Here is a 139,197-nt window from a genome sequence, read left to right on the forward strand (position 1 = left end):
AAAAGTAATAGATAAGAAGAAATCATTTAAAAACTTCTATATACGATTCTCTATAGCTATTACTCCCTTAAAATTCACTAATATTTATAAGATATTTAATCTAAAATAATTAATCTCTATACGCCTAAGATATCGAATTTTAAAATAATCTTTTAATATTTTTTAAGAATTAGTTATTTTTCTATAAGTATTAAATATAAATCTTCGGGCTATTAATAATATATTAAGTCTAAAGAGTAAGAAAGAAATTAATAAAATTAATAAAAACTTTACCCTCTTAAATAATTAGCGTAATACTTTCTCTACTAAAAGAAATAATAATATTATTATTAAAAATTTCTATATATAAGAATATAAGTATTCTAAATTATTAGTAAATAGAATTCGAAAAGAAGATAGATATTTTAAGTATTTAAAAATTAAATATTATTTTAGTAATAATAATATCTTATATAAAAATATAGATTTATTAATAAAAGAATAAGTTAATATAATTCTAAAAGTCGTCAATATTAAAAAGAATATTCTTATCGAATTATTATAAGAATCGAAAAATTAAATATCTCTAATTAAGTTATCGTTAAAGATTTAAAAGTCTTATATATAAGAATTAAAGAGTTAGAAATAAGAAGAATACTTACTTTCATCTCTCTATTCGCGTATATTATTATTATCGAAGCCTCTTTATAAAATAAATATTAATTAAACTTTTATAGAAAGATTATTATATTAATAAGATAGATTAAGATTAATTATCTTTTAAATATCGAAACTTTAATATTAAGCTTTATAAATATATCTTTTATTAAAATAAATAAGCTATTTAAAGTAGTATTAATATAATTCTATAAATTATAACTAGCTAATAATAAATCTATTTTTATTTTTAATATTATATATATAGTCTTAATAAAACTTATCTTAAAAAATTATATAGAAGAACTTTAATACTTAATTATCTTACTAAAACGATTTAATATTATTTTAGAAATATTATAGCTAGAATAGTATAACTCTTATATATTTTTTAAATTTAAAATTATTATATTTAATTTAAATTACTATATATCTAACTATTTATTATATAATAAATCTATTACTATTTAAAATAATAATAAATTTTTAAAAAAGAATTTAAATTATATAGTAAAGATTATATTTAAGAAAAAGAATATAATAAAGATTTTTATCTATATCTTTATTAAGATAATTAAGAAATTAGAGAATTAAATTATTACTATATAGTCTAAAGACTTTAAATAACTTTTTAACTCTATTAATAAGAAAGCGAAGTTTATTACTAATATTATCGCTATTACGATAGAAGATTATAAGAAATTCTTTTATAAGTTAAGAAAGAAACCTTTAATTATAGAATAGCTATAAGAATAAATTTTTATAGTATATTATAAATAGCTAGATATTTAAAATCTTATTAAAATTAATAAATTTCTCCTTTATCGCTCTATTAATTACAAAATATATCTTAAAAAAAAAGTTATTCTATTATCGAAAAGAGTTTATAAATTCTCTAGAGACTAGATATTAGTTATAAAAAAATATATTAATAAGATATTAAGAAAAGACTATATTAGATTAAGTACTTCTCTCTATATAATATCTATTCTAATTATAAAGAAACTTAATAAGAGATTTAGACTATATATAAACTATAGAGCTTTTAATATACTTATTATCTCTAATTAAAATACTTCTTTATTAATTAAAGAGATTTTCGCTAAATTATACGCGGCGAAAATATATAGTAAATTCGATATTATAATCGCTTTTAATGAAATTAGAGTAAAAAAGAATTATAAGAAAAAAATTATATTTTTTACTCGATATAATCTATTCGAATATATAATAATATCTTTTAGATTATATAATATCTCTATTACTTTTTAGATATTTAATAATAATATCTTATATAAATATTTAGATATATTCTATATTATCTATCTAGATAATATTTTTATCTATAATAATATTAAAGATAAGTATATTTAATATATAGAAAAGATATTAAAGAAATTTCGATAAGCTAATCTCTATCTTAATATTAATAAATATAATTTATATATTATTAGAGTTAAATATCTAGAATTAATTATTATAATAAAAGAAGTAAAAATAGATATAAAGAAAATTAAGATTATTACTTAATAAAAGAAATCTAGATATATTAAAGATATATAAATATTTCTAGAATTCGCTAATTTCTATTAAAAGTTTATTATAAGGTATTCTAAAATCGCTATATCTTTAATAAACTTTATTTATACTTAATAGAAAAAAGACTTTATCTATTTATAGGCCTAAGAATACTTTAAATAACTCGCTTTTAAAATACTTAAGAAAGCTTTCACTACTATCTTTATACTTATTTACTTCGATTTAAATAAAAAGACTTAACTAGAAATAAACGCGTTTAATTTTATAATTACTATTATTCTATTGTAAGAAGATAAAGATAAAATATTTAGATCTATAATATTTCTCTTTAAGAAGATATCTTCTATAGAGTATAACTATAATATCTATAATAAGAAACTTATAGTTATAATATAGGTTTTTAAGAAATAATATTCTAAGCTAGCTAGTATTCTTATCGAGAACTCTATTAAAATTATTTTAGATTATAAAAACTTATAATACTTTATATTTTTTAAATAACTTAACTCTTATTAAGTAAAATAAGCGAAGTTTCTTTTCGAATTTAACTTTTATATTATCTATTATCTAAGAAAATAAAATATTAAATCTAATAGCTTTACTCGATAAGTAAGAGATCTATTTAAAAATAAGAATAACGATTATATCTATTATTAATATTATATAATTTTTAAAGATAATAATCTTAATAAAGATATTAAGAATATTATATATTTTACTACTATACTTCTAGATAATATAAGAGAAAATATTATTTCTCTAATTATAATACTATATAAATTTAGCGAATAAGATAATATTAATAATAAGAAGTCTAATAAAGAATTACTATTAAGAGCCTCGATAGAGACTTCTTAAGAGAAGTTTATAGAAGAATTAAGAGAAATCTCTACTATTAATATTTCTAAGTTATTATATTAAATAAGAAATACTTATAATTATAATAATATCGTTTAAGAAATTATTTAATTAAAGATATCTAAATAGAGAAAGCTACTACTTAAAATAATTAAGAATAATCTTAAATTAAAATTAAGTAATTATTATCTTTATAATAAATTATTATATATTAATAATAAATTATATATATTAAATATTTTTAAATTATAAATTAAGATTATTAAAGATATTTATAACTCTTTATTTAAAGATTACGCTAATAGATTATTAATCTATAATAAATTAAGTAGATATTACTATTAGTTAAGAATAACGAATTTTATTATCTACTATATTAAGAGTTATTATATTTATAAGAGATCTAAAACTTATAGAGAGAGTAAATAAGATCTTCTTAAATCTCTATTTATTTTCGAATAATATTAGTAAGATATTTTTATTAACTTTATTATATTATTATCTATCTACTTTAGATATAAGTATTTTTATTAATATATTATAATAATTATAGATAGACTTAATAAGAAGAAGAAATTCGTTCTCTTAGACTTCTTAGAAGTAAAGATAGTAATTTAAATCTTTATCGAATTCATATAGCGAGAGAAAAAATACTTATTTATTATTATCTTAAATCGAGGTACTTAGTTTATAATATATTTCTAAAGAAGATTATATGAAAAAATTAAAATTAAAACTAAATTTAAATTTTCTATTACGTTTTACTTCGAAATTAATAGATAAATAAAGAATATTAACGCTATCTTAAAATAATATTTTAGAGTTTATATTAATTATAATTAAGATAATTAAGTAGATTTATTATTAATAGTAGAGTTTGAAGCTAACTTCGATAAGAACGCCTTATTAAGTATATTATTATTTCTTCTTATTAAAGAATATATTCTTTATTTAAAAATAAAATTCTCTATCTTTTAGAATTAATTCGTTAATTAAAGAGCGAAGAGAGATATTAAATTAGCTAATAAGTTTATCGAGAAAATAAATATTATAAGAAATTATCTAAAAAGTTAATTTAAATAATTATAAGCTTTATAAAAAAAGTAAGCTAATCGTTATTAACTCTTAATATTAAAATTTAAAGTCGAAAATATAGTTATACTTAATAGAAGAAATATTAAAATTATACGCCTTAGTAAATTACTAAATTATAAGAATTTTAGATTATTTAAAATTATTAAAGTTTTAAATAATTTCGCTTATAAGTTAGAACTTTCTATTTTTATAAATAATATTTATTTTATCTTTTATCTATAGCTACTATATCTTAATAATAGCGACTTATTATTAAAATAAATTAAGTCTTTATCGCCTTCTATCGATATTAATAAAAAAGATAAAATTTATAATATTAAAAAAATAATTTAATTTAAATTAGATAAATAAAAAAATAATCTCTTAATTAGTAAGAGAGAATATCTAATATATAAAATTAGATATAAAGGCCTTAAAACTAAGGAAAATTTATTTTAATAATTATTCACGAATATAGTAGAATATTCGAATTTAATAGCAAACTTTTATTATTATTACTCTAAGGCTATTAACTCTTATTTATTATTTAAAAGATCTTCGAAATAATCTTCTCTATTAGCGTTATTAATCTATAGTAGCTATATTAACTTATAAGAAGATCTTAAATCTATTATAGAATACTAAGTTAATATATCTAAAGATATTACTTTATATATATCTAAATATACTTTTTATAAAATCGATATCTACTATATAATAGTTATCGCCGAAACTTCGAATTAAAGAGGAAAATAATATTATAATTTTAACGACCTTATAATCTTACTTATATTATAGCCTAATTAAGCTTAGCGTATTAAGGCCTTTCGATTTTTCTATCTTACTATAAAGTCTATACTTATAATAATCTTATATAGATAATATTCTCTTTATACTACAATATAGAGTTATTATATATACTATTAAGTCTCTAACACTTTTATAGAGTTTACTTATTATATATTTTAATATTTTTAAATCTTATTTATCTAATCTAGATCTATATTATTTTAATCTATATTATTCTTATATTTTAATTAAAGATTAATTTAATCGCTATCTTTATAAATATATTTAAAAATATATTTATAGATTATAATATTAATATAAATCTCTATATTAATATAAGCATTATACTTAATTAATAAATAGAGATTATAGAATATTATCTAGTAATTCTATTTAAATATATTATTTAATATCTTAATAGACTTATATTAATAATATATAAAATATATAAAATTTAATTTAAAGATAGTATAGTCGTTAAAGTTCTTTGAAAACTACTTATTATATATATTTTTATCTAAATTCTAATAAGATAAAATAATATTTATTTTATTAATAGTATATTAGCTATAATTCTTATAAAGTATATATCTAATAATAATCGTATAAAGATTAAGAAATAGACTTTAATTAGAGATCTTAATATTAATAGTAATATCTATTTTAATAATATTAAAGAATTAATCTTTAGAATATAATATAATAAGAATATAGATATATAATAAACCTCGTTTTTAAAATTTAATAATATAGATATAGATCGAAATTTAATTTATTACTTATAAAATCAGTTAGAGTTAAAATTAATCGATATTTTAATTAATTATACTTCGCTTTTATAAGAATAAAGAAATTTTTTAGATAATATATAGAGTTAATCGATAGAAATTATAATATATAAGAGATTAAACTATATTAGAAGTATTCTTAGAGACTATTTAACTAATATATTATCTAAAGAATTACTCTATTAAATAAAAAAAGAAAGAATTATTATATTATTTATAAAGATTTTTAGCTTTAATTTAAATACTCTAATAATTAGATTAGATTAATTAATAACGCGTTTATTAAATAGAAAGTTTTTAATAATCTCGATTTATTTTAAATTATAGATAAAAGTCGTAAAGAGATTTAATTAGTCGAATTTAATAAATAGAGTAATAGTATTTTAATAGAGTTATTTTATAAATTATAAGTCTTTTTAATAGAAGAAAGAAAGAATAATATATTATTTACTAGTTTAATTACTTATAATAATTTTATTAATATAAATATTAACGATTATTTAATAGATATTAATTTAAATAGTATTTTAATTTATTTTTAATTAATAATGTTTATTATTTTTAATAGCTATATAAATATCGTAAATAAAATATTATAGTAATTTATCGTAGTAAAGAAGACGATTAAACTTATTAAAATAATTCTATATTATATATTTATAAAAAGTTAGCGATTAATAGAATAGAAGAAATAGATAATATAGATCTATAATATAAGATAATGTCACGGTACGCCAAGGCCTCTTCCAGAGCCACCACCCAATCGGGCCTAGCGTGGCTTGGCACCGCACATATCTGCCCTGCAGGCACATAGAATAATGAACATCTTTTACACCACACACCAAATCATGACATAGTCATTCATTGTCTCCTGACAACATGGTAGCAACACCTGAAGATCATTCAACAGGCGTCTATTAAGTTATTTCGCTCCTCTACAGTGCTCCTACTCCCAGAGCCCCCACCTACCTCAACACCAAGTACGCTCCTACACCAGTACTCACAGTCCCACGAGTCGCTACACGACCCCACCGTCCACTAAGCGATCCTTTTGATAGGCCAGTCGCTATGCCTCTCAACAGCAGCCCTATTCCCGGCTTCTCAGCAGAGCAAGTCCGCTCCATTACCAAGCTCATAGAAGACGTGCTCGACAAGGCACTTGACAAGCGATTTGGACCACTGCAGCCACAGCAAAAGCAGTCAGTTATAATGCCAAAGCCGGCACAGCAAGAGCAGGAACAAGAGCATAGGCCATTGCAACAGGCAAATGTGGAGAAAATTGCGGAGAAAACTGTGGAGAAAAATACGGAGAACATTGCGGAGAAACAGAGCATCGCCAGCAGCAGCAGTCCTATTCAAGCGGGCACTCTCTCCACAATTCCACACCAGGCCACTATGCATAATTGCGGAGAACCTTCCCCTCGCCTCAGCAGTACTCCACTTTCTACCTCGCTTCTCGCCTCTCAACTCGCCTCTCCGCTCGGCTACATTCGATTCGCGAAGGATATGGAGGCTATAGGCCAAGGATAGGTGCATGGACATATGGACGGCGCATGCTTGATGTAGCTATCCAGGGATGCCACGAGGACGTGTCTTTTTTTCCTTCTTTGCGGGCATGTTGTCACGGTACGCCAAGGCCTCTTCCAGAGCCACCACCCAATCGGGCCTAGCGTGGCTTGGCACCGCACATATCTGCCCTGCAGGCACATAGAATAATGAACATCTTTTACACCACACACCAAATCATGACATAGTCATTCATTGTCTCCTGACAGATAAGCTTTACTTATACAGAGTTACCTCGACTAATAGTTCTATTAATTTATAAGATAATTTTATTATAACTATATTAATAGATAAAAAAACTCTTATTTAATATAATATCTATATTAGATATATTATTATATTATAATTATTTATTAAATAAAAATATAAGAGGATAGTGTAAGAGTATATAGGCTAGATATTAATATGAAATATTAAATCTCTTATTACTTTAAGCCTTTATTAAGATATTCTTAATCTTAGATATATTTAATAAATTATCTATATTATCTTTCTAAGCGATAATAATTTTATCTAAAATAGAATAATTATAGATATATAGATTATAGTACTATAGATTTTTATAAAGTAGCTTATAATCTTATATATTTAAATCGATCTTTAACTTTTCGAATATTAATTTAAAAGTATTAATATATAAATTGATACTTTTAAGAATTATAGCTATTTTATAATAAAGTATTTAATTAATATAATTATAATAGCTATATCTAGTAAAGTTAATATAAAAAACGCGATTAAAAGAAAGTTATATTATATTATAGACTAATTTTAGATATTATTTATAATATAGATTTAATTAAAGATCGATTTTTCGCTCTTTAAAGGCGTTAGAATAGATATATAAGTAATAATTATTTTCTAGATTTTATATATATATAAGATAATTAAATAATTAATAGTAATCTATTATAAGATTATAAAGATTATATTATTATATTAAACGCTATAATAGCAAAATTCTTTATAATTATTAATAAGATTTAAAGTTTTTAATATTAAAGAGTAAAGAATTTAATTAATAATATACTCGCTAAGATTAATTAAATTATTTATACTTATTTTAATATCTTTATAGCTATATTTTATATCGTCTATCTTATTTATTTTAGATATATTAACTTTAGTTTTTTCGTCGTTATAGTATTTAACTATTTTATCTTTTTATAACGCTATATTATAGCGATTATAAATCTAATTTATAAAATCTAAATTATATTATATAAGTTTTATAATATATAAATAAGGCGTAATATAGTTAATAAGCTTTATTAAAAACTAAATAGAACTTAAATAAGAGTTAAAAGATAGATTAAAAGAATATAAACTATTGAAAGAGTTATTATTAAAGAAGTCTATTAATAAATCTTATAATAGAGGATTTTTTATAGCGTTTTCCTTTTATTTAAAAGTTTCTTTTTAATAATATTTAGAATATAATATATATTAAGAGATTTTAAAATAGAATAATAAAGAATAAATAAAAGAAAAAGACGCGTTTTAGAAGATAGTATCGCTAAATTAAAAGATATTATTACTAATTTAAGAGAAGTATATAGAGAAAGATAATAACTATAAATTCGTTTAGACTTTTTTTAAGAGTCTTTTAATGCGTTTAGAAGTAATAGTAAATAGCTATTAAGCTCGCTTATAGCCTTAATTATTAATAATAATAAATTTATTAAGAGATAGTTTAAGAGTATTAATAGGGGCTCTAAGAGATAAGTAAAAGAAGTATATATATCTAAAGCGTTTAGTAATATTTCCGCGAGAGATATTAAGAATAAATATATTTATATTAGTAAATTAATAGAATAATAGAAGAAGAATAATTATATAAATAGATAAAAGAATTATTATTCGATTTCGAACGCGTCTAATATAATTATTATATTTAAATATTTATTTAATTTATTAATAGTAAGTTAAACTTTATAATTTTTATATCGTTAGAAAGCGTAAATTAAGCTTTATAATTTATAAAATTATAAATTAACGAGTAAAGGCCTATGAATTAAATTCATAATCATTTTTTTAATTAGGGCTATCGAGTAAATAGGTAAGCGATCTTTAGTGAGCGATATTTGAATTCCTTACGCTTTAATAATTATAAGACTAAATTTAGAAATTCTTTTTTTATCTGAAAGCCCATGTTTCGTTCTATAATTGAAAAAAAAATTCTTAAAAATTTAATAGAAAAGAAAAAAGTTATTCTATGTGTCAATAATATACACCTATTTTTTTGATGGTTGCGGACGAACTTTGGTGAGCGATATTTGAATTCCTTGCGCTTTAATAATTATAAGACTAAATTTAGAAATTCTTTTTTTATCTGAAAGCCCATATTTCGTTCTACAATTTAAAAAAAAATCTCAAAAATTTAATAGAAAATAAAAAAGTTATTCTATATGTCAATAACGTATACCTATTTTTTTGATGGTTGCGGACGCTAATTTATTTACCCGCGATGAGTCAGTCGATCTAATCAAAGAGCGTAGCGAACTCGAATTTATGATTGGCTGTATATACAAATTCAAGGTTTTCAAGCTCAGCCCTATCTTATTCTTTTATATATATTAATAATATTTATAGAAAGCTAATTATTTTAGAGTATAAAATTTTTATATATAAAATTTTAATAAGAGAGCTTAAGAGGATTAGTAAGCTAATTTAGTTAATCTAATTTAAGAGTATAGTAACTCTAAATTTATAATTAACTATATATATAAATTTAAGATTTTATAGCTTAGTCTTATCTTATTCTATTATATATATTAATTATTTATCTATATTAATAATAATAATTAAATATAATTAAAAACGAAGTTTTCTATTTATTATAAATATTTATTTATTAAATATATATTCTATTAATTCTTTATTTAGTAAAGATCTACTTAAAGACTAAAGCTTATTAATATATACTTAATATATACTTCGCTTTTATCGTATAATACTAATTTCTTAAATTCTTATTTATAATCTTTTAGTCTTAATAGTTTTAAAATCTATTATATACTTACTTTTAATATCTATTATATACTTATTTTTAATATAATTTTATTATATAATTAATATATATATTATTTTAAAGATCGAAGGTTTCTTTATCGAAATCTGGCTAAAGTCGAAAGTTTCGCTCTTATATAGATACGCACTATTATAAGATATCTTAGAAACACTCATAGGGCTACTAGCGTAGGCTTAACATCGCATATATATATATATATAGACCACATAGATAATTAATAACTTTCACACCACATATATATATAATTTAAATTATAATAATTTTTTAATAATTAATAGTAATATCTAATTCTACTTTATAGAATATTTAGACGTCTTTCTAGACGTTTATATAAAGTCTATATTAATATCTAATAGTATAACGCTTTAAGCCGAACCTCTAATATACTTACATCATCGAGTATCTTTTAACATCGTCCTATCGATCCTTTTACTAGGTCTATCGATATACTATAGCTTTAAATACCTTCGATTAATTAGATCTACTTACGAGACTTAATTAGATAATAGCAATAATTAAATCCCACATGACTCCTACGGAGCTATAAGCACTTAAAGCATTCGATCTACTATCTTTTAACAATAAGATGACCTAATAGAAAGCTCGATCTAGGCCTACTTAGTCAGCCACTCAGTCAACTCAGCTAGCCCCTCAGTCACCTACTCAACCAGCAACTCAGCCAAGCACTAAGCCTATCACTCAGCAAGCCACTTAGCCAGAGCATTCAGTTAAGCAAGAGAAGGAACTACAATAGGTAATTATGGAGAAGACTGTAGAGAACACTGCAGAGAAATTAAGCGGCAGCAAGGCCCCCATCACTAAGAACATGGCTTAACTCTCCATGATCCCACGTCAAGTCGCCACTTAGCAAATGAAAAATACCACTACAATCTAGCCTGCTATCTCTGCATACCTGGGCAATATCACATTATAATACATCACTGCAATAAGCACATAAGAGAAAGATCTACTGCGTCGATTATAGCTAATTAGACCTCTGTAGACAAGGGTCACCTATTAGACGATATATATTTAAACGAATTAAAACCGTTCGATATCTTATTTCGAGAGCCATTTCATTATTCAAAAGCTTTTACTACGATAGAAGAACTCGTAGAATATATACCACTAATTAGCCCGATATCTTTATTCCTTTCCGATTTTTCGAAAAGAATTATATATATATACTTCTTACTATAAGAATATAGCATTTCTCTATTTTTTATAGATAATTATTATAAGATATCTTAGAGATACTTATAGGGCTACTAGCGTAGGCTTAACATCGCACATATATATATCTATAGACCATATAGATAATTAATAACTTTTATACTATATATATATATAATTTAAATCATAATGATTTCTTAACACGTACGAAGAAGATTAAACTCGTATACTTTCTCTATACGAGTAGAGTGTCGAATATTATTTCAGATAGCTATATTTATAGCTAGAGAAAGTAAGACGTTAAGTATATTCTAATATTCTATTCGAAATAAGCGAAAAAAAGATAAACCTTAATAAGAGAGGCTAGAATTAGCGATATACTAGCTATACTAATATTTTTAAGAGAGATAAAGACGATTACTAGATAGATCATTTAAACGAATCTTTTAAATTAATACTTACTTATTAATATATAGCTATATAAGTCGATTCCCTAGAGATAAATAAAGAAAATTACTAAATTAAAGGCTTAAAAGAGAAATTAAAAGATTTAAGATATAAATATAATAAAAAAATTAAAATATATCGTAAAGATAGCGAAAGAAAGAAAAGTAAGAGTTTTAATTATAATCTAAAGAGACTAGATAAGGTTTCTCTTATAAATATACATATCACATATATAGTAGCCCGTAATTACTCTTTATAGTTCGAGTAGAAGCGTATATAAATAAATAATTAATATTATTTTAAATATTATTTAATAATAAAGTCTATAGTAGAAAGTAAATTATAAAGATTAAGATATATATATAATATATATTTATATTTTTCTCTAAAGTGCCGATATTATTTTAAATCTAGCTCGAGTTTATTTAGGATAAAATGGATATATTCTGCATATACTATAAGTTCATCCGAGGTGAAGCGAGCATATACCGAAGCTTCACCCCTGCCGAGCTGTAACCCGAAATAGGCTAACGTGCTAGGCTGCTAGCGTGGCCCCTGAATTTAGTACGGACTACGGAGAAGTGGGGCCGTTCTCGAAACCTCATCGCATCTTCTATAGAATCCTGTATCTACTGCTGCATATGTGAGTCAGTCATGCCTGCTGCAGAGGTTGGGAAAAGGAGACTGCAGGGGGCCCTCTTTAAACAGCGATCCGAAGAGTGCATATTGGGTGGTCAAAGCGGAGGCACTGCAAATGCTTGCCCAGCCAATCTCTATCGACACAGTGAGAAATCAGCAAAGAGATGGCCAGCCTTACATCCGCTTAGATGAGCTCGAGCACTCTTGTGGTTTGATGGCAGATCTTGCAAATGCTCTGTTGAAGACAGACTGCTCTATCTAAAAAGATGCTCTCTAAGAGCTTGCTACGACTAGCCCGTGTATGGTCGCAATCTCGATATGCTATGATAGGCCTGCCTGGGACATCACAGCACCTCCTCTTGCACCCGTAAATGCCTTCATGAGCCCGAGGGACTTCCTTCTGATGCCAAATCTCTCGACAAGGTCTGTTCTAGCACGAGACGCTTCTCCACGACCGCCGCGACTTCGGAAAATCGCGCGGAATCTAAGAAGATCTCGACTTAGACCTAGACATCTTGTTCGACCTTGCAGAGACTCATCCTACGTTGACAATGCAGAATGTTTTCACATTGACTCCATTGTTGCCGACTTGAGAAAGCTCGAGTGAATTAGAACCTCGGATGCCAAACCCGAGCTTCAGCTGTTCCTCCGCGGCAAACCCTCTCCTTTTGTTCACACGCTCACCTCTCAGCTTCAAACAACCTTTCACGACTGCTCTCAATCCCTTGTTACAGCTCAAACTCTTGATCTTCCATCCTCTCACATACATCTCCAGACTACCACAAACACAGCATCACAGTGAGTCTATCCCACCCATTACATGCCTTTAGAGCTCCATGAGCGACGTTAGGCTCACTTCAATGGGTCTTCTTCCCACATTACATCATCACTCTTTCAATCTTTTGCGCAACCTCTGCACTTTTCTTAAGGGAGACGATCTCTCGAATCACGCTTTCTCCTACTTGAAAAAATAACATTCAGTTTACTGACATATTCGGGCAGCTCGTCAAGATGGTTCAGGGACTACCAGCAGTCGACTGGAAGAAGCCCGAGAACAATGCCAAGCTCTTCGCTGCAGTCCTAGCTCTCATCCCTGGAACACCCGACTACAAGAAGATCGCTGCAGTCTTTGGTGAGTCTTTCTTGATTGTCACGAGCTCAAAAGCAACTATTGTGATCAATTATCACATCGCTACTGCACTTGGCCTCAATTTCCACAAGACCAAGACTATAGGAACGGCTGATGGAATTTGTTATATAGGTCCCAATGTCCCAGCTAACGCCATTTCATACCGCCTCAACGTCGTTCGTAAAGAAGGCGTGGCTTTGGGTCTCAGCCCCGGCTCTGGCTCTTTCTCCACTCCCACCAAAATCAACAGAGCCGCCAAGCGCGCTGTTCCTGCTGCCACGAACAATATGTTGAAGGGAATGGGCCGTAAGCGTGGAGGGATGCTGAGCGATGGGCCGAGGTGAGCTGCATGTTCCTGCGCCACAGATCTTGTACTGACCCTTTCAGCGATGACCCGGACGTTGCCATGAACAGCGAGGAAGAGGAGACCGCCGCCGAGACTGACGATGAGAAGATTCCCGCTACTCCTATCCCTTCCGTCAAACGTCAGAAGACCGTAAATGGCCGTGTCAGCAAGCGTATCTCTCCTCGCAAGGGCAAGAAAACAGACTACAAGAAGCTTGATGACCCCTTCGCCACCATGGACAATGCCAAAGACGAAAACGGCAACAATGTCTTCGGCGAACCCAGTGGCACCGAGTGAAGACACTTACGCTACGGATGGCTCGTTCAAAGAGACTGGGAAGGATGCTGCTGTCAAGTTGGAGGAGGCCGTTTAGGCGATCGTGACAGCTACGAGGTGGCACATCCTGGACATGCATTTCAGCAAGGGTTCTCGCAGAGCAGTGGTCCCGCCTCGGTCAGATGAAGCCTTGGACATTGTGGCAGATCATCGCTTGTAGCGCTGCGTAGCATAGCGTTGGTGGTGGATTTCCATAAGCAATCCCGAATTTCGCGATCTTGATGCACAGACCCCACTCGTCTTACCCTGCTCTTTCGCCAATTTCCTGCATCGATGACTACCAGGATAACATTGCCCTACCATCATATCCCAATACAATAACCCCTTTATCGTTTTTGCAAGGATTATCGCGTAGAGTGCTCGCAGCTGCAGCTGTCGCGACTGCGCGGTTTCACGCGTTCGGGAATCCCTGCTTCCCCGTTGAGCTAAATATGCAGAGCATCAAACCTGGCACTGGACAGTGACCATGGACTCGAAAAACCTGAAATAGATTGTGCTTGTTAGCTGACAGTCTGCTTCGTGCAAAAGACCCCGCGCTTCTCGTCACCTTCGTGATTGTCTTTCCTTCTCCGGTATAGCACGTTCAAATCCTTATGCTCTCAGACTACCACCAGTCACCACCTCCCCTGGCTCCTATCGCCCGTACTTACCACTATTGCTTCAAACCCCGTTTGGCCTTGTGCATTCCAGATTGTTTCGCAGGCTAGCACTCGGCGGATTTTTGCTTTCCAAAGAAGCATGGCACCTGCAGTAGCGTCTCGCTCGTCGAGCCAAACAGAACTTCCGACAGCTTCGAGCAATGTGACGCATCATATTGCTCTTGGAGACAATGCGCTGTATCTTATTTACTGTATTGAAACGCAGGAGAAGATTGCAAGGGGGCCTAGGTGTGAGTCATAGCGTGGGGAGCTGTGCTGGCTTGAGAGCGACGGGGGAATTCGTGTGCTGCCGGAGCCTTGAGAGAGGCAGTTCGAGGGGCCTTTCTGCAAGCTCGCGAAGGGTCTAGGAGTGGATACAAATACTTGCTCTCGGTTCTTGAGGTTGGTTGTTATATGCTCTGTTCATTGTGTCCTTGAAGCAGACTCCGTGGAAGATTGTGCCTGTCTGCATCCTTCCAGGCTTTGCTTCACCAGAAGATTGCGCTCCGGATATAAGATTTGGCTTCCGTGGATTACATACATGTCTTTGAGCTGTTGAATCCAAGCTGCTTCTTCGGACTCACATCACCTCCACTCCTTCCCACCACAACGCTGCCTCTCACCACACTTCGTTACTGTAAGTCTAAGCTTTCTTTTCTGGTCCAAATCATTCGATCCCTACTTCCATTTACTAACTCGAACACCTCACAATATTCAAATTGCACTCTGAATTTGAAGCCTGGACAACTCACTCCCGCACAGACCTTCACAGCTTCTGCTCCTCGGACACAACCTCAACCCCAACTCCATAAGACACTCACAAACTTCCACAACCCAAAAATCTCCACGCCAACTCTCTCAGTATGCCTGTCAACTGGAAAGACCCGGAAGCATTCACCCGCCTCCTGGCGGCAACGGTGGCTGCGCAGGATATGAAGGTATGCTCACAGCTTTACTTCATGCCATATCAAGTGGTTTGCAAGTCATGACTAGAGTCTCTTGATCATTACTTGCGGTCCTCTACATTCTCCATCTTCTCGGCCTTTTCACCCTATGTCTCTGTCAATGCAGCGTCGCTCTCTTCACACTAACACCTCAAGTCTTTCAAGAACAACGCTGACTTTCAATTTCCAGCTCGACTACCGCAAGATCGCGTCCATGTACGGCAACGGTATGTGGCAACGATTCAAGCATCCTCCACCCTTTTCAAATACACCACCTTCCATCTCCTGCTTCTCCGTTGCCTATGCTGATACCCCACAGGCGCCACCTACGACTCAATCGAAGGCCGCTTCAGAATCATCAAGAAGGAAGCAGTGGCCTTGAAAGCAGAAGTTGACTCCGGCAAGCGTCCCGAAGCTCCCACCCGTGGCACCGTCTCCGCCACCCTCACGCCAAAGAAGCCCAAGTCTACCGTCGGCACTCCCTCAAAGGAGAAGACCGTCGGCGGCCGCGTGGGGAAGAGCAATGGGACTCCCACCAAGAAGCGCGGCAAGGGGATCAAGGAGGAGCCGCAGAGCGGGTATGATTTCATCCAAATCGTCTTATAATTTCGAGAATTTACTGACGATCTATCGTAGCTCGAGTAGTTTCTTGGAAGTGCCCAGCACCGAGGACGATGAGGACTTCGCGGCCAATGTCCAAGGCGGATACAACGATCGTGGCGGTCGCGCAGCACAGGGTAGCGTTGACGGTGGCGAGTCCAGCCTCTACTACGACGGTGACTTTGTTGACGGTGGCATGGATATCGAAGCTTTTTAGTCTCGGACGTGATGCGCTTTCGCAGCGTTGGATGCTGTCTTTCTGAGCCGGTGGATTGGGACTGCGGAGGGTGGTGCCTGAGCTTATAGATCTTGAGATGGATATGTGTTCTGTGATGGCTCCTGAGATAGCGCAGGCGATCATGATGATTGTGCAATCGCGAAGGCTTGGATTGATTGTCCAGAACATCGAGATGAGATATTCCATCGAGCACTTACAGATAACACAGATCAAAAGGTCACAAAAGCAGAACACGATTCGCATTTTTGCAAAACCCAGAAGCTGGTCTGATTGCGTGCTATCTAACCAACGCTATCCGAGAAATGCCCTTTGAGCGTGCGAGCGTTGCCAACGAAAGACATGCCCAGGCCGCTCTTCGCTCTACCACTTTCTCCACACTTACTGATCCCCATCCTCTCTCAGCCAACGCGAAAACCGTCAAGACGTGCACCGATCGAGATCTCGGCTGCAGTAAAGCGGTGCCAGGTTTCCACAAAGCCCACCTGTAGCCCAAGCCGGCCATCGTCGATCGGACCTCCACTTAAGCAGCGGCGTCGTAGAGACTGTAGAGTATTAGCGAAGCAAGATCGAGAGAGGGGTCAAGAGGACATACTCGTCACACTCCAGATCAATGCCCTCCCCCCCTGCTTCAGCTTTGAAAATTTCGGCGCCGATGCCGTCCACCTCGGCTTCGCGGTCGACCTTCTTTTCCGACTTCATCTTCTTCTGCGCCATTGGCGTGAAGAGGGTCGCTCCTTCGTCGTCGTCGTCGTCTTCGTTGACGTTGGCCTTGCGCTTGCGGGTTTTGGTCGCGGTGCCGGAGGAGGTTGAGGGTTTCGGCTTGGTGGCCTTGGCGGGTTTGGAGGCGGTGGTGCCGTCGGGGTTGGCGGGTTTGACGGTGCGTTTGATGGATTGGAATTTCTGGCTGAATGGGACGTTAGTGGATGGATGAGATTGAAGTGAATGACGGTATCCGGAGGCAAAGCTCGGGTGCCGGGTCGAGCGTCCGAGGTAATACTTTGACCGGCATGGCATAGTAGAGACGTCGGTACAGCTGTAGAAAGAGATGTAAGAATCATGGAACCTACCGACAAGCCTCGCCTGTTAAACCGTCTCCCATGACCGCTGCAATGGTGTCCCAGGTAGAGCGAGTAACGGCTGGATTGGTGATCGTAATCACCTCGATCAACAGCCGCTTTTCGCGAACATCGTCCCAAGGCATGATGAATCGAAAGGTGGTGGTGGTAAGAAAGGAGTTTGAATGAGCTTAGATATGAGGAGAAGATGTGTTTTGGAGCACGAGGTCGGTGAAGGGCGTATTCTTGAGATTGTTGGGAGGTGAGTGAGTTAAAGGTAGAGGATGAGTAGAGTAAGATGAGGTGGATGGTAATCGAGGGTCTTATGTTAGCTGTCGATCACCCAGGAAGTGAATCTGTAATCGATAACAACCTTGACTCGGCTCTTCCTGCAACTTCTGTGAGTGGGTTATTGCATAGATACGCAGAAGTTTTCGGTGCTCTCCAATGTTTACCAGGCTGTAGCATTGGTCAGATGTCAATGTATGAAATATATGGGCGGAGGTCCTTGCCGTTATTGATCTCGAGGCTTCTTAATCATCCCAGATGATCATCGAGCTATACGAGCTTTGTACTGCTTCTGACCTGTGGCTCCAGTCTTTCTTTTCGCTTTGTGGCATCGCACCAGAGATAGTGCAAGCCTCGCGGACGGATCAGTCGTTCTCGAAACATGCCCATGCGCAATTTCCTCCACCATCGATCCCGATGCATATCTAGAAGGCGCTGTCAGCTACACTGAGAACGAAGAAGCGACGGCAATAACTTTGTCGTGTTTGCTTTTATTCGTTCTAGAGTCTCTGCAGAGATTCTTCGCTTGATGCAGGAAGCCGACGAACAAAGCTTCAGGCTTTCCACGTCTTTGATGTCGCTTTGCGCGACAGCAAAGCTTTCATTACTGGTGCGTGCGTGCCCAAGTTAGCGGTCAATAGGCTCACCTATTTCTATGTCCCATCACTCCACTTCACTCGCATCAATATCCTCCAACAGACCTCCCCTACCACAATCATACCACGCGCTGTGCACTCGTTATTGAGCCCCGATCCAGCAAGATAAGATTACTCACCACATCTTCACACCCATCCTTCTTCGTCTTCTCGAACACTCTTCAAGATCAGAATCCAGTATGGCAAGCCTTAGGAGGAACCGCACCATGCCAACTGATGGCGCCATCTCTAAATTCCTCTATGTCATCATGAAACAGCTAGACCTCAAATCGGTAAGCCGTTCTTCTGAATAATGCCATAATTAATATACTTACTCAGCTTCATAGATCGACTGGCAGCAGGTTGCTGATCAGCTAGACATCACCAACGGTCACGCCGCCCGCATGCGCTACTCTCGCTTCAAGCAGCAGATGGAGGGTGTCGCACCTGCCCCACGCAAGGCCAGAGCCGCCGTTCCCCGTCAGAGGACATCGAAGCCCGACAAATCTGACAAGAACAAGACACAGACAGAAGAGCATCAAGGGACAGTCTTCAAGGCGGATAAAGAGGAAAATATGGATGCGATGTCAGGCGTTGAGCAGACTGTCAAGGAGGAGCATTTTGTCAAGCCGGAGCCGGAGATCAAGGCGGAGCTCGGTGGAGAGGAGGATGGGACGTGGTCGCCGGACGATAGTGCAGATGCTGACGCGATGCAACAGATGTCCCTGGAGTCAGCAGCTTTTGTGAACCATGGCAATCTGCTGCAGTACTCTCCAGTGGAAACACCCCAGATTTCGCCAGAGCTTGTTGCAGTAAAGCCAGAGCCAGTTGTCAAGATAGAGCCTCTTTGGGAGAACTGATTTTGCTTTAGTAGCCTTGTCAATTAAATAGAGTAGTACAGTGTAATGGACTAAATGTGATGGAAACAAAAATGGACTAGTGCGGATCCTTCACTAGCTTCGAGTTCTCCCACAACAACGCTGTAAATTTCCAGACCAAATCGCCTCTTCACACACACTATTCTAGACTCCTACCGTTGTTTGAGACATATGAAAGGGCAAGCAACCCTAATAGACAATCCCGAAGCACTCCTGAACGGCTACCACTTGACTTCCCAAACCTTCAAAACTGCACCTACCACTTGACTTCCCAAACCTTCAGAACTGCACAGACGCTGACTGCACATACCTGCACATCCGGCAAAATCGAGTCAACTTCCATAGGGACGATAAATCTCTTCGACGAGAAAAGCCCTCTACAACACCCCCTCCCTGTTCACCAACACACGCAAGGCCATGTCTTCCAGCACCCGATCGGAAGATAGAGTTATTGATCCACACAGCGCATCTCTTGAGGAAGAGCATAAAGCAAGCCTTTCTAAGCTGACAAAGAGAAAGAGAAACGTGGAAGATACAGAGGGCGGAGGAGCTCATGAAGCGGGTTTACTCGGTGTCAAGAGACACTGCGCGGAAGATCACAAGATGGATCAAAGCGCCCAGTCTGACCAACAAGGGGCAAGCAATCAGCAAATGAGTGACACCAAAGGGCAAGGAGTCGATGAGATGAACATCGACAGCAACAACAAAGAAGGCGAGCTGGATCCAAAGCTGTAAGGGCCTTACTGTGCAGCCTCCGAACGGCCTATACTGACCTCGTAAGTATGGAAGCAACGAAGAAGATGGGGATCAAGCCTGGCAACGAGGTCAAGAACGATATGGATTGGGCCGAGTAAGCACTGCGGCATCATTCCCCTGTTCCAGATACTAACCCCCCTTTCAGGATTTACTCTCATCCATACTGGCCATCGTCCGGGACATCCAGCTCTCGTCAATGAGTGTCCGTCTTTGCTCAAGCTTTTCGACACCATGCCTGAGAAACACACTTGCTATTCTTTGTTCTTCGGGGGATTCTACCTTGATGGAATGGTTTAAGAGCATGGAATTTGGCTGGCATCATCGACAACATGTGGAAACACCAACTTTCCATCGTTAAGACACACATATGGACGGACAGATGTGTCTATGCATGGTTATCGTGTTTAAGAGCAATCCCTGAAGGATGGAATTGTCGTGCTTCAATGGCTGCTTATGTGCGCCGGGAACGCTAGCATAGCGTGCCACATTTTACTGAGCTGTCCAGAGGTTCACTCGTGCCTCCAACATGCCTTCCTATCATACCATGCAATGAGCTGCTTCTGTATCTGTTGATCCTACTCAATGAAGCGTTCATTCGTCACGTCTGACTTCTCATGTCTACTTTAAGCGCCACAACAAGTTGTCCTTTCTCCAAGGAAGTAATCATCCCCAAGATTGATGTCCTTAGATCCAAGTCCTCGCCATTGATAGCTCCCTCTGAGTGTCCTTCCAGGAGAACCTTTTGTTTGGGACAGTCTTCCCTTATTTGCTGCTATAATATCGTTTTTCCTTTGATCAAGAATAAAGTGGTCTCAAGTAGACAGTACTTTCCTTTCCGACAGACAGAACAATATGGAATGCATTCAAAGCAAGACAATATATGACCCATGTACCACAGTCTTTGCAAATGATACCATACAAGGAATACTTGGTTCCCCCTATTTTTAGGGAGAATATGGCACATTCTATCTGTTTCCTTGACTGCCCGTCTGAGAGCATTCAAACAAAAGCAAGACGTTTCAAAGAATGTGGACCAAAATTTCTACAATGGCCATCAGATAACGAGATACCGAACTTGTCAATTCCTTAAAGCATGTGATATACGCAGTGTTTTTCACTGGCTGCTTACCTGACTATGCATAGTCTCTGATAAAGAAACTATGACTGTTGACGATGTAGAGAGAACGGGATGCTATGTAAGTCAGGATTTACCATTACCGGCATGCAGAAATGGCTCGAGCCCCCCCTCCCCAACAAACACACAGCAGCCCATGGTATCTACCAGTTCTAGATAGCGGCTTCTAGAAGCCTTGCCCATGTGGATGGTCCTGTAAGCACCCTTCTCCAGCCCAAAGTGACAGGATTCCAGGCCCATGCACGATAGAAAGGCCGCAAGCAGTCTGTCCGTTCATCATCTCCCGATAGAATTTCATTTAGGGTCTCTACCTGCAGTGTATGCAAGTGCTACTGTGGATGGCTCTCTCTGAACCCAAAGTGCAAAAACATGAAGCTTAACTGTGATTCGGAGACCGTCTGAAGTCTGCCTAGCAACTATCTTTAATTCTATTCCTACAGGTTGAGTATTCACCGGGGACATATTCGTCTTGATCCTTCACGCAAGTCCCAATGAAGCTGGCACTGGGAAATGAATGCCCTTAGCGCGGGCTTTGGCGGGTACTTAAGCCTGCATCTCCCACCAGAACCAACCTTCTCCCTACACAAGCACACCCACTCTGGGACATCGTCCTTCATCAATAATCATCAAGGGAGGGTCCTTCCATTACAGGATATACCTCTACAAGCTCCTTCGTCTTGTGCCACATCTCCTTGACGGTGCACGTCCGCTTTTTCACTTCGATTACTTGGGTCTCATCCATGCCAACACAGTGGCTCTTATAGATACATACTCATCCATCATCACCTCTAAGTTCTATATTGATTTTCACCCTTCACCTGGCTGTGTACACTGGTAGTTACCCTCGAACAGCAGAATTCCATCACCTTGAGTGCCCTTCATTGATATCAAAACCGCAAAGAGCAGGCAAGACTTTCGATCAATTCGATCTCCGTGCGGACCTCACTTGTGTCAACCGTCGAGTGTCTTGGTCTACCTGGCTGTGCTCACTGGTAGATACCCTCGAACCTTCGAATTCTACCAGCTTGAGTGGCCTTCATTCGTGTCAGAAACGCGAAAAGCAGTCAAGACTTTCGGTCACTTTCAAACGCTATCCGAACCTTATCTATGTCAACCGTAGAGTGTCCTGCCACCTTACACGGACAATGTTTGGGCGTATTGCCTTATCCATTTTCCGGATTTCCTGATCCTGCTCGAATCCAAAGGGTTTTACTCACCCAGAGCATCCTTGCCTCTGTACACCAGACAACGTCTTGACCTACGGACATTAACGATGCTGCGGCAGAAGGCCAAGATCTGACACAGGCATTGAAAAATCCGCCAACAACGGCTCAGCACATCACAGAGTTGGTAGAGTTCTCCACCTCTCTGTCTCCAATCTTGATCAAGAAGTCTGGCCACTTGCGTCTTCTGTATGCCACACGCAAAGCAGTTTTATCATCAAGTAAGGCATTCTTCTGGCCTGTTTTCATCCTATTGCTGACTCGATTTGAGGTTCTAGCCTCAGTACCGGGTCAAAAATACCACTCGCCATCTCTCGTCTCAATCATAGACAGATGTTCATAGCTAAAGGATTCCTTGATACTTCCGGCCACTATGGTCCAGAGTCTAGCATGTCAAAATCGGTCCTCCAGTTCTCAACCGACCAGCGATGACCTTGTTGCTGCTGATGACCTCGTTTCCCACAGAATTGGCAACCTCAGCCCCGACACGAACATGTGCCGAGAGGGCTCACAACCAAAACAAGTTCAACCCGTCCATCTTACATCATCAACAACCGCAACCTTCAAGAGCAAAAAGCACGTCAAAACTGGTCCTGTGGTTCTGAATTGACCAGGGGTGACCTTGCTGCTGCTGATGACCTTGTTTCCCAAGGGAACATTGGCGAGCCCTGCCTCGACAAGAATATGTGCCGAGAAAATTGTGACCAGGGTTCACAACCAAACAATTTTACCTTCTGATCAACTCCTCCATCCTACACCATCAACAACCCCAACCAACCCTCAGAAGCAAAAAGCAAACACCATGGCCACTGACAACTACATATCCCCATACACAGTTGATGAGGGTACTCGTCGCTCTGTCATGGCTGCGCAAGAAGCTCCGTATTGGGAGGCCAACAGACTCCCTAGACTGATGACTAGATACACAACTATACCTTTCCAAAACGGAGATCTCAACCGAGCTCGCATGCGTTGGCATCGTCATGCTGCACACAATCCTAAAAAGTTTCAGTCCGTGATCGCTTCCTCTTGCCATCGTCGTCAGGTGGCCAACAATATTCCCAGGGTAGTGATCGGATACAAAAACGTTTCTTTCAGGATCGTTTCCTATGTTATCGGGCCTCGTCACTACAGCCAGCTACACGAGAGCAGGACACGATTGACGCTCGTCTTCCATATATCTAGACACTGTTGTCTACTCAGACTTTCAGCGGAGTTGTGGCTCGAGATTTACGAATGCGCACTCATCAGCCCAACTCGTTGGTCAGGCAGGGATCGAAATCAGCGATATTTTCCTAGAAAAGCTGGCGGTCAGATACACAAAGACTTTTTTCCAAATGCATTCTTGGGATCAGCAACCAACCTCAACGGGCACCCAAGGTACCTTCTGTTTTGCAGAGACTCAAGGCCTTCAGAATCAGACCAAACCTACCTCATGTACAACAAGCTGGAAGATCAAGACCAAACAGAGATTCCGGATGCCGACGGCATAAATTGCACTGCGCATTACACGCATCTTGTCTCGGCACACTCCTGCATAGTGCGCACTTTGCACGAGCTAACGCCACTTCTGTCGTCGGTCTAAAAACTACACCTTTAACGCTCTCGCTTGTATGCTATCTCATCGGGAATGGATGATTCACGTTGTGGTGGTGAACGAGCAGCGAGAAACGCAGCACGTACGGTCAACCTATATACCACGTCTGCACCCCTCCCACCTCAGACAACGTAGCCCCCGTTGTCCTTACTCGAGGTCAATCCGCCCTCGCAGGCAACATGAGCATCGGTAATCTACCCGCTATTGGCTCACACAGCATCAAGAATAGCCGCAGCTAACATAGACTCAAGCAGTGCCTCCTCAGCTAGCAGGCTCGCCTCCTAGACAGGACTCCCCTCAGCATGCCACCCTCTTCTACCGCCAGACGACATCGATTTACTCTTATATAACGATCATCGAGCAACGGAGGCTGTGGTAGACATGGAAGAGCACTTATGGGATGCTGGTACTTGAGAAGAGGTAGAAGGCGCAAGAGTGGTCATAAGAGATTGGATAGGGTAGGAATCTAACTCGCGCGATGAACAAAATAAACGCATGCATATTTTCGGCATCTGGAGTGGCAGCAAGGAAGGTGTTGGCAAGAAGAATTTGGTTATAGTGCTACCTATTCTTACAGGGCGCCAGGCTCGGTGTATTGGACAGCTGTAGACAGCAGGCACCATGAGGACGAAGTCTTCAGGACAGGCATGATACCTGCTCGTAGACTTTTTATATACCATGAGAGGGGTTGAAAAGGCCGGCCGGAAGTAGATAGTCCCGTCCCGTTAGTGGGTACATAAAAATACTTCACAGCGAACTCTCACTTCAAACTTTCACCCTTCCTTTCTTCCTCGGAAACCCTCACCAACCATCAACAACAACAAGCAATTTCATGCACAAGATACTCATACACTGATTCCTCATCTGCTACTTCATTCGTAATCATCATCCTACCGTACAGTGTCAGTACCATCGTCCCTCAGATTGTCATGATCACTGACTTCGAGCACTGCTGATCCACCTTCTGAGACCCAGACACTTACCAGCAACAAACATCCAATCCACTCATGTCTCAATTCAGCGAGAAGGAGCTTCAGCTCATGGCCGCCATGGTCAAGAACTTCGAAGGCAGCATCACCGCCTTCGTAAGTACTCATCCCCTCACCTCATATTGCAATCTCATCGTCATGGCTCTCGAGCTCATCCTCACACTCATTCCCCTTCTCTGACCGCGATACTATACAGGTTAACTGGGACCAAGCAGCTCTCGACTCGGGCTATCAGGACTCTAGGAACGCGAAGGTCATGTGGGGCCGTCTGGCCAAGAAGCTCGCCACTGCTCCCGCCGCTCCTGCCGCTGACGGAGACGACGACAATGCCGGCGAGGGTTCTACTGCTTCTACTGCAACTCCCACTAAGGCTAGCAAGAAACGCAAGGCTGCTGGCACTCCTCAAGCTAACAGCGCCCCTGCCAAAGGTAAGATCTCCCCACGAGCTGGAGATACGTGCCACAGCTGACCTGCTGTATAGCCCGTCGTTCTACCAAGAAGGCCAAGAGCTCTGGAGACCTGGTCGACCAGCTCAACGCTAAGAATGAGGCTGCTGCCGCTAACGTCAATCCCGAGGGCCGTTGTAAGTACCTCCCTCCTCCCTTGCAGCTATCAGTAGCCCATACTGATGGTTGTTCAGCAAGCGAAGCCGAAACCTTGATTGAGCAGGAAGGCAAAGAGGAGGCTGCCTGACGTCTCCAACGCACACAGAGGTCTCCATAGCATAGCTCGGATAGCTTAGGATCGACTTCTTTGAAAGATGCCTGCTTGCCTTAGTGGTGGTGGTCTTTGGAGTATGGTTGTCGTCGTTGTGCGATGCGTGGATGGACTACAGTGTATATTCTCTTGTGAAGACGAGACATAGCTTGCTGTAGTCTCCAGAGTTGAAGCCTTGCTACCCTGGCTATCTATGAGCCTCTGTGACGATCTTTGTAGCAGCTACTACCAATGAGAGTAGACATCCTATCACTGTGTTTCCCTTGCAAACAGCGAACCGAGACTACCGGCTTAGGCGTTTTCGAGTGCCATTCCATGTAAGAGGAGCAACTAGTCCACTTATCTGTAAAGTACCCGAGTAAATAGCTATCTTATCCTCTTGCCAGAACGCAGAATTAGCATTGCGTGGAGTGAAAAGGGTGCCTACCGCAATAAACAAGGCTGCCAAGGCTAAATCCTCCAAAATTTAGAACTTGCTGTAGCCGAGCAAACAACACCCTGCACGCAACCATTAGCTCTTCGTTTTCCTGAAAGCTTCGCATAGCTGCACCCGTTTCTTTTGCTATGGCTTCAAAGCATGGCAGGTTTGTGATCTCTCACCGCGACGTACGTATCCGATCCTTTCTTCTCCTCTTGTTCTTCACAATCTTGCCCCGCAGACCACAACGGGCTCTTTCACCCACGTCTGCTGCACGGCCTGTACTGACAGCATTACCAGCCTAGCAAATTCAAGTACTCACTCGCGCACAAATACTTGGACGCGCCCGGCGATATTGAAAGTAAGTCTCAGTATCCTAAAGACATCTTCATCTTCTGACCTCTCAAGATTGCTGCCGCTGTACCTTCTGCCTTGAATATCAACCAAAGTATCGAGTCAAACGTTCGACTTACCAAGACCAGTATCCATTTGGCCTACCAGACGAAGATCCAGAGGACCAAGAACCAGAGCCAGATTCAGATTCAGATCCAGATCCAGATCCAGATCCAGATCCGGACCAAGACCAATTCAAAGACCAAGACTCACACCAAGACCGGGACAAAGACCCAAACCAAGATCCGGACCAAAACACAGACGAACATAAAGACGTCCCTACCACAAAAGACATACCGCTTTCCTCAGTTGTCGTCCGCTTTATCCGCTTTATCAAGATGGCTCCCGCCAGCAACGAGGAGCAGTTCAAATTCCTAATAAGCTGTATCCGCTACAGCAACAATGGGAAGGTAAGCTCCTACCTACACTCCTCACTTACTTCTGCGACGCTGACTGCCATCAGGTCGATTTCACCGAGGTCGCTAAGGAGTGCAACATCGTCAGTAAAGGCGCCGCGTAAGTCTCTTCACAGGCACAGCTCTTTTCTCTTGCTCGGGACAAGCTCCTCTCCACATTTTCAAGAGGGATCTCAGACTCATTTACCCAAGCTCTCATTCTACCACACGCAACCTTCAGCTGACCATGTCCCTAGTGCTAAGCGTTACGAACGCATGATGAAGGCCAACGGCATCCATCAGAGCCAGAGCGGTGGCACCACCGCCTCCGGCATCCGCGACACTCCCATTCCCTCTCCTCGTCGCAAAACCTCTCCTTCCGCCGGCACCTGCAGCAAGAAGCGCAAACTAGACCAGTATGCTGAGACCAACTCCAACTTCAACACCGACGACGACGAAGGCCTTGGCAATGTCAAAGCCGAGTCCAGCATCACGGTCAAAGCTGAACCTATCAAAGCCGAGCCTATCAAGGAGGAGCTCATGGGTCAAGAAGGCACTCCGGAATCTACAGCCCCCACTGGCGCCTTTCAGTATCCTTCTAGTGGTGGTATGGGCTTTGATGGTGCCCATGATAGTGCTATGTTCGACGACTTTCTCGCTTTCGGTGGGTCTAGCAGTCATGACCATGGATCTCAGGCTGCGTTCCATGGTGGATTCGCTGACCAAAAATTTGCTTCGATGAGCATGACTCCAGCCACTGGGAACGGCGACGGACAGGGGTTGCACGAGAGCATCGTCATCACCGACTGAGATTGGTACCCACAGCAGGCCGGCTATGCGGACGCCATATTCCATCCTCACAGCGTTCCTTTGCTAGAGCGTTCTACGATATTCATTCGTCTTTGTGCTGCCAAGCAGCTGAAGATCGGTCTTTTTAATGGTGGTAAACGTGTGGCCGCTAGGGCAAATGCCAAGGCATGTAGCAGACAAACGCAATGAAGATCATGAGATCCCATCTCACCGTCCAATTCCTTTACTATAAGAGCAATAAGAGACAATGCAAATGCACACACAGGCAGAGCGAAGTCTCTCTGTCTCACAGGACCGCCTTTGTATCCATCTTATGCGCAGACCCTTTCCCAATCTACAAGCAGCTTCCTAAGTAATTGAATTCTCTTCTCTTTTGCAAAAGAAAAAACAGCCCCAGATCCCAAGGGTGAATTGGGTAGTCTGGATCAATGTATGCCAGAAGACGAACGCAAGCCAAGCGGCAAATACAGCTTCAAGGGATGAATAAGAGCCAAAGGGTGAATGCAAACCCAGTTGGTGAAGGAAAGTCAGTTCCGACAGATGAAATAGAGCCAGACAGTGCATGTAAGCCCAATCGGCGAAAGCGAACCAGACAATGAATGAAAACCCAACTAGTGGTCAGACATTGAATGCAAGCCAGACGGTGAATACAAATACCAACATGACTGTGGATACAAGGCCGCCCAGGAGGCTGCACAGGCTCTATCTATCATGACTGGCGGAGAGCTTGCCTCTGCTAGCTGCGTCTTCTCGACAACTTATGTAGGTAAAACATAATAGAAAGACATACTAACAGCTAACAGGTCTGCCGTCATGGCCTTCCCCCCAGAAGACTCCGCCTTCTCATTGGCAGAAAATGGCCTCTGCTTCCAGTACAAAACGGCTACTCGGCTTACTCGCATCGACTGGTATAGTCTTCTTTCCTGGAAATTCGACCATTCCGATCGTGTCGCCAAGCTCCCCAGCCTTCCATGCAGTGGCTGGCCACGGCCTCTAAGCCTCGTCCTTTGGCTCCTATTCAAGAGCGGCTGTGCTTATAAAGCCGAATGCGAAGCTCCTTGTCCTGCATACAGATGGCTTTGAACATTCAGGTAGTTTAGGGATGGGAGGAAGCAGGAGCATCATTCATATTTTCTGGAATTTCTCGTTTATTAGCTGCCGGCGGTAAACGCGTCTATGTCCTACACAAAAGTCTACAGTGCTGTCCCTCTTCTCCTACAGGATTGGGCCGGATTGGGAATTCTTCTATACATTGCTTTGAAAACGGTGGACTGATATGCGTGCAAGTGAAGGGAAGTCAGCCTTAGAGTTTAGCTAGCCAATAGGCGCATTCACCTCTCACTACTGAGCCTTGTTCATTCACTGAAGCTCAGATTTCCATGATGAACATTTGCTCTCATCCAAAAAGCTTGCTTTTGACACCCACAGAAATCACCAAATCCTTGCTTGCAGTCCACCGATATCGCGTAAGTCTGCTTGACCTCGAGCCAGCCAGTTACTAAGACCTGCTCTCATCTTGTTCCCTCAAGCATCAACACATGCCTCCCAGCTTCCTCTCCTCACATTGAGATTTCACTTCCCCTCCTCCGCTTGGCCCTCTCACACTTCACCCCTCCCTTAACGGTAGCTTTTCGAACAATCCTATCGAGCAGTTCCACTTTCGAACTATCCAGCGAATCGTCAAAGAAAATCCTTAGTTCACAGAGACTTACCAACCTCTAGTATCCAGCTTCGAGCCCGATCCCGCTCTCAAGAACAACATCACAAAAACACCAACTCATCTACCCAGCACAATGTCTGGAAAGCAGACGATGACCTGGAACGGTGAGTGAGCTTCTCTACCTCTCACTGCCTCCGAACAAGTACATGGAGCTTCAGCGTCCAGCCTCCTCAGCACCTGGCCATACCCGCACCCTATATCACTGAACCTGCCTCAGCCTCTCGACTTTCCGTTACTATGACGCTAACCACCCACTCTCACAGGCGAGGCCGACGCCAAACTCCTCCTTGCCATTCTCAAGGTCTCCGATGTGAAGCCCGACTTTGAAGCCGTCGCCCAACAGGCAAGTACCCAATCAAATTCACCATCTCAAGATCTCGGGCCTAACATCTCTCCAGTTGACTACCGATGAAGTCACCTGCACTCCCCGCGCTGTCCAGGAGCACTTGAAGAAGCTGCGCAAGATCGCTCAGGCCGACGTTGATCCCACCGCTCCCGGCAAAGCCACAACTACCACTCCCGTCAAAGCTTCGCGCAAGGCAGCTGCTACTCCTGCTGGAGTAAAGAAGACCCGCAAGCCTGCTGCTGGAGCCAAAGGGAAGAAGGGTAAAGCTGCTGCCAACGTCGATGATGCTGGTATAGATCCCACCGCTTCTTCACTTGTTTTTGGTTAACTCTTCAACAGAGGACGTGCCTGTCAAGATGGAAACCGGTAGCGATGATGAATACGATACACCCACCTCCAAGAAGCGCAAGTACGAGGATGCTGTCGGCGAGGGGTCTGTTATTGGATCTGAGCTTGCGGATCTGGCTCAAGCGGGGCTCGACGCGGAGATCACCGCCTGAATACCATCGATACACGTCAGGCCGAGAGGAATGGGTTGCTGCTTGACATGTTCGATGGGCCAAAGGCCATGCTGTGTGCTTTGTTACGTTCGCTGCTTGAGATAAGGGGAGATGGATAGCTCAGATGCCGCTGCTGATAGCTGAATGGAAGATTCTCCATTTTTGCATCTCCCTCTACCTACAAGCAGCAAACTCTTCCCTCCAGGTCTACCTTCCCCCCACTTCCCAATGACATTGGACAGCGCCCTCCGAAGACCCCCCCCCCAACATCTGTATTCCGATACAGACAGATCCAAGTAAGAAAATACATTCTCTCCTCAATTTTCGTAGGCGGATGTATGTCACTATCTTGCGGGCCCCTATTCACATTAGACACCCTCTTTCACACTAAGCTGTCAACTCAAAAGCTTACTCTTCATCCTGCACCCGTTTACAGAGGCCCATTCACCCTTGCCCCAGCTCGATCCCCGTCGGTTCCGATCACTTCGATGCCAAGACCCGTCTTTGTGAATCTAGCGGGCCGTGAACCGTAAATCGTAGAAGTCGGTGAGAATTCGACCAATGAATTCGAGGGCTAAGATCCACGGATGAAGTACTCCTGCCCAACAAGAAGACGAGAACCACTTCACCTGACACTGGGATACTTTTGAGGAAGTGATCGAAGGCCTCGAGGAGTATTTAATCCCCTCCATCTTCGGACCTACACCTCCCTCATCACGACACATACCTTTATCAAGACCATTGCTTTGGAACATCTTCCAAGTCTTGCTACATCATTGCATTATATCCACCAACTGCTCCAGCTATCATAGCATTCGGAACACTCACCAGGTACGTGTATGACAGAACATTCGATCCCAGATGCTGCAGAGCAGGTGCCCTTGACCCCAACATCACTGGTATTGGAGAAGACGTCCAGTGCCGGCGCCCATTCTTCACTGGTGTTGGAGAAGATGTCCAGCTTTGGCATTGATGACCCAAGCCCACTGGTATTGGAGTAGACATCCAGCGTCGGCATCGGGAGCCCAAACCTCACCAGAAACGGAGAAGACCTCTGGTGCTGGCGCTGGCGTCTTCAAAGGGCGCTAGTTGCTGGGCAGAAGCTGTTGTTGTCAAGCTTCCGCTGGTTCCTACCCCTTCCACAAACTTCCTACCCTACCACAACACATCCACCCGAACACATTGGCATTGCTACACCGTCAGCGTCGCTTCCACACCTTCAACGAAGCTCTTGCATCGTTCCCACTATCGTCGCATCCTGCACAACACAGACCCATCCTCCATCATGCAACTGCCGAGCCGTGAGCAGCTTGGTAGCATCCGCTACCACCAACAGCGCCTTCACGGCACTGGTGTCTCGCCCCAAGCTGTTTGCACCCTCGATAGTCATTAACGGCCGACCCCTACTGACTTCTGCTGCATCCTCAGGCAACTTCCGACACTCTTCCAGCTACCCCGAAGAAGGTTCCGCCTACCCCCAACAATACCCCAGCATCAACTCCTGCTACCTCAGCCACCAACTCCCCAGCAACTATCGTCAGCGATAGCACCAAGAAGACCAAGAAGACCAGAAAGATGGCTAGGCAACATGCTGCACGACCTGAGAAGCGTCACCTGGTGCGCTGGACTGGTACGTGATCTTTCTTTTTGTTTTGCTGATTTGCGCTTGCCCGCCAAGGGTTCCTTGGCATCCTCAACCGAACACTTGCACCAACACATTTGAACACAAGGGGTTGTGCCTAGTGAGCTCATCCCTCAATCCATGAGGTACTTGTTCGAAATGCACTTCTTCTTCGGTGTCCTCCAGTAACTCCTACTGGGACCTTTGGGCGGCCACAAAACTTTTGATGTGTCTCCATCTCAACACCCTCTCAAAGCAGAGCGCATCATTGCAGCGAAGACTTTGCTAGTCCAACATTGTGCAACTCTCCCGCTTTGCTCCGTCTCTCTCATTTCATCACCATTTCTCGTTCTGCATGACGCCTTGCTGACACCATCGCAGATGAGATGGACAAGAAGCTGCTCTTGGCCATGCAGTACCAATGCAACCTTGCAGGCCTCGCCGTACCATGGACCGGGATTGGCAGCATTATGGGAGAAGGGATCACCGGAGGTGCTGTGATACAACACTTGGCCAAGCTTCGCATCCGCATGGTCACCCAAGGCCTCTCTGTCCCACCTCCATTGAGACGTGGAGGCGGTGGTTCCCGAATTTCGACCTCTGCCTCAAGTGGCTCGAAGGCGAAGGCTACTCCGACCAAGAACGGCAACGCACAACCCACTCCAAACTCAACCAAGTCTACTCTTGCGAAGCCAAAGAAGGCAGGAATGAAAGCTGCTCCAGGCTCCGATGAATCCGAGGAGGAAGAGGGTTCTTGGAACAACGAAGACTCGGACGAGGAATACGGAAAGCCTCGTGCTAAGCGTGTCAAGTCTGATACGAAGGGTCCGATGCAACGTAAGATGAAAACGGAGGATAGTGACGAAGAGGAGGATACTCCTCCCAGAGCTCCCAAGCGCAAGCATCAGAGCTCCAAGTCCTCTTCTCACGACCTTTCTGCGTACGGAACAACTGACATCAATGGCAAACCCATCGACGACTACAGCGATGTCGAAGATGATACCAAGGATGACATTGTCGCCGCTGGCGCCCCTTGGCTGGCTCTCGAGGATGACTACGTCAGCCATCCCGAGACTGGAAAGAAGACTCCCTACAAGAAGAATAGCTTGGTAGTATCTCTGCCAACGACTCCTTACAAGACAAGCGCGGTAGGAGCCATCAAGAAGGAGGATACAGGCGACATGAGCGATGATGAGATCGATGAGGGGAGCGATGACGAGATCGATGAGGGGAGCGATGACGAAGTGGTAGGCGGTAGAGTCGAGAATTATGCCGACGGTCCTCGTACCTTCAGCAACCAGGACATGGATCACGAATTCTCCAATTCTCCTTACAACCAGAACTTCGAGGATCTTGCTGCAGCTCAAATGGAACCAGCATCCGGCACAACAAACCACATTGGCATGTACAAGAACTTGTACCACGGTAGGCCACAGGTCATGCCATCCAACGGAGATTCGTACCAAGATCGTCAGGCTTTTGTAGATGCCTACAACAACGACTACAACGATCCTTCAGTCTTCCAAGCATCTGCTGGTATGTTCGAGAACGATGGATTGGGTCAGACTCAGGGAATGGAGCAGTCCGAAGGGTTCGGGAGCAGCGATGGGGGAAACTTTGCCTTGGACCAGATCTCCACCAACTTCAACCAACAGAGCGCTGGCGGTTTCGGAGACATGAATAGTGGATTCGTTGGAGCCTTCGACAACAACGGAGGTGTCGATACCGATTCGTTTGGAAATGGCGCAATGTCCAATGGCATCGTTCAGCCGGATGCTTTTGCTTACCAGACCGGCAATGGCTATGGTGCATCTTCCAACGCATCCTTCGGCAACAGAGTTGGCGGTCTTCATCTCTCCAATGGTCACAGCCACTCCCAGAATATTCCCTATGCCATTCAAACATCGTGGCCCAGCAATTATAGCTCAGCGGGAGCATCCAACGGTACATCGGTCAACCAGACTCCAGCCGGTACATCAGCTGGAGTGGATGTCGGCACGGGATACTTTAGCAATGGCCATTTTGATCTCGGATCCTTTGACGATACCAGCACTGACTTCTCCGCAAACGATGGCGCCGCTGGACTCTTCAATGCGGGTCACTTCGATGGTAACTTCGTCGGTGATGGCATTTTCGGAAACGACCCTTATAGCAACTGAGCTCCGTCTCCATTCGCTAGAGCTGGCAATGGACGTAGTGGCTGGTGGATGCTGCTTCTTTTTAACCCTTCTTTTCCTAGCCAGTGAGATTGGCGGATCCTCGACTGAAAAGGAGGACATTGCACGAGCTAATAGGCGCATGACTCGAAAATGAACGAAGTTCGAATTTTTCCCCCCAGCACGACCTCATAGGTCAATCATGTTTCCCACTCTTGCAGATGACCGACGACATTGTTATCTTCGGCCTTCTGAGGTACTCGATGGCTCGTTCGACCTAGCTCGTTCGTGTCCGGAGGGTCCTTGTCCTGCTGAGAAGATAGATTAGCTAGATGAACCAAACCAAATGCATGCATGTTTCACAAACTTCTGCCACCCAATGTACTGCGCAATAAAAGCTTCAGAAAAATTTGATCAACAGAAGAAATCAGTTTCCTTCTTGGCTAACATGGCTAGGAGCGGACTTACCCATGCCAAGTGATGCCAGCCACATGCGACGATGGTGTCTGGAGGAGCAACATGCTATATATTTATTTATTTAGGTACGCTCGTTTTGAAATCTTCCTCAACCACGACTCCAGCTGACGTGTACCTGTACATGTGAAAAGGTTCCGCTTCGATGACAACAGAGCCAAGTACTGCCTCATGTCTGGTCTTGAGATCTCAGCGCGCGGCGCCTGCATTCAGACGGCGAGCCTGTCATACAGATCAGCAGTGCCTTCGTCGCGTTGTTGCACAGACGTGAAATGATGCGTCCACGCAAAAGGTATGGATCAGGGCCGAGGTCATCGTGTAGGACCTGCATATCGATGACAGCACTCTTTTCCGGAGAGACCCTTGCTGACTTGGTGCTCGTAGAAGACTTGGACCTCATGAGTAGAACCCGCTGAGATCAGGTAGGGTCGCTGTTGATGGTCGGGCAAAGAATGTGGATTTGGAGGGGCTGCTGATCATGAGCGCGACTGTCGAACGAGGCATAAGTCTTGATTGCTCGAGCGTGTTTCTTTGTTTCGCGGATGATATTCTCCTTGTGCCGTGTTTTCCTAAACCGCATCAGAGTTGAGATGATTCGATTTTACGTCGCCCTCCTCGCTTTGGCAGAGAACCCGGGTTCAAGGCCTGCTGTACCCATGTTCCGAGGGATGGAAACTCATGATGTGGATGATGACGGTCGATGTCGAGAAGAAGGCTATAAGAATAGATGTGCGTGAAAAGGTGGGAAGGATCTCGGCATGTCGTTCCCACGACGACAGAACAAGACGAAGCCAGCTATATATGTGGTATGTTCTTCCAGACCCTTGTAAGTGCTATATAATATTTTTCTGCTTTTCTTGTGGGTTTGATGTCGTTGCAAATAGAAGAATAATAAGTATCAAAGGTAATTCTGTTCCCGCAGCGGTGACCAAGCGATACGAGATCAGACATAGAATCACGAAGGCTAGTATAATCAATGTCGATACGTTGAGCGTGTTCAGAAGGTAACCGCAGGGTGTTCGAAAATGTCGAGGAAGATTGTGGGTATGTTGAGAACCGTTCAATAGGATGTCCTTTAGAATGATTAAAGTCAATATGTTGAGCGTGCGAAGAAGGCGGTCCCCGGGTGTTCAAAATCGTTGAGGAAGACCGTGGGCGTGTTGAGTACCGTTCAACAGGATGTCCTTTGTCCAGCTCTGGCAGGCTCGACAAGCTCCTACACAGGGTCACAAATACTGACATAGTCATCATCAAAGAATCTGGCTCACATGAAAGCTTTATTCTGGAAACCGGAGTTGTTGAGGAAGATCGTCGGCAGCGTTTCAGAACCGTTCAGCTGGATGTCGTTTGTCCAACTCTAATAAGGCCTGGCGAGATCCTATACAGGACTATGAAGACAGACATGTTTATCATAAAAGGATATGGCTTGCACGAAGGCCTCATCCTGGATGTTGGAAGTTGTTGAGTAGGAATGTTGGGTGGTCTGTCGAGAAGGAGCTTAAGTAGGAATGTTGGGTGGTCTGTCGAGAAGGAGCTTAAGTAAGGGAAGATGTCAAGTCAGCGGGGAGGCGAGCTTCACAGAGAGCAGTCACTCGAAGACAACACATCACTTCGGGGGTCATGCGTCACGCGGCAGCAGAAGTCACTTTCTTTCTAGTTCCGGAGGGATTCCATCACTTCCGAATCGGCAGCTTCACGCTGTTGCCCCGAACGCCACCCTTACCTTCTCCTCCAAAGGTTCTGTCACACCCCCATCGGCAGTTCCATGTTTTCGCAACGGCCACCACCCTCTCCTTCTCCCCAACAGGTTAGAGGATTCATCGCTCTTCGATTGGCAGCCTCGTGCTCTGGCCTAGCTATCTATCTGCACCGTGTCTCCAGTCGCTCGGAGAGGTTCCCCAACTCTCGGATTGACAGCTCTAGGTTCCGGCACCGGGAACCATCGTTACTGCCTCCTCAGTGGCTTGGCGAGATACTATTAATACGCCGTTGATATCCTCAAATTCTTGTGCAAGCTAGCAGTAGGAATGACGAGTATTCGACAGGCATCTCCACTGCCATTTTAGTGGCTCAAAAAACCCCTGTCACGGTTTGGTGGGGGATTCTATATTTTCATGCAATCTGTGGCTGGGGAAGGTCAAATCTTCAGAGCCGTCTGCACTCCCTCTCTAGTGACTTGGAAAGGTCTGTCACTTTGAAAATTATGTCTTCACTTTCATATGCAAGCTGGGAGTGGGGGATAGTCAGAGTCAGGTGATAGCTGTTTACTGCCGCTCTGGTGCTGATGAAAAATTCCGTTATTCTATGATTGGCACGTTCACGTTGTCATGCAGGTAGGGAGTGGGGGTTTGGGAAGGGTCTGCAAACATCTCCCGCATCTCAAGGGATGACGACCAATAACACAACCATCACAGCATTCTTTGTGGATTGCAGAATATCTTTGCGCATAGAAAAATGTCTTCTCTAAGAGATGCGAAACGCAATGCAATTTATACTGATTGGCTTACTGTACACTTCTCCTTTGACAGCAACATCGGATCTCGCACTGGAATAGGGTCTCAATGCTCACACTATACCAAGCTCCATTGCCTTCATTGAGTGGGATTGTAGTGATGATTCTCTGCTTTCTGCACACTCACCTTCATTCTTCTCAGCCTTTCCCTTTTTGATCCTGACAGTCTGGATCCAGTCAGTGCGGCGAAGAAACTTAGAAGCACACATAAACAGTTCTGAAGGGCACTGACAATCACAGGAGCACAACCATCAGTAAGAAGCAGCAGTAGTATTGAGAGAAGGGAGTGAACAGACGTTAAGAGTAAACCGGACTCCGGAAAAACCCCATATCCAAACGACAGGGGTACTCGGCAACTTTTACGCTTTTAGGACTAGTCGAAGAATCATCCAGAAATATTTTTGATGCTCGCTGGTTCAATACTTAGTTTTGCATTTCCACTGCTCATTCTATAAGGTACCTTAGTCCTGTCTACAACAGATCCATCAGTCCTCTTTCTTTACCCCGAGGATCAAGCTCTGTCGAAAATATGCAGCGAGCTCTCAGCTCAAGAGGGCGAGCTTCGCTCCTGCCATCAGTCTCCCCATACTCTAGCACACTTTCAAGATCACGGCCGGCCGCTGCTACCGCCCTCAACTTTCAGCAACAGAGATTTGCTCATAAGGTACGCGAGACTGTCTTGCTTGCTCCTCTAGCTCGCCTGCTATCGATCCTCAAATCGTCCCTCAGGATCGTTAGCAACGTCGATCAAGCTATTCAATCACTAACGCTGCGCTGTGTAGGACCTTAAATTCGGCGTCGACGGGAGGGCGGCTCTACTGAAGGGCGTTGAGACACTCTCCAAAGCTGTAGCAACCACACTAGGACCTAAAGGACGAAATGTCTTGATCGAATCGAGCTATGGCTCTCCGAAGATCACCAAAGGTGCCGCCCAAAAGACCATTAGAGAAAAGATGCCCATGCTAAAGATCAGCATATAGATGGTGTGACCGTCGCTAAAGCGATCACCCTACAGGACAAATTCGAAAACCTTGGTGCCCGTCTCTTACAAGATGTTGCCTCGAAAACAAACGAGGTAGCTGGTGATGGTACCACAACCGCCACTGTCCTCGCTCGCGCCATCTTCTCTGAGACCGTCAAGAACGTCGCTGCCGGATGCAATCCTATGGATTTGAGGAGAGGTACACAAGCCGCTGTCGAAGCAGTGGTGCAATATCTACAGAACAACAAGCGCGATATCACCACTGGCGAAGAGATTGCTCAGGTGGCCACCATCTCAGCAAACGGTGATACCCATGTGGGAAAGCTCATCTCAAATGCTATGGAGAAGGTTGGCAAGGAGGGCGTTATCACTGTCAAAGAGGGAAAGACGATCGAGGACGAGCTTGAGGTCACCGAGGGTATGAGATTCGACCGTGGCTTCACCTCCGCATACTTCATCACCGATACCAAGTCCCAAAAGGTTGAATTCGAGAAGCCCTTGATCCTACTGTCAGAGAAGAAGATATCCGCAGTCCAGGACATAATACCCGCGCTCGAAGCCTCTACTCAGATGCGCCGCCCACTTGTCATCATTGCTGAGGACATCGATGGAGAAGCTTTGGCAGTCTGTATCCTCAACAAGCTACGTGGTCAGCTACAAGTTGCCGCTGTCAAGGCTCCTGGTTTTGGTGACAACCGCAAATCCATTCTGGGCGATCTCGGCATTCTCACCAACGCCACTGTGTTCACGGACGAGCTTGATATCAAATTGGAGAAAGCTACGCCGGATATGCTTGGATCAACTGGCTCGATCACGATTACGAAAGAGGACACCATCATACTCAACGGCGAGGGCAGCAAAGACGCGATAGCACAGAGATGCGAGCAGATTCGCGGCGTCATGAATGATCCATCAACGTCAGACTACGAAAAGGAGAAGCTACAAGAGCGCCTGGCTAAGCTGTCCGGAGGCGTGGCTGTGATCAAGGTTGGAGGTGCTTCCGAAATTGAAGTTGGAGAGAAGAAGGACCGCGTTGTTGATGCTTTGAACGCGACCCGTGCAGCCGTAGAGGAAGGTATCCTACCAGGTGGAGGGACTGCACTCTTGAAAGCTGCCGCCAATGCGCTAGGCTCCGTCAAGCCCACCAACTTTGATCAACAGCTGGGTGTCAGTATCATCAAGAGCGCCATCACTCGCCCAGCACGGACAATTGTCGAGAACGCTGGTACTGAAGGTAGCGTTGTCGTTGGCAAGCTTATGGATGAATTCGGATCAGATTTTAACAAGGGCTTTGACAGCGCAAAAGGCGAATATGTTGACATGATCGCTTCCGGTATAGTTGATCCATTTAAGGTCGTCCGCACTGCTCTCGTTGATGCAAGTGGCGTCGCTTCGCTGCTTGGTACCACGGAGGTCGCCATCACTGAGGCGCCAGAAGAGAAGGGGCCGCCAGGTGGTGGTATGGGAGGCGGAGGCATGGGAGGAATGGGTGGCATGGGCGGTGGAGGCATGTTTTAAGCGGACATGCCGTCCCTGCTTCTCTTCGTCGATATCCACAGCCGGCGTACTGGACATGACTTTGATTCTCGGCAAGTGTCGTTATCGCACCCCCCTTGGGTCTCTCCACTCAGGTTACTTTCGCACCCTGCCTGATAGCATAGCAAAAGCGGTCGATTTCATGTAAGATACAAATGTACAAAGTGTCCATAGCTTGGATCATAATACAAAAACTCAAAACATTCAGTACCTCACCGTTCATCTGTCACCACTAGATTTCTTTCAGCGTCGTTCAATCCTTGGAGTACACTCGAGGAAAGGGCGCTAGCAAAGGTTCGCCCCACCAGCCGCCAAGCGACAACAATGTTGCTCCCCACTACCGCAACGGCAAGGATTGTCTTAGGTACTCTACTTCCTTTCTACACAACAACCAGCTACCAAAGCACCGCCCACAATATTGTAAGCTGCTATTATTTGGTATGCGAATCAACTTCTGTGCCTTCCATCTCATCCTTCCCCACCCCACCTGCACGCCCTTGTGCCAGGCTGCCAAGTTGACTCAAGCTGACGCTGACGCCGTGGTGGATATACAGCTGTCTAACTATCCTATCTATCTTCACTCTCTTGGTCTTCTCGACCCTACGAAATCATGGTAAGCTTGCCCTTCGCGTGCCTCCTCCGCCAGCGACACAAAAGCACGTGCTAACCGTTTCACAGAGTAAATCCGGGTACCCCTCCCCCATTCCCACCTGCCTTACTTCCCTTTTGATGCAAAATACACCGAAGAAACGCGGCTTTACCCCAGTTTAACTCGTTCCGCTAACACCACAGCGTCCACTAGAGTCTCCGTCTCGCCGGAGTGCATATCTAAGTTCAATGAGCTCAAGCTAGGCAAATCGGTCAAATACATCATCTACAAGCTGTCCGATGACTACAAGGAGATTGTCGTCGAGGACTCGAGCTCTGATCCTGACTGGGAGACGTTTCAGAGCAAGCTGATGAATGCAAAGGCGGGGCATAAGGGGAAGGAGGGCAAGGGACCCAGATATGCCGTTTATGACTTTCAGTATGAGTTGGAGGGGGGTGAGGGAACGAGGTATGCTGTGACTTCTTAATAGAAGGAACCTGGGCGGGAAGATGAGGCTGACAAAGGGATAGGAACAAGATTGTCTTCATTTCGTGGAGCCCAGATGAGGGAACATTGGTCTTCGTAAGACTGTCATTCACGCTATGCTCATTAACATAAAGCTGATTCTGGGAATCTTACAGCCAAGAATGACCTACGCTTCATCAAAGGAATCCCTCAAGAACGCGCTTAACGGTATCGCAGCCGAAGTACAAGCCAACCGGGATGACGAAATAGAGTACGCAACCATTCTGAAGGACATCAGCAAAGGAAAGCGCTAGAGCGGAGCTTGGGAACACTGCTGACGAAGGACGGCATGGGAATGGTGGAAGGATTGTTGAAGATTTGGTGGGCAAACTAGTTTGAAGAGCCTGTGGTGCATAGATTCCATGCTCATGATCGATCATCTGTTTCACTACTTGTACGACTCGAAGCTTGACGTCTTTCACGTGCTCTGTGCCCATTGCCCAACGTTACTGAGACAGTGCCTACCCGAGCTTCTGAAATCAGATTCCGGTGCTCTCGAATGCCAACAAGTTGCTGTGGCTGTTCGCCGATATGTGTACGGAACCCGCGTTCCCATGCCTTAAAACACTGCTCTAGGGCACCCCTGCTACCTCTTCTCCCAACTCTCCCTAAACTTATCAAATACCTCCCCAGCCTTCCCCTCATCCCGTAGCCTCTGCACCAAGAACCCCTTAAGGTCTGTCCAGAACTCCTCCGCACTAAGCACCTCCTCTCCACTCGGTCCCTGCGCAATTGACGTCTCTCCCTCCGCATCTCTCATAGTCGAATCCTCCGTCTTCGATACATCGGCTTCTTTGTATCCCATAACCATAACGCCTAGCTCTAATTCTTGACCTGCTTGTAAAGGCTCGTCTCCGATAAGCTCCTTCAGCGTCTTCACATCCCCTGCTGGCTTCTTGTTGTACAGTATGCGTATCTTCTCCGTTCCTCCGAGCTTCAAATCCGAAGCCACCCTCTGCTTGAAATCAAGCACCGTCGTGCCCAAATCGGTACTCGGCAGGCTTAGACTCAGCACCGGATTCCTCGAACTCTTCAGCGTAACGTTAAGCACACTAGGCTTCTGCGCCGCCTCGTCTACCAGCCCCGATTGCGTTGCCCGCTTGAATGGCGTAGGCATCTTGGGCAGCGTGTACGGTCCATTCAGCTCGACGGTTTTGGGGTTTGCAGTGTAATCTGGTCCGAGTTTGAGAGGGCGGGAGTCGAGTGAGGAGAGAAATGTCTTGGCGAAGGATAGTTCGGTCATTGTGCCGTCAGGGAGGTAGTCAGGCGGGTGTGTTTTGCTAAATATGGAGAAGAGGGTTTCGTGGTGCTCGGATTGCATGTTAAGGTAAGAAAGCGCGGAGAGAGCTCCATACTTTAGTCCTTTGGTAGTGGAGAGGTGCCAAGGCGCTAAGATAACTGGCAGCCCTATCGCACGAACTTTTCTGGATTCTGAACGGGGACTGCTTGACGGCGGTCGAATTTTGCAAGAGTACAGTCTTATAAGAACCCACAGTCGCAATCATGGGAGTAGGTCGCCGCATGAAGAAGCAAGGTCCGCCGCCACCCTTGGACGAGTCTCGCATCTCCTCTCTGATGAAACGCAAAGCCGGCGACTTTGACGACTCTGCGAGAGGGAAGAAGAGAAAAGCCTCTGGAGAAATCAAAGTGCCAACACCTGCGAATCCAGCATACAATCACACTGCGAACTCGGGACTTAAGCTTGCTACCAAGGGAAAGTTCGCCAATGGCTTCGGCAAGGCGCAGAAGGGACAAAAAGGCGGAAAGGGAATGAGGATGGCTGATGCTGTCATGTCTGGTGCGCTGCAAGACGAAGACGAGAGCTCGGACGACGATGCGGCAGATTTTTTGAGAGGCAATGAGAAGGAAATTAGCACCGACGATGATGCGGCGGACCTTTTAGGAGGAGAGGAGGAAAAGGATGCAGGCTTGCTTGGTGGAGAGGAAGATGGCATGTCGGAAGATGGGAAGGGCCTGGGGGATGAGTTTTTAGGGTCTGAATCTTCGGTGTATGATTCGGACCCACAGCAAGAGAAAGCGAGATTTTCGGAGGATGAAGATGAGTCTGATGCCGAAGAGAAACTCACGGCTGCAAATATCGCGGGACTGTCGAGGCGACTAGATGAAAGGCAAGAGGAAGACGCAGCGGAGGCGCAGCTTGAGCTGGAAGAAGCAGCTTTGCAAACCAACCTAGATGGTGACCGACCAAATGTCTTGGACGATGAGGATGAAGATGCAGGCCCAGTATCGAGACTGGCGCCAGACCTGCAACTCCTTCGATCACGCATTACAGACACCGTCCGCGTCCTGGACGACTTCTCCAAACTTTCTGAACCGGGTCGATCCCGCGCCGAATACACAGCCCAACTCATTAAAGATGTCTGCCTCTACTACGGCTACTCTTCCTACCTTGCAGAAAAGCTCTTCAACCTCTTCACACCCCGAGAAGCATTCGCATTCTTCGAAGCTAATGAATCTGCCCGCCCAGTTGTCATACGCACAAATACCATCCGAACCCATCGCCGAGAGCTAGCGCAATCGCTCATCAACAAAGGCGTGACGCTTGAGCCTGTGGGGAAGTGGTCGAAAGTTGGGTTGCAGGTATTCGAAAGCCAAGTACCCTTGGGAGCTACGCCGGAGTATCTTGCCGGCCAGTACATCATCATGGCCGCTTCTTCGTTCCTCCCCGTTATGGCTCTCGCACCTCAAGAACATGAAAGGATTCTGGATATGACAGCGGCCCCTGGTGGAAAGACTACCTATATCGCCGCTTTGATGAAAAACACCGGCAGCATATTCGCAAATGACAGTAACAAAAACAGAACCAAGGCTTTGATAGGCAATATTCACCGTCTCGGTGTCAAAAATACCATTGTTTGCAACCATGACGCTAGAGAATTTCCAAGGGTGATCGGTGGCTTCGATCGCGTACTACTCGATGCTCCGTGTTCTGGTACAGGCGTTATCGCGAAAGATCCCAGCATCAAGACGAACAAAACGGAGAAAGACTTCATGCAACTGCCGCACCTACAGAAGCAGCTTTTACTCTGCGCTATTGACTCTGTCGATCACACGAGTAAGACTGGAGGCTACATCATCTACTCGACGTGTAGCGTATCCATTGAGGAGAACGAACAGGTTGTGCATTACGCTCTTAAGAAACGACCGAATGTCAAGCTTGTAGAGACAGGCTTGACATTTGGTGTAGATGGCTTTGTGAGCTACATGGGCAAGCAGTTCGATCCGAAGATGAAGATGACGAAACGGTTCTACCCACACGCTTACAATGTTGACGGCTTCTTCGTGAGCAAGTTCAAGAAGACGGGGCCATCGCCAAATATGTCGACAAAGGAAGGAGTAGCGAATGGCGCTAAGAATAGCGATCCATTGGGTATGGTAGACAGGACGCCGATCGCAACTGATGATGAAGATGAGGAGCAAGCTTTTGGTAGTTTTGATGACTCGGAGGATGAGAAATACATGGAGAAGGCAAGGAGAAATCGCTTGAGGAGGAAAGGGATTAATCCCAAGGCCGTGAATGGGAAGAAGAAGGCCGATATCAACGCCAAGTCAGTCGAGAAGGAGGAGACGACTAACGGAACGACTGCTGTTAAGCACCCATCGAAAGTTGCTACTACTGGCTCCAAAGGCATCAAGCATTCCAAAGCCAAGGCCTCCACGAATGCCAGTCCCCGGGTGAAAGCACCTACTGTTCGTGCTAGGTAGTACAGCAAGAACGTTCACGCCTTTTACGCCACTCTAAAGTGCTTCAAGAAGCTTCGCTGCTTATTAAATCTTTGAAATCTCCAGCACATTCTTCTCTCGTATCGACCATCTGACAGCGATGCCCGCACTACAGGCACAGCGCGTCATCAGCCTCCTATCTTTCTCAACAATTTGCCATAATCTACAAGTCACGTGTGACCAGCCATACTGGCCCGCAAACCCTTCACTTTCTCGATCGTCTTCAATCCTCCTCATCCACATAACTCCCCTTGAAGTATCGACAGCCGCGATCCCAGCTTAGGTCCACAACAACCCTAGCGTTCGCCTCTCGACACCGAGCGCTCTTTCCTGAACGCAGCTACTCAATCCTCCGATCACGTTCGCAGGGCACAGCATTGTGTTCTTGATCTGGTCAACGTACGCGACTATCAACTTTCTAAGAGAACCAACAATCTCAGAGAGCTCAGCTATTAAATGCGTGCGTTGTCGTTGCAGTATTTATCCCACTGCTTTCGAAACTTGACGATAACGCGCTATTTCGGCCGTTGGGATATATTCGCCTGTTAAGTCGTGTTGGAGAAATTTCAAGGCTTTATGTAAGTCTTGCTTCGCCCAGCATACCGCAGTCGATGGCGAACTCAAGGGCTATGGAAGGGCAAGCTGCTAGCAAATCTGGACCTCGTCCATCAAAACCTGGCTTACCTCGAAGGAATGCGTTCTCGAGACACTACTATGTCTTGCCATGATGGTCTCCGTCGGTGTTAGGAGCAACGCGAAACTTTCAAAATACAAGCCCACCACCCGCAGACGCTGCTTCCTTCTCCTTTCCTGTCACTTCCACAACAGTCTTCCCATTGCCACACAGTTCGTAGCACCTACGACAAGTCGGTCCCTCTTGATCCGAAGCACCGTTTTCATTTTCTCTATTCACTCGTCTCCATCGTCCCCTTTCTACATACTCCCTCTCGAACCTCTCGCAATCCGCAGCCCATCTCATCTCCAGCCTGAGTCTGGCCCTCACCGCCAACACCACCCCCGAACCGTCCAGGAGCTTCTCCGTCTGCGTGCCCCACGCCCTATCAGTCGAATCCGGGCGGTGTATGTTTTGCGGCCTGCGTGTCGGATTGCGCGGCCACAGATCAACAGCGAGAGTGTGAAGGTTCGGCAAGTCGGGCAATTGAGGCATATAGCCTTCGACCAACGTGACGCGCAAGTGGCGCATTGCTTTGAGAATCTCCGCGGGCGCGGTACTGCAAAAGTGCTGCAGTGCATGACCGTCAAATCCGAAGTCGAAACGTATGTTTGATGCTAGATGATGGAGGCACTCGTTCCGGTAGAAACGGTTGACAAGGCTAAGGGAGAGGAGGTTACGGGCGAAGGTGGTGCTGCAGCGGAGCGAGAGGGTTCCTTTTGATTTCGATGCCATGGTCGAGAAGGAATCGGAAATTTTGGTCAAGATTGTTGAATTTTCATACGAGACTGCCGGTCCAAGATTCACGACTTTGGTAGCCTGCTGTGTATCGACGTCTTGCGCAGTTTCGGTTCGTCCGAGGCGCGAATACACCCTCAATACTTGGATATGGTTCGAGATCTGCTTCCGACTTCTCACTTGCCCCGTAAGCTCGTAGATGAGCTCAGATATGACCCTGTTCCCGCTCGGAAGTCGACGGGATCTTACGTCGTATTTGCTAAGCCATTCCATTGCTTTAGTGGATCAGTACGTGCATGTTGAGACTTCATCTTCACATACCTTGGAAAAGGGCATCCTCGACCTCGTTGGGCCAATTCTGATGAGGTCTTTTTCGACGGCGGGCAACATATATTGGGTTTTCATTTAATGCGAGTACGGCAGATAAATCCTCGGTAGACCAGAGCCCGTCTTCAACATTCCGTCTCTGTCTTATGCGTACTGTACCGTCTTCGTCACCGGACAATAAGTAGGAGTAGACAAACTCCCGCAATTCAGGTGGGAGGGTCTTGAGTGAATCGATCAGCATAGCTTTCCAAGCAGGGTGATTACTGATGATGTTCACAGTATTCGATAGAGCAAAACAACGTCCCTTTCAGAGGTTTAAAAGCACGTCCGCAGATGAGAGCCAGAATCCCCTTGCATCGACTTTGCTAGGCACCAAAACCCCTTACTTCGAATTTGTAAATTCCAAACCCTTGACAGAGAGTACGGATCTAGTACCCAACATGTATTGCCCCCAATACTGATATCGTCTAAGCCTCGACATGCCAAGCTACCGGCCTGAAATCACCGGCCTGATGGGCCCGAAATGCGCTCGCTGCCACAACGTTCCACTTCCTTGTAACTACTGCCATGGAGCTCATAGCAGCTGTGACAGATCCCGTCGTTGCTGTTTGACTGGCCCTCGGGCATGTCCCTCCAAACACGTTTCCATTCCCCATTCCTCACATACTCTCTCTCAAACCTCTCACAATCCGCTGCCCATCTCAACTGCAGTCTCACCTTCGCCTTAACATTGTGCAGAGATTGGATAAGGACTTCGCTCTGCTCACCCCATGCTCTGCTCTCTTTGTCCGTGCGCGCTGGATCGCGTGGCCAAAGGTCGATGGTTAAGGTGCGCAGGCTGGGCAATGTGGCTTCCAAGTTCTTGCTGAGGGCTGGTTCCGAGATAAATGGCAGAGTCTCGTTGTGGAGCATGAAAGCTTCGACCATGTTGATCTTGACATGCCTGATATAGCGTTGGGATCCTGGACTGAGGAGCTTGCTGAAATCACGCAGCATGGTCAATTCGTTCCCAAAGTCGTAAACGATGCTGGATGCCATGTTGGCAAGGGCATCGATACGGTAGAAGCGAGAGATGGAAAGGAGAGAGAAGTAGCACTCAGGTAGAGGGGCCGCGAGATAGATGTCAAAGTCATTGACGTAGTCGGCAACTATCCGTGTAAACTCGCGGAAGATGTTGACATCGCCATTTAGTGTAGGGTTTGGCTGGTCCATAAGCGAGAGGAATTGCTGGTCGGCCTGAATCGCTGCGGGTAATTGGGAGGCGATATCCTGGAGACTTTGGAGCATTGATCCAACGCTTGCGGACGTGGCATTTGAGAGACGGAGAAGTGCATTGGACTCCTTCTGAATCTTTTCAACCATTCGCTGGGTCTCACGTAAACTATTGTCGAGCACGTTCCGGGTATCAGCTTGAGACTTCTTGGGTCGCAGGTGTAGCTCTTGCACTTTTAAGTATCCAAGGTAGGTAGCAACCTTCTTCCTGCTTCGGTGCTCCCCAGTATGTTCGTAGATGATTTCACTCATGATGTGTCCGAAGCCTGGAATTCCGCCAAGGATTTCCTGAGTCCATTCCAGAGCTATACTGATTGTAAGCAATATTGACATTTGCTACATCAGCGACCTTTATACCTATGAACAATGCCTCTTCAATGGAAGGTGGCCAAGCTTCATGCGCCTTACCAGGGTGTCGCTGGCGGAAAGCGATGTATCTTTTGTCCCGAGGCAATGACAGAAGCCGCGAATATGCTGTTTCACGCCCTTTCCATTTCCTTCTGACATGTACCGTCAAGGGTTCCGAAGCAAAGTCGTAGATGCGTAATCGTATCTCAAGAGGTAGAAGCCGCAATCGATCGGTGGACGGAGATCTACCTGCAGTAAAATCCTTAATTTCTTTCTTGTTCTTGGATTTGGGCATGATAGGCGAATCTCTGAGGTAGAATGAGGCTGGCTACTGCTAGAGAAAGAATTATTATCTGTGGGAAAACAGCAGGGTCGCTGGCCTTGCTTAGAACTGGCTGTGGAAGTCCCTTGCATCAGACTCGTGACACGGGGCCTCAACTCAGGGCACATTCATCGCGTGGTCCTCGCAGCGTGATTGAAACCAGAAGTGGCAATTATTTGACGTATTCTCGCCTCTCAAGCTTGAATATGAGCCATGTTCTGAGCGTCAAGTTGAGCCAAAAAGTCCGCAAGCTCTGGCGGCAACTCTAGCGAACCGTCTGAAGCTGTCCGATCAGCGAGCCTAGATTGGCTTTCAAAGCACTTGGCCAGGCTCGATGCAGGATCATTAGAGTGTCTCTGTAAAATCTACTTCTCATCGCCACAGTCATTCTTCTGATTGCTGACAGATATCACTCAAATTTGCTACCGAGCTCGATTGCTTGCCCTGAGCTCGTATATGGTGTATGGTAGTGACTCGCTGCGACATGGGGAGCCTCCCTTCGATTTGCAGTAGGGCCCCATGCCATCCCAATGCTGTTAGGTGTTCTTCTATTACCTTGAATTTGTAGATACATAGACTAGATTGAAGAGGGTTTCGATGCCATCTGGCCATTTGAGCTCTTCCGCGGCGTTTCTATTTCAGCAACGACGACAGTAAGCAAGATATTCCTCGATTCGGCAAAGACGGGGCAATGAAGGCACGCGAGAGTCGTCGTTCGATTCACATTGCCGTACACGGTGCAGGACACCCTAAGATCCATCGCCATTGACGAGTATACATGAGAAGATCTCGTCAAAAATATCGGAGGCAATGGATCGAGGAAGGCCATTATCGTACTATGCTCCAATTTCTAGAACGCTAGCTTTGTACACACAAGGACCACCCTCGATTTCTGACAGATACACTGGAAGGCAATATTGTTTCAACAGGTGACTATATTTCCTGCTGCTCCAATGAGAAGCTACTATAGTGATTTGCCCATGAATTTGCGCTTCGTGAAACTCAGCCACCACTATTGTATCATCAGTGCGTATCATCAATGCCTATCCAAGTCCGCAGTAAAAGGGTGGGAACACTCACTTTCGACGGTGTGTTGCCATCTGCATACACACGCGCAAGTAATCTCATTGCCAATTCCTGTCTCACCTGAGACAGATACCTTGATTTCGTGAGAAGGGTCTGGGGTGCTAGTAATTTTGAGCAAGACTCACTGTCTCAAGGTCTCCGCATCTTGTCGATCTCTCGGCGCCTCGAATGCCTGATTCAATGGGAAGCTAGCATCCCCCGGAATTGCAAATTGGTCCAATGCTGCGTTCAGCAGTGCCTAGATCACCGGTCTTCATCAGCACCGCTCTCTCTGCGAAGCTGTGACCTGAAAGGCGCTGCATTTGCGTTTGCTCTGTATAAGCAAACGTACCTTCTCTGCCTCCTTCTTACCCAATGTCGGCTTTATCTTCCCCAATGCCTCGCCCAAGAACAGTATGCCATAAATGAGTAATCGGTCTGCCGGCCCTTTGATTTCAAAATTTCGGAAGAACGTGTTTGCTCGGAAAAGGGAAAGGACTTCATCTAGGGAGTCGTATGACTCGCTGTCTGGGTCGATTTCAAGCTCGGAGGTACCTGGGGCCAAGGCAGGAAGAGAGTAGGCTGGACCACGGGTGCGAGTTCGGAGAGGAAGGAGAGCAAAGTTGCCTGTATCGGGTCAGAGCGAGCTGAGCAAGCAGTTGGGTAGGGCAAGCATTGAGGTAGAGGGACAGCTCTTGGCAGTGACGGTTGACTGACCTATTAACCGGACATTTTGATCCTGGAGGAAGATGGAGTGATACGCCTGATGCCATGTCAGTAGCTAACAGCTCAAGGTGGGAGAAGAATTAGACTTACGGGCATTTTGGCTACGGTGTTGCCATCGTCAAGGAACTTTGAGGCTCATAGGCAGTCGCAATCCAAATGCCAAGCCTCGTAGGGCTGAGCACACTGCAGGCCCACTTTACGCGCCTCGCGTCTCAATATCATGTCTTTACAAACAGAGCTACACTTCGGTTGACAATACGACTCTTCTTTCATCTTGCCAACATGTCAGATTACGAAGATGAGATGGACGTGGATGATGCCCCGGTCAAGGAGTCGGTCATGTTCAGCTCTGACAATACCAACGCAAAGGGCAAAAGAAGCGCGGCAAACCTGCCCGTAGAGGCAGAGGACAGCCTACCTTGGTGATTGTAGAGTCTCCTACCTTAAGGTGCCATGCTTATCATTACAGGGTAGAGAAGTACAGACCAGACACATTGGACGATGTCTCGGGCCATCAAGATATTTTAGCCACAATCAACAAATTTGTCGACACCAATGTTTATATCCTCCGCTTCTATGCAATCTGCCACACGCTGATGATAGTATAGCGATTGCCCCATCTCCTACTCTACGGCCCACCAGGTACAGGCAAAACATCAACAATACTCGCGTTAGCACGGCGAATTTATGGCAACAGAAACATGAGGCAGATGGTGCTCGAGCTCAATGCTAGTGATGATAGAGGCATAGACGTCGTGCGGGAACAAATCAAGACTTTTGCAAGTTTGTACCAAGCGTTGGGGAGGAGTCTACCTGATGCTGATTGAAAGTTCAGGCACCAAGCAGATCTTCTCAGCAGCGCCCAAGGCCGGTGACACGCCCTCATCAGGAGCTTACAAGCTCATTGTTTTGGACGAGGCCGATGCTATGACTTCAGTGGCTCAAATGGCCTTGCGGAGGATCATGGAAAAATACACGGCCAATACGCGATTTTGCGTAATCGCCAACTATACCCACAAGCTGTCGCCAGCATTACTATCAAGATGCACGAGGTTCAGGTTCAGTCCTCTCAAAGAACCAGATATTAGGCAGCTCGTCGATATCGTGATCAACAAAGAAGATGTCAAAATTCAGCCTGAGGCAGTTGACAGTCTTGTACGGCTGAGCAAAGGTGACATGAGGAGAGCTTTGAACGTTCTTCAAGCATGTCATGCAAGCAGTATGTTCCTTTTTCAACACTCCGACGAGCTTCTCATGCAAGCATACCATATATGCACGACAGTCACTGACACTATACTCAGGCACTCCATTATACATCAAAGGCCAACCACCACCCAAAAATCCCAAACGTGAAATGATAACCAACGCCACCATTTACGACTGCATCGCCGCCCCTCACCCTTCTGACATCGAACTCATCCGCGACACCCTCATGGAAAGTTCCGACGTCACCTCCTGCCTCAACACTGTCAACATGCTCAAAGCGAACAAAGGCCTAGCATTAGCAGATATACTAACGGCCCTAGGAGAGGAGCTGGCGAAACTAGAAGTACCACCACAAACGAGAGTAGCATGGCTTTCAGGACTTGCCGAAGTGGAGTACAGGTTAAGTGGTGGAGGCAGTGAAGTGGTGCAGACTGGAGGGTTGGTGGGTGTGGTCAGAGGAGGGGTCGATTTGATGGAGCATGGAGGGACGGGGTAGTAGATAAACAATGCCCAGTCTTGAGATTTACAACTCCCGCTGTTATCAATTTGCATGCTCCTCGCCTATCTTGCAAAGCCACCGCTCTTCTAACACCGATCTTGACATATAGCAGATTGGCCAACTGTATAGCTTCACATTCTGCTGGCTCGACATCCATCTTGCAGAACTCTTGCCACTCTTCTAACACCAAGCCTTTGACACCTAACGATGTCGCCAGCTACCTAACAACACAGTGATCGCATGCCCAGTCGAACCTTCAACACCAAAACCTCCTTGCCAGCACAACACTGCCCTATCGATAACACCTCCGGAAAATCCATACATAATCTCCATTCCTCCCTTGCTTTGCTCCTCATCCTGGCCTTGACCGATACCCGAAATGGAGCAGCACCCCAAGGCTTCAATTCCACAGCAAAATCTGGAAATGAAACCTACCGCCAAATCGACAATCAAGCCGAAGGCTCTCGCGACTCGTGCAGACTGGGTCAACATCCTTTGGGCAGACATATCTGGCCAACTTCGGCGATCCTCTGTCATTTCTGCCGATCTGTTTGACGGGCTTGTACTCAAGAAAGACACCGCTACTGGCTCGTTGATCCTCAGAGAATTGGTAAGTATGCCGTGCTTTACCCTTTCTTTCGGTCAAACCCATTGAACATGCTGATGCTGTGTGTGCAGCGCCTACAATACGAAGAGCTTGGCCATGATAGGAACCTGGCCACCGTCAGGGTGTTGGTGCCGCAGAAATCGACATATGAGCTCTGGCAGCTGCTGTGGACTATCAAGCGCCTTAGGGATCCTAACGGCCGTAGGTCTTCCACTTACCTTCCTAGCAATCTCGTCCCTTTCGAACGGACATTTTGTTGACACGATTTTAGGTCAGTTCCACTCTGAGATGGCAATAGACCCCATCGACCGTCGAATGCACCTAGAACTCGACACCTACCGTAAGCCAATTCCCATAGCTGCTTTACCTCGCTGTTAACGCTGACGAAGACACCTAGCCGGCCAAATACACTCAGTGACCGACTTCTCGCTTCCATCCTTCATACAAGATTACGGACCTGGACCCTCAGAATTTGATCCTGATCCGGAGCTCGATTTCGATCCAACGATAGGGGGTATAATGACAGATGCGGGCGCGGGAACATGGGTGGAGGAAGTGCCAGAAGCAGATGAGACAGATGGAGGAGAATTGGATGCAAAGATCGATGAGAGCAAGGAGTGTTTTTGGGGCGGGTGATATTTAATGTATGCGATTGCTGTGTGTCTGGGTAAATTTTTTGGGAAATCTGTCACTTTCCGCAGCTCCGTTCAGACTGCCGCTTTTATGCTATGCAAACATTTCATCTGTCAACACATTATTGTTCGCGCTTCACAAATCAGAACTTTTCTTTCATCTTCCATACCTTCAACACCACACATCCATCAACACTTCCTACCAACACCTCTCACCAATTATGACCAACCTCGCTACCTGGCGCGACCGCCACTGGTCCGACATCAGCGACCGACTCCTCCGTCTAAACACCATTGACAAAACTAACCTCGACGGCTCACTCCTTGAGAAGGATACCGTAACCGGCACATGGATTTGCAGCTGTCCGGTACTGCATACGTCCCGTCTCCCAATCCCCTACCTTTCAACAACCCTAACCGCTATCCCAGGGGCGCGTATGCAACCAGCATAGCGCCACAGCGAGGCCGACTGCCACGGTCGAAATCATCGCGCCAGAATATGGCTCTGGAGAGTGCGTGAGGCTCAGACTGGAGGTCAAGGTGCGGAAACGTAAGTGCTGTTGAGCTCGGCGGAGATGGATCGATCTGATGGAGGTGTGGATCAGACGAGGTCATTCGCTACGTTTCCGGCCGCGTTCGATAGTGTGGCTCCGGCGCCTACGTCTGCGAGTCCACGCTCTTCTGCGTCCAATGTCGACAACGGGTTGTGAAAGGGTGAGGCGCGCACGTTGAGATGGTTATGAGGAGATGAGGTGGATAGATAGAGCGTCGCAGAAAAGGGAAGCACTTCGCCTCCAAGAATGACACGGGGCTCTTGGCGAGGCTCCGCCACCCATAAAGAGAAGAAGACACAATCAACGGGATTTGGCCGATTAAACTGACCATGCAGTCCATGAAATGACACGACATGGATTAATTTTCTTGCTTAGGAGCGCCAGAAAAGGTACGATGGTCTCGATCTCTCAAGAGAAGAGGCCGTTGCCACGAAGCTACCGTAAGTAGCGGCTGCCTCCACTCACTGAAAGAACACAATGAGTTGGTTTATTTTTCGCCACTGGCACCTAAAACAAACCTCGAATACTGTCTATCATCCTGATCTCCAGGTTCTCCTCTCAACCTCGGTCCAAAGCAGCCACACTCCGCATCAAACTCCGCATCAAACTCCTTGTAAAATAACCTGCCAGTGTTCAAAAACGCAGGTAATCTCGCCGCCTCGGTCCGCAATTCTCCGCGATATGGTGCCAATAGACACTGAGATAGGCACCCAGGGGGTGTTGTTGCAAGCAGTCGTGTTGTAGCGGTCACAGATGAGGTAGGATCTGGGAATCCGAAAATAGTGGCAATTCTCTCAGAGCGTCTCTCACTTCGTGATTTTCGACTTTCACATCACCTCTTGAACTCACGCTCTCTTCAACTTCCCAACTTGCCGCAGCCAAGACCTTCGATCTAGATGCCAGTATTGAACACCATGGCAACCCTCGAAGAGTGGACGGAGTATTTCTACGCAGACATCAGCGCTCAGCTGCGCCGTCACGGCGTCAACCAAAGAATGTTCTATGGATTGTATCTTAGTAAGACCTCGATTACTGGATCCCGGCTGCTCACAGAACTGGTGACAACCCCCTCCCCCTCCCCAAACCATTTTCACTTGCCATTACCTGTACTGAACTCCCGTGCAGGCTTCCAAATACTCGATTCTTGCCAATGAGAGGGATACAATGTTCGTGACTGTTATACGAGGTGATTTCGAGGCTGAGACGTGGAGATTGGTGTGGCATTACAAACACGGTCAGACAGGTGGGTGATGATGTTATTTGAGCCACCATACAGACCTTTGCTAACAAGCTGGATCCGCAGATGTTTATCACTCAACATCGAACTTCCCTGGACCCCGCGTGCATCAAGATGGTCGGGTGTTGATCAGGGATTGCATTCTGCCTCCTGTCAATGGTGGCGAGGGATAGGGTGTGCAATCTGATCTGAAGGGGCTGATGAAGATCGGGCAAAAGACGATTTGTGCCAAAGCATGAACATCAGGCCGATAGGTAGATGTTGCAAGCAATAATCGACTACCTCCCCTCCCAAACATGCATAGTTATAATGGAGTTGTTAAGTTGAAAGCCGACTAAGACAGGCGAATCGAGGGAGCGCACAATTCAAAACTCAACACATCTTCCGCACATTTTCCACTCATTTCCAACCCCACTTTCCCTCTTCCTCGCACCTACCCAAAATACCCGCCATATCATCGCGAAGCGTCCACTCGGTCTTTGGAATGATTGGAGATTGGAGTGGCACACTAAAGATGAAGGACAGCAATGTGAGTAGAGGTAGAACCGTGCCCCTGCTGGGTGCCTTGTCTTGGAACTAAAGATGAAGGACAGCAATGTGAGTAGAGGTAGAACCGTGCCCCTGCTGGGTGCCTTGTCTTGAGCCGATTCTGCTGCAGATCAGTTCCACTCGCTCTCCGGCATCCCTCCTTTCTTCCTGCACAAAGAGCGCGGAAATAGCTATCCTGTTCCTGATATCTAGATTGACCGATCGGAATTTGAACCCCCGGGGGGGTGTGGGGGTGTTGGGTTTCATGGGCCCAGGAAACATCGAGTAAGCTAAAATTTGATGCGAGAGCAGGGGGGGAAGAATCAGCTGGAACCTCGTGTCCACGGAGTGGGCTTTCGTCGAGTAAGTCACGACCATGGGTCCATGATAAGCGCACTTTGAGGCAATCAACGCAAGACTCAAACATGACCAGTGCCTCTTGAGGGCTGACACTTCCTTTGCAGAATCAATGAGCCCTAATATGACCCTCTTTATTATTTCTCCTTTCGTCATTCTGTATCGGTCTCGTTGGAGTCGGACAAGTTTAAGGGGTTTGATGACTGGGATTTTGTTGTCTGGAACACCTTGTACTAGTACCTGACCTACAACATATCCACCACCTTCCCATAGCATGTACCCCAGTGTTCGGCAACTTTTCAACGCACTTTATTAAACAAACAAAACATCAGATACATAACTCAAAGAGCAAGGGAAGTTCTGCAACATTATAGGCGGCCGTTCCTCTGTAAATCTTGTCGTTGTGGAGTTCTAGTGGAGCTGTACTGTGTTTGAACTCGAGGTGATCGGCTGGGCACCGGCTGCGATACGTCGCGGAATCTGAATTGCTACTTAACCGCCCTCGTCGAAAAATGCAAATTCTGAATAATCACTAGTAGTGTGTTATCTATCGGAATATCAACATTAGCTATGGCGACCGCTCACAGCACTCCGCGGGTCGACTACAGATTCGATGTAATGATTGGGTCGGAGATAGACTGTCTCTAATCACTCCCCCCTCCATTTGCTGCAGCTTATGAGATCTGTAAGGCTATCGATGCATCTCAGAAGTGGTATTTAAATTCTGTCCAAATGGGGAGAAACGATTTGGCGACGGAGGTTTTTCAGATGGATTGAGTATGCCCGCTGTCCTGGTCGGTAACGCTGCCCATGCCCAGAAATTCTATCTCCTGCCGACATCAGTTGGGTGGTGATGGATACCATGGATCTATGCTACATGATCGTGGAGAGATATAACGATGATAGGCTGTTCTCTCAGATTTCGAGAGACTACTATGACATCAAATTTCCTCGGTGGCAAAAATCGCTTCATAAATGGGAGGAGAAATGGACGTCAGCTCACGGCCTGCCTTATGATTCCACCAAGGCTAGATTCACATGGATGAAATTGGCACGGGTGTCCCGCCGTCCAGAGCGAGAAGTAATGTCCGAGAGCGATTTTAAAAGCCTTCCAGGCGGCGACCGGCGGGTAATACAGCAAAAATGAGCTGGCAAGGTGGGGTGTCATCCAAGAAAGAATACGCGAACGACTTGAAAGAAAGCACGCTTTCAAAACTCCATCAGGAGTAGAGCCGACGAAGCTTGTGTTACGATATATTGATTCGAGGTCCCTGCCGGAAGACACTGGTGAGCAGCAGAGTGTACAGGACCATGGCTCGAGTGGGACAGAATCTTCAGGTCCCTCGTAAGAAGACGTTCTGTCCACTACAAAGATCTAGTAAGCGCCATACCTCCGCCTCCGCTAATCTTATTCACTAATCACCTTCTAACAATAGATTATCTGTACGCTGCCAAAGGTGAACGTTACCAGCAGGACTGCAGAAGCGGTCAAGTTCTGTACGAAAGTAACCCCGGGAATGTAGTTGCCTTTGTCTCTTATGAATACTTCACGATATCGAAAGCAGGATAGTTTACTGGCCTGACACTAACGAAGTTTACTGCGTTGACAACTATCGAGTTTCCTGATCTCGGTCCTCCACCGCGATGTTACCAAATTCCCTACGGTGTTGGATGTTATTGAACCCTTGATAGGAGAGGCAAAGGTTTCAGGAAAATTCGCTCATCAATGATCCATGATTGATACGTAGGTGAGATGAAAGTGTAATGATTCGATCGTGTAAAATCCGTCGTGAGGCTATTGTCACTTGAACTTGTGTCTTCTCCGATTCCCGAAGACCTCACTGGAATTCACCGGCCAGACGGTGGTCCGTTTCCGATACTCTCACTGAAGGCCGCTCTCAAGGTTGTTATATCTTGCCGAGCGCCGAAAGAAAAGAGAAAAGGTCGAAGAATCTTGTTGGGGGAGCCTTGCCTTTGGTGAATAACAGCAGAGCTAGTGCCAGCCGACCACAAGTAGTGGCTTGAGGCGTCGTAAGGTCAAGCGGCATCTAGACCTTACAAGAACACTCGACGGAAGTTCTTTGACTATGGTGAAGTCGAAGTTCATGAAGCAAAAAGCATCTCGGTTAGCCGCTCAAAGCTACATCGAGGTACAAGGGAGTAACCAAATGCTACGGAATGGTCGTGGCTGGTGACTCGGCTACGTCCGACAAACTTGTCAAAGCACATGCGGCCACAGGAGTGGCTTCTGCCAGGGACTTTGGTCTTTCTGCCTTGTCCCAATGTATACCAGCTATGTGAGGTGAGCCAGTCGTTCAGTGCTTCCGCATACTTCAACGAGACACGACGAATCCGTGGCTATGCTGCATACGCGGCTGAGTTGAGATAAAGTCAGGCGACATGTTGATCCAAATGAGCATGTTGACGGAGGATATCACCCGCTAGACATTGAAGCTCGTTGACCGATAAGCACCTTACCAGCCTGTGGGATGTCTATCGGTAAAGATGCACTCGTCTTAAGTCAGCTGTCGAAGTTGCATGTTGGACCATAGTTCGACTTGAGCACGCCGAGGTGAGTCTTGCACTCTGCATAGTGTGTTAATCTTGCGCTTAACGGGCATACGGACGGCTTCACGGATATCTTGAGAAGGGGTTTAGTTTCTCCCAGATAGTCGGTATTACCAGCGGACATCCTGCCCTCAGATGGCCTACGGAAGACAAAATCAAAGTCGTAAGTTTCTATTCTAATTTGGGGTTGATCTGGTGTCGTACCGATCGTTGCGTCTGATTACAATCCGACAGAGCGCATCGTTTCCTACCCATTGTCGGCCTTTCCAATGACGGTCCCATAGGGCTTGACACGAGGTGACGACTTCATCGCCATTGATTCGGTGCTGCGTAGAGTCATCCTGCGTTTCTCAATGGCAAACCGTTGAGGAAGAAATCCGTCTCAATTTCGAAGATGTCAATAACATAGGTGTGATGGGTCGCACACCTGGCATAAGTAGCGTGCCAGGGAGAAGATCGAGCATATTTTACACTCGAGTTCCTGGATTTCTAGCTATCAGAAGGCGAATACTTTCGCAAGCCTTGTCGTTCCGTCCTTGACTTCGATGCCGCGTTCACCGAGCATGAGCTTGACTTCATCGATATAATTTAATGTATTTCGAAGCTCGGCTGAGATCAGGCGTTGATATGTTCAATATATGCTACCCTTGAACTATGGCCGAGCGCTTTTTGACACCGGCCGGAAGAGGAACTCAGACGAGGCACATTTGACGTGGGCTTCAGAGAAGAGGGTTCAAGCAGTATATTATTCAAAGACGAGCGTGGTGGAAAAACAGCGAGGGATGTCGAGGTGATATTCCGTCGGATAACGCCTTATCCGGTTAGAGACTAGCGTAACACGCGGGTTCCAGAACTCGTCGTACACCCTAGCGCCTAATTTGGACTAGGGTGTACGACGAATTCTGGAACCCGCGTGCTTAACCCTTGCCGTGTTCGCTAAGGTACTTGAGGTACGTTTTAGGCAAAGCTTGGCATTCTGCGCCAAGACCTCCCACCTTTCTCTCACTCCTCGCTCTCCATCTGCACGAGGGCTACCTACGATCCCGGCTTGGTCACGGAGCTTTTACCTATCCTTCCTTCCAGAAAAAAACAATGTCCGCGGTCTACAACCTTGAGCCTCCACCCACCGCCAAAGTCCTCCTAACAACCACATCCGGCGACCTCTTGCTCGAGCTCTTCGCAAAGCAGACACCCCTCGCTAGCCGGAACTTCCTTCAACACTGCCTCGATGGCTACTACAACGGTACACTGTTCCACCGTCTCGTGCCCGGTTTCATAATACAAGGCGGCGATCCCACAAACACTGGCGATGGGGGCGAATCCGTCTTCCCGGGAGGGGCGCCATTCGAAGATGAGTTCCACAGCAGACTCAAATTTAGCAGGAGAGGGTTGTTGGGAATGGCAAATGAAGGGACGAAGGGGAGTAACGGGAGCCAGTTCTTCCTTACGCTGGGGGAGACCAGGGAGCTGGAGGGAAGGAATACGTTGTTTGGGAGGGTGGTTGGAGATACGATCTATAATTTGATGAAGATGGGGGAGGCGGAGCTGCAGGCGGGAGAGGGAACAGATAGGCCGATTTATCCTACGACGTTTACTGGGGCGGAGATCTTGGTGAATCCTTTTGAGGATATGGTAATGAGAGAGGTGAAGGCGAGAACAGAGGTTGGGCAGAAGCAGGAGGGCAAGAAGAAGGGAAAAAAGAAGGGTGCGAAGGTGCTGCTGAGCTTTGGGGGTGAGGAGGGTGAAGATGGTGTGGTGGAGCCGGTGCTGAAGAAGGAGAAGTTCAATACGAAGCTGGTTAGTGCCAGTGGTGATGCAGGACCAAAGAAGGCGGTCAATAGAGCTTTAAAGCCCCCCGAGCGGGGTGTGGAGAAGAGCATACGGCGAAGGTCATCTCGGTCGAAGACTCCGCCCCACAGGGTTGAACCCAACAAGGAGATGCAGCTTCCGCTGCCCCAAGATGAAGAGCCGTCAAGGTCACCGTCTAGCTCGCCAGAGCCAGCGCAGGTGGACAAAGTCTCTAGCTTACTGGACAAGACGAATGCCCAGATTGCAGATTTGAAGGCTTCTATGAAGCGCAACGTGCAAATGGCACCAGCTGCTGATACTAGGAAGAAGTCTGCCCTGGAACAGATGATCCCAGAAACCTCCATGCGTGGGCGTAAGCGCAAGCATAACGGTGATGCACCTGCAGACAAGCAGACACTGGACATACTGAATGCATTCCGCGCTAAGCTGGAACAGGCACCTCCAGAGATTGAACCCGCCAAAACACATGTGACTCATGAGCAAGACAAGCAAGACGGAGTCAATGGTCATGACAAAAAAGAAGTAATCAACAATGATGATGATGATGATGATGATGATGAAGCAAAATTATGCGATCTTCACTTTATTGCCAACTGCCAGTCATGTCAGTCGTGGTACAATGATATGTCAAACAATGCCAACGGGCAGGATGATGATAATCAAGGATGGATGTATCATGCTTTGAGCTTTGAAAAGGACAGGTTGGGCAAGGATTTGAATTGGAAGAAAAAGAACGAGGAGGAGCTGGTTGTGATTGATCCTAGGGAGAAGGCGAAGGATATCAGGGAGGAGCAGAGAGCGAAAAAAATGGCTAGGATGGGTGGGAGTAGTGCCTGGGACAGGGATAGAGATCGGGGCCGAATACCAGATAGGAGAGCGGGTGAGAAGGGGTGAAGATTCTTACACTGGATCATGAATTAAGAGTAGATAGAGCTTAGGTCAAGGAAGTAGCCCATATAATGAAAAATCCATCTCCAACACCCACGTGGTTGTTTAAGTGCTCCGCCCTTTCCTACTTGTAGAGAGAATTCAGGTTTGGAAGCTGTTGTTCATTGGTAGCTGCGGCTCGCGCTTATGATTCTCGGATAGCAGACCAATAAGAACAGTCCAATTATGTCATAAGGCTGATTGATATCATACAGGTCTTTCGGAGTTACAGATATTGTGTGATAGTCATTGTAATTGCGTCGCGCCAACTCATATTTCTATATCTGTGTGCCAGAACTCTCTATTTCTTGTCCATACTTTCATGTAACCTTTCATGCGCCTCAGATATTGACTCCAAAGCACACTTGCCTCACTCCATTTCCACCTCTTTCCGGGATTGTCCCAGAGCAGTTCCTCAAATCTCTCTAGGCGCCTACCCTCCTTGAACAACAATTCTTTCATGTATATTGGTACTCGTTGCATGTGTCTGACTGATACAGCTGCAAGAGACACATCAACAACGCCGCTCTGTGATCAAAGCCTTGCCTGATCAGGCTGCCGCCCCAAACACCTTCATAATCCTCCGTCGCCCTTCTACTAGATCGTACCGTCTTCTAGATCCTACTCCACACTCCGTGCTCCGCGCTCCGTAAGTTTCTCGATACTTTGCCTCCAACAGCGACCCTATGCTCGGGAAGCACCAACCTGCTTGAAGACTGGGACCCGGGGCCGCCTGATCCCATTGGAAGACTCGGGAAGCCGTGGCTTTATCCGAGGAGCAGTGACACATCTACGGCGTTCAGAGTACAGAGGATTCAATGCAAGCGCAACGGGCTTCACTGAAGCGTTCAGCGTCTGGGGCCTTTGCGCGACAGCCGGAGGTACAAGAAATAGGGACACACAATAGCCAGTCTCCAACAATGCCCACCCTTCGCGCCGGGAAAGCCATGCTCGTCCCCCACCAATCGCAATCCAATGGCCTTCCCAACTCTCCAGATATGTCCAACAGCCACGGTTACGCAGCGCGGGATCAGTATCAATACCCAACTCAAGCCGATGTACTCAGCCACATGCCCCAGAATCTTGAATCCACAGCCTTGTTGAACAATTACCGCGATCAAGGTAACCCGTACTTCAAAGAACAAATGCCCTCTTCTCCAGCACCCAGTAAAGCTATGCGATACATGCCGGACAATCAGATGGATATGGTGAAGTACCATAACAACAATACAATGAACGAATTTCCGCCAGCGCCAGGCTATGAAATGCAAGGGCCTTCACAAGGCTATTCGAATCAGGAAGATGACCTGGATCAGCAAGCTCTGCGGGCAAAGAGGGACGCGGAAGCAAAGCGCAAGCAGATACCGCCGTTCGTGCAGAAGCTTAGCAGGTAAGGCACCACAGCCTCTATGTAGGAGTTCAAGCTAACGTGCGTAGTTTCCTCAAAGATCCAGCTAAGGAAGGTTTGATACGGTGGTCTAGGAAAGGAGACTCTTTCATCGTCATCGACGAGGATGAGTTTGCGAGAACCTTAATACCGGAACTGTTCAAGCACAACAATTACGCCTCATTCGTGCGACAGCTGAATATGTATGGATTTCATAAGCAGGTGGCTCTATCCGATGGTTCCATGAAAGCTGGCGAGAGAAAGAACAAAAGCCCTAGCGAGTATTCAAACCCATACTTCCAGAGAGACCGTCCAAATCTGTTATGGCTGATTCAAAAGCCGAAGAACGCTCCAATGAAGGGCACTGGGAAGGGAGGCACAAGAGCAAAGCAAGAAGATGCGGATGAGGAAGTCGATGACACCTTCAACCGAGATAGCTCGATACCCCCAAATTATGGACCGATTGACAGTGGTACCGGCATAGGCACTGGCCGGCAGCCTCTCATGCTAGGCAATGCCGGGACTAGTCTTCCACCTGACCAATTCGCAGCAATCCAGCAGGAGCTCGCAGACATCCGAGCCAACCAGGTCAAGATCACCAAGCTGCTGAATATGACACAAATAAGGCATGATCAGCTCTACCATCAGGCCAAGGCTTTCCACCACATGCATGAACAACATGATAACTCCATCAACGCTATCCTAACCTTTCTTGCGACAATCTACAACAAGAATCTCGATCAAGGAACGACAATGGACATGAGAAACCTCTTCAACGGTCTGCCAAATAAGCAAGGCCAGGGTAATGTTGTCGAGGTTGGCGATGACAATACTCAGAGTCCGAGCAATGTTCAAAGTCAGCAGCAGCCGTTCCGAAGACAGCCATTACTTCTCAAAGACGGTAGTGCGAATTCGCCAGCTACGACCCTGGACAGTCCCAAGAATTACAACCAATCCTACGGCAAAGCGACTCCAGACAGCTACGAATATCCTACCAGATCTCGCTCCAACATGGATTCTCCAGCAATTCGAGAACTCTCTGACCGCGGTACCTCTTCCAATCGGTCCTCCCAATCGCCCCAGGTCAAGCCAAACCACGACGCTGACCAGCAAATGCCCGAGGCAGACATAATGTCAGTGATCAATTCGCACAACGCAAATGCGCTATCTCGGAACGATTCCACCAGCACCCGGATGGAATTTCCTGAAGCTTTCTCTCATTTGCAAAATAGTAACAATTTGACACCACGCCAGCGGGAGGACATGCTGAGCATGATGTCCGATGAACTGGCTAATAGCCCTCAAAATGGCGCAAACCACGGGAACAGTAGCTTAACGTCCTACAGTCCGATTGGCAGTACCGCCGGTTCCAATATCGAACAACTCGAGTTGGAACGGAATCGCATCAACCAGATCCAACAACAATTGCAGGAGCAATCCGCGCGTATGGAGAACCTGATGGGTAATGTGGTCCCATTGAGTCCGACTGGTTCGATTCCGGGAGTAACGGATCAGAACCACAACAATGCAAACCCGGAACTGGGCTTTGACGACATTTTCAACACGACCGACTACTTCAACGGCGACAATAATCTCAACGGGGATTATGACTGGTCGAACAGCAATGGCAACCTACCGAGTTACGACTTCAATGTCGACGTGCCCCCTAGTGACAATGGGGCAGACACCGGGGAAAACATGTTCAGTACCGACGGCGCAGGTGGAGGCAGAGTCACGGAAGCAGGCAGCAGTGAGGCCACGAGTCCGGCTAACACGGTGGACGATGGCGCCGCTGGCGGGGACGAAGCGGTGGGAAGTCCCGGAAAGAGGAGACGCATACGTTGAATCTGGGGGCTTGCGTGCCACCAGAACGACGCAAAAGGTGTGGAGTCGCTCTGTTACTCCCGCCCGAAGAGGCTACAAGGATAGGATTATTGATTTATGATACCCACGATCATTGATTTGCTGTGAAGCGAAGGCCTTTAATAGGGGTTTGAATCGGATGATACCTATGGACAGACATAGAGACGGAAGCATTGTATTTTTATTAGCTCTGTGAATGAATCGAAAGCACCTTTCTCAGGGGTGTTTCTAACCATTGATTCCACCCGTCCAAAATCCCCGTACTTCTAACCCGGACACAAAGAGCGTATGACATACCGTCAATCTTGCCACCGTCGACCCAGAACCCGGACAGACGGGTGGGTGGGTGTCAAGCAATAGCATTCGCGCCTCTCAGACCTAACACATACGTATATGTAGAAGACCCCCTTCCTTCCCACAACGATCGAAACCGGTGCACCTGGCTGGCTGTACAACTGTTGTATGTAGTCTCGCCCACCCCCTTGAATCGCTTCTCCTCTATGTTACAAGGCGATCTCGGTTGGGAGGGCGACATGTATGTGTTATGTTCATGTTCATGTTCAAAGGAGAGATCACTTGGTTCTGTCTGTATCGTGCCTGCAACCCCCATCCCCATCCCAATCCCAATCCCAATCCCAACCCCTCCCTTCATACATACCCCAAAGAACCGAAATGCGGAAATGGGGGCTACTCCGTTACGGGCTACGGGCGCGGGCGTGCTGGATTCGATGACGGGAATCATGGGACGGTCGAGGTTGGCTGATTGGGGAGGGATTGAATGGGTGGGGGTAGGGCAGGTTGTGGTTGGGGAGGAGTCATTCATTCATTCATTCATTGATTCATTGGGATGTTTGTTCTACTTGCTGGGCTGTGGGGTAGGGGGGATGGTTGTGTCTACGTACGGTGGAGGTTGGTCTTGGAGGCAATGCAACGCGACGTGGTGGGTAACGTTGGGGGAAATGGGAGAGGAGGGTGGGTTGATACGACGTGGATGGCATGTCTACACATGTGATGGGATATTCAATGTGGTGTCATAATGGCGATTTGCAGATGGGACGGAGGGAGTCACTCTGGGGTTGTTGGAAGGTGCACAGTGCAGTGGATGAGTTTGAAAATTTAGCAATTCATTTAAACCTCGCTAACATGAGCACACAAGTCTAATTACACGCCGAAAGCACCAGCTTTTCTCCTTTCGCGAAATGCATCATCGTAGCAAAAGTTGCTCTTCTAAGTGGAACTAGGACTGGGCGTATTCGCATCTATGGGGCGCGGAGCAGCGCAGTCGAAAGTAAGGAAAATGGGCGTGGTTGCTTTAATCGACCTCCTCAACGGTTCTGCCAAGACAGTTAGCACACGATCGACCTTGTCAGCAGTCGAAAGATTAGAACTTACGGTCCGTCATCGCCACCAGCTGCACCACCAGGGCCACCAGCACCTGGGAAGCCACCGCCGGGCATTCCTCCACCTGGCATGCCACCCATACCACCCATACCGCCTGGCATACCACCCTCGCCGCCAGCGCCACCATACATCTTAACCATGATAGGGTTGGCAACACCTTCAAGCTGCTTTTGTTGGCCTTCGTATTCTTCTACCGTAGCAGTCTGGTTGTCATCCAACCAGTTGACAGTCTTATCGATCTCGGCCTTGAGAGTCTCCTTCTCTGAAGCATCGAGCTTCTCGTCGACCTTGGGATCACCGATAGTGTTGCGCAATGAGTATGCGTATGATTCGAGTGCGTTCTTGGCGGAGATACGAGCAGATTCGGCCTCATCCTCAGCCTTGTACTTCTCAGCTTCAGACAACATACGCTCGATGTCTTCCTTTGACAGACGGCCCTTGTCGTTGGTGATGACGATCTTATTGGTCTTACCGGTGCCCTTCTCAAGAGCAGAGACGTTCATGATTCCGTTGGCATCGAGATCGAAGGTAACCTCGATTTGTGGGACACCACGAGGCGCAGGTGGGATACCGGAGAGTTCGAACTTTCCGAGCAGGTTGTTGTCCTTGGTGCGGGCACGCTCACCCTCGAAGACTTGGATAAGCACACCTGGCTGGTTGTCCGAGAAGGTGGAGAAGACCTCAGATTTCTTGGTGGGGATAGTGGTGTTGCGCTTGATGAGCGCAGTCATGACACCACCAGCGGTCTCGATACCGGAGGACAATGGCGCAACGTCCAAGAGGAGAATCTCGTTGGTGGACTTGGATGATGTATCGCCGGAAAGGATGGCTGCCTGGACGGCTGCACCGTACGCAACAGCCTCGTCGGGGTTGATTGACTTGTTCGGCTCCTTGCCGTTGAAGAAGTCGGACACAAGCTTCTGGACCTTGGGGATACGAGTAGAACCACCGACCAAGACCATCTCGTGAACCGAGGACTTGTCGATCTTGGCATCGCGGAGGACACGCTCAACGGGCTCCATGGTGGAGCGGAAGAGATCTTGGCAGAGCTCCTCAAAACGAGCACGAGTGATGGAGGTATAGAAGTCAATGCCCTCGAAGAGTGAGTCGATCTCGATCGAGGTTTGTGCTGATGAGGAGAGAGTTCGCTTGGCCCGCTCGCAAGCAGTTCGGAGACGACGCAGGGCACGGGCGTTGGAAGATAGATCTGGTGATAAACGTTTAGTAAATGAACAAGTAGTAAGGAAAGAACCATGTGCCAAAGGACGGAAGGAACCTCTGACATCCGAGGAAGAGGCCCATTCAAACAAAGAAAGTAAAGTGAAAGAGATGGGAGGGAATAATCACTAACCTTTCTTATGCTTTCGTTTGAACTCCCCGACGAAGTGGTTGACCAGACGGTTGTCGAAGTCCTCACCACCCAAGTGAGTGTCACCAGCAGTGGATTTGACCTCGAAGATACCCTCCTCGATGGTTAGGAGAGAGACGTCGAAGGTTCCTCCACCCAGATCGAAGATGAGCACATTTCGCTCACCCTCGGCTTTCTTGTCCAAACCATAGGCGATGGCTGCCGCGGTGGGCTCGTTGATGATACGGAGAACGTTCAGACCAGCAATCAGACCAGCGTCCTTGGTGGCTTGACGCTGAGAGTCGTTGAAGTATGCGGGGACAGTGACAACAGCGTTGTTGACAGTGCCACCCAGGTATGATTCCGCAGTCTCCCTCATCTTGGTCAACACCATTGAGGAGATTTCTTCTGGGGTGAAAGATTTCGTCTCGCCCTTGAACTCGACTTGGATGACTGGCTTGGCCGCTTTGTCAACGACCTTGAAGGGGAAGTGTTTCATATCGGCCTGCACTTCAGCATCTGCGAACTTGCGTCCAATCATACGCTTTGCGTCGAAGACTGTGTTGCTGGGGTTCATGGCGACTTGGTTCTTGGCCGAGTCACCAATGAGACGCTCTGTGTCGGTAAAGGCAACGAAGGAGGGAGTGGTGCGGTTGCCCTGGTCATTGGCAATTATCTCGATTCGGTCATCACGGAAAATACCTACGCACGAGTATGTCGTGCCCAGGTCGATACCAATAGCTGGTGCCATGATGCGTGTTTATGTGATCAAGGTAATGTTAAGTGGATAACAATTTAATTCGACTGTAGTCTATTGTCGTGACAGGCGTAAAAAGAGAGGGAGAGAGAGATGAGTAGTAGAGTGTGAAGTTGTAGAGGAAGAGTTGTGCTGTTGTGAAGAAGACAATTAAATATGAGAATGTGAGGCTGGTGAAATTTGCATCGAAACTTCTTTCTCGGCGTTTCTAGCGTCTTCCACCACCCAAGAGAACCTACTACAAACTTCGCGACAACACTGAATCGCCGCAAAATTCCTCCGAAAGCTATGGAAACTAAAGTATCTAATGAGCTTCGTCTATGTCAAATGTCACTTTTTGAATATTAATTTAATGATCTATAGTCAGACTTGAAAAGAATCAGATGGAAAATTTAATTCCATCCTTTTCTGCCTGCACTTCGCAACGTCATATTTGGTACTACGATAAGATAAAGATCTCGCTTAGAGTACTTAGCTTGACTTCGGACAGGACATATTGAACTTAGGACTCTGCAGTCAGAAATCTCGAATCATCATAAGAGGGATTCCAACCTGCATCGCTGAAACTCCATTGATCATGTGAAAATTTACCATCGACTACAATCATGAGTCGGTTTGAAGAGCTTCCAGACAACTTCCATGAGTCGCTCAATCTCAATCCTCCCCCAGCGCCAGCTCATGCACCACCTTCTGCCCCGATTGTGTTCCCAGCAGCTTCCTCAGATTCCACCCCATTTCCAATTGATGCAAGCCGGCTAGAGCAGAATGGAACCACACCGGCACTACCGCCTCATATGGCATCTGTGCGGTCTCATACCGCAGATGAAATTGTACAGATGATGAACCGTACACCATTGTTTATGACTTCCCTTGAAAGCGCCGAAGGCGAAGGTATGTGGCATGTGGGAGACTTCAGTCGAGGAGCGTATTCATGTCTAAGAACAGGCTAGACGGAGAGAATGTGGAGCTTGATGCTCTTCGAGCACTACAATACGAAGGCACTCCAGCCGAGATCGCCCAAGGCTTCAAAGAGCAGGGAAACGAGGTGGTCAAAATGAAGCGGTGGAAGGATGGGAAAGAGTACTATACCAAGGGTCTTGCTGTGCTTTCGCAGAGGAAAAAGGTTCGCTCGCTCAGATCACCGGAGGAGACTGGGGAGAAGCCTTCAATTGCAGAAGACGAAGCAGAAATCAGGAAACAAAAGGAGCTTGAAGAAGTTTGCTACGTCAACCGAGCGCTTTGCAATTTGGAGTTGAGTATGTTCTCCCAGTCTCCGACTCTAGCTCATGCAGACCCAAAGCTTACATCTACGCAGAAAACCACCGATCTACAACCCTCGACTGCGCATCAGCCCTTCGTCTTAATCCCAAGAACGTCAAAGCATACTACCGCTCTTCTCTTGCTCTCTTTGCTCTCGACAAGCTTGCCGAAGCTTCGGACGCCTGTACTCGGGGTCTTACAATTGACCCTTCAAACGCCGCCTTGAAGAGATTTGCCACTAAGATCGAGGCCCGGCACAAATCGCTGAGCGCCATCGAGCAGAAGAAGCGGGAGCGCGAACAGCGTGCACAGAAAGAAAAGTTCATGTTAAAGACTGCACTTCGCGCTCGCAACATCCGCATGCGCAATACTGCACAGCCCCCCGAAATGGAAGACGCATCTATTCATCTGTCACCAGATCCAATTGCTCCCACCAGCACCTTAATGTTTCCAGTCGTGCTGCTCTACCCGCTCCACTTGCAATCGGATTTCGTTAAAGCCTTTTCGGAAACAGATACAGTTCCCAACCACTTGGAGTACATATTTCCATTGCCGTGGGATGAGAAACACGAGTACACGCTTGGATCTGTGGAATTGTACATGGAGACTGGCAGCGGAGGGTTGATCAAGGTGGGCAAGAAAGTGAGTCTGGGGAAGGTGCTAGGAAATGATGGCATGGAAATCGTGGACGGCATTGTAAGAATCAATGTACTGCTCAAGGCGAGAGCAGCTGGATGGATCGAGGAGTTGAAAGTCAGGAGAGCTTCTTAAGGAGACTCCGTAACAAATCATATTGAAATCAGGTGAGAATAAGATTCTGACGCTCCTCGCTCGGCCCAATGTTTTGGGATTGAGACACCTGAGAACCCTGAGAAGCACGCTCGAGTTTATACCTTCCACAAGCCGGAATGCCACTCTGCAGCCCCAACACGACCTCTTGGCTGCCACCAGACTTGGGAGCCAACTTGAAAGCTTGATGACAGCAAAATCTCATTGTGCAGATGCATACCTAAGCGAACCAATCACAATCTGTCAGGGTCGAAACGTAGTGTGATTCTATAACAAGCGACATGGGCGGGGCAGGCCTGCTTCAGCTCAAGGTTCAGAAATCCTTGCTGGCGCAGACTGAACGTTTTAGGTACCTAGGTACTTCCCCCCGGATGGTTGGTGCTCGCCCGACAGCAGCGACGAGTCCCGGGGAAAACTGCTGTACGGTTTCCCCGCCTTTGGGCGCTGGTCCTGCACTGATGGACGTAGATGATCCTCCGGAACTTTTGTGTGGCTCGCAGACGACGGCCTGGGCCCGGTCAGCCCCCGAGATCTGTGACGTGAAAGCCATTGGACGGACGCAACGAGATGGGCGGCCGTCAGGAGATAAAGTCGACAGAGCCTAGAGGTCCGGGAGTTGGGCAGAGGGGTGATCACGCTCGAAGACGTGTCCTTCCAGTAGGCGCACCAAAAGTCGTATTCGGATTTTCGCTTTTAGTCAATTGTCCTCAAGCGCAATGAGTCTTGCTATGATATGGTCCATTGGCCAGGCTGAGCAAAAGCATGAATGTAGAGATGATGATCTTCCAGTCATACGGTTGTAGATTATCATCTACCAAAACACCGGCATCATTCTTACCAGTTGAAAAGACAGTATCTTTGTCCTATGATATGCATGGGAATTCGATATAGGAAAGGTGAAATATCAGAGTGGAAAAAGTGGAGTGCATGAAGTTTATTACTCTATTACGCACTAATACTGCAAAGATCTCAAAAGCTGCTCTTCCCATTGGTCCATCGTCGCTTATCTCTATCGAACGAATTTACTTCAAAAATCAACGGCAAAACTGCAAACTACAGTACAAACACAACTGCACAACATCTCCGCCGCCTATTTCTCTGCCTTTTTCTCTGCCTTTCTCTAGCTGGACTGGGGAACAAAGAGGAACAAACTTCCGAATACTTTACTTTGCTTGTAGCTTGTACTTTCCGCTGCGTCATCAATCAATTCGTGGCAAAGTCGAACAGTGTGGGGTTCATTTCGCCTCGACCAATAATTTTATTTTCTTCTTTCTTACCTTTTACTTCTTCCATTTCCCCCTCTCCCATAACTCTTCCCCCACAACAGCCTTCTCAAACACCTTCTTCTACCTCTGCCAAACTTTCAAGTCGTCAACCTCAAAAGTCCCAAAGGCTCTACCAAGTTCCAAATTGCAAATTACCAACCACATTTCAGTCTGCGCGCGGAAAGAATACCAACGGTCGCCCTCCGTAGGATGGGTCTCGTGGAGGAAATTTATGGACCACAAATAGAGGAAGAACAGTCGTCTGCCAGTGTATACGAGTACCAAAACACCCCGGAGAACCGGTCATGGGCCGGGGCTCTGCCCGTGAAGCAGGGTCTTTACGACCCTGAGTACGAGAAAGATGCGTGTGGTGTTGGCTTCGCTGCGTCAGTACCTACCAGTCCCGGTGGCAAGAATCTTCGCTGACCTTTCGACAGCCACATAAAGGGCAATGCGAGCCACAAGATCATCAGCGATGGTGAGCACTCTGCCACGTATACCCTTTGATCCTACAAGCCCAGCTGACATATGATGGGGCACAGCACAAAACCTACTATGCAACATGACCCATCGAGGGGCCGTTGGCTCCGACGCCCGAGACGGCGATGGCGCAGGTGTCATGACCTCGATGCCCCACAAATTCTTCATCAAGAACTTCGCAAAGGAGACAGGGTTCGATCTGCCTCCGCAGGGTCAGTACGCTGCAGGAAATCTCTTTTTCAAACCTGACACAGAGATCCTTAAGGAGTCCACAACCAAGTTCGATGACATCGCGGAAGATTTGGGCCTGAGGGTGCTCGGGTGGCGAGAGGTACCTCGAGATTCGAGCTTGCTGGGGCCAGCGGCGCTTTCAAGAGAGCCATTGATCCTGCAGCCCTTTGTCGTTTTGAAGTCGGCTTATGGCAATGGGAATGCACCGGAGATCACGGATGCTGAAAACTTCGACGAGTTACATTTCGAGCGTCAGCTCTACGTTCTACGAAAGCGCGCCACCCATACCATTGGCCTTCACAATTGGTTCTACCTGTGCTCGCTGAGCAACAAGAACATCGTGTATAAGGGTCAGCTGTCACCCGTCCAGGTGTACCAGTACTACCATGATTTGGTGTCTGTCGACTATGAAGGCCACTTTGCCCTGGTGCATTCGCGATTTTCGACCAACACATTCCCCAGCTGGGATCGTGCTCAGCCACTGCGATGGGCAGCTCACAACGGTAAGCCGAAATCCACCGCATGACTATTTGAGCACCATCGACTAAGGAACTACAGGTGAAATTAATACGCTACGAGGCAACAAGAACTGGATGAGAGCAAGAGAGGGTGTCATGAAGTCAGACTTCTTCAAAGACGAGCTGGATCAATTATACCCGATCGTTGAGGACGGAGGTTCTGATTCCGCCGCTTTCGATAATGTGCTCGAGCTTTTGACCATCAACGGGGTTCTCTCCCTCCCCGAAGCCATTATGATCATGATACCCGAGGCTTGGCAGGACAATGCTGCGATGGACCCTGAGAAGGCCGCATTTTATGAATGGGCAGCTTGTTTGATGGAGCCTTGGGATGGCCCAGCGCTCTTCACCTTCGCCGATGGCAGATACTGCGGTGCAAACCTGGACAGAAATGGATTACGACCTTGCAGATACTATGTTACAGACGATGACCGTATTGTCTGTGCATCCGAGGTCGGGACGATTGCTATTGAACCAGAGAAAATTGTGCAAAAAGGCCGACTGCAGCCTGGCAAAATGCTTCTCGTTGATACTGTAGCAGGTCGCATCGTAGATGACGCAGAGCTCAAGCACAATGTGTCTACTCGACAAGATTTCAGATCATGGCTGCAAAAGGAACTCATAGAGCTTCCTAGCGTATACCAGCGTCTCGATGAGGGGGGCATGGATCTTGGGTACAAGCTCAATGAAACCAAAGTGCAGGAAGATCCGATGTTGAAGGCCTTCGGCTACTCATTTGAACAAGTCAGTCTACTACTGGGCCCCATGGCTGCAGACTCAAAGGAAGCGCTGGGCTCAATGGGCAACGACGCACCTCTCGCATGTCTCGCGCAACAGCCACGACTTCTTTATGAGTACTTCCGTCAGCTCTTTGCCCAAGTCACTAATCCTCCCATCGATCCCATCCGTGAGGCCATCGTCATGTCTTTAGAGTGCTACGTTGGTCCTCAAGGCAATTTGCTCGAGATGGGCTCATCCCAGTGCCACCGTCTGATGCTTCCCTCTCCTGTTCTTTCCATCCAGAGTTTTAACGCCTTGAAGAACATTACTACACTGTATCGCGAGTGGACCGTCAAGTCGATTGACATCACGTTCCCCAAGGAGGAGGGCATCCAGGGCTACATTGATGCATTGGACCGGATTTGCGAGTCGGTAACGGAAGGAATCGAGAACAAGGACAGAGTGATCATCTTGTCTGATCGAAACACCAACGCCGGGCGCGTTCCTGTCTCTGCACTTTTGGCCACTGGCATGGTCCACCACCACATGGTCCGCAACAAGTGGCGATCCCAGGCAGCTCTCATCGTTGAGACTGCTGAGGCTCGTGAAGTGCATCACATGTGTGTCCTGCTTGGCTACGGTGTCGATGCTGTCTGTCCCTACTTGGCCATGGAGTGTATCCTCAAGATGAATCGCGAGGGGCTTATCAGGAAGAAATTGTCCGATGAGCAAATCATTGACAACTACAAGTATTCTTGCGATGGAGGGATTCTGAAGGTCATGAGCAAGATGGGTATCTCTACACTGCAAAGCTACAAAGGGGCACAGATTTTCGAAGCGCTGGGAGTCGATAACAGCGTGGTTGACCAATGCTTCACTGGAACAGCTACCCGCATCAGTGGCATGACTTTCGAGCTTATCGCCCAAGATGCTTTCGCTTTCCACGAGAAGGGCTTCCCAACTCGCGACATTCACAATATTCCTGGTCTGGCGGAATCCGGCGAATACCATTGGCGAGATGGGGGTGAACCCCACGTCAATGACCCGGTGGCTATTGCCAACATCCAGGATGCGGTCCGAACAAAGAACGACAAGTCTTATGAGGCATATTCTATGTCAGAATATGAGGCGATCAAGAACTGCACTCTCCGTGGCATGCTGGACTTTGACTTTGAGCAGAGAGCTTCTATACCCATTGATCAAGTTGAACCATGGACGGAGATCGTGCGACGCTTTGTCACTGGTGCCATGTCCTACGGCTCAATCTCCATGGAGTCCCACTCAACTTTGGCCGTCGCCATGAACAGACTCGGTGGCAAGTCAAACACTGGTGAAGGCGGTGAAGACCCTGAGCGGAGCCAGATCCTTGAGAACGGAGATACCATGCGCTCTGCTATCAAGCAGGTCGCCTCTGGCCGATTTGGTGTGACATCCAACTATCTGGCCGATTCTGATGAGCTACAAATCAAGATGGCTCAGGGCGCTAAGCCCGGTGAGGGTGGCGAATTGCCAGGCCACAAAGTTTCTGGACCCATCGCTCGCACAAGACATTCAACTGCCGGCGTTGGTCTCATCTCGCCTCCTCCGCATCACGACATCTACTCCATTGAAGATCTCAAGCAGTTGATCTACGATCTCAAATGCGCCAACCCTCGAGCACGTGTATCAGTGAAACTGGTCTCTGAAACCGGTGTTGGTATCGTTGCATCAGGTGTCGCAAAGGCCAAAGCAGACCACCTGTTGATTTCTGGACATGACGGAGGAACTGGTGCCTCTCGATGGACTGGTATCAAGTACGCCGGTCTGCCATGGGAGCTTGGCCTTGCGGAGACTCACCAGACTCTTGTGCTCAACGATCTCCGAGGACGTATCATTGTACAGACTGATGGTCAGCTACGTACAGGCCGAGATGTCGCAATTGCATGTTTGTTGGGCGCTGAAGAGTTTGGATTTGCTACCGCTCCTCTCATTGCCATGGGGTGTATTATGATGAGGAAATGCCACCTGGTAATGTCCCTGTAGCGGTTTCTGATCTATGCAAATGCTGACTCAACTTCCATTAGAACACATGCCCTGTCGGCATTGCGTCTCAGGACAAAGCACTTCGTGCCAAATTTCAAGGCACGCCCGAGCATGTCATCAACTTCTTCTACTACGTTTCTAACGAGCTCCGAGCCATCATGGCTAAGCTTGGCTTCCGCAACGTCAATGAGATGGTTGGCCACGTTGAGACCCTGAAGATGCGCGAAGACCTTCGTACACCCAAGACTGAAAACCTGGACTTTGGCCTCATCCTCACCCCAGCCCATCAACTCCGACCCGGTGTTGCGACTTATAACGTGCGAAAGCAAGATCATAAGCTACACGTCAGACTCGATAACAAGCTCATCTTTGAATCCGAGCTGGCTCTCGAGAAAGGCCGACCCTGCCGTATTGAGTGTGACATTGTCAACACTGATCGGGCATTGGGTGCGACACTGTCTTACCAGATCAGCAGACGATATGGTGAAGCGGGTCTTCCTCAAGACACCATCCATGCGAACATCAAGGGCTCAGCTGGTCAATCTTTCGGTGCCTTCCTAGCCCCTGGTGTCACTCTAGAGTTGGAAGGCGACTCAAACGACTATGTTGGCAAAGGTCTTTCTGGCGGTCGTCTGATCATCTACCCACCTCGATCTGCAGTCTTCAAGGCTGAAGAGAACGTCTTGATTGGAAACGTTTGCTTGTACGGTGCGACAGGCGGGACTTGCTACTTCCGTGGTATGGCAGCCGAGCGCTTCGCAGTCCGAAATTCGGGCGCCACTGCCGTCGTGGAGGGCGTTGGTGATCATGGATGTGAGTATATGACTGGTGGACGTGTTCTGATCTTGGGCGGCACCGGTCGCAACTTCGCTGCCGGTATGTCTGGCGGTATTGCATATGTTCTTGACATGAACCAGGACTTCGAATCCAAGGTCAACACTGAGATGGTCGAGATCTCCAGTATTGAAGATCCATCTGAAATTGCTTTTGTCCGTGGCTTGATCGAAGATCATCATCACTATACTGGCTCTGAGCTTGCTGCTCGTGTCCTGTTGGACTTCAACCGCGCTTTGTCAAGGTTCATCAAGGTCTTGCCCACGGACTACAAGCGTGTCATGGCTGAAGAGGCTGCCAAGGCAGAGGCTGCAAAGAAGGCGGAATACCCATTGCCTATATTGCCAGGCAACGCGGTACGGTCCAACCACGAGGAATCGAGGAAAAAGATGCACGAGAAAGAAGCTCACGAGAAAAAGAAGGATATGCTCGATATTGAGGAGAGTGTGGGTGACAACAAGGCAGAGAAGAAGAGATCTGCGCTGGTTTTGGATAAGACTAAGGGTTTCATGAAGTACCAGAGGCGAAGCGAGAAGTACAGGAAGCCAGAGACTAGGACCCGTGACTGGAAAGAGCTTTCTTCTCGCCTGGATGAAGACGGCTTGAAGTACCAGGCAGCTCGATGCATGGACTGTGGTGTTCCTTTTTGTCAGTCTGATACTGGTTGCCCAATCTCCAACATCATCCCTAAGTGGAACGAGCTCGTTTTCCAGAACCAATGGCAAGATGCTCTCAACCGCCTCCTGATGACCAACAACTTCCCTGAGTTCACAGGCCGTGTCTGCCCCGCTCCTTGCGAAGGTGCTTGCGTTCTTGGTATCAATGAGGATCCTGTTGGTATCAAGTCCATCGAATGCGCCATCATCGACCGAGGATTCGATATGGGTTGGATGATACCAAACCCTCCTCAAAATCGCACTGGCAAGACCGTTGCCGTCATTGGCTCTGGCCCATCTGGCCTCGCGGCCGCAGACCAGCTCAACAGAGCGGGCCACACCGTCACAGTCTACGAGCGCTCTGACCGCGTCGGTGGGCTACTCATGTACGGTATCCCCAACATGAAGCTGGACAAGACCATCGTTCAGCGCCGTGTCGACTTCATGGCCGAAGAGGGCATCAACTTCGTCACCAGCTGCTCCGTCGGGCCTGACAGCGAAGTCAGCCTGCAATCTCTACGCGAGGAGAACAATGCTGTCGTCATTGCTACCGGCGCCACTGTCGCTCGTGATCTCAAGATTCCCAACAGAGAGCTTGAGGGTATCCATTTCGCAATGCAGTTCCTCCATCGTAACACCAAATCCCTTCTCGACTCCGGGCTCTCGGATGGCGAATACATCTCCGCCAAAGACAAAGATGTTATAGTCATTGGCGGTGGTGACACCGGTAATGACTGCATTGGCACTTCGGTCCGCCATGGCGCTAAATCGGTCACAAACTTCGAGCTTCTACCTCAGCCACCAGCTGAGCGTGCTCGCGACAACCCGTGGCCCCAGTGGCCGAGGATCTATCGTGTCGACTACGGTCACACGGAGGTCAAGACACACATGGGTAAGGATCCGCGCGAGTATTGTGTCATGTCCAAGGAATTCGTTGGTGACGATGAGGGACATGTTTCTGGTATCAACATCCATCGTGTTGAGTGGACGAAGAGTGTCTCTGGCGGCTGGGACATGAAGACTGTTGAGGGTAGCGAGCAATTCTTCCCAGCGCAACTGGTTTTGCTCTCCATGGGGTTCCTTGGTCCCGAGGACCGCCTCCTAGGCACAGAGATCGAGAAGGATGCTCGCAAGAATGTCAAAACACCTCCTGGGCAGTACAACACAAACCTAGGTGGCGTCTTTGCCGCTGGTGACTGCCGCCGTGGGCAATCGCTCATTGTCTGGTAAGCCAACCTCGTTCGACTACAGGTCGTCAGACAGTTGCTAACATTCGGCAGGGGCATCAATGAAGGTCGCCAAGCTGCTCGTGACGTCGATACCTACCTCATGGGCGTTGGCACTCAGCTTCCCAAGACCGGCGGTATCGTCCAGCGTGCTCCGTATGAGATCATTGGCAAGCCAGAGCAGATGAAGGCACAGGCCGTGGGTGCCTAAGCACACCACACCACAGGGGAACAAAGATTACTGCATATCAGGGAGACCAAGGTGGATTCGGGAGACGCACCTGCATTCTGTACGATTGGAATGAAAAGTGACAAAGATATGCCTTCTTCCCTGTTCCGCATGCATCATGGTTGCACGGCGATTTTTGTCTGTACTTTCACGCCTTCGTTTCGACGTTTTTTTCGATTCCTTAGAAGATCGTTCGTTGCACGGCCTCTTATGAATTCTCTTGGCGAATCCATGTATGTCGCATCAATGTATCACGATAGTCCACCCACCTACCCCCCCATGTTCCCTCGCTTGCCCTCCCACCCCTCTCTTTCCCCCACGATAGAATCGTTCACACCCCGCAAGGGGAAATACCCCCGCCCTAACTAACCCATTCACCCGGTCCAGGTGACCGGCATCACCCCCAGCGAACGCCTCCTCCATACTCACATCCTCCGCCTGTCACCGTCACCGTCACCGTCACCGTCGCCCCGTTCCCAACCCTCTTCGCTCAAACCTCCGTCCATTCGCTCTTCGCTCAAACCTCCCTCTTCTCTCCCTCTCTGAGCCACGTCCGCCCCCACCCGGCACCGTCGTGCTCTTTGTCGTCGTGCCCAGCTGGCCCTGTGCCGTTTCTCGACACCCCGTCCGCGATGGCCCGTCCGCGCGGGGTGTTTTGGTGGGGTGCGATGGGGGGCCGTGGGGTGCGATGGGGGCGGGGGAGGGGGGTTTCTTGGCGAGAAGTTGTGGGTGATGGGTTGTGCCGTAGTGGGTGAGTGGGTGATGGGTGATGGGGTAGTAGTAGTAGTAGTAGTAGTTATTTATTGATAGAGTTTGAAGACTAGCATCGGGGTCTTAGTCGAAGGCTATATCCCACTAGAAGAGTTCCGACCGTAAGTATTAACCTAAGATCTATTTCTTAATTTTAAAACTATTTCTAAATATTAAATATCTATTAAGTTCGCTAAAAAACTTAAAAGAGTTTTCTATCGAGATACTTTTAAAAAGATTTCTCTTAATTTAATAAATTCTCTAAATATTATTATTAATTAGATTATTATTTAATTTATAATTACTATTTAAATATATTTTAAAGTTATTTATAAAGATCTTCGCTAAATACGATATTTTTAAAAATATTAAAAAAGAATATAATCTTTTTAATAGCTTATCTTATAAAAATTATATCTATTAATTATTTAAAATCTAAAAACTATTCTATTATTTCTCTTTAATAATAATTAAAAAAATAATTTAAAAATAACTTTTATTTTTAATAATATATATATAAAAATAATTTCTTTAAAGTATTATAATATAGATTTAAAGGCTCGCTATAAATATTAATATTAATTAAGATATTTACTATATTCGCTTTAAGACGTTATTAATATTATCTTTATTTTTATCTTTATTATTTAATTTCTTATTTATTTAATAGCGTTAAAATTATTAAAAATTATTTATCTTTATTATAAAATAAATAATAATAATTATTCTTATTAAATTCTTTAAAAAAATATTAATATTAATTTTTTACTTATTATTTATTTAAAATATAATTTTTTATAATTCTCTATATAGCTTATAATATAATAATATATAATCTTATATTTTTAATTTATATTTATAAAGATATTATAATTTAATATTAAAAATATCGATTTTAATTAGAAAGTTATTTAAATTAATATAAATATTACACTTTTAATTTTATTTAGAAATCTAAACTTTCTTAATATATAAGAATTCGAAATAAATTCTAGATATCTTATTAACTCTCTTATTTTATACGAGATTATTAAATTATTTTATTTTTATATTTATTAATTTATAGCGTATTTATAATATAATATATTTTATAATATAATAAGCGAGATTAAATTTAATAGTATAGATATTATTAAATCTTAATCTTATTTTTATTATTTTATCGCTTTTTTAACTATTTTATTAATCTTTTTATTTTCTAATATTTTTTAATAAATTAGAATTTAATAAATTTTAATTTAATATTTAAAAATATTAAGAAAATAAATAATTTTAATTATTATATATTAATTTAATTAGTTTTAAAAGTTATAAATATTATAAATCGCTATCTAATTATTTATAAAGATAATAATTAATTTTATATTCTAAAATTTTAAGAATTTTTTAAAAAATTTTAAAGCGAGGTATAGTTTATAGAGCTTTTTAAAATAAATAATAAATTAAAATTTAAGATTAATATAAATAATTCTTATCGAGATTAAAACGCTTAAATCTTTTTAAATAAATATTATTTAGATTATTAATATATCTATTTTATTTTTAATCTCGCTATTATTTATATAAATAATAATATATTTTAAATTATTATAATAAATTATTTAATTATAATTTTTTATAATTATCTTCGCGTTAATAGTAATAATAATATAAGAAAATTATTATTATAAAAGATTAATATATAATAAATAAAATTTTAGAGTCTTAAATTTAACGCTATAAATAACTTTATAATATTATTTAAATTTTTCTAAAAAATTAAATTAAGTATAAATAATATTAAGCTTATTACTTTATATTAGCTATTTATATATTAAAATTAAATTATTAATTTTTATAATTTAAAAATAATTATAAATAAAATTAATAATAGTTCGAAGTATAGCGTTATTTATTATATTATTTAATATCTATTATATTAATATTAAGAATAATTCGATATTTAAGATATTCTTCGAAATCGTCTTAAAGACTTTTAAGATAATTCTTATATATCTTTTTTATATTTCTTATATAAATCTTAGAGTCTTATTTTCTCTTTTTTTAATTTTATAATTATCTAATAATTAAAATTATATTAATATATAATAAATAAAGAGAGATAATATTATTAAGATATAGATTATATATAAATTCTTTATATTTATACTCTAGATTAAGCTATTTAAAGCGCTTAATATTAAAATCTTAACGCTTATTTTTTCTTTTATTTTATTAATATAAATATTAAAAATTAAGTATTAATTTAAAAAAATATTAAGATATTTTAAAGATTTAATAACTTTATAAATTATATTATCTAGATTAAGCGAGATTAGATTTATTTATAAAATTTATATAAAATAAATAAATTAAAATTTATTTAAATTAAATTTTAAGATATATTTTAAAGTTTAATAAAGATAAATAAAATAGATAATTTTTAATATAATAATATAATTTTTAATTATATTATTAGCGACTAGAATATTTATGTTACGGATTTAGTGTGCTTTAGGGGATTCTTGCTGTTCAGGCAGGGGTCCACGCTCTTTTGGCGCTTTGGCGCAACGGTTAGCGATAAGGCACGCTTTTCCGTGACAAATGGTAGCAACACCGGTTCGATTCCGGGTGTGACCCGGACAGTTTGAATAGGTTACTTGGCACTCGGGTTCGGTGAGGATTTGGTGGGGACTCATAATCCTCGTGCCTTTCCTCGTGCCTTCCCTCGCACCAGGCCGCAAGTAGCTTACGGGGTCACACCTGGGGGGTTCCTAAATACGACATGCGTGTAGGCCAGCGCATGGGGACATGCGCCATTTTTCGAAGTGTGCAATTGTTACGGATTTAGTGTGCTTTAGGGGATTCTTGCTGTTCAGGCAGGGGTCCACGCTCTTTTGGCGCTTTGGCGCAACGGTTAGCGATAAGGCACGCTTTTCCGTGACAATTTATATCATTAATATATTTAATTTTTAAAACTTTTATTTTAAAGATAATAATCTCTTTTATAAAATTATTATTATAGAAGTAATATAATAAAAAAAAGATTATCGAATTTTAAAAAATCTCGATTTATTATAGAAAGAATTTAAATAAGAAGTTTAAAGCTCTTATTTTTATAGAGTAATTTAAGATAAAACTTTTAATTTAATTTATAATTATATTATTAATTTTATATTTATAAAGATTATAAAGTAATTAAGAGTAATTAATATTATTAAAAATTTTAATAATATCTAGATAAAGTAGATTATATATTTACTTCTATTATTATATAAAATAAATTTTCTTAATTAATATATAAAGCGTATACTTTATTATAATTCTCTTTCTCTCTTTAAAGTAGTTTTTAAAAATAAGAGTATATTTCGTTATAAGATAGAGTAGTTAAATTATTATAATTAATTTAAGAGCTTTTTTAAAAGTATTAAATAGCGCGATAGAGTAATAGTATTTAGAAATAAAATAGTTTTTCTTTTTAAGTTTATAAAGAATTATTATAATAAAACTCTTAAAGCTAATAAAGTAATATTTATACTTTAAATATTTATTAAATAATTATATAAGAGGCTCTTATAGAGCTATTAAATCTTATTAGAGTATAATATTAGATAATTTATCTTCTTCTAAAATATTCTATAAAAGCGGTTTTTAAATTATTATCGAGATTTTTTTTTAGATAATTTTTAAAATTAAGAGTAATTTTAAATAGATATACTCTTTTAAATTATCTAAATCGATTATTAAGAGCTTAAAAAAAACCTCTTAGCGAGAATAACTATCTTATTCTTCTTAAGTATTATTATTATCTTATTAAGATATTTTAAATTTAAAATAAACGATGAAAGGAATATCGCTTAATTCTATATCTATTTTATAAGCTTTTATATCTTATTTATATTATCTACTACTTTTATAAACTTAATTTAATAATTCTTTATAAAACTTATCTAAATTATTTATCTCTTCACGTCGTTTTAATTATTAACGCGCTTTTTTATTCTAATTATATAAAGATAATAAATATTAAGAAAAATCTTAAGCTTTTAATAAAGTTAACGGATATTCTATATTAATTAATTTATCTCTTTATACTTTTTATTAAAGCTAGATTTTTAAAAATCTCTCTTTTTATTTTCGAAGATAGTAAGAATAAAGAAGTTATAAATAATTTTTAGAATCTTTTAAAAAAAGAAGTTAAGCCCCTCGAATAAGAATTTTTTTAAAATTTAGAAAATCTAGAATATAAGTTTTTTATTATATAGCGCTCTATTTATTTTAAAGTAGTTATAATTTATTAAAGACTTTATTATCTTAATTATAATATTTATTTTAATTTCTATTAAATAGTAATTTAATATAATATTTAAATTATTCTATACTTAATATTGAACGATATAATTATTTAAACTTTTTATTATAAAGTAAAAGTTTAATATATAAAGCGTTAAATTAAGAAATTTAAATGTTTTAATATCTCGAGATAGTTATTATATAAATTAAAATTTATCTATAATTTCGAATAATTTAATTATCTTAGAACTCGTATTAATATAATTTTCTCTTTAAATAAGATAATAAATATTAAAATTATCTATAGCGATAATTTCTATTATTTAATCTTATCTCGAGTAATAAAAGCGCTTATTATTATTTATAGTCTTTTTAAATATCTTTAATAATCTTTAAAATAGTACTTTCTTTAAAATTAATTTATTTTAATTTTTCGAAAAGTTATATATATTAATTAAATAAATATTAATATTTTTTAATATTTATATTTAAAGCTAAATCTCTATATTTAGAATATTAATAAATAAAAATATTATAAGCTAGAAGATACTTATTAGAGAGATATATTTATATATAAAAATATATACTCGACTTCTTCTCTTATTATAGTATTTATTATTCGAATAATATAGATTATAAAAAGCTTTAATCGAATAGTAAGTAATTATTATTTATATATTAATCTAGAGTTTCTAAATCGCTATTAGATTATAATTATATACTTTTAAATTATAAAGAAAATTCGCTATAATTAAATCTTTTAATCTCTAATAATTATAAGAGATAATTCTTAATCTTCTACTCTTTAATAAAGAAAGAATTAATTTAAATATTATCGAGATATAAAGATTAAATTATCTTTTAGCGCCGTATAAAGATATTATTAACTCTACTATTATTCGCTTTTCTACTATATTTACCTTTATAATAAATAAATATTTCTAAAATTAACTTAATAATAAGCGAATAGATTTTTAATAATAAGCTTTTTAATAAGATTAATAAAGATAGATTAGAAATAATAAGATTTAAATCGCGATAATAATATCTAATATAAAAAAAAGTAGATTTAAGATTAGAGTTTTTTAAGATAACTAATATTAAAGATAATAGCGATATTTAAGAGACGGATTAAGAGAAAAAAGAGTTAATAAAAAATAATCTTAAAGATTTATATAGTCTTTATATACTTTTAAACTTTCTTTATTAATAATACTTAAATTTATTTCTCTAAAAGAGCGCGTTATTATTTTTTTACTTATAATTACTATATAGATAAGATATTATTAATATTATTAAAGTTTCTCTTATTTAGCTTTATATTATTTATATTAATTATTAGTATATTTAAAAACGCGTTAAATATAAGATTTTTAAGATTTCTATTTTTCTTTTATCTTTTAAAGAAGTATATCGAGATATTTAAATATCTAATTATTTTTTTTAGATTTATTATTATTATAATATAGAGATTAAAGTTTAAAGAGTTTATCTTCTTTTTTTATTAAACTCTAATATCTAAATTATAATTCTCTTTAAAGCTTAATTATAAATATTACTCTTTTTAAATATATCTCTAAATAAGATTTTTATTAAGATTTACGATTAAAAATTTATATAAGCGCTTCTATATTAGAGAGTTTTCTTTTCTTTTATTATAAAAGAATTACTTAGACTATTAATATTCGAGAAAAAGATTTATTAAATATTCTAGAGCGAAATTATTTATATAATAATATATTCTTCGAGTTCTAAAAAAATCTAATATTTATTTATCTATTTTTCGATATATTTTCTTATTTTCTTCTTTCTTCTTAGATATATATTCTTTTTTAAATTATATTTAACTTATTTATAATAATAATAATAGAGATATTTAGCTTAATAATTCGCTTTAATATAATTATAAATACTATATCTTTTATATCTTATATTAATATAATAGAAATACTTTTTATATTTATAGCTCTAATATTTATAATATTATTAAAGATTAATATCATATATAAAGCGCTTATAAATATATATTTAACTCTTTTAGATAAGATCTCTCTTTATTATAAAATTAATAATTTTAAGAAAGCAAAATATAATAATAGTTAATCTATATATTTTTAATAATTTTTAATAATTATATTTTAATAGCTAGTTAATATACTTAAATTTATATACTTTAACGAGTAAAGGCCTATGAATTAAATTCATAATCATTTTTTTAATCAGGGCTATCGAGGAGCGATCTTTGGTGAGCGAACTTTGGTGAGCGATATTTGAATTCCTTGCGCTTTAATAGTTATAAGACTAAATTTAAAAATTCTTTTTTTATCTAAAAGCCTATATTTCGTTCTATAATTTAAAAAAACAATCTCAAATTTTAATAGAAAATAAAAAAGTTATTCTAAAATTAAATAATATATACCTATTTTTTTATTAGGGCTGTCCGGCTGTCGAGCGATCTTTGGTGAGCGAACTTTGGTAAGCGATATTTGAATTCCTTGCGCTTTAATAGTTATAAGACTAAATTCGATAATTCTTTTTTTATCTGAAAGCCCACATTTCGTTCTATAATTTTAAAAAAAAATCTCAAAATTTTAATAGAAAATAAAAAAGTTATTCTATATGTTAACAACGGATATCTATTTTTTTGATGGTTGCGGACGTTTGATGGTTGCGGACGCTAATTTATTTACCCGCGATGACTTAGCCGGTCTAATTAAAGAGCGTAGTGACCCTGAATTTATAATTAACTGCATATACAAATTCAAGGTTTTCAAGTTTAGCTCTATCTTATTCTTTTATATATACTAATAATATTTAATAGTATAGAGTTAAATTAATTAAGTTTACTCTTTATAATATCTTAAACTTTATTACTTAATAGATTTATTATTTTTACTTTAATTGTATATATTACTATCGTAAAGATATTAGATATAATTAAAATTATAATATTAAAAGATAATAATTATAATAATCTCTTTATAAGAAAAAATATATCTTTAATATAAAAGATTTTAAGTTAAAAATTATTATTTAAAAGCTAATATATTAAATAAATAGAAGTTTATAAACTATTTTCTTTAAAATTATAATCTAAGAATTTTAAAGATTTTATAATTTTAAAATTATTATAAATTACGATATTAATATTATTTATAATTTTTTAATTTAAATTATTTTTATAATATCTAGCCTTAATAACCTTATTTATAAATTTTATAATTATTTTATATTCTAATAATATATTTATAATAAAAATAGCGATATAGTTTAAAAGTTATAATAAGAAATTTATTATTCTCTTCTTTATATTTTTTAATTTAGATTTAAATCTAAGTAGCTAATTTATATATTATTATTATTATTATTAAACTTCGCGTCTATTCGCGTTTAAATTCTCTTATAAAAATATTTCTAGAAATCTCTAATAAAACGCTTTATAGAAGATTTAAAATTTCTCTAATTATTTAAATATTTTAATAACTTTTACTTTAATATTATTTTAAATTAAATAATATATTTTATTAAATAGATAGATAGTATAATCTTTAAAATATTTTAAATAATTTTTATTTAAAACTCGATTTTCTAGTAGTAATAAGACTTTAAATATTATAATAGGTTTAAAAAAATCTTAAATAAAAGCTTAGAGACTCTAATATAACTTATTATAGTATTTAAGAGAATAAACGCGTTCGTAATTATATAAATTTCAAAAATTAAATTTAATTAAAATAGTTGTTCCTCTAAGTGATGGGGTAGGGGTAGGGGTAGGGGTAGGGGTAGGGGTAGGGGTAGGTAGGGGTAGGGGTTACGGAGGTGAGGTGGTGTAGGGGTAGGTAGGGGTAGGTAGGGGTAGGGGTAGGGGTAGGGGTAGGGGGGGGGGTGGTAGGGGTAGGTAGGGGTAGGTAGGGGTAGGGGTAGGGGTAGGGGTAGGTAGGGGTAGGGATAGGTAGGGGTAGGGGTAGGGGTAGGTAGGGGTATGGGTAGGGGTATGGGTAGGGGTAGGGGGAAGTAGGGGTAGGGGTAAGGGTAGGTAGGTGTAGGTAGGGGTAGGTAGGGGGGGGGGAGGGGTAGGTAGGGGGAGGGGGAGGGGTAGGTAGGGGTAGGGGTAGGGGTAGGGGTAGGTTTTTATGAACTTAACATAACATAACTCCGTCCGTTTTGGGATCGGATGGATGGGTGGACGCCACGACGAGAGGCGGGGCGTTGTTTTGGCCACTCGTTGCTGGATTTTATCGTGGTTGGTCGGTTGGGTTGGGTTGGGTTCGGTTGGGTTCGGTTGGGTTGGAGAAATGGCCGGATAGGGATCCTGGATCGGCGCCGACCCCCTGGGCAGCCTCTCGTATGCTGTTTCCAACTCGCGCTGGCCGGTAGGCCGGCATGCGGGAACCAAGCCGGCTGTCTGTCTGTCTGTCTGTCTGTCTGTCTGTCTGTCTGTCCGGTTTCTTCACTCGAGTGGTGTATTGGTACCCACGTACCTGGGTTCTAGAGTCTGGTTTGGATACGGAAAAGGCCGACGCTCCATGCTGTTTTTTGACACCGGGGTGGATGGCGCTGGGAGGGGTTTTCTCGGGAGCGGTTGGACGGTGTTTTTGGAGGGCGGGAGGTGGGAGGTGGAGGGGTGGAGGGGTTGGGCTGGTGTGTAGGCTCGTGAGTGTGATTTCATCTGGGGGTGGGCGATTAGTGGCTGTGTGCGTGCGGCTGCTGTGTTGAGGATGTGATGTGGTGTTTGCTTCAATTCAACACCTTTTTGTTGGCAAGGGGGCAGTGAGGGACGGATAATCTTGTCCGAGCTCACGAGGCGGAGCTGCTTGTTTGTTGTTGAAGCCGTGTCTGGCAATGTTGAAGCTCTGAGGATAAAATTCGGCTACTCGTACGGCCGTAGGGGGAATTGCGGTGGTGAACGGGGTTTCGGGTTATGGTCGGAGGGCACAAGGGAGTCAGTCCTGGTCTGCTCTTGTTGGCGGCTCTGGACGATGTGTCTCAAAGCACGGTGTTGGACACGTGCAATGTGGCATTTGCACAGGGTCAGCATACAGAAAAGGAGACGCGACGTTGTCCCAGGGGCACACTCAGATCTCGCGGAACAGCTAATCCGGCCCACGGGCGTTGTCACCCCATAAAATACTCTACGTCTGACATTCCTCTTGCTCACTAAATTCTCGACGAGGACACACGCTTCGCCAACATCTGGTTGATATGGACGGCGAAGCGAATCTAGGGGAACTGCGTGCTGTCATGTCTGCTGGATCTGGAGGTGATGAGAAGAGCGTAGGTCCCTAAGCAGGTGAGGGGGGATATCATAATGCTTGGAGGCGACTGCTACAAAGGAAGTTCAAAGATTGTCAACAATGTGGGTGCCATCCCGTCCATTCCGTCGAAAGGCATACCGTCCCCGCATCCTAGACTGGACAGTCCGATTTCCCACTTCTATCGATTCGTTGTCTTGCTTCGATCGTGGTCGGATGAGTAAACACCCAACAGACGAAGGTATTTCCGGGAATCAATAGTCATGGTCGATGCTGTCCATCAGATACAATAAGTAACGCGCTCCCCATGCGTCGAACCGAACGTGTGGTCTGGTACACATGAAAGCATCGACAAGGAATGATGATCGGGCCGGGGTAATATGGCATGCCATTTCCACACCGCAGAGTCATAAGCCTCGAGAGTTTTTATGATTGGAATATATAGCAAACGAACTGAAATTTGTGGATAGGAACACGGATGCAGACGATGGGCTGTTCATGGTGCGCTACTTGTGGCAGTGAGATTGATACGCTTAGACGCTGTTTCATGATAGATAGAATTTGCGATTTATGACCCAATGAGACCTGCAATGGTCCCGATATACTTCACCAGGACGAAAACCTCAGACACGGGTATACCTAGGAAAACGAGAGCGGAACAAAGTTAGACCTTGTGCAGAACTTCGTGGCTTGTTCTTATCTACTTGAAGATCCATGTTCTCCCTAGTCTTGAGGGAAGGCTGCAAAGATACACTTTTTTTTTTAGCAGACTCGGCGATCTCGAGTGCCTGGCGGACTGGCACGCTGGATCAACTGGTCAATGCCGGAGCTGTTGGCGCCGTGTAGAGCTCACGGTTGAAAAGTTCCCCGTAGACTGTCTATGGAGCAATATCCGCAGACTCGTCCTCGCCAGGACGTTTTCTCTTTCTATTTTTCCCCCCGCAGTAGGAAATCGAATCAGTCCGCTCTCTCATTCTTACCGGAGAATCATTCCGACGGGAAGACATTCAAGGCTCCTAGTGGTCGACAGGCGCGAACTGGTCCAATTCGAAGCTATTCCGAACGACCGATTCGCGTTCATTTTCGACCAGCCCCATTGGGCGCCCGTCATGGTCAGATGTTTGGCCGCCTCCGTCCTTCGAACCGCTCTACAACCGTTTACAAATTCCTCGGACTGGTTTGGATTAATGGTCCGTCGAACACGTCTGGATCCATGGTCCAGAAAATGGAGGCGAACAACCGTGATGGAGCCTTGGAAGACACCACCTTCGCCGACCTTGACCTACCGTAATATCTCTTTCTCCGCCTCTTGGCCGGACTCTCCCACGCTTCCGTGCCGTACCTGTCTCACCTCGGTAAGATTTGCACGTCTAGCCTGTCTCTTCTTCCATCCATCCACCCCCCTGCCCATCCTCCGTCCATTTCATTTCGTGCTTCGGCAACCGACCGATCTTGGCCTCTCATGTCGGTATCGCGACCGCCGCCTTTGCGCTTCTGGTAGCTAGAGACCGTGAATGACATTTGGCACACACACCCACAGCACAGCTTAGGGGATATGTAGGCCCATCCGGCAAGCCTATTCTTCACTCAGGCCATTGTACAGAAGCACTGTTCTGGCTTTCTTATTGGACCTCGTCTTGGACTTTGTCACGAGATTAGGGTCGGTGCCCTTTTTTCTGCCTTGGTGGCGTTCTCGTAGAGTAGGATATCTTAACGACATTTTGGGTAGCTAGCAAGGTGTCGAGATCTTCCCTTGGGCTGCAGTCGTCAAGGCTTTTGGTTTGCAGTCTCGAAATTCGGAACGTTGGAACCCCGATTGGCGGGGGGACCGCAGCGGGAAGCCAGCACTGGGAGGCAGGCAGGCGATGGTGAGATGAAGAGATGAATCTGGAAGTTGCAGAACCCTTGCTCTCCATGCTTCTCGACTTTGAACAGCATCTACGCAAATGCTGCTGTGTGTGATACTCAACCAATCATGATCAGCACAGGTGAGACAGTATGCCCTCATCGACCGAGCTTAAGTTCTCGTACCTACTCGGTAAGGTAACTCTCCACATCGAAGTTTACACCCCTCGCCACTCCCCTCACGAATCCCCACCCCACGTTAACCCTCCATTTTCCCCCTCCCTCCAGAACATCCCCTCCCATACCCGCTTTCACAATCAATCGCAGCCCCACAAGTGTAGCAACTTGGCACATCATGTCCGCCCCTCCACCCGTATACGTATGGGGCAGTATAGCCTGGAATATAGCGCACAACCTTTCCAGAGGAAATGGGTGTGGTCCTAATAGTCTTCGAGAAACTTTCCGGTGTTTCGAAGCTCGGTTAGATGTGAGTGCTGTGCCGCCGCCGCGCTTGCGCCGTTTGGAGAGGGATGTTTTGGAGAAGAGGGTAATGTCGTGTTTTGGGGGGTTGTGTGAGGCGAGGTAGGCGGAGATCAGGAGGTGGGTTGGGTAGTAGGGGAGGGTGTATGAGAACTCTGTTGTGAAGTCAGTAGTGCAATCGTGGGGTACAAGGCGTCAACAAACGTTTCTTTGGCTTGCTGATGGTTGAGGAAGGAGTAGTGGGCACTATGGTATCGATGAGAGCATCTTCGCTCTGGAACAAACTCCTATTCTTCACTAGTAGTTTCGAGAATTCTCGCGCTCCGTAGTGGCCGTCTACAATTGGCTGTATGAACGGCGGCCAAAGTCGCGCGCATACGTCGCGGAAGTCTGGAATAGATCTTGCAGCGGTTTGTCCGAGGGAGTCCCAAACCGCGGCTATGAAACGCGTCCAGAGCCATTCCGTGTCGTCGTCGTTTGCGGCTGTTGTAGTATTAAGCGACTGAGACGAGGCTGAGCTGGCATGGAGCAAGAGCGGGGTGCGGGAGAGTATGGACAGCGTTTCAGTGCGTGTGTACGGTGGGAAGTGGATGTGTGGAATGCAGGCGTGGTGGAGGAGGTGCGGGTGTGAGGTTGTGGTGATAAGGATGGCGGTCAGGTTGGGTAACTAGGGGTTGTGAGCAGGGAAGAGTTGAGTGTGTGCGTCAGTGTGGTCATACTATTTCTCCGAGCCGTGCAATAGCTGGGAGCAAGGTTGGCGCTGCCTCGCACTGACGGTCGATGCCGTTGAAGACGAGTATGAATTTCTCTTTTCCTTCTAGTAGATGCTGGAGCTCTACCCTGAAAGCGCTGATGTTCTCACATCTTCCATCAAGGCCATGGGCTTCCTCGAGGTGTCCATGCGCGGCCAATGCCTCTTTTACCACGGCAATTGTCCGTTCGAGTAGATGTCGGGTTGTGATGCATTCTTGCGATCGGACGATGGCGGAGGGGGTATCAATGGCCTCCAAGACGGCCTTGATGGTTAGGCTCTTCCCTGTTGCTTCGACGCCGTGGAGGAGGATGGTGGAGGGACTGGGCAAGTTGGGCTGAGGGGGGTTAGCGGGGCGTTAAGAAGACGGATGGGGAGACGAACGGATAGGAGGGCAAGGATTTGGCGGATTTGGAGCGCTCTGCATGGAGCTTGGTCCAGCAGGGTCAATGATAGGTCCTCTGGGAGCATTGAAGCCATGATAGTCGTGCCTTGCATGAATCAGCTTCGTAAAAGTAGGGGTACTTTAATGTCCGCCCTCTCAGCAGCGGGAGGGTCACTAGCGTGATCAAGGGCGGACCCTGGAAGTCTGTGATTCCACGATCGGGCCTAGTGTCTCTCGACAATGCGAGGTGATCACGATGTCCAAAACTACTTTAACGGGTCTCAAAATTCTCCTTGCTCAAATGGGACAAAATAGTAATCACGACGCTCAAAATTGACAGGGTTCAAAATCTCTCGATTGGGATTACGACCTTAAACATGCTTAGCGGCAAACATATATCTATTCACCTGCCAGGTCCTCCAGTAGGACCACCCACCCCGTCAGACCCGGTCCTTAATCCCTACACCGTTCAGTTGTAATTCGCCCGTCAGAAACTCGAACGGGAACAGGCCGATGAAAACAACATGCTTCAAATCCGTGACGAACTCGCCCGCATACAGAGCGAGGTCAATGAGATCCGTACCCGTCGCCAGTCGACTGCCCCTACCATACACCAGCCCGTACCTCAAGCCCCCATGCCACCGGCCCATCAGCCGTTCCTATTCGCTCCACCTCCCCAGCCGTCACCTATACCTCTCCAGGCCCCACAACCAACTTTGGCCCTGCCGCAGCAGAGAACGCCAACACCGTCTGAGACGGAAGCAGTGCCGCGTCGCTCCTTCTTACACCAAGGTAATGACCCCATGATAGCTCCCCTTCTTCTTCGTTTCAAAGCGGTGGACCTGAAATACATCAAACAAATCTACCATGGGCCGATGGCATGGGGGCTTGGGGTACGGGCTGGTGTATGGTAGGGGCAGCCGACTGGCGACGGGTACGGATCTCATTGACCTCGCTTTGTATGCGGGCGAGTTCGTCACGGTCCTAAAGCATGTTGTTTTCATCGGCCTGTTCCCGTTCGAGTTCCTGACGGGCGAATTACAACTGAACGGTGTAGGGATTAAGGACCGGGTCTGATGGGGTGGGTGGTCCTACTGGAGGATCTGGCTGGTGAATAGGAGGTATAGCGAGAATAGGGGGGGGTAAGGGTCCATCAGAGGGCCCTCCCACCGGTTCAGTGGGCGGTTCTTGTGGAGGTGGTGGTCTGGTGGCGGCAGCCTGACGTGCAGCTATGGCCTTTGCGGTAGGCTTGCGAGGACGCTTGGGGGCCATTGGTAGTGGCTGAATAGCAATGGTGTAAGTAGAAGGATAATGTGTTTTCCAAATGAAAAATTGCTTTCGTCTGATGTCAGGAAAGAGAAAAGTCCAAAAAACCTCTTCTTGCGACGAGAGGGACAAGAATGAGGAGCAAAGTCTCTTCCAACATGGCAATCTCGGCTATCCTGCCATAAGTGTGTGCTGTGCCTCTCCCTCACTAGCCCCCAGTCAAGCTGTGGCGAGAATTCAATTAAACACTGTCATCATTTCGACCGCCACCTTCTATCAGACAAGTCAAAGAGGTACCATAATACGGTCTCGGAGCTTCCTACGCTACGGAAACCTCCGTCGCTGTCGCCAAAGATAGGGTGGAACAGCTGGGTCAGGGCCACGAAGTCGGGCCCTAAAGCGGTATTGGAATTCATGCAGTCTGCGCTTACTAGATTCTCGAGAAAATGCCACACTTTCCAATTAAGAGTATGTTCACCGCACTGCATGAGTCCCCCTTCGCTAAAACAATTCATTGGACGACCCAAATGCCAGAGAGCCATTGTCGCCCCCCAGCGCTTTTACATTTTGCCACTGTGGTGCTCTTGAAGGACACTTTTTGATAAGACCTGTGCCTACTGTCTGGTGTGACACTACCGTGTAAAGGTCAGCTCTTTCATTTTCTTCATGTTCAGAGACGTGACTCACACAGACTGCTGCATCTACCAACAAATCGAAAAGGCTTCATCAGCGAGGCCGATCCGAACAACCACCCTAAAAGGCTGCCCGAAAGATATTGCCCATCAAATGAACTTGATACATCTGGACTAGGCTTGCTCCTGTTGACGATAATTGATTTTAGTGATCGAGATGTAGTACAGATATTTTTTCCTGGTGCAGAGGCCGACGGTGTTGCTACCAAAGAGGCCTTTATGGATCCATTGATTGCTAAACCCAACGGCATGCTCAACCTATGTGTCGGAGCCATCTACCACATAGACGGTATTGCCTATGGATACGTGGCTCTTGAATCGAGCGCCATCCGAGCGTGCTTCATACTCTACAACGTTCTCCAGAACAGCAACGATCAGCCAAAGATTTGCTAAGTAAACTGTCTGGTATAAGGATAGCTTTCCAGTAAGCAACCTTCAACTGTCTACTTAGCCGAGTAGGGCTCGAGTGCGAGGAGATGCACTATTATTCGCTGATGTCCTCGACGGAGACTATAAAATCTCTAGCCGAGACGCAATCGTCAAAGAGGCGGTCGAGGAACGTCGATTTCAGCATTCGAACGACGACCTAGAGAATTCTTTCGCTGATCCCATAGAACCTGACCACTTCGAAGAGCGGGTTCGATATCTGAAATTCGCGGCAGGGCCCTGCATCTTTTGTTCAGATTCCAGAGTCAAGTTTGATGTGGAATCGAATCGCAAACACATTAATGAGAAACTAGCTCCCAGGCCTAGGTGGCGATCGCTCATCGGAGATTTTCTTTCCAGAGACTTAAGAGAGAGAGAATGATCCTGAGTACGACGCAAACAATGCCGAGACACAGGATATCCAAACAACATTAGCTCGGTTTTGGGACGAAACTGAGTCGACCTGCTCAGTGGCCCAGTGACATCTCGTACGAGGTGTTGCAGATGTGCAGAGAAAGTCAAGACTGGTTCAAGAAACCCGAGCTAGGCGAACTCATGGGCCTGGATTCAAGTCTCGAGGGCCAGAGAATGCTCTTGAGATACTCGAGCACCGTTGTCGACACGGAGGGTACTTCCTTCGTCAACCAAAACCAACAGGCGGAATCAGACACTTATCGCTAGAGCATGTCAGTCCGGCCTAGCTCTTGCGGTAGACTAGAAGTCAAACGCTTCCTTTCGAAAGTGATCTCTGGATTACCCCTACTGCAGCGGTTTTGGAAGGAAAGATGTTTGAACCCGCCCCAAGCAGCTGGATCCAAACCACTCCACCCAGGAGCCACCAATGATGCAGCTGCAGCTGTCAGCCTCCTCATTGACTGGGGCGCCGACCTGAACGTCAAAGCTGACAGCAAAGGCTAGCCGGCGGCTGTGGCGAGGGATGTGCATAATTGGTCTTCGTTTCTTGAACCCGGAGATCGGGGGGTCGTGCTTGGTGGTAAGAAGTGATCGTGAGGTTGGTCTAGATGAGAGCAGTGAGGTCGTGGATTGTTATAGGGCGTGGACGCTAATGCTTAGTGGAGATGGTCTTGTAGACTTGTAGAGAGTAGTTAGGCATAACAGACTGTCCTCTGTCCTTTAGTCGCGAAACGTGATTGTTGTGGACCGCTTACCATTACACATGCTCAAAGTACGGACTGTCATACGAACTCAAGGTCCTCGATGGTTCGCCCCCATTTCTAGACTATTAATCCGCACCAGAGCAATGGACCGAAAGTCCGAACATTCGTCCGGCATATTCCTCTCTTGGCTAACAGCAAGAACAGCAACAGTAATAGTAATGAGCTTACGGTCAGGGTAAGCAAAAGATTCCTTTCAAACCACCTTGGTCACCATTCTGACTCAGACTGACTTGACGTCATATCTAGAGGCAAACCAGACACAGCCTTCTGGAAAATCCTGCACCATGCTCCGAGACAGACCGTTCCAGATGCATCGAGGGTTCCTTCTTTTCACCAGTCTTCTTCAGCATAGTCCGAAAACGTTCTCGAAGGGTGAGATACGAATGGTGTAACACACTTGGCACATGTTATTGAACCGAAATGGCCAGGCCAGCAAATTACTGTACCTGGTTGTGGCTTGATATCTATCCGTAGCTGAGCTCGTGCTTCCATGTGGGACGCTAGGCAGCAGACCCGTGGTTTCGGCTAGAGTGCCCAACGTGGCTTTCCGTGGCGGCGGTTCGGGGTACAAGCCGTCAACCCGGTTGGCCGTCATAACAGAGGGGGGTTTAGCCTAGCATATATATTTTCAAGCTATCGCATTGTATTACAGAGGGAGCTCGCTCTACGCTGAGTCCGATACCTAACAATTATTCTATTTGATGGGGTTCAATCAGGGGTCAACGGATTGACGGGTGTACCCCGAAAGTCCGACTTGGGGTGGGATCTCATACGAGGGTCTTTGATCCGCTCCGAGGTTCCGAACCCAACCGCCTTCCTTCGAGATCCCACCCCGGCCCTGACCCCGACCCCGACCCTGCCCAGGGCATGGAAAGCGGACATGGCGCAAATGCCGAGTGGGATTATAAGGCTCAGCACCTCGTGAAGAAGTAAATCTCACCCCTCCCTGGAACATGCCCTCTAGGTGTGCTATCCGGACGGTCCCGCTCTAGGATATAGGGTTAGAGGTCCGCCCCCTCCGCATAGGAAACACACGCACAACACCCCAACCCACCCACATCACTCAACGGAAAATTCCCCCCCCCCTACTTTCCGAAGGACTTGGCGGCTTTCGCCTGCGTCGTCGGATCTGTGACCAATCAGAGACCTGATTCTGAGGCCCATCAAGCTGTGGCAAAAATTTCAGATCTGTCATGCTGACGGTAAACACTGTCATCGAGGCCTACGATCGGTAATCCCACATCGCCAAGGGGAATCTGCCGGGTTTCTGGGTTGGGCAAAAGGTTGCGCCGCCGAAATCCTTCCTTGAAATATCATCACAACTCAACAACAAGCGAAGTTACAAAGGAATATTCGGTGGCGCAACTGTTCATCGTGCATGGCACGATTATTCGTAAGCAGGTTGAGAAATTTTTCGACCTGGTATTTCAACTGTAGAGTTTCATCGTAAGTTATGGCTTTGCGACGAGAACCCAGTGCACTAGGACATGCGATAATCTAATCTCGTCAGATTCCTCCCTCGATCACTATGATTGCTAATTGTCACTCGATAGTACAGCTTACATTCAGTTATTCTCATAAAGTCGCTCGGGGAAGCCGATGCCTTGAGCTTGACTTCCCGTTCTATCCGTGTTCACATTGTGTTGATGTCTTTGTGAGCTTGTGCCCACACTGTCGATCCCGCTATTGTAATTACGCGGACTGACGCCCTCTCGATGTTTTTTATCCATGTCTGTATGATATATAGTGCATGAAGTGCATTTCTATTTTATAATGGGTGCTAAAGGTTTCTTATATTCATAATAGTAGTCTATAGTCCAGACCGTTTCTTCTAGAGAGTGCTCTGAAAATTTATCTCTCGTCATCGGGTAAGGTACTATAGCTAACTTCTAGCCAGACAAGGCTGATTCTTGCCAGGACACGAGATACCTTGAACCTTGACATTTGTGCAATTGACAAACGGCAAATTTCCACTTCCGCCTTATCTCGTCAGAATCTCTGACCCAAAACGAGATGGGATGGTAGCTCCCAGAATCCGTCTGGATCCGCCGTTACGGATATATATGTGATTATAAATGAGACTTTGGCCTCTCAGCCTCTCAGCACTCTGCTAGCTAACATGGCTTATACAATACTAATCTACACAGGGACCTAGCTAGAAATTAAATCCAAACGCAAGATATCAATTCTTACCAATTTATACCTCAGTGGATGGCAAACTACCACTTCATACCCCAAGTTATGGCGGAGGGGTAAGAATGTGTAATACGGAAATTGACTGGTAAGGATTCATGTCTTCAAATATGAATTAGAATCTACCTAACCGACGATATTACGAATTTCAACCCATATCCCACAACTTCAATTTTAGTTCTTTGTGGTTGATAAGACATATACGTATGTATCGGCCAGCTTACTAATCTATGACTGTCAGGGGAGCTCTACAACAGACTTTTCGTTTAATTAATCCGCACCCCGAATATTCCCCGTTACACTCACCCAGTTTCTTCTTTTTTTATCAACTCTTTATATAATTATTATAGGATCGACTAATTTTAAACTTAAATTACGATTAAATTGATATTTAGTAATTCTTTTACACTTTTTAAATTTTATTATTAATGTATAGATATTATAAAATACTATAATCTCTAAGACGAAGTCTAGAATTTTAAGATTTCCTCGTAAAAACCGCGAAAATTCGCGTCTTTAAACGCGTAATTATTAAAACTTCTTATTATATAACTTATATACATTCGTTAGTTTTAAAACTTTTATATATAAAACTTATTATATATAATTAATCTCTAAAAGAGTCTTAATAATTTTTATATTATAATTTTTATATAATTTATATTATATAATATAATTATTAATAAATACTTTTTTAAAAAGATCGAAATTTTAAATAACGTTAACGTAAATTTCTAAGAATCTAAAGAGATAGAACTTATAAATAAGATCTTAAAAAATAGTTTTATAAATTTTATTATAATCGAATAAGTTTTGACGTTGTAATGTGGATTTGAATACGTTGACTATAGAAATTCTACGCGGGTGCGGATTAATTAAGCGAAAACTCTGTTGTATGACAGGTATTTACGCAGTAATTAGTGCTAGCGGTAATTACTGTCACACGCGACCTGCATCGTTAATTCCCGCCCCTCGCGCAGCGGCAGTGTCATTACTATTGGCGCGCTAACTCATTCTAGCTATCGAACGACGTTGCAACTCCCACGGACCTTCCACATGCAGCAACAACGGGTAGTGATCTGCCCACCCATCGCTTGTGAAGAGATCGCTGCCTCACCATTGCCCTACCCGTATCGATCCCCTGCCAGCCGTAATCTAAGTAACGCACTCAAGTGGCATACTGAGCTCCGAAGTCCGAAAGACAAGCCAACAAGGCTGAACACCATACTTTGGGCTCTAAGGATGGTGCAGTGATCTGCGCAGACCCTGGACCCGTACTGATTGCAACGAGGATGGCGGACTCATTTATGTAAGATCCGGGCTGACGGTAGCAAATCCCAAAATCCAAAAAGGCTGCCAGATCTTGCATCCGTGGTCTGAAACCCCCACCGGCGATGTTCGGGTCAGCAGTCAGCACGAGGAGGGTGCATGTTTTCATGGTACGCATCTAGGTACGTATGCAGGTCCGAGTCAGAGTCAGCCTTCAGCAGGTGGAGCGTGCATAGATTCATCTTAGTATATGCAGGTCCGGCTCAGTCGTCAGCCTTCAGCACGTGGAGGGCGCATGTTTTCATCTTATCGTATGCAGGTCCGGGTCAGCAGTCTTAGCACGGAGAGGGCGCATGATATCATCTTACTGTATGCAAGAAAAGCGAAATGCCGAGACACCAATCCATCAAGTATTCATTCCTTCAAGGAAGTAAGATCCATTCTTTACTATTTAAACGTTAGTTACCCTCACTCTGCGGCAGAACTTCATCCCAGATCTCTCGACCAGCATAAGATGCATACCTCTCTGCAAGTCATAGTGACCCTGCTCAACCTCGTTCCTCTCATCGCTGCGATTCCGTCTTTCATCGGGCACACTCGCAGCGACAACTTCACTAGGCTGCCACCGAGCGTATCCACTTATCAGCAAGAGCTCGGGCCCCGCTTGTCCAAGAATGCTACGCTTTACTTTCCGAATAGTTCCGGCTACATAAACGACACGGAAAGGTGGGCTGCGAATACGAAATCAAACTTCTCCGTCGTTGTTGTACCGGGGACAGCTCAAGATGTAGGGGCAACGGTATGTTCAAGCCCGACTCAGGCTTGTAGGAGTTTGAACTAGCTGACAGGAGAGTATAGGTCAGTTTCGCGGACACCTACAATGTACCTTTCCTTGCGGTCAATAAAGGTCACGGTGGTGCGGCTGGATTGGCGACGGTCTACAACGGCATTCAGATTTACGTCCGCGCTCTAGATGACATTGAGGTTTCAGAGGACGGTAATTCTGCCTCGATGGGTGGTGGCGTTTATCAGGATCAGCTCGTCAATTATCTTTTTGATCGCGGCAAAGCTGCATGTTCGTAAACCCCACCGTTCAATCTATTGGTAGCATCTGCTAATCAAATGCCAAGCTTCTGGGGCGTGTGCTTGCACCGGCGTCATGGGCCCTGGTCTCGGTGGCGGATTTGGTCGTTTCTCAGGGTATTATGGTTTAGTCTTGGACAGTATTATAGAGCTGGACGTTGTCTTGGCCAACGGCTCAATAATCACCGTCTCCGAATCCTCTCATTCAGATCTCTTCTGGGGCATGCGAGGCGCTGGGCATAACTTCGGCATCGTCACTCGCTTCAGCTACAAGATTTATGACATCCCGCATCCAGATTGGTTTTTTTCAACCATGACTTTTACGAACGATAAGCTGGAAGCAGTTTTCGAAGCACTGAATACTTTTGGTGCGAATGGCACTCAGCCAAAGGAGGCAGTGACTTATACTCTTTACACCCTGAATCCTGAGATAAGCGCTACTGAGGTGTGTACTCCGAGCCAAAGGCTTCTGAAAAACCATCAGCAAGCTGACTTTGGCCCACGCACATAGCCAGTGGTCATCTTTGTCCTCCAGTTCGGTGCTTCAGCCGTCGAGGCAGCACCCATACTAGCCCCATTTTTCGCGCTGAAACCCCTCTCAGCAACAAATGAGACTGTACCTTACACCGGTGCAGCGCACGCCGCTGGCGCTGGCGTTACGGATGCGACTTGTCTGCCGGGAGTCAGCGCGCAGTTGTACCCTGTCGGGTTACAAACTTATAACATCAGCACCAACCGGGCCATATACAATCTGTACAAAACTATGGTCAATGAGAACCCGGGTTTGAACACCTCCATCGTTCAATTTGAGGGATACGCGCAGCAAGGGATCAGAGCTGTTGACCCGGACAGCACGGCCTACGCGCATCGCGGCGATAGTTTGCTTGTGTATGTTGTCCCCCATTTCCTACCGTCGTGCAAATCTCACTCTAACGCATAATCAAAAGTTCCTACGGCCCCATCTGGTCTCCCAGCGAACCTAGCCTCGCGGCCGTAGCAAGCGACTACGGCCACCAGGCTCGAACCACTTTCCACGCCGGCGAACCTGGACGCACGCTGAATACCTACGTCAATTATGCGTCGAGTGATGAGACGCCGGAGATGCTGTACGGGTACGAACCGTGGAGATTGGAGAGGTTGAGGAAGCTGAAGAGCGAGTACGATCCTAAGGGCAAGTTCAACTTTTACAATCCGATTCGATGAGTTCGATGGAATACGGTTGGAAAACGGGGCGGCAATGGTTTTCGGATAGCTAAAACGGGATCAGGAGGATAGCTGGGTATGTGAGCTGGGTAAGGCGTACAAGTAGTGAGAAGTCGGAGGTTTTTGAAACGTCACTTTTTGTATGTATTAGTAACGCTTGTCTTGGCGATCAGGTATCCATTCGTTGCGCAGGCCACGAGTGAGGGGAATAAGTTACGTTCCTGGGCGGATCACAGTCGGTCGTTGAAGATGGGTGTATAATATGGAGGCTTAAAAATGGGATCAGCTACCTTTGGAAAACCAGACCCCATCTCCGTTCCCGTGCGATTTGCTGAGGCCACCCAATAATCGTGTCACGCCCGCTTCCGGGGAGTTGGAAGGGAAGCGAAGGGCATGGCTCGATTAGACGCGTTGCGTTTCTTTGGCTCGAATTGCCCTCCGATGGCGGCTCCCGGCTTCGGGGGCCTCGCAGCCACGAATTGGGGCAGTAGCTTGGAACTTTGAAGGCTCATGAATCACAAGTAAGTTTCACGATAGACATGGTTGCAACCGGTTTGTGTTGTGTTCGACCCAATGCTGGCAGCATCTTCATGCGCAACATATCGTTGAGACTACACCCATTGCTCTATAAGAGAAGTGACAGCGATTCGTAGCAAGAACCCGCTGCGCCTGCTTTCTGATTCAGCTTATCGGGGGTGTTTCCCAAGGATAAGTGTTGAAATATTGATGACGGCTCGTTGTTTTTCTATAGAGGAGTACTGCTACTTGTAGTACTTGCCAAGTACAATAGAGCTGAGGTGCTCAATAAGACTGATCTTTCAATCAAATGCCACACTTGGATAAGGAGTTATAGATGACGTCGCAAGGGTTTTCCAGCAGTGACTAGGGTATAGGGTGTGCTTCGGACGGATGGAAGCATTAGGCTTAGAACTCAGCCTGTTGTAAGGACATTCAAAAAAACCCCTCGGCGAGTTGTTCGCAAGGCTGCGAAGCACTCATGGTCGATAAAGGCCACTTGATTTTGATGACCACGCGTGATATAAGGCAGAATGAAACGGATTGTATGACTATTAGCGTGTGCACAAAACGTTGGAATTTTTGGCGCTGAGACAATCACATATACATCTATCCTATATCAAAGGTACACAGTTTTTTCTACACTTTTTTCTTACCCTCAAATTTAAATCTCTAAATCTTAGATCTCTTTAAATCTTTTTAAGTCGGACTTGATAGAATATCTAAGGATATCTAAAATATAAACGCTATTTAAGAGTCGCTCTTTCACAGCTTTCAGTGTGCAGTCCAGAAACAGCGATAGCTCGAATGATGTGATCGGTTCCAATGACCAGACCGTCATTCCCCATTCCTCCATTGTTCAGGGGTTACCTCCGTCGTTTAATGACTCTCGTGCACCTTCGGTGGATTCATCGCAATTTAAGACGCCAGCTTTGCACCCACTCATTTCAACTTATGCTCGAAGCTCTTTTGATGGGCATCAACCTCCTGGTAGCCGTACACAAGGCACAACTGTATCCCCGTCGCCATTCTACAACCCTGCCGAGTCTCCACGCAATGAAGGACGACCCAAAAGCCATGCACAAATTTCGGCTCTTTGCGATGTGATACGTGCTATGAGTAAGGAATGGATCCAAAGACTCGCCTTGAGCACCAATATCCCACAGCTGTCTCCAGAGCAAGATGCAGGTGCTCTATTCGAGCTGGGCATCAGAGTTTTGCGTAATTACTTTCGCGGCGCGACTCCGAGCAGCTTTGAAGACATCTTTGCGCTGATGCATGTGGCGGTGGCTTCTTCGTACATCGCCCGTATAGATGATCACGCATATTCGTGGGATACCTTTCTATATGAAGCGTTTCAATGGCAGCACCTTCTCTCTGACGTGATCGAAAAAGGGGCTTTCGTTAAAGTCATGAGTCGGCTGTGTGACCCGCATGGATCTACAACATCGTCATCGTTCCAAGGTCTTTTCATCGACGACGTCCTCCTGCCTGCTGAGCAGGCGACGCTTGTTCGTCTAGTTCGCCATCTGTCATCTACGGGTGTAGACGTGAATATTCAAGAAGAGGGTGATAAAAGTCGAATACATTCCACGACCGACATTGAACAGATTGGGTTGCCCGGAACACTTCAATCAAACATGATAATCAAGGGATGCACCGAATTTCTTGATAGTCAGTCTCTCAATCTTGCAGTAATGGAATTTACTGATCTGCTAACCTCTGTTAGATTTTGGGCACGCCATCATTGTTGAAGACCTCGCTAATCGCCATATCCATTCTTCCTTGTACATCGAACAACACGTGCCTGGCATTGAAATGCTGGATAGCAACATCATCGGGCGCCTCCAAGAAATAGTTGCAGGATTTCATTCGACAACGCTGCGCTGGACGGTTGGACTGGCTACTAAACGTGGGCTTTAGGGGGTTCAACGGCTGGTATTGGAATTTCATACGCATTGTCCATCAGATCAAAGTTCAACACGTGAAGCTCATGCATCTATGATACACGAGATCTAAAAACGTATATGCATCAGATCGTAAGGAGCGTAGGAGTATAGGGCGTCGCAATAATGCCTTGGCTTTGAATTTGCGGCTCTGAATTGCCAAGATCTTTGCCAAGATGGTGATTTAGCGTGTTCATAAATGTAGCAAATGATGGGCGTCGCGGACTTGCTCCACACCCCACTTGTATTATCTGAACGTTGTTGTTACTTAGATAGATTTCACGATTCCAACGTTGCTGGGTAATCAAGAATCGACTGTAAAGCTAGCTATGTCTGATTCTGTTACGATATCATGTCGTAGTTATCAGGAACAGCATCTCGAACTCAATAAATGGATAATGTGAACTTGTGAGAATCTTTGCTATGGCAAGCGAAAGTCCATGGCTGAAACCGGTGCTAGACTTGTGAGTTTCTCTCATGGAGCAGATCGATTGGAGAAATGTTATCGTGGCTATCAGCTGTGTGGAAGGAGGGGCGGAGGCAGCAAGTCGCAATTTAGCGTATTCAAAAACATCTGGAATGCTTGGCACCGGAGATCTTTCACACCACACACCCAGATTCGTACTGTAGCATAGAAATCTCTCCGCAAAATTATTCAATAACACTGCTATCGTTAGTATAGGTCCCATATGAAAAGATGAAGCTATACTGAAGTCTTGGTATGTTCCTCAGTGTTAGCAACTCAGCTAAAAAAGCCTGGTCCCGACAGTCAGACACCCCTATTTAAACCTAAATACTTGGCCCGCGAGGCCTTCGTAGGGCCCCCGTAGGGACTGCTACTACCACTCATCCCTTTATAATTCTATTTCTGAGCTTCTTAAGCAGAGGCTATTTCAGTAGTTATAAGGGGGGTAGTTCTTACTGCGACGGCGGCGGTTCGGTGGCTACTGCGTTATTAATACGTTTAGGAGATACAGCTAAAGTTACATAGCTTCAAAATTAATTAAATGCGACTATTTGCGATATGGCTACTTGATTTGAATGATTTTGCGAAGAGATTTCTATGCTACAGTACGAATTTGGGTGTGTGGTGTGAAAGATCTCCGGTGCCAAGCATTCCAGATGTTTTTGAATACGCTAAATGCCAAGCACTCCACATTTATGAACACGCTAAGTCTGACACTGGCGCGGAAACTCGATGTTCCATACAACATTGTGCATATCCGACGACGGCTGTTGCTTATATTCGATCATGGGCTACCAGAAACACTACAGGACCTGCTCGTTTGTTAACATTACTGGAGAGTTCTCTCCTCTGCAGAGACTACCTACTTAGTCTAGCATCTACGGAGAATTGCGCTCTTGGCCTCGCAGCGCACCTGCTCGATTCGGAAAAGCCAATATGCAGTGAGCATGCAGGATAAGATGAAACGGGAAAGAGCGAGTATTACCTGCATTATGTACAGTTTTCGCTATCGTCTCCACCATCGTTGTTTTTTCAATGCGAAGAATATGTCCGGAACATTAATTTGGACTCGTTGTAATTTTGCTTGGGCACGTTCTGGCCTGTACGATATCGGTCGTCATGTGTTCAATCTGTAGCTAGGTAGGTGATATGTCCATGGCGCTGAAATTACTGCATCACGAGGTGGGATTCGCTTATGCAGAGAGATACGGCAGATCTCATGCATAAGCTAATCTTTCGAACGTCTCGGCCCTGCACTTCCCTGTCGATCTTTGACGCCCGGTTTATGTGGTGCTTGCGCAACCCGCTTTCATTGGCTCGACGTGCAGGCTGGGGACCCCACGCCTATCTTTCCGACCTCTGGAGATTGCACAGCCTTGCGGTTGAGGGCTGTGTATATGGGCTATTAAGATGAGTGCATCATTCAGAAGGTGGCTATGTTAATTGCTTTGTGCTATATGTATAGTCGGCTCCCTCGACCCCTTTTTAAATGGACCTCTGTTCTCATTCACCATCTGAAAGAAGATTTTCTCAGGATGTCTTCAGCAAACTATTTCTCGCTCAGTCCGTGCCTCTCGTCCCGAGGCAGGCCCCCACTATGTTTTCAACACCATCAGATCTTTAGGGAAGCTTTGCCGGCTCAAAACCCTTCAGTGTGACGCACCCTGCGCGAAAGAAATCTCTTGGCAGGCTTCTCGGTGGATGACGAAGATATTATTGGAACGCTGCAGCAAGCTTATTCGTAAGGCCAGGCCTGCATAGGCACTCAGAGTCGCATTCTAACAATTTTATTGCTTAGGATTGCTCCTTTGGACCTCGTCAATCACTTTAAACGCGTCCTCAATCTAGTACAATACTACCCTGTGACTCGAACCATACGCACAATTGATTCAATCTCTAATCATACACGCAATGTTGTCGGATGAGAAAGAGGGTAGGATGCCAAGGACGTTCGTGTTTCCTTGTCCCGACACAGGACTCGACCGCCACCGGTGACAACACACCGAAACGCCTGCCGTTAGCTCGGTAGCCTCATCTGATGCCTGAACGATTGGCGCTCCTATTGAATGGTCGTTGCTTCTTGCCGCTCAAAGTGCATGAAGGTACCCAAATACATCAATCCTGGATGGAAACACAACCCAGTGCTGGTAGTGAGGGTCAAGAAGGACTTTCTGGTGAATCACTAGTCGCTTACCTTTCTTCCTGTCCTGGAGTAAGCTTGCTTTTATCCGCCGGTATCTACAGAATGGGATCCGGCCATGCAGGGCCGTTTGGCACGAGTCCTCCGGCTAGACCTTCTGGAGTCAGACCCTCCAGTTTCTTTTCCGGATGGCGCCCTCTCATTTGCCAATCGAAGCGATGACTTGAATTAGCTAGGTTAACAGAGTCCTCCCGGATCTCTCTTCCTGCATGTCAATACGAGGAACTTGAATCTCGGCAGGACGACAATCAGTCGAGCTCCCCAATCTACTGAATCTCACAAAGTCCTCCAGCAGCGCATGCCGCTTGCAGACTGAGGCTCAACAATGGGATCGCTCTCTTGATCGCCGTCCTTCTGCCACTCTGTCTCCAGCACGCAGGCTCGTCGCTATCTAAATGACATACTCCTTTACTGCACGGCTACAGAGTAGTCCAATTTTACAATCAGCTGGCTCCCACTCCATCCGTTCTATCACCGCAGTGCATCATGTCTGCACACACGGCCCTTAATTATACTCAAAGAGTACCTTGCGCGTGAGTAAAGTATCTGTCAAGACGAACAACGTCCGCTAACACTGCAACAATAGACTGCAGCATTACCTTCGCCAAATGAACCCAAGAGTAGCCAGCCATGCTCTCTCGCAAGGCGAACGTCAAATGGCTTTTCAGCATTGGGTGGCATATATACGTGGCGGTGATTGTGGTCACCCGTCAGACGTCACGGCAAAGGAGCACCTGAGGTGCCCATTACTCTGGTGTCGTGAAAACTTCGAAAATTTGGCTTCTACCTTACAACACGTTTCAGAGTGTCCTTGGCTTTCGAACGCATGGTATTGGTGCCCATACTGTTGCCACCCCGAAAGCTTTGTGGCACCCGAGGAAACTTGCGCAGATTCTATGCAACCCAAGGTTCAAAGGAAAGACTCCAAGCTGAAGCGTGCCGTGACGTTCTTCAAGCACCTAGGCCTCAAAAGCTACTCCCGGCACAAGATTTATAAATCGTCCTCGGCATACGAAACGAACTCTTTCGATTCGTGGCTGGCCAAACGACGGCGATCCGAGATGGAAGATACATCTTACGTGACTTCAACGCGCGCTGAGCTTGCAGACAGCAGCAGCCATGCCCATGGTCGTGCATCGTATTCCGAAAAGAAAGCCGAACTTGTATACGAGATGGATGGCACCACGCTTCATACTTCCCAGGACATGGATTACCTACCACGATATACGCAGGAGGCAGGTACAGCCGTCCAACCTTGCGAGTTGGATGTTCACCTTCTAGCCGGAGAACCGCGTTTTAGAGGTGCAGCCGCAAACCCTGCCAACCCTTTGACAGGTATTGGTGCTCAATTCGACGCCGCCCGACATGATGTTGAGCCATGGGAGGAGATGCTTGTGTCCCCTGTCTCAATCATCCCGGGTTCATTCAATTACCAGAGTACCGGACTTGATACATCGCTACTTGCCGAGTTCGGTTCGGTCAATCCAACGTACAGTGACTCCAACACAGTACCGTCATTTGAGTTCGTTGAACACGACTCGTCCCAGGGTAATGTCACACCGGCCCATAACAAGTCTCTGCCGTCGTCTGAAAATTATGGCACCCTCTGTGACGGTGTAACGTTGTCAACGCACTTGCAGGTCAAGGAACTTCGTGAGATGGTGCGTGTCTTGAACGAGGAGTGGATGCGGAGATGCCAATCAACCCCAGATATTGTACTGCGCGCTTCAAAGTTGTCCCCACGATCCCTATTCGACACAGGAGCTCAAACCTTACAGCTCGTCTTCCAGGGTGTCCTCCCACGGACCTTCGACGCTGTTTTTGCCCTGGCGCACGTCGCTTGCGGGGCCGCGTACCTCGCGCACGGAGAGGATGGCTCGCATTGCTGGAACGAGTTCTTTCAGGATGTCCTCAGCTGGCAAAGCCTGATGCTGAATGAGAGCGACGCGCGACTCTTCATTCAGCTCGTGAACTTACTATGGTGGCCTCAGGGTTCATCAGCAGTATCATCCTGTGGCAACTATTTTCTCGATGAGACGAGTGGAACGCTTGTGCCATTGCGAAGGCCTGTTGTTGGCCTCGAGCGATTAGGCACCGATGATATGCAACCACCACGACGGCCGACGAAGCCAGCTTCGATGTCAACCTTGAATTCTCTCAAAGATGGGGTAGTCCTTCAAGAGTGCTCAAGGTTCCTTGATGGTAAGCCAACTTATCAACACTTGTTCATCACATCCTGATCTGACTTAACTTTGTAGGAGTTGAGTATGCCGGTATCTTGGAAAGGAGCAGAAAATATCCCACCCATCTGCCTTGGTACGCTCAGAATCATCTCACTAATATTGAAGAGATGTTGAAGACAATAATCCATTCACTTCAACATTGCGACGGTATCGAAGCGCTTCACGATACTATCAAATATACTGCTATGGAGCTCAGTAATGGATCGCTACGCAGTGTTCGCGAGGTTGAGGTCTCGCTGATTTCAAATGGCAAGGTCGGCAACACTCATACAATCACCTCGTCGAGACTTTTGCTAATCAATGATGAAATCTAGCCGTTTTGCCTATCCACACAGATCTATAAGAGTTACCTTGACACTATTGCTTCTATCTGTGACCACATCATGCATGAAGCAGGCCCAAATTGGCGCGATCGATGTTATGCTACAGATTTAGACACGGTCTTGGCTTCAGTCGTGGAGATGGACAATTGTCAGCGGCTTGAACATATCGTACCTCACCATCGACGCGACACCAATGTCAACGCTATGCCTGGCATCAAGCAGACGTGGGCTGAGAGCGTCCCAACGCCATCTTCCATCGAGAATCACACGCTCATCGGCTCATCACCATCCACCGTTGCATCTCCAACCTTCACCACTGGATACTCACCCGCAAGTCAACCTAGCTCAACCACATCGCCCGAGTCGTCCTTCTCGGCTCCGTCTCCTTCCTTGCCACGCACCGAAGTCACACACTGCCCCCTCTGCCCCGCGCTCTTTACTGGCTCTGCGCGCGACCGTACCTCCAATCTACGTCGTCACATGCGTACGTCGCGCGATCACGGCAACGCGGTGGGGCTTCTATGTACAATGCCTGGATGCGGTGCTAATCTAAGCCGTTCGGATAACCTGGGCAAGCACATAAGGACGTTACACCAAGGGGATACGGGTACAAGGTTGAGACGACAGGGCGCTAGGATCAGGAGGGGTGGCTATTCTGCTGGGTAGATTTCCAGAGCCCCGGCTCAACCGAGACAGCGTCGAGCTGCTAGACCATGGAAACCCTGATCTGTCGATTGGAGTTGCTCTGTGATTCCTCTCATTTCCCCGTGATTTCTCAATTTATCGCACGCTGGACGACTCTTTTAGGAGCTGGGACGCATCATACTTCGATAGTTACAACGGTCAGAGACCTCTAATACAAGTTTTTCACCTACGCTACCCCATGTAATAGATCAACCGAGTTCATTCTCGTTAATGCGTCTCGACTAAACAAGTCCCAAACTTTTTTGAAGTATTCCTCGCTTTGTGTCTCCGGTCACGAAGACCCTTACAAGCAACTCAGCATCCGTACAAATGAGTCAGCAAGCCTGCGACCTTACCTTTAGCCCCCTATGCTACGCTAATCTGTCAGAGGGAAACGAAAAAATATCCCGACAGGACTCCCGTCCTGGAAACACACACTCGTCCTGCGCTAGACATTGCAGGACGCCAAAAAAATACCACCCGGACTATTGGAGGACGCGATCGGTGTACCGGAAACCGCTAATGCGGGAATTTTTCACGTGGCACGAGAACCGAGAATGGTTTTGGTTTTGTTGAGGGCGTGGGCGGCTGTTCTGATCGTGTCGTGTTTTTGTTTGGCGGGGGATTAATTTGGGAAAGGGGGGGGGGAGGCAGGGTGGGATGGGCTGCGGGCTTGCGGCCGGTAAGGTGGCCGGTAGGACTACCGGGTTGGATGGTCTTGGGAAGGTTCCGGGTGTGGGGGGAGGGGTGGGGGGAAGGGGTGGGGGGAAGGGTCATTGCTAGATTGGTTGGTTGTTTGGGTGTGTATTATTTTGGGAGTGTGAGGATGAGGGTTTGCTTATTTGGGGGGGGGTTGAGAATGACATTGTAGCATAGCTGGCAAGGATCGACATAAGCGGCATTTTTATTGTGCTGCTAACGCAGGTACGTGATGTTGATCCTTGAATGGAGGGGCCCGGAGGAGGGGGGAGGAATTAAGCGAGCGCGAAATGGGAAAACCAGACAATTTTTTACAATCTTAAACCCTTTTTTTTTTAGATTTCCAAAACAGTGAGGACTGAGGGTTAGGAGGACGATGCCTGTGACATCCGCATTGATGGTCAGGTGGGAAATGAGTGGGGGGTGGGACGGTAGAGGGGTATAAGTACATTGTACGCTACCTGCGTGGAATGGCTTTTTCTTATGAGACGAGCAATAAGCGAGTCAGAGTAGCGACAGAGGTGATTAGCCGGATATTCTGGTTACTATCGTGGATCTAGCTTTCATCGAGCCTCGCAGAAAAGGTGATTTGTGAGTCAGGGCAGCCTTGGTCTTATATCCACATTCTGCCCACCGAGTGCCCCTGCTGTTCTCTGTATTGTGAATGACTTCTATTCCTCTTCAGGCTAATGCTGACATGCATATCTGAAGGTCCAGACAGTCGGACGCCAAGCACAGGACTCTTCTTCTACGCGAAGCTTCTGGGCATCTTGTCTTGCTGTTATCTGGCTAGGTGTCCGTCTAGCTATGCCGTCCGTCTTCTTCCTTCTCGAACATCCTCGTCGCCTCTGCTTACATGTTCCCCTCTTCAGAAAGGAGGTCGAGAGACCTCAGCATCAGCTGACAGCTGCATCGATTGCCAGACTTGGGAGTCGGTCGAGAACGCAATTGGATGGGTGGCGGTGTGCCGTGGAGAGACATGAACAGATTGCTTTGGGGCAAAAGATTGCTGGGTCTGAGGTTGAGATGAAGAAGTGGCTCGATGGGGTTGAGAAGAAGATTGGGGGAAGTGGGAAGTAGTAAAATGAGGGAGTAAGGCAGGAAGGAGTCTGGAGTTAGTATAGACGAATGGAAGATAAAGATGAGATTTCGCATCGTGGATTTGTTTTTTTCGATGTAGCATTTCGATGTCCTTGTGCTGGAATAGATCGAGTCTTGACTGTGCTGATTGTGAGCATTGAAGCCTGCTGGTACCTGAGGAGCCTCTAAGACAGAGGTTCCTGGGGCAAGTGACTAGAATCTCCTTGGCCATCCATGATTTCTTCTGCAAACCGAGGCCCTGGGGATGAACTGGGATGTATGTTTAGCCTCGCACGATGTAGCTTGGATCAATCTTCATTTATTATAATCTCGAAGACTGTTCAGCTCAGGCGCCCTGCAATTCCACGATGGCAACATTGGATCTGGTTGGCACATCACCCATTCCAAGTAATTTTGGTCTCGAGATTTCGAGTTGCATTTAACCCCGGACTTGATGGCGCAACACGTCGGTGGTGACTGCCCAAATGAGTCGCTGATATCGAAGGATGGAAGCCTATGAATAGCAACAGGACCGAGATCGACTACTAGATCTGCAAGTAGTGGTCGCTGGCCGTAGTAGCTGTGGTAGCGAGGCTGTTTGGTTGGCGGGCGAATTACTCGGCAGCCTGGGCAGAGCTTTGGCCAGGTTTAGCATTGTCGTTTCGTCTTAATCTCTGAGTTTCCACTTCTCCTGCGCACTTTCGAAATATGGCTTCTCTTTCATCCATTAAGACCAATTCTCGACCGCCTCCAGAGCGTGGTGCTGAGAAGTTTCGACCATTCATTGGGTATTATGTCCTAATTCTGCATGGACCAGCATTTCGACTTCGAGGCTTGCATAAGAGATCGGTCTGCAAGTTCTAGAGTTATGAATTGAGCAGCGACCACGGGAATGATATCGCCATGTCCACATTTGCAAGACTCAATTTGAAATTTTTTATTGGACAATCTCTGATGTCAGTTCGGTTGATGAGGCGCCCTTCGAAACAGCCCCCGTTACCGCCTGATGGAACAGGCCGGAGGCGGACCATAGAGTTTACTTGTTGACATCTCTTGGAGATCTCATAGCGATGCTTGGGAACTGTAGTGTGACTTATATTGTATATGCGGAGCGTTTGCTATAGGATTGATTGGATAAGATTGACTCATCAGAAGCTCAGAATGTGTCCTACTCGAGGGCGTTTAGTAGCTTCTGGGCCGTTTCGACACGGTCGATCCGCTAGTAAGGATCTTTTTCTATCACTCGTTCGTTCCAGTTTCTGCACAACGGACCGTTTCCTTCCGCGCTGGTATGCGTTGCAGTCACATACAATACGGGTCAGACATCCGTACTAGCAATCCAATTCGACTTTTGACAGAATAGTCGGGCGAGTATAAAGGCCAAGGACGGCAGGGAGGTTTGGTTCTATTGGTGAAGGGCTCTTGATCTTGACGTCAAACGAAAGGTGAATCGAAGCGGGAGTTCCTTGGCCCTGCTTGCTCAGATTCACTGGTATTGGCCACTTTCAGCTGAAAAACAAAATGCGAAAGGTACATTTCAAACGGAACCACATCCGCCTTCCAATCGACGATTATAGCCCGCCTAAGTAGTTGTGTATTATTTCTATACATAGTTCGTTGTTCTCTGCGACTGCCGAGATATGCTCTTAGTTATAGGCCGCTTCGCGAGGCCGGCTTCTCTCGTCGCTTCTTTCGCTTCTTTCACCTTAGGGGACCCTTTTTCCTCCCAAGCGAGCGAGTCGGAATGCCGCTGAATGTATGTATGTATTTATGTAAGTCTATAGGTAAGATTTTAGCGTCAAGCTTGACTTCAGCCTTATGCCATACCGAATACCCCTTGACGTCTTCTGACGCATGATGAAAAAGATGCAAGGTCCAGGTTGCGTCCATCTATGCCAGGCTAATGCAGACTACACTACTGCACGAAACGGGGTCCGGGCGAGATCCGAGAAATCAAAATCCTTGGGAGCTGGATAGGGATGGTTGTCCGGGGGCCGGTTCCAATCGCATAATTGATTGAGTGGTTGACAACCAGCGGGGAAGCAGGTAGGAGAAGCCGAAGGGTATAAGGCTACCGGGTAAGGCTTTTCGGCTGGAGAAGGAGTGCCACACCTGGTTCCCGGACCTTCTGGAAGCCTTTTCTCCCTCATGTGGATCCTGCACTTTTCACGGAGTCTGGTTCTCGAGCGAAGGATTTCGCTTAGTCCGCCAGTCGGTTTATGCGCTGCTGCAACTCGGGAACTACGTAGCTCGCATTTCGCTCATTTCACGTGAGGGTGATGGATTCAGTCTTCTTGTTGTTGGCGTAAGTAAGGACGTACAAATTGTTGATTTGCAATCCGTCGAAATCCAAGTCCCCTGAGGGATTTGAGGGCCCCATGTCTTTCTCTATTTGTCAATGTTGCGAACGTTTGGCTAATCCTAAGAACGGCACTCTGTGGTTTCAGGATCAAGGCATTCTTTCATGATCAAGGCATTCTTTTACGCAGCCAATTGAGTGTTTATTCTGCGACTTTTTAGAATTGAGATTGATGTTTGGTGTGAGAAACGTAGATGCTGGTCGGTCACTAGCCCAGGTACATGCTAGGTACATGCTAGGTACATGCGGTTGATTTGGAATATGGTTGACATCAAGCATGCTGAGCCTATCAGCTGTAAAAAGTCCTCGCTTTCTCTTTACATTTCAGATTTAGCCTGATTCCAAGGCGGCAGTTTGCATTCTCAAGGGAGAAGAGTCCGCTTAATCCGATCAATAAATGTCTGCTCTGTTGAGATCTAAGCGATGTCTGACAAATATGAACTTTAAACAGCTTACTGACAGCAGATGCATCCTGTCGTTCTTTGAATATGCAAGATAGGACTACAGACGCTCGGACACTTTGCCCATACGAAGTCCTCGAATGTGTTTCGACGTTTGGAAAACTGCCTGATCCCTGCTTCGTGTCAGGCGGCGAATGGTGAAGGTAGTGTGTTTGATGGAAGCGAGAAAAGAGGCGGGAGGGTACAAGTACTTTGTACATACCACCCGCTGGGAATGGCTTCGTTGGTGTACACGTTTAAGGAATTGGTGAAAGAGGCGACAAGGTTGGGTCAATCTGACGTCCACCGAGAGGTCAGCTCTCAATCTAGCAGGTCCTAAAATTATTCGTTTGAGCCTGCTCTTCCTACATGAACTAGTTCTTAGATGCTTCCTTTCTTGTATCTCTCGTCACATCAATACAATTTTTCATACCGGAAGATCTAGGGCTATAGAATTCAAATCCAACGCGCAGCACCTGGGGCAATCCTTTCTAGCATCCGACCCGACGCTCTCTACTTGAGGAGCCAATTAGCGATAGTGTGAGCCAATTAGCGATAGTGTGGGTTTTCTCCGTCCAAACCCTCTCGGTTCCTCTCTGCTGATGAATGGTTCCACTAGTATGGACGCCGAGAAGCCTCCGCCTCCGCCTCAGCTGACAGTCACAACGCTTGCCAGACTCGGGAATCAAACAAAAGCACAGTTAAAGGCATGGCGACACACCACGCAGAGACACGAACAGATTGCGTTGGCAAGAGAGAGGTCAGGGTCGAAGGTCAAGACAACAAAGTGGCTCGGAGAGGTTGAGAAGAAGATTGAAGGGATTAGCACGGAATGATTGACTGGGGGAAAGATGAAGGAGAGTGGGACGACAGTGGATGAGCCTGGTCACCGAAAATAGATACTTAACTTCAGCCACGCATTCTTACATGATGACTCAGTCTGAACAAAAGATCGTATGTTGTTGTAGTAACGCCAAAGCGAGATGGAATGAGAAGGAAAAGGATAACGCCATGCAATGGGATTAGATGACGGCAATGATGCTTTTTGTTTGATAATGATCTGGGATTCTTTTGGGACGCCAACAGGAAAGATAACGTGCATTGTAATGGTGGATTTGGCGACGCCGATCGAGACGGTAAGTGATCAAAAGCTACTGCTGATAGGGACGCTGTGCAAATGTTCTTGAAGGAGCTATGTCGCGCAACTTTCCACCCCACTTGGAATGGAACCATTGAAACCGATGAACCTTGTAGATTTGATCACGTAGACTGACAACCTTGGATTCAAGGAGTCTATTTAGCTCATCGTCGGCAGCTTTGCCAATGCAGCACGACCCTACTCCTTCCTATCTGTCAGCGTCCACATCCCTTCTCTGCCGTCCCCAAACGCATTCGTAGGGACGAAGGCCCAAATACTGATCGTATGCTCGACGCAGCTGAGCTTCCTGACCCAATGAGTGAATGCAGATTCGATTACGAGATCAAAGACCTCGTGCGGTAGTACCGACTATGATACCAGTCCGCAAATGGATGATGATCGATGTGACGATCCTCCATCAGGGAATACTCTGGGCTCTTAGCTTACCCACTCCCGCGTCATTCCGCACCAGAAACCCCTCCAACCCCGCGCCTATACAGCCAACCCCTTCCAACCTCAATCCCATCCACATACACAACAAACCTCGCCTCTTCAAACCGATTCTGCTCATACATATACAACGGCAGCTTCGCCAGAGCCAGGATTAAGTACCTGTACTCAAAAGTGGGCTGGACCCTGAGGTAGGAAGAGTCCCACCGTAGGAAAGTGCGAGATGAGTGATCTTCGACGACTCCGGGTCCGTCAATTCGGGCGTATTGAGGCCACGGTGCCAGGGCCAGTACGCCTGCGTAGACGGTGTGGAAGACGGCATCGATCTCTAGCGGTCTTCCTAGTAAGCTAATTTCGATGTTCAGATTCGTCATGTCCGGTTTCCCAGTAATGAGGGTGGTAAATTTGTTGATTGTGGTGGTGAGGTTGGCTAGTCGTAGTTTTGGTATTGATCTCTGCGTGGGAAGTGCAAGCCCGAGAGACTTTTCGGTAGAATTACCAGTGGCGATGCCCAAGGAAGATCCGCCAAGAATTGACACATAGCCTAATTTGAGCCGCGGCCTACTCTCATCTGGAACCCAGTACACAGTCAATACGCACGCTCTAAACCCATGGGCCGAGGTCTCGCGGATGGCGATGTAGAGGCCCCAGATCGCATGGCGGTACTGCAAGGTTGAAGGGTTCTGGCTAGCGTGGATGCGGATAGTGACATCTCCGTAGCTGGAAAGGGAGTATATTGCTTCCCATTTCAATTCTGGAGTCCAGCCTTTGGTCGAAAGGTCTGCTAAAGCTAGCAGGGTGTTCATGTAGGCGGATTCTTTGTCGAGGAACTCGTTGGCGAATGCGATGTCGTACGTGAATCGTGGGTCTACAATCGTTGATGTGAGAGTGCTGTTTGGGCTGGGTGGAGTATCGGATGCAGCTGTGGATGAATCTTGTGGAGGAAGTGAGAATCGTGTTTCGGCGATGAGATGCGGAAGAGGGATGATGGCGTCTAAACGCACTGTGACCAAGGCAAGGAGGGTTACTCGAAGGAAAAGTAGCATATTGCGCTGTATGAGCTTGCGGGATTGTAAGGAAGGGCAGTAATTTTGAAGAGATTCTGCAAAGGAATTTCTGCTAGGTTTCCGTACATAATGCTCCAAAAATGCAGCTGTGCTGTCCGGTTGACAGCGGCTTCACGGTCGAAAATGGGAAGAGGATCCAGACTAGACGTGTCAAAAGCGTACTGAATCACTGCCTTTAATTGTGGCGAAGTAGAGAAGTGAAACATGTTTCCGCTGAAATGGTAGGACTCTTGACTAGCAGAAGCGTTGCGCGACAAGCGATTAGCGAGCGGGTCGTAACTCGATCCGACGATCCTCTTCTGGAGGTAAGATCTCAGTCTCATTGACTAGAAGCGCCTACATGCGACAAGAGACGTATGAATGGTTAGGACAGCCACGCTCGTCCTCAGTCCGAAGGATTGTCGAACACATAGCACTTTGAGCTGCTACACCTCGAATCTATTTGGCGATCTATGGAGACAGTCGTGAACGAAATGACCGGAAGCTTTCGAGATAATGCGGTTACTGGCACCATACGGCGAAAAGTCGACGCTTATCTTGAGCGGTCAGAACAAAGGCGGATGGGGTCTGCAGGAAAGACCGGCACTGGAGCTTGGGTTGGACGATAGGTAATTGGTCTTGACACTGGGCTCGGTCTTCTCTTACCGCTTTCATTGTTGCCTACACCTGGAGTTGCGGTGGAGGCAAGGGTCTCCATGCGAGTCCCAAGGATCTTTGGCTTGCTTTAATCTCCTGGTACGATCAATTACAGACTTCCACGTGGTCTCAATTGTAGTCCGCCTGATACGCTAGAGGCTAGAGCGTCCTTTGGTCTTGAGTTTGCTTTGCTGAGACGGGTGTCTCATGCTCAATATTGGCGTTGCTGGTTCAACAGCGTTGGAATCGTGAGAGAAGGGGCCTGTCTAGGGATCTTGTTAATAGGTGAGGAGTTTTAGTGATTGTGGATAGTATCTGTCTCGATGACGGTTTCCACAGCATTCCGGTACACTTTGCGCCCGAGTCCACCACCAGAACATCCATAAGACCTGTTCAAGCTCTGTGTCCGTAGAGGCTGTCATGTCCACTCCCGTTCGCTCAAATTTTTGTGGGGATTGAGGCGCGGCATTGTCAGTGCCACTTTTGCGCCAAGCCGTGTGGAAATGCATCGACGGGCTCAAATGCGTGCCAAGACCGTTCATTTTCCGGGAAGAAGGAGTTCTGCGCTCAAGGACCAGACTGGGGTTTACCAGAGGATCTGCGGAGGCTATCTTCAGAAGGCTTCAAGCTTGATGTCATCTCAGTCGTCAGACTGGGTATTTCTATACTATGATTGGTGCCGCGCCGGACTGCCAAGAGGGTAGATTTCTCGGACGCACGAGTAGAAAGTCCTCTCAGATATCTCCGGATTGGCGTTAACATGACCGGCGGCAAATGTTTTGCGAGGTGCATGACAGCGACGCCATCTTCTGCTTCGTGGGGTGGGTCACGATCTTACTGGGTGCGGTATTCCACCCCGCTAGTCTGAGCCAGTCTCCAAAGGGAAGGTAGGCTGCCAGGCTGCATAAAGCTAATCTGACATCCGTCTCCTATCAGGTCATTCGTGGGGGAATAAATTCATTATCAGTCGGAAATGGAAAGGTAAGTTGCTACAAGGTAGCGACGGCTCTTGGTGCGATACGGAGTTATGAAGCAACCCTTCACCGATACACAAATATGAAGCCCGCCGTTATGCCTATCTGTTCCCCGCTATGCGCGTGATCGATGCTTGATGAGAAGACTATGCCTTTTGAGAGCAATGAGGTACGTCAATGATTCATTTTCCGATAACCTTAGTGGCTTTCAAAGCCTTAGTGCATTCTCATTGCGGCAGTCCCGAGAGGTTTCTATCTGGACTGCACATCTACTGTTGTATGGAAGTCTTCGGCTGGCGATACGATCCGAAGAACTATAAAATTTGTTGACATCTGTCAGGCCAAATAAAGGTATGATCGATGCCGCTTGAGCACAAAGCCGTGATACGTGATTGCTGTCAAACATCCTTTGATCAAAGATCTTGTCAGACGCTCTGTGGTACGTTCGAACCATTGCAATGGAGAGAGCGTCTGCAGTATGACAGCATTGGTTTTCACGCGGCCTGGTGGCTCTGCAACCCCGGTTTGCTTGTCTGCTCTTGCTCAGTACGAGACCATGCACCATGGAGGGGCGTTCGGGCCAGCGATGTCAATTAAGGCTCAAGAGCCCCCACGTCTCGACTTCCCCAACTTTCGCAACACCAAGTACAGACCCTGTCTTCTGCTGTAATCAGCACCCGCAGATCTCTTCAGGATGTCTGATACTCTGTAGTTTATTAGGGCTTTCTCATTCGCAGAGTACAGAGATGAGTAGAAAGTGAGCAATTGGCTTTCTGGTCCCGAGTATGACAATGCGCTGCATGCCGTCGCATGAGATTGACTGTTTCTAACGTAGAACCTCGGGTTGCGTCGTCGCACCCTGTTGAGCAATTGCATTGTCGTTTGCGCTGAACCCCACAATCACCTTCCCCGTGCTAGAATTCCAAATCAATTGGCTTCAGATGCCTATGACTGATCACCCCTTCGAGCTCGCACTTCAGTACAGAAGAGTTTGCATTAGGTGTTTGTCGAAGATCTCTCTGAAAGTAGCGTTGTCTAAGCTTTTGAAAATCATGCGATATACGCAAATCTTCGGCGACCACCGAATGCAGGAATTACATCTGTTGATGATCGGCCTTCTTCAGCAGCGAAGACTTTATCGTACTTGAGAGATGATATCTAATCAACGGCATACCCGAATCTAGAGGACGTCGGTAGCTCCGGCGTCGTATTCCCAGTTTATGGCGGTGTTTTGCAAGCGGCGGAGTATCCCTTTAGTAGACAGACTGGGAGCCCCGTATCCTTTGTACTGGAGTGATAACAAAGGTGTCTCTCCGGAGGGACCGCGACTAGGTGAAAAATGTGGGACTGTTCCATGTGCGCAACGGGTAGATCTTTTGCACTACTGCAGGACTATCGTCCGCTACTAACCACTAAAGGTCTCAAGTCCCGGAATCCCTGACGTATGGCACCACATTAAAATCCTAGCAGCCCGCCCCCCCTCCTTAGCAAATGGTCCGAGCTCCATGTTAGCGGCTAGGGCAGGACTTAGCGGTCGAAATGTTGCTTAGAGTTATGGGTAAAATTAGCGCCCTGGGGTATGATGCATGTTTGACATGTATAATAAGTACGGAAGCTCACTCAGGGACCCTTCCAGTCGTTGGAGAGATTGAGTACCGGCAAGAATCGAAGTCTGGGGACCAAAATCCGATTAGGGAACCGCTGCAGGACTCAAGCGTCGGTATAGCTCGCTCGAGATTTGATTGCTTGATTGTCCCAGCATTGCGAGCGAACTCTGTGATCACGGCGAGAAGTCCCGGTAATCATATAATATCCTCTTACCTCCTTGAAGGCTTTCTGATTAGATCCAATAGACCTAGGTACTCGAGAGCGTCATTGGGAGGTCAAGCCTTCAGTACTATCAGATTCAGCTGTCTCCGCACACCAAAAGAGTTTCTCGCCCCAGATTTACCACCAGAAGCCAGAGTCCACCGTCTGCACCAATGCTGTTCGTCTAACAACCCAGAACTCCGTCTTCCGTCCCTGCTGACCGTTATGCGTTCATAGTCAAGATACTCGCACATCCAGAGTGACAGCAGAAAGCCTCGCTAGCCAGGGAGGGCGATCGACAGCACAACTTTACAGATGGCAAAAAGTGGCACAGACGCATGAGCAAGCGGCTATGGGACAGCCGACTTCCAGATCGAAGAAAAAGACAAAGAAACGATTGAAGAAGCTTGAAGAGAAGATTGACGGACAGCGAAACTGATGAAACTTTGGTAGAACAGGAAGGACGAGACGGAGGATGGGCGTTGAAAGGTTGAAACGGGCACATGACCAAAGCTAAATAATATAATGTTATGCTTCAAGTGATTTGATTGAGGAGTTGAGGTATATGATAGAGCTTAATGTCGGATCATAGAAGCTCGGGTGCCCTTGAAGCATGTCAATTGAACGCTCAGTATCATCGATATTAAATGTATGAAAAGCGTCTTCAGAATACATCCATGGATATATATGTGGCCGCGCATGATGATTCACCTGGCGATGGCCGCTTTATCAGTCTTCGGGCTTGGGATGTTGGGAGGCCGCGAAAATCTTGGCTTCTGTTCTACGAGCAGGCGGGATCAGTACCTAAGCTGCTCGTTGCGAGGCAGATTGACCATGCAGCTGATTCGGACAGAATGTGGTTCATCTCCAAGAGGAGCCATCGAGATCCATGGATGAACAACATCGACTGCCGCGTCCCCAGGACTCCTCCTGCTTCTCCCGAGTCTGGTGTATAGACACGCTCGATGAGGCGCATGACGGGTACATGAGACATAAGGGCGGCGAGCGATGAGGAGACGTCGCCGACAGCGCGCGGCACCATCGCGGTCTTGGCAGCCCTCAGCCCTATGAGGTTGGTATGAATCCCTTGAACACTTGCCCATGTACGAGTGCCACGCGTCCATCAATGTCAGATCCTTCACTTCGTTGGATGGGTATGGATCCTCCATCCGGTACTCCCAATTCCTGCTATTTGCTTCTCCACCAGTGTCATGCGTTATGCGAATCACACAGCCAGTCCATACTGTCCATTCCTGATCGTTCTTCTCTCTTCACACAAAGCCACGCATCTTGAACTTCGTGCAAAGCATGCTATCGAGTATAACACTGTTCTCAGTCTTCTTGATGCCGTGGGTTGGTGGATATGGATGAGTCACATTTGATAGCTGTTCCTCCTTCGCCACGTGTCTGCTCTCTCATACAAACAGGCTCGGGGTCCAAGTCCGAGTCCAGCGCTACTAGCTTTATTCTGATCTTATCTTCTCAAGTATCCGATGTGACATCGACCGCTGCCGACGTTGCATTTGCTGTTTTAAGCACTGGGAAAAGCACAAGGAGAGGAAGGAGCATCCGAACGCATCCGGTCTTTGGAAATCCTAGGTATTGTGTCCAATCATCTAGTCAAGGAACTCTTGAGTTTATCTTCGTTGTCTGGAAGTCTTTTTGTCGATGGATCCTTGGAGATCATTGTTGTTCTGTACTCCTTCTCGTGAGCGTTAGCTGGTTTCAAGAGGTGTCTGCAAGCAGGAAAATTCGCGCTCCTTGCTATTGATATCGGATATGTGGCAACATCAATCCACAAGCATAAGGCTGCCCGCATGCGCTAATGAAATATTCGTTGCGCAGCTTCCAAATTCGGCTGATCGACGCATTATCTGGCAGAAGACTATCCGTTTGTGGAGAGATTGGGAACTTTCATTGGCTGAACGCTTTGGCGCACCGCGCAAAGGCTCACGAGCCCGTGTCGACTTGCCCCATACCAACTGCGTGATTTACATCCGTCATGACGCCCCAGCGGGGTTGAGATGGTGGCCTTACGGCGTTTCTCCAGGCTTTCTTAAGAAGTTTTGTTTCCTTGACAGCCCCTGAGGGTGGCAATTTTTCTAGCTCTCATCTCACGGAACCATACCTCACATTGGCTTCGCTTTATGCTCCTTTCCTGGTTAACCTTCGCTGCGAAATGAACTCTACAGCATTGCCTAAATTGCCTCGCTGAAGCAGCGATCTATGTGGGTTTTCTTGTCTGCCCATGCTGGACCATTCCCGTTGATGGTCTCCCCTTAATCGTAGAAGCATCGCTAACAAACCTCGTTCGCATCAGTCAAGCTTCCCTGAATACATCTCATTGGTCAATTGAACGAAAGGCGATGCTGGAGCTACCGGTTGTCAGGCATCCATCCCAATCTCGTTTAGTTCGGAGAACACTCCGCAAGGCAGGAAGTGTTGCAAAAGCTCTACACTCCACAATGATCATGAGGGCCATCCACGCGGTGTAACCGCTTGGCAATTTCCGCCTGCTAGTTCGACTTTTTGCAATGGCAGAACCGCAAGCCAGGGCAGCTTGCCCTGAGCGATCTGCAGAGCCGTTGTGGCAAGCAGCTCTCATCAAAGATCCGGAATAGCGCTAAATGTGCAGTTTATTCTGCCTTTGATCCACCCCCCCCTTCCACATCGCACCCGACACGAACTGAACAACTTGGTGAGCTGACCAAAGTCTTATACGGTCAACACAATGGCGAAAGTCAAAGTGAAAGCAGTGCTCGTTGGCTGCTGACCATACACAGCCCACGAACGTGACCTGGGATTGGCTGGCAGCCTATCCACATGCCAAAGTCCTCCCGCAAGCCCCTCCACCTGCCAACGATCCTCGACGCTCTGCGAATGCAGACACCACCTCGAACTATCCCACGTCTTCGCATAGGAAAGCCGTCAACTGCCCTGATACCCATACTTTACCTACTACGATCAACTTCGTACATCAATATCTCAACGCTCCGTTGCATCTGGTCGGCGCCTTCACGCATCAGTTTCTACATCAGATCTCACGATCAACATAATTAGTCGCTCGCAGCGTGCTTCGAGCACTGCTTCGCATCTAAGCGTCGCTGGTTGCCAATTCCGTCATCGCTTCAATCAACGTAACGGTCCTTGTCCTTGTTGGGGTCGTCTGGTGCGGCCCAGCCCTCGCTCGATCATCGACATTGCGTTCAACCTCATATCTGTCAGTCACCAAGGACAAAGAGTCCCTTGAAATCATCAAAAATCATTTAGAAACGATGTAAGGCGCCTTGAGAGCCGAGATTAATGCGCTGGACTGATGCTCGTACGACAGGTTACCAGAAATTTCGCACAACCCAGAAGATGAGAACGAGTCACAGGAACATACCCCACATAATTCAAGGCCCGAGCCTTCTCTATCACCGCGGTCAAAGATAGCCGAACCCGCCGAAGTGTGGCAATCCGAGTACAACGAGACACTCGAATTTCGTGGGTTGGAAGCTTTCAACGATGGTAGTGAGCCTGGCGTGTCATCTGCGAACCATGGATACGTCGGCATGGGTCTGTGTGCTGTCGAAAGCTGGGACTATGACATTGAAGAGATGGAGCGTTATGATTATAACACTGTGCCAGGGTACGGTGCCTTGTCACCCCGCCCAATGGACTACCAGACCGATCAGGGCGATGGTTCAATGAATGTCTCTCACGCCTCTCTGGAGTCAACCACCAGATCCACACCGTATCAACAAGGAATTAAAAGACCCACAAAGCCCTTCAAGGAGATTGGTGCACAATTTGAGCTAGGAAGCCCGACTGATCTTGGAATGTCGACGAACTGTATGAGCATTCCACTACCTCGTGTCGTCGTTTCGAGTGTCGACAATGAAAGTATGGGAGGTGGGAAGAAGTCCGGCGTACCTCAATTGTACGGCAATACATTGTCGACCGCAACTCCATTCGACGCAAAGTGGAACCTTGGCCAGAGTCTACACATGTCCGTAGCTTCAAGTGGAAGCAACAGCCAACTTCCAGATGTAAAGTGCAACATTCCAAACAACTACGAGATTGCTACGCAAGATCGACAACCTCCGGACACGGTGCTCGGTTGCATTGAACCCCAGCTTGGAACGCTCGCAGTGGAAAGTGTGAACGCCTTCCATGCTGATGCTGATTCAACCACAGCTAATGTTGCTGCTGTGTCTAACACCGACGAAAGCTTTGGTGTTAAAAGGCGTCCGCTTCCAAGAAACCCCTCTACGCTCCAGATACCAACCAAAACGCCACCAGGATCACAGCATTGGCAAAGCCCGTCCGGCAGTACCCTACCCCACTCAACGTTTCAAAATAGCATACAAACCCCAATGTATCCTACACCACCGTCGTCCTTTAGGGGAATAGCCGAGTACCATCAACTCGACAATATCTATGGCGGAGATGATCCAACCTCCACCCCAGCCACACCGCTCTGCGTCACTCCAACCGAGCTTTCACCTTCCGTTTCACCCTCGCCATCCTACCTGTCTGATGCGGACGACGGCGTCACCTGCTGTTCAATATGTCCCTATCGAATCTTTACAGGCACACCCGTAGCACAGAAGAACAGCCTACAGCGGCACATGCGTGACAATCATGACGGGAAGCCACGGCTCGAGTGTCTCGTGCGTGGATGCACCGTTTCCTTTGCTCCTGGTCGCAAGGACAACCTGAAAAAGCACATCAGAGCTACGCACCCAGACTACCCTTTGCCTGCTACATCAACGAAAAGGAAGCGAAAAGCTGATAGTGATTTTGAGTCCTAGTGAGCTGATGTTCGTATATTGGAATATGCAGAAGAGACCACACTACACCCTGTCTGTTTTATATGGTATGATGTCTATGGATTGATTGGGGCATGATTCATGTCTTTGAGATTTGAGCGGTGATACCCCTGACTGCTATATTGTCATAGATGTTCGATGCTACATCGTTACACATCAGCAATGTACGCATTAGTTCTATCATCATGGTGCAAGCAATTACCGAACAACAGCTCTGCGCACTCCCCCTCTTCTAACATGATGATAGTATTATAAGCACCTCGCAAGTTGCTCCTTTCAATCCTCACAAAACCGGCCGATTACCAGGATGACTGGACTCGTTGACTCAGGCAGAGGCCTCGGAGGACTGACAGGACTGACAGGACTCGGAGGACTCGGAGGACTGGAGCAGTGGCTATAAAGCTGCTGGACTGCCAGCCGAGGAAGTCCGTTCATCACTACCGCCCATCAATCGATTCAGAGTAGTCCACCTCAACATTTTCGCTCTGATTTGGTCCTCAGCTATCACTACCAACGGACCTATCTCTTGCCCCAAGCACTAGCAACACCAGCGACACATCACATCTCCCTTTGCCAGGGTCTACTCTACCACACACCGCCACCGCACCAATTTGATAAGAAAACAAAGCAATCATGCCGTTCGTCTCTCTTATCTCATTCCCTCTTTCATGGATTCAGCTAACGTACATTACCCGAAACAGGTGGCTGGGCAAAGAACCCGAGAAGCTACCCAAGCTATCCGCCGATACCCTCGCGCGCTATGGAGGGCAAAAGCATTCAGCGCTAGATGATTGGTACAGGACACCGCAGACACATGAGCAGTTGGCGGTGAATGGGAGCTCGGCAAGGTCGGATCGCATGTGGGAACGGGAGCGGGAGATGGAGTGGCGCAGGGCGGAGGAGAGGAGGAGGGGGTGATGGTGGGTATGGGCATGGGGCGTCGTGGGAGGAATCGCGAGGGTTGGGATGATTGATGATTGGGAGATAGACGATAAAGCTTCACGGCTGGGAGGCGGTTTGCGCAGATAGAGAATTACCCTGTCAATGCACGTTTCCTGGATCTGACTTAGAATCTGCCCGCTCAGTTTGATGATATCAACTTCAATACATCGTTCGAGATCTGTTGTTTGGTGCCGGCCTGGCTTGCCAATAAGGATCATCAATCCATGCCACCCAATCAGAAACTGATACAGAGAACTGCGCGTCACTCGCCCCTCGCTCCTAGCGAAAACCGGGTTCCACGTCACGGTCCACAGAAGCCAAAATCAACCTTGGCCTCTTGCACGGACCATTCACGGGGGAAAGGGCGGAAGAGGGGGTGGCAAACGGTGCACGTGGCTGTCGCGTGAATGTCCTGCAGGCTTAGATATAAGGTGGGAGGGTTGGATAAGCACGCTGAATCCTTCTGGCTACCATCCTTGAAAATTCTAAGGGTCGTGTTTCTGCGCTACCCGGGATGATGAATTTTAAGGAGCTTGGGACGCTTGGTGCTACCGTGGATTATGTGGGACCCCGTCCCATCGCAGGATTGGTTGACGGCATGAAAGCTCGGGCCAAGGTCGAGATGTGGAACAATACGACAAGACTTCTTGCGAGGGTAGCAAAGAAGCATAGAAGAACTTGTAATTTTTAGTCATTGTCACTCCACACAAGAACCCCTGATGTATCTGGATGTAGCATTCTCCGGTCACCGATAAGCTGAGTTGTTGACAATAGGAGGGAAAAGGCGCAAGAACATTTCAACAGCGGCTGAGAGACCCAGACGGCGGTATATTATATCCCGGTCTGCTCTGAAAATCGGTCGTAAAAGATCATCCATTGACTTGTTGGTAGTGTGGGAACACGGCGGAGACACACGAGCAGGTGGCGCTTGGATGGGGAACGATGAGACCAGCGAGGCCCTATGAGTATGGGACCGACCTAACGGTTTCGCTCTGCATTTTAGGGCATTGATTTTGTGACGATGCCGTATGACACATGCGAAAAATGCCGAATCTGAGCAGTCGGATGTCAAAATGTACGCCACTTCGAGTATGCAAGATAGTATTACTTCTCATTTCTTTCGCGCTCACAGTAGTGGTCAAAGGCTGATCGTAGGGAGTCTTGATCTTGTTGACGTGCCTTTTGCACTTCAAGAGCCTTGAGATATAGAGACTAGGCTAGTCTCCGCGAAGAACAAATCGAAGGGAGTTGCAAGCCTAAGTATCAAGGAGAGACGGCGGCGTCGTTGGCGCGGTCTTAGCGTAGCCCTATGGGTTGGCGGTCAAGGCTTTTCACCTCTCCACAAATGACGCCGACAAGCCCAACGAGTATATTGAATGGTGCTCCTTGGGATATAGGATATGCTTGGTGACGCAGACAGGTGCTTCACATCTTCTTGGTACCCTCCACCGCCCCATGCAGCTCTTGCCGGGACCATCTGGCCGGGTCTGGTATACAGCATTTGCACGCGTCCCATTCACTTCAAGCAGGCTCAGAGGCTCGCTACCATCAGGGAATCAACCTGTAGAGCGTCAGTCCCGATGGACAACTGCTGTCGATTCGTACCGACAGATGTACGTAGATCACCCTTGCTCTTTGTTTTTCCGCCGCACGTTGTGTCTCCCCTGAAGCAGCCTTCAGTGCGTCTTCACGTGTAGTATTTCTTGGATCAAGTCTTTCCTTTTTTGAAAACTCAGGCGGTAAAGGGTGGTGCCGAAGTCGCTCCAGCCGTTATCTCAGGCGGTAAGGCAACGCTTATGAGGAAAAAGAGATCAGATCGATGTTGAGGTCGTCTTGTTCTCCGAAAGGAGGTTGATCGTGCGATGGAAAGGTGTTGAGGGTAAGGATCGTGGCTGCAGTGGCGTATCATGAAGCTGAGACGTTGGAGCAGCTGGTTGTGCGGATTGTCATTCTCGGTACCGGCACAATATAAAGAAGCTTGCTTCTTGAAACAACATTGGCATTGAAAATCAGGGATCTTGAAGAACGCTCTATTGTTTGGGGCGCAGAATGTTCTTGAAGCAGCGCAAGCAGCTCCCCGCCTCTTTGTAAGCCCCGCAGAGCAGGAAGACGAGTATGGGCGGTTCGCTGCAGCGCTAATGCGGAAACACGTTTGTCGCAATCGTGAGGGGCGACGACTGCAACCCTTCATCACTCCATCACCAAGATGGGAAACGATGAGTGCATGAAGGAAGGCTGAAGTTCTGGGTAGCCAATTGACTATCTATGCGGCACCTAGCCTTGTTGAAAGCGCTTTTGGCTGCAGGAAGGTGGGCAGCTGCCTCAAACTGCTCCGATGCTGGGGTTACAATAGGGGTGATGGCCCCTCAATTTCCTGGAAGATATTTCTCTCTTCATCATCTGTGCATTTTGATGGTAGCATCAATCAGACTGTGATACTAGAACTCTTTTGTCCCCAAAGACGCTTTCTCTCCTTCGATGGACATCTGCCCACATTGCCGAACCTTCTCCACGCGATTTTGGTAAGATCCTACGATTTTGACTCAAATAATGGCTTTTCAATTTCCGGCGCCACTGCTAGTATGGAACTCTTTGCAACGGTTCTCCTTGGCTTCACCGTCTGCCTCAATACGTTCCTTGGTCCATATGCTTGGGCTCGTCGGCTGTCGGGCCTGTGATCCGCTCGTTCACATGACCTTCTTGTCAATCGTATCGCCTTTCGATTGGTAGCCTCGCTTCGCTCGGGACCGATGCCGAGGACCCTTGGGCACCACGATATTGTTCAACCCTGAAATGCGCCTAGCATGAACCTGACATGAGGAAGAGGCCTAACCCTGAGGCCACTGGACTGATGCTCCACGCTGGGGCAAGGACCTGCATCGCCCTGACGTGCGCCATTTGCATGGAGGCAGATCTGTACGTCCATACTTCTACACTCTCTTTTCATGTCTACGCTCGAATCGGACTGACCGATCCTGTAGCAGACACACCCTCTGTGAAGCACGTCTCGTGGGCTCCCTCACATTGGCCCTCTACCGTGAACGAATGTAACGACCGAGGCTTACAAGACTTTTGTCTAATCGTTTGCGATTCCAGAATCCCATTGCCATCGGACTACGAGACTGCCCATATCACTGCTCTTAACTGTCTCACTTGAGAGTAGCAGAGGCTAGTGAGCTTCAGCCAATCACTTCGTCGACATTCAGTCCTCCCGGCTAGGATAGAATACCGTCGTTCCAACCTTTGCCCACCGTAAAACAAGGCAGCCAACCAGCACCTAGCGTCACAACGGAACTACTCCAGGCATTCCATCTTGAACCTGAATTCTGTTCAGTCACACACCAAGACACGGATTCGCCAAAAGGGATTGTCGCTTTCACTTGTCAGTCAATTGAGCAAGCCGACAGCTGCCACTCCTAGTCTACTTCCGCTCATCTCCCACAGCTACTCGGTGCTTGCAAGCCTGCTCGAAACCGCTTTTAAGTCTTCCCAGTACCTCAATACAGTACAACTGTCCGTCTAGGTCCATCCTTTAACGACATGTTGCATTACAGTTCATTGCTATCTGGCACAATGAGTCCTAGTTGGAAAAAAAATCATTTGGCTGATCTACAGTCTGAGTACTTAGCCAAATCTCACAACTCGAGAGCGACACTGAATTTTGAACCATAGCTTGCTCTATGATGACGACGAACCCTTAGCCATGACGTTCAACGAACGCAGCACCCATTTGTCTCCAGTACACGATGCTCCCCTGTTGCCTCCAGGTCCAGAGGCCTTCCCCAATCACGGACCTAATTTCAACGAACACTGGGAGACAGAAGACTTCGGTGAATCATTGGAAAGTCTCAACCTCAGTGGCAATGAAGGCTTGTCCAACAGCGACATCTCTGATAGCACCTCTGGAAGAACCAACACCATCGGCATGGATGCTGATTCGTCACAATATGTACCTGAGACGATCAGTCCTACGTTGAGCCCTGGATTTGCCAATAATCGCATTTGTGAGTGTCCACCCACTCTTTTTCTCCGAATTCAAGCTTTCTGACAAGAGCACAGATCGAGCGCAGACCATTCATACAGCTTCCCAGACTTCCAACGACGCCGATTCCTCCTCATCTTGGAGGCAACCAGGTCATTGGTCTGAAGGAAGCTCTACCAATCTGCAGCCTCCCATCTGGACTCCCCACAAGTCCTCCGCTACCATTTACAGCCAGTACTCCGAGAGCGCAGGGGGGATCGATACTTCAACACCTTGTGTAGAAGATTACGATTTGCGGCCAATGCCTGATGACAATGCTGCATCTATGCAAAGCTACAATGATCCACGAACCGGTATCTGGGCCCAAGAGGAGCCAACGATGGGCATGCACCGTGGAAGTGGCATTAACTCCACGGTAACACGCCTACTACCACAAAACCTACAAGAAGTCTTCGCCAATGCCGACGCCGCAACACCTTTCGGTACCGAGTCTCAGTCTGACGAATGTGCTCTGTTTTCGAACGCGGCGTCTGGCGCTGATGGAGGAACAGGAATGGCAGCTTCTTCATTTTCACCGCTGTCAACAACTGGAGGTCCAGTACCACAAATCTTTCGACTTCCATCCAGTGGCCAATCAGGAGTCATGATCGTGATCAATGGTACAATGTACCTTGCAGATACCTCGGTTCAACGAACCCCAGGAGTCGAGTACTCTTTCCTCCCGCCCGGCAGCGACCTAAAATCTTCACCAAACATGGCACCTAGAATCCTGTTGGACAATCCACCCCTTCCAACCACGACCTTGCCACCTACTTTTACCATCAACCCTCCCGCCCCAGCTCCTTCTCCATCAGTCTCTGCTGATACATCAACTGCTGGCGTCGCAACGTGCACGTTTGGAGGGTGTGGAGCAAAATTCCACGGGGGCTCGAAAAAGGACTCGTTACGACGACACAAGCGTAATCGCCATGGTAACAAAACAAAACCCACATGTCCAGAATGCCACTTGGTCATCCAATCAGGTCGTCCAGACAATTTGATAAGGCATATCTTACGTCAACACTCAGGTCAGCCGCTGGCCGCATCGCTCAAGGTACGGATGAGGAAAACGGGCTCCAGAACCGCGGCTTCAAAAACCATGTCGCGAGCGACTTGTCCCGCGAACCCGCCTAGTGCCTCGTCTGTCACGCGCAAAGAAGATTAGGACTTACGGATTTTTTTTATCATTCTCATTGCAACCTGTCCTTTGGGACTTGGTTCGGTGTTGCACATGAGAGATCTTACGGTGGCGGCCTCGGCGCGGTCAGAGCATCAGCAGCGCTCCAGCACTTGTTTTTACATAGCATGATACCTAACAGTCGACAATCTCTAGCAAGTGATGTTGATAGACTCTGATCACAAATCATACAATGATTCTTTTCACTTTTCTGTGCAGAATACTTCATCGTCTCTGCCATCTATACAGCACGCTGACTCTAGGGATCATAGGCTTGCCTTGAAGATCTTTGTCAGGAGGACTTCTCCATGACCCACTGAAGGACTGGCTCTGAGTACCTCTTTAGGGGAATTGCCCTGGACCCGTCGTGAGGACTGTTGAGAGGAATGTCTCAGGGAGGACTGCGACATAGAAAATCGCAATGTTTGCAGTCTTATTCGACTTTTCTTGTACTTCAACGTCTACAAAGCCCCGTGAACAAGGCAGCCTACCTTGAGTCCATCGTCCATCAGCATCCTCTACCGATTTTGACCAGGTGTCTCATATCCTCCACCCTCAATCCATCCCTCTGTCGTCTGAACACAACACCAAAGCAAGAATTACCCGAAATGCCGCATGTCTTTCCCACCTCCCCTCCTTCCCAACACTTGCCCCTGCTTATTATCGCTATCTTCTCTAGATACCTCTACGATCCCAACCAGCAATAGCCCTATCGCCTGGTGGCCGATACACTTTCATGAAATGACCTTGGGGGTACTCTGCAGTGGAGCAGTGATATCGACAGCCGGAGACATATGAGCAGCTGGCGGTGCAGGGAATAATGTCGCGGGCGTACTTGAGATCAGAGTGGTAACGGGAGTGGGAGCGGGGTAGTGCGGATGAGAGGTGGTGGAGGAGGTGATTTGGAAGGGCGCTTGGGTGATGGGTTTGGGATGGGCGAGAAGGGCAATAGATGAGGGCTCTCGGCCTGAAGGTATTAAAAAAAAAAGAAGAAGTTTAAGAATCACACAACTTAACGATGTTATGACCGAGTTAAACCAGAAGGATTGGGTCTTTGGCACTTTCATTGATATCATCGAATGTCCGCCCACAACAGGAAAGGCTGCAGGGATTGTCATTGATGGACTCCTAGGGGCCTGTTTTCAGAGTGCATTGTCTGGAAGGAGATTGCAATGATTTGCGTAATGACTATTCTAGCAGTGTCATAGAAGACAGAGGTGCTGAATTGTCGTGCACGGGATGATTAGGATCTGTCTGTCTATCTGTCTGTTGATGCGTCTGGGATTTGCCGTGGATTAGCCGATTGCGCGATTGCGCCGCGGTGAAACCGGTGAGTGTATTGAGGAGGCCCTAGCGTTCATTGGATTTTTCGTAAAAAAATTGCTGTCGCTTCGGAACAACTTTAAGCTTCCTCCGCCATCCAAACGACAACAAAGTCAACCTCGCAACAATAACACCGGTCTTCGCGAACTAAATTGATGTTGCGGCACTTCGGTAACACTGATATCACATCCCAATCTTTCAACAAGACAACTTGTGGTCTTGATATTGACATTGCGCAGCTAAGATGGGGATGCTGTGACGTAGGAGAGAGCTCAGACGCTGCGTCTCAACATTGTCAAAACCAAATAGGAGCAGCAACGAAAGGAGAGCGAGGTCATTTGTCAGAGACGAGCAAGCTCCGGAACACCCATCTCAAAGATGTCTGGATGAAGAGGGCAGAGGAAAAAAGACAATCGCGGTGGAGTTGGGCGTAGTGGCAGCTCAACTTTGGAGGAGTACCACCACCACTGTCATACGGGCCACCGACTCGCAACTGCCTATCGCAAAACACCATCACTTTAAAATGTGTCATCCTGCACTGATATCCGAGTTGATGACGACAGTGCCCTTCTCACACGATAAAAAGACTAGCGCTGAGCGCCAAGCCTTCCATTCGACATCCCTTCAAGACTTATGCTCATTGCTCGTTACACATCTGTCCCTCTCACACTTTCTCCTTCTTGTTCAGCCTCTTGTGTTCTCTTCTCCTCTGTCATCACCATCCACCTTCTCCTCGATCTCTTCCAGAAAGCCCAGAGTCTTGGCAAAAGTTCGCGACGTCTTTTCTCCTACTACCAGCTGCTCGTGTGTCTCTTGCGTCTTATACCACTCATCTAGCTGGGACCCCTTAGGCTCCGTATTGGCCGGAGAGGCTTTGGTCGTCTGCCGAGGAGGTTCGTTGCTTTCCCTATGAAGAACATGAGCAGTCAGCCAAGATGTAGGACTAGATGGGATTTTGTGGGGACAAACGGCATGTTCGTCTCGTTTTGCAAGACGGCCTTGCGATAAGTTGCGGGGCTGACGGGATCAACGGGGCTCTTCGAGCGCTCAGAGAAGGTAACGAGCGGCACTGAAAGGATTGCTGAAGCTTGCGGTAAATGGGTTGTCTCAGAATTCAATTGTATTTTCGTTCGCAGTGGAAGCAGTGGTGGAACAATGATGATAGTGTGAGCGTTTGAGTAGGTTCGCAATTTCCCAGGAATGGGATTCGCACCAGCCGCTACGACGACGCATTACAGCCGAGAATACAGCCAAGAATTTGAGCAGCGACCAACCACCAACCACAAATTTGACGCTGACTACGATATCTATGATTATAGTCATCCTGTACTATTATGTCGAAGCTGCTTTCCAATTGTACCGGAAATTACAAGATATGTTACGGTGGCTTACGGCTTGCATCCCTTTGGACCGTAAACGCCAAGAAATTTCCATACGGTCTACGCGCTATCAAAAAGTTCAGAGGATATGAGAGGCCGCAATGCCCGCCAAGACTGACCTAGCGGAGGCGCCCCCGAACATCCCGGAGTGAGCCCGATCTTCAAGGCTGTGCTTAAGTCCACTCAACACAATTGATTCAACTTACTAGACATAGATGTATGGAATAGAACACGACGTTAATCTTTCTAGGTATTGAGGAGTTGAAAACCAAATGATTCAGAGGTGTCGCAGACAATGATTCAGTGATGGATAGCGCAATCGATGTGTCCATGATAATACTCGAGTCTGAAAACCGAACAAGCAACTACCTTTACCAGGAATCGTTCGAAAGTGTATCGAACCTTGTTGGCATGGTATTTTATATTGAGAAGTAGTATAATCAAACGGAAATCGCAGTAATCGAACACTGACCTTACCTGACAGTGTTATGCGGCCCCTCCTGCATTCTAGTACTGAATGTGATTGTGTGCAAGCAACTGCATTCCGCGCACATCGGACAGCCTTTCGGCCTCCAGAACCTTCTTTCCGTCCCGGCGATCTGGATGTGCCCCACCAAAGCACAAGGGCAGAAAGGGACCACCACACGATACCATATGCAGGTCCCTCTTCTGGCCGCGTCAGACTGGTCAGACTTGCATCATGCCGTGTGGCACTACTGCAACAGCTGCATTGCTTGTTGCACCAGCTGATTTCGTGGGACTGTCTCCGGCCAAGGCAGTATGCTCCTCCACATGTCCATAGCCCGATCTGTAGCCCAGTACAAAACATCCTTCTAGTAGAGAGGACATCCGCGCCGGAAGCGGCCCGAGATAGCACTTTATCAACCTTTCATGACTTCACAACATACCACATTTACAATAGCCGATGCTAGGCCGCATGGATGCAGCATGACGCATCTCACATGTTCAGCGCAAATGACCTGACCCCCTCTGGCCAATGAACACGCCTCATGGAGACAGACTTCGCATCTCGCGTGACATACGGTGGGCCCTTGCAGCCGATGTCAAAGAGACTGATGTCGCTAGATTTGGAACTTCGGCTAGTGTGATTGGTGAAGGTTTCTGGGAGAATAGGTGAGATTCGTTGATTGGATTATCGGTTCACAATCTTCACCGTCTCATCATACACCCTTTTTACCTAGAAAAGTTCTATTCGCTGCAGGTTTGATTGGACACTTCGATCATCCACTAATCTTGCGATGCGCCAACTCCTCCTATAGGCCCGCATCTTCGAAAAGGCCTGATCACCTGGTCCGATCGATATTTCGCTGGATCATTGTCGTGGCTAGGGCGGACATATCAATTATTCAAGCATGCACAGGCTGACCACCCGCACACTGTAGGTTGATACGTCATGTCGGGCTCGTGCCGTAGCTTATCGACGCCCTCATTGAGGCATGTGGAGGGGCTCTACACAAGCTACTGTCAGTAAAAGAGGAAGCTAGATTCGCAACAGCGTCTCTTGCGCATCACTGAAATGCCTTCTCTTCAGCAGATAACAGCAGTTCCCAGTTGATGCGTTTCGCCAATTCAGGTCATCGTTTCTCCTTTTCCGGGTATCTTCCACTTCGGAATCGGGTCGCGAGAGCTATCGGAAGCCATCGTGCTGCCTCTTATCCGGCTTCCATGACACGCATGCTCCGCGAAATAGGTTTATACAAGACTAGTGTCTTTGTTCGCCACAGCATGGCTGATGGCTAGTGAGAGGAGGCACAGCATACATATGGCAATATAGCCGAGATTGCCATGTTGGAAGAGCTTGAGATAGGTGGTATTCCTCCTGTTTCTTGCTCCCTATTCTTGTTCCTCTCGTTACAAGACGAGGTTTCGAACCTTTTACCACCCGCCCACGCCTTCTGTTTTCAGCGCTTTCATGTATCGAAACTCCAGATCTTCTATCTTACATAGAGGGACTCTTCCTAGGGCTGAGCTGCATTGTGAGCCGCTGTCTAGTCGCTTCTGGGCCTTATGATCCAGCCAATCATCCTTTCAGAACCCATTTGTGCGTGTAGTTTTCGTGGGGTTATCAAGCGAGACGGCACTTGCATGCAGCATGATCTTTCATCGGGCCAATCACATCTTTGATTCGTATCAGACCGGGTCCAGATTCGGAAGTCTGGAGTGGAGGCTTTTCCGACGCGAACGGTTTCGCAAGAACGATCGAATGAGCGTGCGAATAATCAATCGAGGTGGCCGATTGGTGGGTATGCCGAAAAATGGCCATTCTGAGAAGGCTCTGCAGAATCAGGCAACCCCCACTCGTCGCGAATTGGGCCTTTCCCACAAATGATGTACCTTACTTACAGCTCTCAGACTGTCATCATCGTGCGCAATCAGTAGCCCGAATTCTCCGTCACCGGGAACGGGAAATCTAGACGCCGACTCCCGCCAAGCTTTTCCGCTGGCTGGCGCTGTAGGGCTGGATTATTGGATTTTTTTACCGACGACGCGTCTGCCGCGCCCTCGGGGTGCGCTATCCGGATGGTCCCGGGGATGGGTGTGATTTACTTCGGGCTGGATTAACACCCTCTGATATGGACTCCTTGCCACGCGCGGCCGTTTCGGTCTTCTCGCAGCATCAGCTTTCAAGTACCTCCTCAGCTGGAGTCAGGCCAAAGCTTGCTTTGCTGTGGCCGAGTCCATCAGATGCTGTGTATGAGGTGATCTACACACATTGTCTGACATCAATTTGGAACTGTGTGTCTAAAGTTGTTGTCACCGCTGGCGTCATATCAATATTAAGCCATCCATGGGCCATGCGCTATCCATTATTTACCACAGCTGGGTAAGAACCTTTCCCAAAAGCGTTCCTTGACTCCGTTTCATTATCTAAACCACAGTTGCACCACCCTCCGCGTTCCCTTCTCCTTTTCTATCCGGCCATCTCCGTTCCCGCATCCAGCGCCGTATTTCCTCTTTCTCATTGCCGCGGTTTCCTGAATGTTCTCTCATCTGAACTCCCTCTCGATCTTCGTCTCCATCTCCTCGAGGAATCGCATCGTCGTCACGAAGGATCGAGATGTCTTTTGTCCAACCATCATTTGCTCATGTGTCTCTGCCTTATTGAGCCAGGACTGCAGCTGGGGTCTCTCGGGCTTTGCGGAGCGTGCAGCGGTATAGGAGGGTTGTTGAGGATGCGCTGTGCTATTCCTGCGCAAATATCATTCGTCAGTCTATTTCGGTAGAAGGAATGTTGCGATGACGAACGGCATTGCGAGTTTTTGTTTAAAGTGACTGTGTTGAGCTGTACGAGGCTAACGGCCTAGTGATAGTCCTGTGGTGGACTGTTGACACTGATGCAACAGATGGCAGCGACGAGGTACTGAGAGTCAGTAGTTTTACTCGGATTCGACTCAGGCCAACGTTGATCGCTTCGTTGAAGGCAATGAGAACACTGGAGTCATCTTTAGAGGTCGAATCAGTTGGGGCGGGTTTGAGATATACCACAAAGGCTGACACAAATAAACAATGTTGGTACATGCTCCATGACGTCTCCCCTCTAAAATCCTACAGCTCCAATCACGTCTTGGCCCACCTCGCAGTTTCCATGGGGGTGTCACAGAAACCATGTTGAATCCGTGTTCCTCAGCTTTGGGGAATCCGTATTCCTTCGATCCTGAGAGATCCGTGTCTCTCATTTCTGAGGAACCCGTGTCCTTCAATCCTGAGCCGTGTTGCCCGATGCATGACCGTTGGCGCAGAACCCAGAATCCTGCCCTCACTAGCAAAACGAGGTAACCTCCACCAATCATCAGACAGTTTCCGTGCAGGTCTTTGCCTTAAAAGCTAATCTGTCCTGCAAGCTTACCCTTTCTGCCATCCCGTGCCGGCCGCAATCTGCGGCAGATGATGTGGGATCTCAGGGGCCGCCATTGATGCTCGCTTCGGCTTTAGCGTCACGACTGGGTGCATGATGAGTGCATGATGGATGTGGTGCGTCCATGGGGGTGTACGGGGGGCGGACGGGCATCGACATAGGAATAGAGGATGGAACGATAGCCGTGCCAGTTGCAGTCGTGTTGGAAGTGGGTTAGACTTTTGATTAGATCAAGAGATAGCGTTGCACGGTAGCAGCCTTGTTCGTGCATGGTATGTCGTGCAGCAAAGTTCGTGCATGGAGAGTGTTAGATGCTTCGATATCAGCGGCGTTTGATTGGCGCCTGGCAGCGAGCGATGACTCTACCGGTACTCCAAAAAGTAAAGTCCCACGATGCCGGAGCAGCTGCTCGGTTCGGTCATCCTTGGCGAAAACCGTTGCTGTGAATCGCGAATCTGTTGACCATTCCTTCTCGTTTCGCTTAGATGCCAGTCCCGAAAATGGCAAAAGGGTGCGGCGGCGCAGGACCTTACTGCGTTTATGGTTCGTGGTACAGACGCTAATGTCTCGTACCTCGGAGTAATGGGCAGAAGCAGTAGCCGTAGCACGACGCGGGGAAAAGGACGATGTTTGTTTGAAAGCTGAAGGACGCTAGTTTTGGACTTGGGTAAGCGTATACGGATTGCGATATCATTCCTTCTGCTAACGAGTTTCCAACGTCACGGTGCTTTCGCAAAAAGGTTGAAAGCCAATTTTCTTCTGCCCTGCCGCGGCGTAAAATCCGATCAGCCTCGGTAAGACTCCCGGCAGCGAGATTTGCGCAGGCAAGCGATTCGCTCATGCGACTCCTCGTGTCTTTCCATGCATGTGCGTCTATTTTAAGAATTCGGCCGGATTGCGCTGGCGTCTCTGCTTTGCTCGTATCTGCTACGGTTCCTTTGCGGACGATAACACTGATCACCAGGTGATGCAAGTCCATGGATGAAGGTTTTCGCGAACCCGAAAAGGCGGACGACGACGCCGGTTAATCAACAGTCCTGGCCTCTTGAAGCGTGCATCGCGGTCGTAGCGAATCGCCGTTGACTTGAGTTTGCTGCACGATGTTCGTTCTGTGGATCATCTACCTGGGAAGTTATGCGGGGAATGTTGAGGATGTCGCCGCTACTGGTGCGGGTGTTGGGCCATGACCAGGGCGGTGCTAAATGCCACTCCACCACGGGAGCTCCCGGGTCGAAAATTGTCAATTACCAGGGATAAATCCTGGTGCCAACGGCGGGAGCTGCCTTGCCCCGACGCCCTAAGTATCGCTGCTGGGAAATCGCTAACGCTCACGGGAGCGAGGCCGTTCCTGGTAACGTCGGGTCTTTTTGATACTCGTGCCAATTAGGCGGGAGACCTCATAATGATAAGTGGGTGGTCGTTGCTTGCGAAGCGACGATTTGA

The 139,197-nt window shown here is 45.9% G+C and overlaps 35 protein-coding genes across 35 annotated transcripts; 25 read left to right on the forward strand and 10 right to left on the reverse strand.

Annotated features, from left to right (window-relative positions):
- Positions 1–6,563: 6,563 nt before the first annotated feature.
- HO133_003763 (uncharacterized protein) lies at positions 6,564–7,214 on the forward strand (the record flags this gene model as incomplete). The annotated part of the gene is made up of 2 exons (XM_037294685.1): positions 6,564–6,596; positions 6,666–7,214. 2 exons carry the CDS (start codon positions 6,564–6,566, stop codon positions 7,212–7,214), a joined length of 582 nt encoding a protein of 193 aa, XP_037149373.1.
- A 6,337-nt stretch (positions 7,215–13,551) lies between these two features.
- HO133_003764 (uncharacterized protein) lies at positions 13,552–14,312 on the forward strand (the record flags this gene model as incomplete). Its single annotated transcript, XM_037294686.1, has 2 exons — positions 13,552–14,009; positions 14,057–14,312. 2 exons carry the CDS (start codon positions 13,552–13,554, stop codon positions 14,310–14,312), a joined length of 714 nt encoding a protein of 237 aa, XP_037149374.1.
- Positions 14,313–15,852: 1,540 nt separating this feature from the next.
- HO133_003765 (uncharacterized protein) lies at positions 15,853–16,750 on the forward strand (the record flags this gene model as incomplete). Its single annotated transcript, XM_037294687.1, has 4 exons — positions 15,853–15,927; positions 16,124–16,160; positions 16,253–16,511; positions 16,570–16,750. 4 exons carry the CDS (start codon positions 15,853–15,855, stop codon positions 16,748–16,750), a joined length of 552 nt encoding a protein of 183 aa, XP_037149375.1.
- Positions 16,751–17,291: 541 nt separating this feature from the next.
- Positions 17,292–17,972, reverse strand: HO133_003766 (uncharacterized protein; the record flags this gene model as incomplete). The annotated part of the gene is made up of 3 exons (XM_037294688.1): positions 17,292–17,313; positions 17,364–17,675; positions 17,839–17,972. 3 exons carry the CDS (start codon positions 17,970–17,972, stop codon positions 17,292–17,294), a joined length of 468 nt encoding a protein of 155 aa, XP_037149376.1.
- A 1,004-nt stretch (positions 17,973–18,976) lies between these two features.
- Positions 18,977–19,609, forward strand: HO133_003767 (uncharacterized protein; the record flags this gene model as incomplete). Its single annotated transcript, XM_037294689.1, has 2 exons — positions 18,977–19,042; positions 19,097–19,609. 2 exons carry the CDS (start codon positions 18,977–18,979, stop codon positions 19,607–19,609), a joined length of 579 nt encoding a protein of 192 aa, XP_037149377.1.
- A 435-nt stretch (positions 19,610–20,044) lies between these two features.
- HO133_003768 (uncharacterized protein) lies at positions 20,045–20,481 on the forward strand (the record flags this gene model as incomplete). The annotated part of the gene is made up of 2 exons (XM_037294690.1): positions 20,045–20,358; positions 20,409–20,481. The coding sequence occupies 2 exons, from the start codon at positions 20,045–20,047 to the stop codon at positions 20,479–20,481; spliced, it is 387 nt and encodes a 128-aa protein (XP_037149378.1).
- Positions 20,482–25,345: 4,864 nt separating this feature from the next.
- On the forward strand, positions 25,346–26,020 carry HO133_003769 (uncharacterized protein; the record flags this gene model as incomplete). Its single annotated transcript, XM_037294691.1, has 4 exons — positions 25,346–25,423; positions 25,524–25,755; positions 25,809–25,910; positions 25,968–26,020. 4 exons carry the CDS (start codon positions 25,346–25,348, stop codon positions 26,018–26,020), a joined length of 465 nt encoding a protein of 154 aa, XP_037149379.1.
- A 588-nt stretch (positions 26,021–26,608) lies between these two features.
- HO133_003770 (uncharacterized protein) lies at positions 26,609–28,060 on the forward strand (the record flags this gene model as incomplete). The annotated part of the gene is made up of 5 exons (XM_037294692.1): positions 26,609–26,650; positions 26,763–26,823; positions 26,940–27,265; positions 27,319–27,371; positions 27,508–28,060. 5 exons carry the CDS (start codon positions 26,609–26,611, stop codon positions 28,058–28,060), a joined length of 1,035 nt encoding a protein of 344 aa, XP_037149380.1.
- A 1,793-nt stretch (positions 28,061–29,853) lies between these two features.
- On the forward strand, positions 29,854–30,626 carry HO133_003771 (uncharacterized protein; the record flags this gene model as incomplete). The annotated part of the gene is made up of 4 exons (XM_037294693.1): positions 29,854–29,884; positions 30,044–30,123; positions 30,179–30,416; positions 30,466–30,626. 4 exons carry the CDS (start codon positions 29,854–29,856, stop codon positions 30,624–30,626), a joined length of 510 nt encoding a protein of 169 aa, XP_037149381.1.
- Positions 30,627–31,911: 1,285 nt separating this feature from the next.
- Positions 31,912–34,406, forward strand: HO133_003772 (uncharacterized protein; the record flags this gene model as incomplete). Its single annotated transcript, XM_037294694.1, has 3 exons — positions 31,912–31,995; positions 32,055–32,256; positions 32,629–34,406. The coding sequence occupies 3 exons, from the start codon at positions 31,912–31,914 to the stop codon at positions 34,404–34,406; spliced, it is 2,064 nt and encodes a 687-aa protein (XP_037149382.1).
- A 3,512-nt stretch (positions 34,407–37,918) lies between these two features.
- HO133_003773 (uncharacterized protein) lies at positions 37,919–39,889 on the forward strand (the record flags this gene model as incomplete). Its single annotated transcript, XM_037294695.1, has 3 exons — positions 37,919–38,053; positions 38,172–38,313; positions 38,370–39,889. 3 exons carry the CDS (start codon positions 37,919–37,921, stop codon positions 39,887–39,889), a joined length of 1,797 nt encoding a protein of 598 aa, XP_037149383.1.
- A 628-nt stretch (positions 39,890–40,517) lies between these two features.
- On the forward strand, positions 40,518–41,275 carry HO133_003774 (uncharacterized protein; the record flags this gene model as incomplete). Its single annotated transcript, XM_037294696.1, has 5 exons — positions 40,518–40,520; positions 40,586–40,596; positions 40,710–40,964; positions 41,027–41,078; positions 41,138–41,275. 5 exons carry the CDS (start codon positions 40,518–40,520, stop codon positions 41,273–41,275), a joined length of 459 nt encoding a protein of 152 aa, XP_037149384.1.
- A 332-nt stretch (positions 41,276–41,607) lies between these two features.
- HO133_003775 (uncharacterized protein) lies at positions 41,608–42,342 on the reverse strand (the record flags this gene model as incomplete). Its single annotated transcript, XM_037294697.1, has 1 exon — positions 41,608–42,342. The coding sequence occupies one exon, from the start codon at positions 42,340–42,342 to the stop codon at positions 41,608–41,610; it is 735 nt and encodes a 244-aa protein (XP_037149385.1).
- A 182-nt stretch (positions 42,343–42,524) lies between these two features.
- Positions 42,525–44,747, forward strand: HO133_003776 (uncharacterized protein; the record flags this gene model as incomplete). The annotated part of the gene is made up of 1 exon (XM_037294698.1): positions 42,525–44,747. One exon carries the CDS (start codon positions 42,525–42,527, stop codon positions 44,745–44,747), a length of 2,223 nt encoding a protein of 740 aa, XP_037149386.1.
- Positions 44,748–45,528: 781 nt separating this feature from the next.
- On the reverse strand, positions 45,529–46,744 carry HO133_003777 (uncharacterized protein; the record flags this gene model as incomplete). The annotated part of the gene is made up of 2 exons (XM_037294699.1): positions 45,529–46,451; positions 46,498–46,744. The coding sequence occupies 2 exons, from the start codon at positions 46,742–46,744 to the stop codon at positions 45,529–45,531; spliced, it is 1,170 nt and encodes a 389-aa protein (XP_037149387.1).
- Positions 46,745–47,004: 260 nt separating this feature from the next.
- Positions 47,005–48,418, reverse strand: HO133_003778 (uncharacterized protein; the record flags this gene model as incomplete). Its single annotated transcript, XM_037294700.1, has 2 exons — positions 47,005–48,080; positions 48,133–48,418. 2 exons carry the CDS (start codon positions 48,416–48,418, stop codon positions 47,005–47,007), a joined length of 1,362 nt encoding a protein of 453 aa, XP_037149388.1.
- A 991-nt stretch (positions 48,419–49,409) lies between these two features.
- HO133_003779 (uncharacterized protein) lies at positions 49,410–50,332 on the reverse strand (the record flags this gene model as incomplete). The annotated part of the gene is made up of 6 exons (XM_037294701.1): positions 49,410–49,457; positions 49,526–49,604; positions 49,657–49,769; positions 49,863–50,137; positions 50,228–50,273; positions 50,327–50,332. The coding sequence occupies 6 exons, from the start codon at positions 50,330–50,332 to the stop codon at positions 49,410–49,412; spliced, it is 567 nt and encodes a 188-aa protein (XP_037149389.1).
- A 186-nt stretch (positions 50,333–50,518) lies between these two features.
- On the forward strand, positions 50,519–51,938 carry HO133_003780 (uncharacterized protein; the record flags this gene model as incomplete). The annotated part of the gene is made up of 5 exons (XM_037294702.1): positions 50,519–50,658; positions 50,706–50,793; positions 50,845–51,019; positions 51,072–51,455; positions 51,538–51,938. The coding sequence occupies 5 exons, from the start codon at positions 50,519–50,521 to the stop codon at positions 51,936–51,938; spliced, it is 1,188 nt and encodes a 395-aa protein (XP_037149390.1).
- A 382-nt stretch (positions 51,939–52,320) lies between these two features.
- Positions 52,321–53,184, forward strand: HO133_003781 (uncharacterized protein; the record flags this gene model as incomplete). The annotated part of the gene is made up of 4 exons (XM_037294703.1): positions 52,321–52,551; positions 52,620–52,749; positions 52,820–52,888; positions 52,946–53,184. 4 exons carry the CDS (start codon positions 52,321–52,323, stop codon positions 53,182–53,184), a joined length of 669 nt encoding a protein of 222 aa, XP_037149391.1.
- Positions 53,185–59,516: 6,332 nt separating this feature from the next.
- Positions 59,517–61,127, forward strand: HO133_003782 (uncharacterized protein; the record flags this gene model as incomplete). Its single annotated transcript, XM_037294704.1, has 1 exon — positions 59,517–61,127. The coding sequence occupies one exon, from the start codon at positions 59,517–59,519 to the stop codon at positions 61,125–61,127; it is 1,611 nt and encodes a 536-aa protein (XP_037149392.1).
- Positions 61,128–62,080: 953 nt separating this feature from the next.
- HO133_003783 (uncharacterized protein) lies at positions 62,081–64,392 on the forward strand (the record flags this gene model as incomplete). The annotated part of the gene is made up of 2 exons (XM_037294705.1): positions 62,081–62,550; positions 62,598–64,392. 2 exons carry the CDS (start codon positions 62,081–62,083, stop codon positions 64,390–64,392), a joined length of 2,265 nt encoding a protein of 754 aa, XP_037149393.1.
- Positions 64,393–65,722: 1,330 nt separating this feature from the next.
- Positions 65,723–67,910, reverse strand: HO133_003784 (uncharacterized protein; the record flags this gene model as incomplete). The annotated part of the gene is made up of 3 exons (XM_037294706.1): positions 65,723–65,744; positions 65,803–67,018; positions 67,163–67,910. The coding sequence occupies 3 exons, from the start codon at positions 67,908–67,910 to the stop codon at positions 65,723–65,725; spliced, it is 1,986 nt and encodes a 661-aa protein (XP_037149394.1).
- Positions 67,911–68,521: 611 nt separating this feature from the next.
- Positions 68,522–69,947, forward strand: HO133_003785 (uncharacterized protein; the record flags this gene model as incomplete). The annotated part of the gene is made up of 3 exons (XM_037294707.1): positions 68,522–68,807; positions 68,867–69,172; positions 69,232–69,947. 3 exons carry the CDS (start codon positions 68,522–68,524, stop codon positions 69,945–69,947), a joined length of 1,308 nt encoding a protein of 435 aa, XP_037149395.1.
- Positions 69,948–71,440: 1,493 nt separating this feature from the next.
- Positions 71,441–78,128, forward strand: HO133_003786 (uncharacterized protein; the record flags this gene model as incomplete). The annotated part of the gene is made up of 6 exons (XM_037294708.1): positions 71,441–71,616; positions 71,668–71,708; positions 71,773–72,444; positions 72,500–75,186; positions 75,243–77,917; positions 77,972–78,128. 6 exons carry the CDS (start codon positions 71,441–71,443, stop codon positions 78,126–78,128), a joined length of 6,408 nt encoding a protein of 2,135 aa, XP_037149396.1.
- Positions 78,129–90,451: 12,323 nt separating this feature from the next.
- Positions 90,452–91,967, reverse strand: HO133_003787 (uncharacterized protein; the record flags this gene model as incomplete). The annotated part of the gene is made up of 4 exons (XM_037294709.1): positions 90,452–90,900; positions 90,950–91,412; positions 91,465–91,833; positions 91,881–91,967. The coding sequence occupies 4 exons, from the start codon at positions 91,965–91,967 to the stop codon at positions 90,452–90,454; spliced, it is 1,368 nt and encodes a 455-aa protein (XP_037149397.1).
- Positions 91,968–99,419: 7,452 nt separating this feature from the next.
- On the forward strand, positions 99,420–99,988 carry HO133_003788 (uncharacterized protein; the record flags this gene model as incomplete). The annotated part of the gene is made up of 2 exons (XM_037294710.1): positions 99,420–99,704; positions 99,764–99,988. 2 exons carry the CDS (start codon positions 99,420–99,422, stop codon positions 99,986–99,988), a joined length of 510 nt encoding a protein of 169 aa, XP_037149398.1.
- A 76-nt stretch (positions 99,989–100,064) lies between these two features.
- Positions 100,065–101,191, forward strand: HO133_003789 (uncharacterized protein; the record flags this gene model as incomplete). Its single annotated transcript, XM_037294711.1, has 3 exons — positions 100,065–100,433; positions 100,500–100,876; positions 100,936–101,191. The coding sequence occupies 3 exons, from the start codon at positions 100,065–100,067 to the stop codon at positions 101,189–101,191; spliced, it is 1,002 nt and encodes a 333-aa protein (XP_037149399.1).
- Positions 101,192–101,701: 510 nt separating this feature from the next.
- HO133_003790 (uncharacterized protein) lies at positions 101,702–103,630 on the forward strand (the record flags this gene model as incomplete). Its single annotated transcript, XM_037294712.1, has 3 exons — positions 101,702–101,712; positions 102,486–103,381; positions 103,437–103,630. The coding sequence occupies 3 exons, from the start codon at positions 101,702–101,704 to the stop codon at positions 103,628–103,630; spliced, it is 1,101 nt and encodes a 366-aa protein (XP_037149400.1).
- A 3,585-nt stretch (positions 103,631–107,215) lies between these two features.
- HO133_003791 (uncharacterized protein) lies at positions 107,216–109,551 on the forward strand (the record flags this gene model as incomplete). Its single annotated transcript, XM_037294713.1, has 3 exons — positions 107,216–108,521; positions 108,578–108,816; positions 108,877–109,551. The coding sequence occupies 3 exons, from the start codon at positions 107,216–107,218 to the stop codon at positions 109,549–109,551; spliced, it is 2,220 nt and encodes a 739-aa protein (XP_037149401.1).
- Positions 109,552–115,743: 6,192 nt separating this feature from the next.
- HO133_003792 (uncharacterized protein) lies at positions 115,744–116,781 on the reverse strand (the record flags this gene model as incomplete). The annotated part of the gene is made up of 1 exon (XM_037294714.1): positions 115,744–116,781. The coding sequence occupies one exon, from the start codon at positions 116,779–116,781 to the stop codon at positions 115,744–115,746; it is 1,038 nt and encodes a 345-aa protein (XP_037149402.1).
- A 6,171-nt stretch (positions 116,782–122,952) lies between these two features.
- HO133_003793 (uncharacterized protein) lies at positions 122,953–125,017 on the forward strand (the record flags this gene model as incomplete). The annotated part of the gene is made up of 3 exons (XM_037294715.1): positions 122,953–122,982; positions 123,005–123,246; positions 123,553–125,017. The coding sequence occupies 3 exons, from the start codon at positions 122,953–122,955 to the stop codon at positions 125,015–125,017; spliced, it is 1,737 nt and encodes a 578-aa protein (XP_037149403.1).
- Positions 125,018–125,668: 651 nt separating this feature from the next.
- HO133_003794 (uncharacterized protein) lies at positions 125,669–125,953 on the forward strand (the record flags this gene model as incomplete). Its single annotated transcript, XM_037294716.1, has 2 exons — positions 125,669–125,673; positions 125,737–125,953. 2 exons carry the CDS (start codon positions 125,669–125,671, stop codon positions 125,951–125,953), a joined length of 222 nt encoding a protein of 73 aa, XP_037149404.1.
- A 3,727-nt stretch (positions 125,954–129,680) lies between these two features.
- On the forward strand, positions 129,681–131,163 carry HO133_003795 (uncharacterized protein; the record flags this gene model as incomplete). The annotated part of the gene is made up of 2 exons (XM_037294717.1): positions 129,681–129,981; positions 130,037–131,163. 2 exons carry the CDS (start codon positions 129,681–129,683, stop codon positions 131,161–131,163), a joined length of 1,428 nt encoding a protein of 475 aa, XP_037149405.1.
- A 2,019-nt stretch (positions 131,164–133,182) lies between these two features.
- Positions 133,183–133,821, reverse strand: HO133_003796 (uncharacterized protein; the record flags this gene model as incomplete). Its single annotated transcript, XM_037294718.1, has 3 exons — positions 133,183–133,405; positions 133,468–133,717; positions 133,773–133,821. The coding sequence occupies 3 exons, from the start codon at positions 133,819–133,821 to the stop codon at positions 133,183–133,185; spliced, it is 522 nt and encodes a 173-aa protein (XP_037149406.1).
- Positions 133,822–136,885: 3,064 nt separating this feature from the next.
- Positions 136,886–137,149, reverse strand: HO133_003797 (uncharacterized protein; the record flags this gene model as incomplete). The annotated part of the gene is made up of 2 exons (XM_037294719.1): positions 136,886–137,087; positions 137,145–137,149. 2 exons carry the CDS (start codon positions 137,147–137,149, stop codon positions 136,886–136,888), a joined length of 207 nt encoding a protein of 68 aa, XP_037149407.1.
- Positions 137,150–139,197: the final 2,048 nt, after the last annotated feature.

Source organism: Letharia lupina, assembly GCF_014066315.1.
Source record: "Letharia lupina isolate WasteWater1 chromosome Unknown contig_18, whole genome shotgun sequence".
In the NCBI taxonomy this organism is placed as follows: domain Eukaryota; kingdom Fungi; phylum Ascomycota; class Lecanoromycetes; order Lecanorales; family Parmeliaceae; genus Letharia; species Letharia lupina.